General features: G+C 43.6%; 2 protein-coding genes across 2 annotated transcripts; both read left to right on the top strand.

Moving 5' to 3' along the window:
- Positions 1 to 63,195: 63,195 nt before the first annotated feature.
- GUCY2F (guanylate cyclase 2F, retinal) lies at positions 63,196 to 100,727 on the top strand (the record flags this gene model as incomplete). Its single annotated transcript, XM_084224729.1, has 18 exons — positions 63,196 to 63,934; positions 64,845 to 65,146; positions 66,618 to 66,972; positions 69,710 to 69,794; positions 73,788 to 73,884; positions 74,377 to 74,511; positions 75,772 to 75,852; positions 76,842 to 77,018; positions 77,894 to 78,050; positions 79,407 to 79,556; positions 81,394 to 81,542; positions 82,935 to 83,098; positions 83,396 to 83,588; positions 83,671 to 83,845; positions 88,954 to 89,052; positions 90,349 to 90,443; positions 91,454 to 91,539; positions 100,601 to 100,727. The coding sequence occupies 18 exons, from the start codon at positions 63,196 to 63,198 to the stop codon at positions 100,725 to 100,727; spliced, it is 3,366 nt and encodes a 1,121-aa protein (XP_084080855.1).
- Positions 100,728 to 120,125: 19,398 nt separating this feature from the next.
- Positions 120,126 to 126,827, top strand: LOC311166236 (transforming growth factor beta activator LRRC32-like; the record flags this gene model as incomplete). Its single annotated transcript, XM_084226102.1, has 2 exons — positions 120,126 to 120,212; positions 124,722 to 126,827. The coding sequence occupies 2 exons, from the start codon at positions 120,126 to 120,128 to the stop codon at positions 126,660 to 126,662; spliced, it is 2,028 nt and encodes a 675-aa protein (XP_084082228.1). The 3' UTR covers positions 126,663 to 126,827.
- Between the last annotated feature and the right edge of the window lie 17,352 nt (positions 126,828 to 144,179).

The following is a 144,179-nucleotide window of genomic DNA, read 5'->3' as shown; positions in this document are numbered from 1 at the left end:
CTCTGTCTGCAGGGAGAGGTCTCTGTTAGCCAAACGATCATTCTTGGAATAATAAAAACTTGCAGCTGGAACCAGGAGCCTGGCTGATGCAGACAATAAATCCAAGGAAGGCATACAGAAAGAAGGGATTGCTTTGTCTTGCCATGCTCAGAAATCTCCCTGGCTGTGCGGCTGTGTGCTTTCACCCCCGTGCAGATCAAACCCTTCAAAATTAACCCAGCTGCTGACATGGAACAAAGCAAGAGCCTATAGAAGGAAAGCTTTACCTGAAATAACAGTGGTGCCTTTAGCAAGAGAGGAAGGTAGGCAGCCTGCAGCTTGCAGCCCTGCGTAAGAACTTGTGTAAAGACTGAGGAATTGAAACAGAAACCAAAACAAAAATACCATCCTGTATACTCTGCAGATATGGGGATCTCCTAAGTTTTGGCCTGACTAAGGCAGAGAACAATATCCCAGCAGATGCTGTTATAGCAGAACAGCATAAAACCAGCAAGCTGGGATGCCTTCAGAATTAATTAAAGCCTAGAATTCCCTTAAATGTGGGCTTAAATCTGTTCCATGCTCAGCAAACTGTATATGCAATGTGTGTGATTGCCTGATCCCCAAATCCTTTTTATTCCCAAGGGTCTCCAGACCTTTGCAAGCATTAACGTGACAAAAGATGGCACATCAATACATATACAAAGTACAATACAACGTCTATCAGAATCTCTGTCAGATCCCTTCAGCTTTGGAGCACTAGGAAGTGGCCAGGATAGCCTGGCTGGGGTCTAGGAAATGATGGGTGAGCCTAAGAGAATAAGGTATCTGATGTGTTTGAGCTTAGGCTCTGACCTCTGTTAAGAGAGCAGAGAGAGAGTCTTCTCTTGAATTTAATAATGCCCAAAGTCACAATATGTGCTGGCTAAGATTTTGATCCAAGGGCGCTGTGAATCCTCATCATTAGAGGGTACAACTCACCAGGAAAATGCTTTTTTTTAATCCACTAGTCAATGTTTTCTAAACTGGCAGGGGAAAGCTGCCCCTTCCCTCTCCTTGCTCCCTTTGGAGCCAGATGCCCCTGGATGGTTAAACATTTTGAAGACCAGGGATGCTTGCTGCCGTGCTGTGTGTCTGAGGCAGCCAGTCTGCTTCAGGGCATGGCAGAGGAGCCAAATTCCTTGGCCTGGCCCTCAACCACAAGTTCATCTTCACATACCAGGAGTAGGAACACTGCTCCCAGCTTTTCACAGACCCAGAGCCGCTACTAGACACCAAATCAAGAATAAATACAAACAGTCACACATATTTTGTTTTCGAGGCCAATGTAAACAGATATTTTGCTTTTACAACCACAAAATTCTGCTGTTTGCAAAGAATTCCTTGCATCTCCTCCAACACTCACTCTTCTCTTCTCTTCTCTTCTCTTCTCTTCTCTTCTCTTCTCTTCTCTTCTCTTCTCTTCTCTTCTCTTCTCTTCTCTTCTCTTCTCTTCTCTTCTCTTCTCTTCTCTTCTCTTCTCTTCTCTTCTCTTCTCTTCTCTTCTCTTCTCTTCTCTTCTCTTCTCTTCTCTTCTCTTCTCTTCTCTTCTCTCCCCCCCTCCTGTGCCTCATGACCTTCCCTCATCCCATCCCAGAGAGAAAAGCAGGAACAAAGCATATCCATACCAAATCCCTGGTGCGCTGGAGGCAAGTCAGATGTGTTTATTGGTATTTTGGGACATGCATGAAGAACAGCCCAGATGGACAGGGGTTATATCTGATTCAATTTGGACACTCCTGTCAAGTCCAGAACTAGAAGGGAAAAAGTTCTTCCTTCCCTACTGCATCCCAATACTGACACCATTGCCACAATTGTTCTTCCCTGCCTTCTCCCCCCTTTGCTCATATTTAGTAAGGTCTGAAATGTGAAGAGCTGCAGTGCCAAAAGGATGGCAACAGAGGAGAGATTAGCAGGAATAGGAGGGCAGCTGTTAGAAGGTCTCTTTGTTGGTTCCCATCCCTTCTTGCAGTCCTAAGGGAGAACTGGATCCCACTCTACAACAAACTCCAGAGCCAAGCACTGGTTACCATCAGGGACCAGCCAGAGCCCATCTCCACCAGACTTGGGCATCTCAGAGCCTCCTCAGCTCTATTTCCAAGTTTGGTGCAACTCTCTGCACACACATTTTAGGTCACATCACCTCTCACTGATTCCTTCAAGTGCTATTTCTCAGTGAGAGAAAGAAAAACAAACCAGTGTTCATCTTTCCTTACTAGACCCTGCCCTAACACCTCTTATACACCAGCCCTTGTTGTTTCCAATACTCAGACATTGTGTGTTTTTTACCCCAGCACCTCTGTGTAAACTGATACCAATCCCAGCAAGCTCTTTCTCTTGTTAAGGGGTTTAGTTTGTAAAACTGAAATTTGAGAAATTCAGACCAGAAGGAAATAGGAAGAGCAGTGGAAATTCCCCAGGGAATAGGATCAAAGAGAGAAGTGGGAGGTCCTCAAACACAAGAGTGGGGGGGGATTTCCCACCAGACACAGTTTCATCTGACCAGCAGCAAGGAGTTTGCTTTAGGGTCTTAGATGAAATCCTCCTGAAATCTGTACGAATACTCTGTAGGCTGATTTTAGGAAAAAAACTATCAAGAAATGAACGCAATTAATGAACAAGCTCTGAACATAACCACAGGAGGTATTTTAATCCTATCAATCCTTCCAATAACTCCAGGAATGGAAACCTCTCCATTGCCACTGAATTTATAGGAAAGGATTCAGTTACTGCCAGAACAGCACAAGTGATAGGTAGATACAGAGGTAGATGGATGAAGGCAGGGAGGGAGGAAAAGAGTGAGAGCACAAGCAGTTGTGATTTTATTACTTCTGACTGCATCCCCCAGACTCTGAGTAAAACAAGATCAAACCCTTCACTAATCTGTACAGCTCCACATGTGTAGAAGTGTTAAGACAGACACTGGAAAATTCTTACACCAGGGTCTTGCTTTTCTTTATTGAAAATATTTGCAAATCTTAGGTTCATAAATCTGAGAAGAGCCATGGCTGGTGCCTTCCATTCCAAAAAAAAGCTGCCTTTTTTAGGGGGTGAAACAGACTCAAGAACCCAAGCTGAAAACATACACCACAAAATGCTACTGCAGGTGTAGAGTTCCCAGCCCATAGTGTCTGTCTGAAATAAGGAGATAAATAGGTTAAATATGCCTCTTTGGTAAAATATTGCAAAGAAAGTATAGAGTTCTCACTTGTTTCCTGTATTTTGTTTGCTTTTTACTTTTCACTGTCAAGCAATGAAATCATAGAGTTTTAAATATTTGGTGAAACAAGGAGGGGCATCAATAAAACTTCCATGCTGGACTTAAAGAGGGCAGACTTTGGGCTGTTCAAGAGACTTATTTGGAGAATACTTTGGGAAGCAGCCCTTAAAAACAAAGCAGTCCAGGAAGGATGGGTGTACTTAAAAACAGAAATCTTGAAGGCACAGGAATAGACTATCCCTGTGTGCTGAAAGACAAGCTGTTGAGGAAAACCACTGGCCTGGATGGGCAAGAAGCTTTTGAAGGAACTAAGGATAAAAAAGAGGATGTATCACCTTTGGAAAGAGGGTAAAAAAAATAGATAGGAAAAAAATTAGGCAAAAGCCCAGTTAGAACTCAATCTGACCACTTCTGTAAGGACAATAAAAATATTTTTATAGATACATTAATGGCAAAAGGAAGGGCAAGGAAAGGAAAACCTCCGCTGTCTATTAGATGCAGAAGGGAATTTAGTGACTGAAGATGAGGAAAAGGCAGAGGTACTTAACACCTTCTTTGCATCAAGTTTCAACAGAAAAACAGGTTGTCCTCAGGACAACTGTTCTCCTGGGTTGGTAGATGGTGTCAGAGAGCAGAATGGTCCCCCTGTTATCCAGGAGGAGGCAGTTAAAGAACTGCTGAGCAGCTTGGATGTTCATAATCTATGGGAGGCGATGGGATCCACTCCAGGGTGATGAGGGAGCTGGCAGATGACCCTGCAAAGCCACTCTCCATAACTTGCCAACAGTCCTGGCTCACTGGTGAGGTTCCAGATGCCTGGAAGCTGGCCAGTGGGACACTCATTCACAAAAAGGATGGGAAGGAGGATCCTGGTAACTATAGACCAGTTAGCCTGACTTCAGTACCCAGTAAGGTGATGGAACAGTTTATATTGAGTGTCATCACACAGCACTTACAGGATGGCCAGGGTATCAGACCCAGCCAGCAGGGGTTTAGGAGGGGCAGCCCGTGTTTGACCAACCAGGTGTCCTTTTATGACCAGCTGACGTGCCTGGTGGATGCAGGAAAGGCTGTGACTGTGTCTACTTGGACTTCACCGAGGCTTTTGACACTGTCTCCCACAGCACACTCCTGGAAAAGCTGGCAGCCCATGGCTTGGCCAGGAGCACTCTGTGCTGGGTTAGGAACTGGCTGGATGGCCATCCCAGAGGGCAGTGGTGAACGGTGCTGCATCCAGCTGGGGCCAGTCAGCAGTGGTGTCCTCAGGGCTCTGTGCTGGGGCCTGCTCTGTTCAATGCTTTTATTGATGACATGGATGAGGGGATGGAGTGCACTATCAGGAAACTTGCAGATGGCATCAAGTCAAAGCCTGCCTGTTCTCAGGCCCTGGGATACAGGTTGAAGCTAAAGATGGGAAACATGCTCACCTGTGGATGGTTTGGGTGACAGTAGGTCAATGTGTGAGCTCTTGTGTCATAAAACCATATAATCATATAACTATAGAACTATAGAATCATAGATTGCCTGAGTCAGAAGGGACCTTCAAGGTCATTTAGCTCTGAAACCCCTGCCATTGCCAGAGACACATTCCAATAGATCAGATTGCTCAAAGTCTTGTCCATCTGAGCACTATTTAGAGTCAAACTGCTCTGCTGGGTGGGTAGGTCCCTCTTCAGCTACAGCAGTCTCCTGTCATAAACACCTGTGGAAGTTTTGGGGCTCTCCAGACATAGCAAGCACCTCACCAGGCTGTTCTGAATAGGTAAATAGACACCTCTCCTGCTGCTGGGGAGACAACCACGGCTCTGAGTTCATTGAGCAAAGACACAATGCACAGATTAGGAAAATACTCAGCTTGCTGGTTTTGGCTCAAGCAGAGAGCATTTTTCTTATGCCAGTAGCCTTTCAGAGCTGACTTCAGCAGGTACCTCCCGGCTGTACCTTAACAGGAACTTCAGCTCAGGGAAAAAGCTCTCTAGAGTAATGAAGAAGGCATTCATCCACACCAGCAGCTGGTAAATGTGAACTTGGGTGTCTAATTCAGTTTTGAGAATCTTTACATCTCCTTTTTGTGCTTCTTTGAACAGGGGAAACCTGGCTATATGCTGGATGTACTGCAAAGCTCTTATCAAAAAAACACCCTTTCTGTCTTTCCTCACATTATATCCTTGCAGGAGAGCTTTTACTTGGATCAGAGAAGAGCAGAACAAGTTCAGTCCAGGCTTAGAGTGAAGGTCAGAAAAAATGCTGCTTTTTCACAAGACTGACATTCCCCCATTATTCTCCCTGCCCCTTCCCACCTTTCATAGGACAGTTCAATATCACAGCTTCCTGTTAATTATTCATCCCAGCCTGTGTTTGCTTAGGTAAAGTTCACATCATGAATTGCCTGAACCTGTCTGATCTGGTCTCCCTGGGTTGTAAATTGGCAGGGGCTGAGGCAGTGGTGACGAAGGATGACCACAGTGAACAGGCAGTTCTTACTCTCTTATGTAAGCAGTTTCAGGACGTTTGGCAATGCTCTCAAGCGCGCATGAACTTTGCTTCCCATTTTGGCCTTCACTGCGCCTGGCCGTGGCATCACCGTGTTCCAGAGGAGTTTATTAGGTCTAGACTTAAATTATGGGTGTCGTATGAGTGAAATAAAACACAAGTTCGTGAGGTAATGATTAAAGAACAATCTCAGGTCCTGAAGGTTCATTTTTTTCCTTGTAGGATGATGAGTTGTGTGGTGAGATGGGACATGGGAGAAATGAAGGATGCATGGAAAGGGGGTGACTGGGGAGGTCCCTTGGACCTTTCACCTTTCATGCAGCCCCTCTCCTGGGTACCCCAGACTGGGAATGGCAGTCACAGGAAGGAGGTACCAGGGCATGGAAATGAGGTCCAGCGTGGGTTGTGAGGTCCAGTTATCCTGGTACTTTACACTGGTCTGTTCAACCTGATTTAACTTCATAGGAGTCACATAAACCTTACTTGTTTGAACCCTTTAAAAAGGAGTAGCATCACTGGTTTCAAGAGATGCACATCAACAGAAAGCCAGCACAGACAAAATCCAGCCCCTGAAGCATCTGGGACTAATGCACTGGGGTGGGAAACATCTGCTTTATGTGAAGAAGGTCAAAAGGGGCTACTAGCCAGGAAAGGAATTTGTGATCACAGTAAAAATATCCCTGAAATGTCTGAACAGGCCTTAGTTAGGAGCAGAAGAGACAGCAGAGATGAAGCTGGATTGCATTCTGAGGGCAACAGGGCACATTAGATGCTTGGTGCTAACTGCTCTAAATAGTGCTCTATCCTGCTTGGAGGAGCAATTTGACATCCCAGGCACTTTGGTGTGATTGCACCACAGGCAATGACAGAAGTTCTTCATCATTCTCTGAGCTTGAAGGTAGAAGGTAATGGAGTGTCAGGACTGTGGGAAAGAGCATCCTCTGGAATTAGACATGATCAACATGGTGTTGCTGCAGTAACCAGCCCTGCTGGGGGGAAGGGAGATTGGATTTCCATAAGCTTCACCTCCCTGAAGGAAGGTTGTGGCCAGGTAGGGGTTGGTGTCTTCTCCCAAGAAACAAGTGACAGGACCAAGAAGTGGCTTCAAGTTGTACTGGGGCAGTTTGCATTGGATATTAGGAAAAATGTCGTCAGGCATTGGAGCAGGTTACCCAGAGAAGTGGGGGAGTCACCGTCCCTGAGAGTGTTCAAATGCATGTAGATGTGGTAGTTGGGGACAGGGTTCAGTGGTGGGTTTGGCAGTGCTGGTTAATGGTTGAACTTGATTGTCTTGGAGGTCTTTTCCTTCCTAAATGATTCTAAGATTCTAACCTGGAGGTTGCCCAGTTGCAGCTCCAGACTACAGGTTGAATAATACCCATGTGCAGATCTTGGGATGGTACTGTACAGGAGATGCAGGGTTCCCTGACACCTGGCCACTCAGCATCCTTTATCCTGTTTGCTCAGCTCTGGCTTTTTCCACTCAGGAGGAATTTTCCTAAACAGAAAAGTGACAGTGGTGATTGGTGGTGGTGGGCAATAGTTGCCTCTCTCCCCTCCCTAAAAGGGGTCACATCTATTTAATGAGGCAGGTAAATAAATCAAGGGGTTTATTACCAATATAGTGGGTAAATATGCTGTTATTAAGCATCTCTGGACAATACAGAATTTTGATTGTGGCCTAATTTCCAGGGTGAAATACCTGACAACTTACTGTATTAAGTAAAGAGCTGGCAGATAAAACTCAGGTCTGACACTGAGCATTGCTCTGCTTCCATCTTTGGGGGTGTATGTGTGGGTGTCCTGTACATTCATGCTCTCCTCTGTCTTACAGAGCCAGTTTTTGAGCTGGGATAATCTCTAACTGGATTATATCAGGGTATGATCCAGGAATGCTCCCGTAAGAGAGTAGCTGTTGAAGGGGAGGAGTGCTAGTTTCCCTGCTGGGACTTCTCAGGGACATGTGAGAATGAGCTTAGCCCCAGGGTTAGACTACCCTGGTATGGTATCCAGATGGATTCCATGGGTACCCCAAGAGCACCACTCTGTGCTTCTACTTTCAGCCCAAAATGACTTGCTTGCTCCTTTCCTCACATTGCCTTTTGCTTCCAGACTTCAGCCATGGTACAGGGCCACGTGTGGGGTACCATCTTCTCCTGAGATGAAGCCTTGTCTGTCAGTGGGACAGGGTCTTCCTCCCCTCTCCTCACCCTAATTACAGGGGAAGGAGTTACCCTTATATTGTCATAGCTGAGGAAAATATATTTTGGAAAGGACTCAGCTGCTTCTTCCTTCTGGGAGATACTAAAGGAGTCCAGAATTTAAGTGTTCTGCTCTCAGCCCTGTGACTATTCCAAAAATCTGCCTCCTTTCTCTGGAAGCTGTCCCAGCTCTAGACTCAGCAAACACTCAACATGTGTCAGTGAAAAGAGAAAAAAACCAACATGAACCAACAAGTGCAGAAACATCCAAGCCCCATATGAAACAAAAGGGGGCTTTATAAAGCTTAACAAAGGCTCATGCTCGCTTACAAAAGTTACTACTTAGATAATTTTTTGCTTCAACTTTCATTTCTTAACTTCCTCAGGCATTCTGTGGGCTTTGATGGCAGGTGGTGTTGATGCATTGCTCTCTGTTGCTCTCTGCCCTGACAAGAGAGCCAGCTCTGGTCCAACAGTCCCTGTCCCAGTAAAGCCCCTGTTGTCTCAAGAACTCTTCAGGGAAAGTTTGCTGCAACTGCTTGGCCGGGCACAGGGCCAGCACAGCCAGCCCCTCTGGGCTCATCAGGAGAGACCTTGTACTACATTTTCCACTATACTTATCTAATCTTGGCTTGAGTCCATCTAGTGTTTGTGCAGTAATTACCTCACCAGGCAAAACAGTTCCACTGCCTAATTGTCTTCACTCTCAGGAAATTGTTCCTAATAGCCAGCTAAATTTAATCTCCCCTTCCTTGCTCGATCCGCCGCGGCTAAACCGGCACAGCCCTTCTCCCTCTGCTCACAGTCCCATACATGAAGTGATTGTATGGTGTTATCTGCTCTTATTTCTCCAGGCTAAACAAGCAAAATCATTTTCTAGCATTCATGTGAGTCACAACCATTGTTCTTAACTCATTTTCCTCAGCTGGTTCGAATTTCTTTCTGCAATCTTGCAGACCACATCCAAAACTGAAGTGCGTTCAGCTCCCAAGTGTATTGAGCTCATGAATCAGGTTACCACAAAAAAGCTTTTCCTTACAAAAACAGGAATGTGAAAAAAAAATATACTATTTTTTTAAGCTTCACCAAGATCTTGAACCCTAGAATCATGTCATTGACCAGGTTGGAATAGCCCTCTAAGGTCATTGAGTTCAACTACTAACCCAGCACTGCCTAGCCCACCACTAAACCGTGTCCCCAAGTGCCACACCTACAGCTCCAGACATGGTGATTCCATCAACACCTCTGGGGCTTGGCAACCCTTCTGGGGAAGAATTTTTTCCTAGTTACTAATCTAAACCTCCCCTGGTACAACTTAAGGCCTTTTCCTCTTAATCTATCACTTGTAACTTGGAAAAAAAGACTGACCCCACCTGGCTATGCCCTCCTTTCAGGCAGTTGTAGAGAGCAGTAAGGTTCCCCTGAGCCTCCTTTTCTCCAGGCTAAACAGTCCAAACTTCCTCAGCTTCTCCTCATCAGACTTGTGCTCCCGACCTTTCCTCAGCTTTGTTGTCCTTCTCTGGACACACGTCAACACCTCAATGTCTTTCTTGTCATAAGGGGCCTCAAGAGTTTTCTTTAAATTGTTTTTCAGTGGTTTCAATGGTTGACATACCCTTCATTTTCCTACTATAGGGTAAAGGTTTGCAGATGATCAAGAAAATGGATCTTTAAACAAAATGTCATGTAGTTTACTGAATGAGTTGGCACTTCAGGTTCCCACCAGCTTGAATTTACAAGTATTTTTGGTGAGGTAGTACGTGTCAGGGGCGCTTTTATGTAGCTTCTTAACTTGAAGACTTTCCCAAGAGCCTTGAAAACAGCAGCAGAGAAAATCCTAAATCACTAAGTCCTTATTTTGGGCTGAAGAAGTTAATGATATTTTAGGTCTGTGTGCTGGAGGTCAGTGTTAGAGAGGAGCAAAGCTGGGGGCCAGGTGAAGCAAGGACCGGATGGGGTTCTCCTGTGGTGTGTGCTGTGTAGGGATTCCAAAGGTGTGCATTGAGGGAAGTTATCTGGGACATCAGGGAGGTTCATATTTGACAGCTGTCAAATGAGGAGAGAAGGGTGCATGGACCTTGCTGGAGAAGTGCCACACAAGAAAGGACAGAACCTCTTTTCCCAGACCCTGTCCTCTGAGAGAGAAATTGGCCTTTTCTTTCAGCCCTTTGCCAGTACAGAGGACTAAGGAGCCCCATCTTGGATTGCACCCTCTTCTACTCAACAGAGCAACAGCAGAGTCAGTGTCAGGGTCAGCCAAGTATCTCAGTAGGACTGCTTGGGAGGCAAGTTTCTGTTCCCTGTTCATCCTGTCTGCTCTGGTGTGACCTCCCAAAGGTGTCCTTTGCCACAGCTCCGTGATGTAGAATCCACACACCCACCCATACACAGGGAGCCTGCTGCATAGAAGCTCTATGTACCTGCATTGATTTCTCCACCAGCTCTTTTTCAAGAAGTTTCTAATTGCTATTTTCCAGTTCACAGACAGATGCAACTGGCCCAGTGGAGCCTCATGGTGGGAGCAGGTGGGAGGAAAAAGGGTTGAGTGTGAACTAAGGGGATTGCACCGCCCTGGTAGAACCAGTTTCCCCAAAGAGCCGCATCCCGCCGGGCTGTTAACACCTCTGTGCTGGCACCTTCCCACGTCTCTCCCACCCCTATTGGAAAGGGGTTTTTTCTTCTCCCTGGGAGAGCTGGTAGCTGATGGGGAAGCTGGGATCTCCCCATGCACCTTCTCCTGCTTGAGGCCTCAGAAGTGGCAAGTCTGCTTTAGCAATGCGCAGGCTTCCGTGGAGAACTTAACCCTGACCCTTATTGCCAAGGACTGCTTGGAGTGCAGGCACGGCTGGCAGGAGCTGACAGCTAAGCCACGAGCTAAGGAGTGTGTGCCCCCACTCTGCCTTTAGGTCTCCAAGTATTTGGCTTAGGGATTTCACCCCCTGTTTCTGCAGGACGCAGTGCAACAGCTTCAGTTGGTGCTGGGAACTCATGCATTTCCTCATTAAAGGTACTCCATAGCAGTAAAGAAGGGGATCAAGGCCATGAAGGGGGTGTTACCACCAACCTACAATGCTGAAGTGTTTTTAGAGATGATTGTAGATGAAAGGGGAAAGTGCCTCTGTTAACTCCTCCAACTCACAATGAATCTTTGGTCTCAACAGCTGATGGAAAGACCATTCACCCTGGTGAGAGCAAACAATGTGTATGTCATATTGAAACCAGGGGAGGCAGGAAGCACAGAGCCCCATGGTGCTGTTGTTGAATAAAGCCATTTTTCAGAGGCAGGACTGGGCTTTAAAACAGAGCTCTGGCTTGTGAAAAAAAAAAACTGACTCAGTGTGTGTTGATATCTGTAGGGTCCCAGGGAGGACGCCAGCTCTGGGGGGATTTTTTGTTATGGTAGGAACCTCTAGTTAGTTTTCTGCAGCAAAACCGTTCACAATGACGGACACGCACAGACACACACAGGCACATACTCACAAACACAAATCCTCATGACTTTTCCCTTATGGGAAGAAATTTAGTGATCAACATTTTGGCTCTTTTAAAACCCCTTTGAAGTCAGAAGCTGAGGTTTGGTAGTTGTTTTTTCTAGAGCTCTCTGTAACTGTTGACATATGCTGCACATATGGTTTTAATGTGATTAGACTTCCGATCCAGGTTATTTTTCCTTTCAGACTTGACAAAGTACCTACTTACCAGACACATATCCACGAGGAAGGGACTTTTAATAAGTTTCCCACAAAGAAATGTACTTCTGCAGATTCATTAAGCAAATATTAATCTCTTCTTTTGATTTCTTTTTCCTCCCTTTGAAATATGTGGGAATTTGCCGAAAGCAGGGAAACTTTAGGTGGGACCATGCTTTCCTTCCCTGAATGCCCTCAAGAAAAATTACTCAGGGGTGATTACACATCTTTGCAGGTGCACTGGGAATTTGCACACCACTTGGTCTAGTAAGACAGCCTGCATCTGCAAGCATGGAGCAAAGTTATTTTTTGTAGCATGGAAAATGTCTGGAGGCCTTGGTGGCAAATGAGATGCCCATGATGAGACTTGTGGCAGGTCTGGGAATTCAGCCCCATCTTCCAAAGAAGATGTGTGGTCCGCTGCAGTCATGGAGATCAATGCAGATAGTACAGATCCTCTCTGGAGTTTCCTCTTAAATTCCATTGTTGGGGTTAGGGGGATGCTTGAACACCTTCCAGGTAACAATGACGGGTCAGGACCTCCACATCTTGGAGATTCCTGGAATCTGCATGAATTAATAGCCACAGGTAAAGATCCTCCTCACCCTTTTGGCTATTCTGAAGTTCTAACACTCAGTTGGAGTGTATTGCCAGAACAGTCTACCCAGAGAACAGATCCTGCAGCACAGAGGCTGCCACTGGTGCACAAAGTGTATCAACAGCTATGGTGCTTATGAAATTTTGGCCATCTAATTTTTTTCTGCACACCTCTGATCTCACACTTTCCTACAGTCATAGAATGGTTTGGTGCCTCACCACCCTTATAGTAAAGAATTAGTTCCTAATATATAATCTAAATCTCTCATCTTTCACTTTGAAACCATTCCAGTATAATTTAATTTTGCCCTATTAAAATCTTGTAGTTCTGTAATTTCTCATTCCCCTTAAAATGCCTAATCCTACATTGAACTCTGTCTCACCCATGTAGTAGTTATCCTTGAGTGATTCCTGTGGCCATGAATCCTACAGGCTATGAGTCCTACCCTGTGTCACTAAACACAGGGTAAAATCAGAAGAGCTGGTGTGAAAATGCTTCCTACCCTTTCCATCCCCCTCTGTAGCCAAGCAGTCCTGAAGGAACCTGTTTCAGGGCCCTTGTTTTATTGTGTATGCTCTAGCTCAGTGCTGGTTGGCTTTTTTTTTTTTTTTCCAGTAGTGAACTTTGCATTTACCCACACTGATAAAAATGGTTGTGAACTTTCCTGACCCGTGGCTTGTAGATTATGAAGTTCATGAGATACACGATTAACTCCGGGCCGCGAAGTTTCTAGACTGAAGTCAGCTGATAAAAGCAGAATGTGAAATCACTGCTGTGCTCACCCTGCCAAGATAAAACTTTACTATCAGTGAGTTTGTAAATGCTTGCAAAGTACTTACGTAAGAGAAGAATAAAGGTCAGGCAAATACCTGGGTAGTCATGAGGGAAGGGGAAAAAAACACATAGGTGCAGAGATGTACAGAATATTTTGACTAGTTAATAAAACTCTTTGATAAGAAAGTGCTGGTGTCACACCCTCGGCTCTCTGGCGAAAAAGAAGTTTTTCCTGACAGAAATAAAGTAATGAGTAAGCAAGATTTACTCTTGAGATTTCCACTGAAAATGTCTCTTGTACAATCATGCTACTTTATGCAACACCAGCTACCCTACCCTACCAGTCCAACAGGCATTTTTAAATGGGCTTGCCAGCACAATCTCAGCTTTCCTCTCCATGTACCCTTTCTATCTCTTGGAAATAAGCACCTTTTCTCCTTCATTAATTTCACCTCTACAATCTGATTGAATGTAAAACACTTTTCCTCAAAGTTTGCTGCTCTCACTTTAGCCTTAAAGAAGGTGGTGCACCCAATATCTGGCAGTGTCAGCCGTATCAGCTGAGTAATAAAGCAATGCTCAGGTTGCAAACCCCTTCCAACTCAGCTGATTTGGTGTTTCATGTCGTGTGCGTGCCTCGAACTCTGTTAGGACAACCCAGGTTAACCTCTGTCAATCTTCAGCCCTTGCCTTTGTGACCTCAATTGTCAAGATGCCAAGTGGGATTTAGATGACCAAGTCACCAAAGTGTCCTACTCTGCATGAAAGGAGCAAAGAGATGGGCTTTAAAACATGAACTGTGGCACACTGGGGCTTGATGGGATGTGGGAGTCATGTCCCGGCTGAGGGGGTTGGGGTTATTTAGCCTGGAGAAGAGAAAGCTCAAGGGACACATTCTAGAACCTTCCAGTACCTAACGGGGGCATGTATAAAAGATGGAGGGTGACTTCTATATGTCCAGAAAGTGATTGGAGAAGGGGGAATAGTTTTAAAATGAAAGAGGGGAGATTTGGATGAGAGGTTTAGAGGAAATTCTTCAGTGTGAGGGTGGTGAGGCACTGGCACAGATTGCCCAGCAAGTTTGTGGCTGCCCCAAGGGTTCAAGGTCAGGTTGGAGGGGTCCTGGTAAACCTGATCTAGTGGGTGGCAACCCTGCCCATGGCAGGGCTATTAGAACTAGATGGTGCCTTCCAACCCAAACCATTCTACCATTCTGTGACTCTATGATTTCCAAGTATTCCCTTCCAGTTCCAGGTTGGGTGGCCTGGCTTGGGGCACACATGCTCTCACTGACATTCCTGTTCATTTTTCATGGCTCTTGGTGGCATCTAGGCACATTTGGCCTTGGTGAGATCTGAGCAGATTAAAGGTTAATTCGTGATAGTCTCACTGAGAACAGCCTGTTCCTGAGAAAAGGTCAAGAAACAGAGGTTTTTGGGTAATCAAAGGAGTTATCTCTGAACTAATAGCAAAATTCAGTTTTATCAGCTGCCTGTCACATACAGCAGCCAGTTCCCTTTGCTGAGAACCACCCATTACTTTCTACTGACTACAAAGTAATAAATGCCAGGTCAATGACATGTCTGAGCATCAAACAATTGTATTGCAGAGATTCAGATGACAATAAAGTGGTTGTAAATATAGCATTTTGCTCAAGGCCGCAAAGCTCCAAGTGGTCTGAGAACGCTGGGCTTTTTCTGCTAGGCAGCTCTGCTGATAAAGCAGTGGGACAAGGACTTTTTCCTCTGCAAAGGTCATTCTGGGAAGTCCTTTTTGTTTAACCATCAGTTTCCCTGTCAGGACAGTTCACCAAAAGTGTATCACCAGTGTTCTGCTGCTTTGGAAAGCCAAGGGGAAATTCAGACAAAACTTCAATTTAAAAATTATTAGCACATTTTAGATTCTTGATGACAACATAGAGAGCTCTTGAACCACCAGGAATGAACTTGTGGACCTACAGAGTAACTTTAGCTGTAAAACGCTTGTGTTTTTTGTAGGAAAATGAGACATATCAGAAGGAACATTTTACAAAATCACCGCATCCTGTTTTGAAAATATTTAAACCAAGACTTATCAAAAAGGTAACCTAAATGAAACATCAGGCGATGTCCCCACATGTTCTGATGCTTCAGGAGCCCACATCTGTGGACTCAGCAGCCTGAGGAGCACAGAAGGGATTTGCCATCATGTCTGTACAATGCTGATGTACAGTACAGGACCCAAACTCCCTTGGGGGCCATGAAGAGCTGTCTCATGCCTTTCTGTGGCCACCAGCAGCAATAAGCTCTGGTGCAGGTTTGCTGCCTCACTGTAAAAGGCTGATACTGGATGACACCCTTTCTGGTGTCTTCAGGACATGCCTAAATCCAGCTGTGGGAAGGGGAGAAATTCAGCTTGAGGGTCTCACCTTTCTCAGTATTATAGGAGAATTTGGGCTGTAAGGAACCTCAGGAGGTGCCAGTCCAACCTGATGCTCCAAGTAGAGGTGGATACAAGCCTGTGGAAATACACTATGAATGCCTTTCCAGGTGTTTGTAGTAGGTATTAGCTTCACCCCAGCTGGCAGACAGAGATAGTCTGCTCTGAATCATCCCTGGCTGTCAAGAATATTCAGTTTCCAAAATGTGTGCCCTGAATATGGCCCCAATGCATTCACGCCCTCAGGTCTTAAATCTCCTCAGCTTCCAGTTAGGAGTCAGTGGGAATGTACCCACAGGCATCTTTCCCTTTTCTTAAGCATCAGTCATACAGCAGACAGGCTGCCCATGGCACTGTGAAATGTGGAGATCCCAACCTGATTTATTACCAGGGATCTGCTCATTAAAGATGCATACTTTCCAGAAGTCCTCATGCAAACAAAGAACAGCTTCCACAGGCTCTTAGAGGAAAAATCATAATTTCCACAGTCCATGCAGTATTTCTCTGACAATATGCTCACAGTGTCTTTCAGCCCAGCAGCCAAGGTTACAGCAAATACCTTATTTCAGCCCTGCAAACTAACACCCCTGGTTTAACACTGCTTTAATGAAATCCCAGTGAGGACTCAGAGGGCAAAAAAAATAAATGAAAAGGGACAAATATACATTATCTGTCTGACGAAGCTGTTAATTTTACACTGACGACAGCAAAGCCCTGAGGTGTCAGAGTGCTCTTTGCTGAATGGTTGACAGAGACTTTATTCACAGCATTAAAATTGTGGCCCTCTTGTAGCATTCAAGGTCCCTTGGTCTTCCTATGTAGAAATGCCCTTGATGGCAGCATTTGCTTTCCCATGCATTTGGCAGGTCAGGGACTGAGGCATCAAAAATTCTTGGGACACACGTCATCAAGCCCAGTGAGGTCAAAGGATTCATTGTGTGTGAGAGCTTGGTTAGAGAAGGATTTGCAAAATCAAACCCTGACTGACTGTGAATTGTGCTGGCTCAGAGCAGCCACATCCCTGGGATATGAGAGAGTTGCTTGTTGCAAGTACAGTGGGAAGCACTTGGAGGTATATTAGGTTTTAACCCTGATGGCTGCTTGGCATGGTCAGATGAAATTTCTGTTAAAGGATTGACAACTTAACTGCCTTTTTTTCTAAAACAAAACAAAACAAAAACCACAAACAAACAAACAAACACAAACCCCAAACCCACCAACATAGCTCCTGTATTATCTGCAAGGAAGAACTGACTGCGGTGCTCCTTTTATCCTCATGATCACCTTCACTCATGATCATCTAGATCCATTCCCATCCTCTGGCAGTTCCCATTCTTTGGGTGAGTGAGATCGGGCATTTTCCTAGTTCTTTGTTGTGAAACAAAGGAAAGGAGAAAAGGAAAAAGAAAAGCAAAAAAGAAAAAAGAAAGAAAAACCCTGGTTTCCTACCTGTTCATGGAAACACAGAACCATTAATGTTGGAAAATACTTCTAAGAACATGGAGTCCAACCATTAACTGAGCACTGAAACGCCCACAACTAAACCATCCCCAAGTGTCACATCTTTATGTCTTTTAAATACTTTTTGAGGAATAGTGACTCCATCACTGTCCTGGGCTGCCTGTTCCAGGGCTGTTCATTTCAGAGGAACCCCTTAGGCAAAAGTATATCCTGCCTTACTTATGAACTGAGCCCAGGAAATTGTAGTTGGCCTAAGCAGATTTTCAGAGAAAATACCAGCTTTAAATTTCCAAGAAAAAATTCATGTTAACCAGTTCTTTGTGATTTCTGTCTCTACCTTCAGGTTAGTGCATCCATTCCTATTAGCTCAGCAGACCTCACTTGTGCACTCATATGTCTTTCTCAAATACAACTTCCAAGGATACGTCCTTAAGGAAAAGCAGTAGCCAAGTGCATCTGGAGATGCTGGATGGGCAGCATTACGCCTTTGCCTCCCTTGCTTCACAGCTAAGTGCCTGCTCGCTGGGGTTCACTAGACAGCATTTCAACTGAGTCTCACACCTTTGATTTCCCGGCAAAATGCTGCTGTTGTTCCAGCACCACGCCCCGAGGGACCTTTCCTGACTGCTCTGCCTCTGTTCAAGTCGTTAGCTGGAGACTTGGACTCAAGCCTATACACGTGTGACCCTCCCTGCCATTGACTGCTACCCTCCAAGTGAGAGGTTCAGGAATACGACAAGGAGAACGTGACTGTGAGAACATTTTGGGAATGGTGGGAGTTCAGGAAGTGCTATATTCCTGTAAAGAAAAGCCCGCACTCATGGGGAAAACTGGGCACAACAAAGCATGGCCCAGTTTCAGGAAGGTCTTGAAAAAATATCAGAAAACCTTCTTTTTCATGCTAAACCCTTCTTTGTTGGTTTTAACCAACACTGATAAAAAATATAAAACAAAACAAATTCTCTTCTTTAGTAATAGGGGTCTTATCCTCTTCATGCCTTTAAACAAAGAGCTCCTTTGACATATATCCTGCTGGCAGTGAGCACTTTGCTTCCATGTGAATGGCTCTTATTTCCCTTCCTTTTCCTCAGCCTCACTTGTACCATCACTTCATGCACAATATTTAACCCAGCCAACCTCCTTTTGTTACATCTATTTCCCATTTTCAGAAAATTTCCTATTCTTTCTGAGGGCCCAGAGTTCTTTGAGTTGTGTTGCTTTAGAACCAGTCTGTGGAATGGCACGGGGGGATGAAGGGAAGAGTTCCTCCAAACCAGCAATGCTGGCACAACTGTCTCTGCACAGCATCTGATAAAAATACTATGGACAGGGAAATAGGCTGATTCAGCCTGAATGATGGGGATGGGAAAAGTTCCAATTTGCTTGGCTCAGCACAATAATTTGGGTCAGTGCCCTGGATGATTATTACTGCAATATCCTTCCAGATCAAGCCAAGATATCAACAGGAGCCCATCTTCCTGTTTACTGTGCAGCTGAACAAGGCATGGAAACAATATGCAAGTATCTAAGGCATTTCAAAGCATTTAAGGAATTTCATGAATGCCAGCTACACTGGCAAAAGGCTTCCTCTTCTGTGATACAGCGTAGTTGCCCATGGATACTGCTGTAGGACATATATCCTCTAAGGAGTCAGGGCTGACTGAATCAGGTTGTTGTGTCCTAATCTCCCGGAGGTCCACAGAGTAGCTTCCCTCCTGCAGAGGGAAGTGGTGAAATCAAATCCCTGGAAGGGCCCAAAAATTATGGTAGATGTACTTGGGGACATGGCTTAGTGGTGACATTGGTGGTCTTAGGTTAATAGCTGGAGTCAGTGATCTTCGAGGTCTTTTCCAGCCTAAGTGAATCTATGACCCTTGGCATTCTCTCAGTAGGTAAGGCTGTTGAGAAGGTTGTTGGTGATAAAGGAAATGCTTGGCTAGAAGTGACATGTCTGGCTTTCCAGGATCCTGCCAGACATACTGGAAACAGAACCAAAGAGTTCTGGGTGCACTGGGCACATTGCTGCCCAAGGAGCAGCACCAACCACCGAACACCAAAGGCACTGAGAGCTCTAGAGCATCATGTCCTGCATCCAGCCTGGATACCATCAGGTAGCTTGAGGGACATCACAGCTGTCTGGGGTGGAACCAGCCACGTGGAGGTGTGTCCTTATTCTTTTGGGCTTTGACATCAATGTCTGAAAGCCCCACTGGGTGGCTGGAAGGGCTGATCTGATCATGTCCCTTTCACCTTAAGCACCATGGCCTAACTCCTACCAGCAACTCATGCAGTCCTTCCTGCCAAACATTTATTTTGCACACACAGATCAATCAACATGAAGGGAGTTCATGGCTTGTCCTGAATCCCACCCATAACACTTAGCAGCAACTGTTGGTTTTCACAGGTATTGACTGCTCCAAATCCCCAAATTCCATAGTTTTGTCTTGAAAACTATACTGCACTGGAACCCAGACCTGCACTCTGGAATTCATTTCAGAACTTAGAGAACATGAAAATGTGGATGCAAATATAAGTGACCTCCCAGGGCTTTCAGGATGAGTCCCTCCTAGAGTGCCTTTCAGGATTTGTGCCTCTCAAAGGAGAGGGAAAATCAGGTGTTGTGGTTTCCTCCTGTTCCTAATACCCTACACTTCAAGCATGCTACAGTTGGCTGCGCTGTCCCTGGAAGTGTTCAAGGTTGGATGGGGCTTTCAGCAGTCTGGTCTGGTGGAAGGTGTCCCAGATGTATCAAATCACTCTGATGATCACTTTGGTGCTCCTGCTTCTGTGGTTTCTGGGCTTCACAGTAGGGCTGAACTGGTTTCCAAGTGAAAAAATCGACATATTGCACTTGCTTGTTTCCATGAACTTCCCATGTTCTGGGAAAGACATCAGGTTGTCCTAACAGTGGAAATATTCCTTTGCAAAAAGGCTCTCAGAGAAAGTGGAGCATTTAAGGAGCTCTTTCTTGTTTTTCCTCTCTCTTTTTAAGTTAAGTTTGTGAACTGACACTCAGCTCCCTCTGTGAAGAAATAATATACAAAGAAGAAGTACCAGGATTTGGCTGAGAGCTGCTGCCACTGCTTGTGACCACAGGATGGAATATGTACATCAGTCAACTAAATAAAACCTAGAGACCAAACCCCCAAAAAGTTAAAAATGCTGTAATATTCTTGGAAAGTGTCATATTTGCATGGTCAGGGTCCAATGAAGAGAGGAGAAGGAAAGGTAACATGAATTAATAAGGGGCAAAAGGCTGAGTACTGGGACAGAAACAGATACCACGAGCTTCTGTCCAAGAAGGAAGCAAGTGCTCCCATCAAGTCACCTATTTTTGTGCTGCTTTTTCTCCCCAAGAAGGGCTTCCTGGTGTGATGTCTTCTTGTGAAGATGTTCTTCTCACAGCTAAGAGGTTTTGGCTTTGCTCTCTGTTTTGTTGTGCCTTCCCAAGAGATCCTGCAGAGGTGGGACGTGGGTGTACAGAGGGCATGGGAAGCCCCTACTCCACATGTAACCCCTCGCTCTCATGAACTTGGCTGAACTTCCAAGATTCAAAGGCACTTACTGTGGAGCCAAACCTGGCTTCAACAGCTGTCACCCTTCCCTGGATTTCACTCCCTTCCATGGGCTGCCTCTCACCCTCCTAAAGTGCTTTTCTTTTTTCTTCTTTTTTTTTTTTTTTGGCAAGATTATTTTTAACTTGTATCAATTCACAGCTTTAACATACAACCCCCAAAATGGGAATGACTCAAAGTAGTACCACGTAGCCAGCTGGGGAAAGTCCATTTGGATGGGGAAGAGGCGGAGAGAGAGGAGTTATGTCTGCTTCACCAACGAAAACAAAGCTGAGGGAATGCATTGGCTGTTGAGAGAAGTCCTTCTCCCCTCTGGGTGAGGAGCAAGGGAGATGAGGAAAAGGGGATGATGAAGGGCAGAAACCCCTTTTCAACAGGAATAAATTGCAGTCTTGGCTTACTGAAGGAGGTCAACCACAGCCCAGTGGTATTTGAGAGGCTGGCTTTGGGAAGAGATGAAGTCCTGATTAGTCATGGCCAGTGGCAACGCCCACAAGCTCTTTGCATCCTGTCCTGAAAATGGCTTTATCCACTTTGTATTCCCTCCACACCACCAGGCTGCAGACCAAGGGAAGCTGCAAGAGCCTGCACTGGGAAATTCCCTTAATTTGGGTAGGAATCCATCATTTATCTCTTTCACCTTTTTAATTTTATACCTCTCTTGCTGGTAGTGAGAGCAACCCAGAATGAAGGTGTCTTTGACGTTTTGCATATGTTTACTTAAATTCAGCGTTCCTGCTTCTTTTTGATTAATTCTGTTTGTGTTTGCTTTATTTGGTTGGTGATGGAGTGTAGGATCATGCATGTCTGAAAGACTCTGTAATTGCATTGCCTGTCTTCTGATAGTGCAATTAATCAGGCATATTAATCATCTCTGCTACCCAATTATTGCCTCCCATGTAGATATATAGGCCTGAAAATTCAAGCCTATATCTAGATCTTTACAGACTTATTCCTATTAATAACAGTTACAGATGTGGTGACTTCCTCCGTAGCCTCTGGCCAAGGAGTGGCCTTTTGTAATGATTTATTTATGCTGGCCTCATTTGATTTTAAGAATTTGGTCATTTACATGGTTTAATTGATTGAATTTCTTCCCCTGATGCTTGGAGTCTTCTATTTGATTTACTTCCTGAGAATAACAATCTTTTTGTAGGTGTTCTGGATGGACAGTGATTTGTGCCATTTCTGTTACTGCTCTATTTCCTGATAGTCTACGAAAAGGCTGTTAAAAGTACCTAAGTTGCATATTAAGAGAAGTTTTGAGTAAAAAATGGCCAGATTAATGTATGACCTACATGGATGGCAATACATGAGTGGATTATAAACCTGTCAAAAAGCACTTTGCCTTTTAATTATGTTCTTTGGCAGGAAATTAATGCCATTCCTCTATGAGCTCTGTTCTCTTAAACATACCCATTTGTTGTCCAGCATTCGGCCACAAGGAGCCAAACTGAAGGAGTCTCCCATGGCTGTGGTTCTGTTAGGTGGGAGAAGAGCTCCTGATGTGAGCAATGTGTATGGAGTGAGGAGTAACTGGCAATTCAGCACAGCAAAGGTGAAAATTTCTCAGATATTATGTGAGACTTCTTTGTGACTTTGACTCCTCAAATTTCTCCACAGTGTTGTCCTAACACATGAGGACTGCTGCAACACACAGGGAATCCATTCTTGGTGTGGCACATGGCCTTTTACAGTTCTGAAATGCATGGCTGGGGATCACCAGCATGAACCCTTGTGTGAAGGTAGTTTTTTTTGTCTCTGGCTTAGGAATTGCAAGGTGAGGATTTGACTTACTGGATGTTGGACTTGACTGCAGAAGGACCATAGAGTGTTTTCATGAGCAGGTGGTTTGGAACAGCAGAGTTTTCAACCCTGGGAATTTCCAAACCACTGAGGAACTGAGTCCTCAGTTTTATGGTAGATAAAAGCGAAAATTACTGTAAATAGCTCACTGCACTTATTATGCAAATGCTTGTATTTACTCTGATAAACTCAAGGAGACCACTCAGCTTAGTCTGGGTGCACCAGGTGTAATTACAAAGTGAAGCACAGTGAATCATCTCTCTTGGCTCAGGACCTTTACAGACCTCCAATGAACCCTGTCTGGCCACACATAACATAGTAAAAGGCTCAGCCCTCAAGGGCAGAAACTTGGTTTGAATCTTTTACAGAGGGGCTTGGCCATGGAAAGACCTATATTGCAGCTGTCACTGGGCTACAGAAGCTTTTTCACTCCTTGCTATCCATTTTATTGCCAGCAGTTCTCATTTCCCTAATTTAATTAGCTAACGAAAGACCATTTACATTCATTAAATAAATCAGCATTCTGCTTCATTGTGAAGCTAATGATCCAGTCTCTAATTCACACAATTACAAGGAACTTGATAAACAAAAGTAGCTGCTGCTAGCAAGTGTCTGCCCTGGTGAAATCCAGCTTTGCCAGCTCCATCCATTCAGCTCCGGCCACATAGAGAGTCCAGTGCCCCCTGCTCTGTCCCTTTCATACCTGGATGCTCTAGAGCTCAATGGAAAATGCGTGTGGTCCTTGTTTTTTCTTCTTTCAAAGGCCAAGGAGTCCTGGCTCTGTGTGGTATGCCTGTGTATCCACAGAGGGTAGGTGTTGTAAGGAGGGCTGCCTGGAAAAACTTACTATTTAGCTAAAAATAAAGTATTGGGGTAGTTTTGCAGCTTTGTAGGCAGTTGGTTTAGTCCTGGGTACCGTGAAGGTGGGAGGTCTCAGACAGTTTCCAGGAACAGAGAAATATCCAGTTCAGAATCATGGAATAGATAGTTTGGCTTCAAAGGGACCTTTAGAGGGTATTCTAGTCCAACACCTCTAGAATGAGCAGAGGCATCTTTAACTGGACTGAGTTGCCATGCAATCTGGCCTGTAACATTTTCAGGGATAGGGCATCCACAACTTTACTGGGCAACCTGTGGTGGGCTTTGGCTCTCCATGAAGAGGAGGGTGAAGGGACTGTGGAGCTTGCACTGAACATGGTGTTGAACTTAGGGGGGTCACATGGATGGGGAATCTCTTAAGGAGTTGGGTCTCATTTCCTCACCACTTTGGTAAAGAAAATTATTCCTCCTGGGAAATGATGAGAATCTGACCAGAGTCTCATGTCTTTTACAGCAGTAATGTTGGAGTCACTCCAAGTTCCCAGAATAGTCCAAACTAATGGAGAATTCTGCTTCCATCCCCTTGAGGCTTGGGGTCCAAAGATAGATCACCCTATATGAATCAATTCCTCCCACAATTTCTTCAGACACATGACAGTTGTGCTTTGAAGCCTGAAATCCCAGCTTCATCCATCTGAGATGAACTCCATGTGGAAGTGCCAAGATGTCAGAATGGAATTTGGCTTTCCAGTCACTGCTGGGAGGTTCTACTGACAGTTCTGTAGACCTTGACTCCTCTGCCCGCCTGACACCCCTGTTCACTTTGCAGATTTGTCCAGGGCATTCAAACTCCCATTCTTAGGAACTTCTTCAGAAAAGCTTGCTTTCGAGATAGTTTAGTCATGGATCTCTAAAGGAGGTGTCTGAGCCAGGACATTTTCCTGACTGACATAAACTCCTTCAGCCTCCATAGTTAATAGAATTAAAATTAATTAGAGAATTGAACTATAATCCTGTGATTTTACTGTAGCCTGGTCTCCCTCTCTCTAAAGGCAGATAATTTCCAAATTATGAACTACATAACTGAAAGGTGACGATAATGTAAGCTTAGCTGCAGCATTGTTCTAAACCATAAGAATCTATATTTTTTTTCATATTTCTAAGCCAAAAGTTCTGCTGTTACCTGGAAGTGTTTCCTTTTTTTTCCCCCTCACCATTAAAAATAAAGCCTGTCTATCTACATTAGTACACAGAATAATTGTAAAGGAAAATTAGACAGAAAGGTAGTGCAATAGCTTTCTAGATATCTGTGGAAATGTACAATACCAGAATAGAAAATACCTTTGTCTTTAGAAGCTGCTAGTCAAAGTGTCCAAGGCTACTTTTCTAGTGTATGGAAAGGCAGTGGTGCAGCTTGACTCTAATTACCCTGGTGTATGTGTTCCAAGTGGATTAGGTGCATAAACCTCTGGGCATCTTTTTCCCTTACTTATAGAGAGAATATGTAGACTAAGTGCTGATCTTTTGGTAAATGTGTAGATTTAAGGGACATGAATCATAGCCTGACATCTATTCAAAGGACTGACAGAGATTGCAGAAAACAAGGAGAAATCTCCAGGTGCATTAACCAAGCAAATGCCTCCAGACCTGCAGGCAGAGGCACAAAACCTTTTCCAGGAGCCTTTCTCCTGTCAGGTCTACCACTTCTGTTTGTGTACTTAGGTAACAAGGATGGCAAGTGGAGAGAAAGAGACCCCTTCAGAGGGCAATCCATGCAGGAACATGAGCTGGCTTGACAATAGATGTACTGCCTAGGGCTGTCAGGGTAGGCAGTAATCACAGCTTGTTGTGATGGGAATAGCATCTTCCTTATGTCCACCCACTCCCACGAATGTCAGGGCTGCCACCAAAGCCAGCCAAAGTAGGAATCTCACTCAGGAAACGGCACCTGCCGAGCAAAGATGCAATCGCCTTTCAGAAACAAAGCCCTGTACTACTTTGTCGTTCTGGCTTCAAAATCTACTTGGGTTGAAAACAGAAGGCAAAGGAAAACTCTGCTTCCAAAACACACTAAAAACAATGAAGGTATTTTTGATTTACAAGATGTTAAAATGTGAATCCCGAAGTGAAATACAGAATGGTTTTGCCCAATATGTCTTTGTTTTCTCTATCCCCATGATATTGCATGACAGCAAAGCACACTCCTTGAAGTTTAATGGGAGCAAAGTTCCTTTTTTCTGAGGTGGTAGGGCAAGATATTAGCTTATTCTTACTTGGTTGAATGCTTGTTTTTTGTGAAGGACCTCCCAGCAAGTGTGTGGATTCTGCTGTTGCTTAGTTTAACAAATTGGACTTGGAAGCAAAATTATTTGGGTTTGAAATAAGGGTGGTGCTGCAGCTGAAGTCATCTCAAAACCAACTTGCAGCTGTTGATAAGGTGTGGTAAAGGTGAAGGAGTTTTCTGTCCTCCAAACACAGGCACAAACTCTGTGCTGGCACTTCTAGCTATGACTAAATATACAAGAAAGCTTGGGGTACCTGCTAGACAAGCAGCTTGTCTGGGTGGCAAAGTGGGAAGGCATAATGTATTTTCCTTCTCTCTGTATTTGTGTGTTTTAATGAGGCAGGGGTTAACTGTAAAACACATGCTCAAGGAGGCCCAGACACAGTTCCTCTAGGAGATGCAGAGCAGTTTTTCCCTTGTCATGCTAAGCCTCCCTTCCCTTTGAGTTGTTTGCAGCTTTAGGGCTTGAACTTGAAGCTAAGGACTAAGACCCCTGACCATACACATTCAATACTGGGGTCAGAAATGGGACTTCATGAATTTCCGAAGATGTGACTGTAAACTCTGCATTGCATGGCAGGCTTTGGGACAGGGAGACATAACCATGAGTGCTGCACAGCCATCTCACCCATCTCCTTTTGAATCCAGCCCTATACACAACATTCCCTTGCACATTCAGACCCAATCCTTGTCTCCAAAGTTAATTACCATTCCTCCCTTAAAGGGAATTCCTTCACTGTTGACATATATCCATGTGTCAATCTCCCTGCATGAAGACATATTGTGCTCCGTGCAGAAGTGTCTCAGTGGTGTTTTATGAAAATAATTTTGGGTAATCATCCCTGGAGGGTCCCTTAAGCACATTCAACTCTATATAAAGCAGTATCACCTCTGCCTATCACCTCTGCCTCATTAGCATTTTGCAGAGCTGTGCTCCCTCCCCCCTCCATACTTTTCCCTCTCTCCACTAATAGAGAAGGAGTCCTTCCTCTCCTCAGATAGCTCCAGCACTGCCTCATTCATTGTGGGGCCTAAGTCAGAACTGCCCATGTGCTCATGTGCTGGGTGCTGCTGTTTTTCATCCTGTTCCATACCATTCTCCTTCGGTGCCCTTCACCGCACTCAATACCAGCCTGAGACCCTTCTCCCCTGCAGTTCCTACCATCCATTTATCTCCACATTACCAAATGTTTTAAATGGTCAAGACAATTTCCACACTGATTTTAGGAGCTTTGAAAAATTTCCAGAGGCTCGTAGTGCTCACCCTATTTCCCTGTCCATATGCGTTGTTGCAAAATCTTCCTTAAAGCTGCAGCTTGGAAGTGCCCAGGCGTGGCTTAAAAGTGCACAGGTCTCAAGCTGAGTCTTTCCAAAGTTTCTTCTTGTGTAGAACTCAAGGCATGCTGGTTCTCCCTCCTCTTCTGCTGGGTCCCTAAGGTAGGGAAGGGCTCTGCATCGGCACTGGGAACACTCCAGGCATTGCTGGGTGATGGGGAGGATGCAGGACATGTGATTTACCATTTTTTTCCTCATGGAACATCTGCATAAAAAGCCACTAATCGAGTCTTTAGCTTCAAGGTATGTTGTCTTTGATAGCTTTTCTGCTCTCCCATCCTCCATCTGCTGCCTCTCAATCCTGTAGTCAGGCTTCTGCATGCCATCCCTTCTTCCCTGCCAGCACAGCTGCTCTGCTCAGCACTGGTTTGGGGAACGGATCTAACAAAACAACTGAGCCAGGCCAGATTTATTTGGGATAATAATTTTCTTCCCTAATTCTTTGTATCTTACCCTACTTAGCCATAGCTTTGTGGCATTACACCACGATATTGTAGGAACAAACACTTGGGAAAGGGTAAGGGACAAGGACTGTGAGGCAATTGAAGTTGCCACAAAAGAAAATGTATCAAGAAAACACAGCATGAAATGTAAGGGCTCTAAGTGAGAAAAACAGGGATAGTATCATGTTCCTTTAAATCCCTCAAGGAATTTGACTCACTGGACAGAGATCCTTTCTGCAAGTAAAAAAAAAGCACAAACAAACAGCCCTTTATAAATTAGGAAATGCTTATTATCTCTGTCACCCTCTGTTTGTTTCTGTGCCTCGTCCTCTTAAAATTGGAGTCATGGGGACATACAGAGATGTAGACTATTGCAATAAATAAACAAGTGCCCTGGAGCTCAATTTTGATTACAGATATTTTAGATCTGCATGGATTGAAAGCTTGGCAGCATGCGTCGCTCCTGCTGAGAGCTGTTCAAATATATCTTTAAAGAAAAAGCAAATCATGGCAAAAGCTGAAGCCAGGCTTTTTTCTGCTTTTGCTTCTGGTTTCTCAGTTGAGCACATCCCAGTGACATTTCCTCAGGTGCTAGGATTGGTGCTTTGAAAACCTGCCAGGACTACATTTTGTTCCTGGCGTTAGAAGCACCAACTCCACCACCTGAAAGGAGCTCTTATCACCTAAGAAAATGGGTCTTGCACTCCAGGGCTTTTGGGGAGGAACGTGGAGGTTTTTTTGTAAGTGGGAATCTGCTGTTCACATTAGTCTGTGAGGCAGCTGAAATATTGAGCAGTGAGACTTTCTGGAAAACACCTTCACTTCTCCTTCCCTGGCATGGTCCTCCTTGGGCTATTTATTCTGCAACCAAAAGCAGCTCAAATTCCTGAGGCGTGTGGGTTGGGATCTCAGAGGTGCTTGACTCTTTCTGGAAGTATTTAAAAGTTGTGTAGATGTGGTGCTTAGGGACATGGTTTAGAGGTGGGCTTGGCAGTGTAGGTTAATGGTTACGCTTGATGATCTTTGAGGTCTTTTCCAAGGTAAATTTTTCTGATTCTATAATTTTGTGGTTAATGGAGTGCAATTGGAGCCTCCAGAAACTGATTTGACATTGCTAAGATCAAAATCACCTTTCAAGAGGGTCCCTGAGATGACCCAGGCTGTAACATGACCTTGAGCTATTCAATTCCCCATGTCTGAGGCCCTTAGGTCCGGTATCAAATGTTGGGATACGCCCTCCATACCCAGTAGTGCTGCTCTTTTGAAAGCCAGGGCAGAGAAATCACAGGGATTTCAGGTAACAACAATCAGCTCACTGGGGACTGACTGTGTCTGTCACTTCTCTTCCACCTATTTTCTTCACCTCTTTCATCTGATTTCCCTCTGGTCCTTTGGAGTCTCCCTGATCTCCAATTCCTTACACATCCTGCACCAGCTCCTGTGCCAGAATGGTCTGGACCTTCGACCATCCAGTGCATGTAGCTACAGTGTCTGAGCCAGGAAGCCTCATGCTAGTTCTGAAAACAATTATAGCTGCACTTTCAGACTACAGCACAAACTGCTTGCCCTCAGGCAGGAGCTGGGATTTAAAAAGCTTGAAGCGAACAGAAACCAAAGAATATGAATATTAGGCAGTGCAAGATCTGGGAAAATCTGTCCATGTGTAGAACAAAGAAAGTAGCCAAGAGTCAATAATGCATCCTTCCTGAACGTAAAGAAGAACCAAAGTGATGGGGATATGTCCAGGCAGCAAGCAAGGAGGCAAGGCTCCTGTTGCCTGAAAACTGGGAACTGGGTTGTGACTGTGAGCCTGGTGCTCACACTGGAATTACTAAAAGGCCAAACTCTTTTCTGTTCCTGCTCACTAATATGAGGCTGCAAAAATGGAAATGTGGCAAACAAACATCTCCAGTTTCTTCTTCTCTTTTCAGGCCTGGCTTAATCCAGCATCAGCCTGATTGTGTTGCTCTGTGGTTTACTGTACTAGTCTGATCCTGTTCCCTGTGGTTCATACCAACTGCTAGAGACTTTTTGCATTTAATTCTTCTTTTGATATCTCTTTATGTCCTAACTTAGGCTGAAGGGCTTAGATTCTGCAACAAGCTATGTGGGCATCTCTAAAACAACTTAGGACCTGAAAGAGCAAATTTTTTAATACACTTGTTTTAATGCTTCTCCTTAATTACAGGGTATAAGCAGACTTTCTATTCTGTATTAATGCTGTATCTTACCCACAGAGGTCTTTGTTCATGGCTGGAATTTCCGTGTCTTGCTAAAGAAATGTGCAACTTGACAGTCCAGTCTCTTCTAAATCTGTCTTTAACCAGCAGAGTTCAGCTGCAGACTCTTCACAGAGTGGTTGGGAGCTCACTCACTCTCACTTACTTGAGTGTAGGGGACCCTAAATCAAGGCATCTCTCTGTAAGCAAGGGCAAATGTGTGCCACTGCTCTCCTGGGAGACCTGGAAAATTCTTTACCTCTAATTTTCCCAACCACAGCTTTCAGGGGAATGGCTCCAGAGAGGTTCTGGTGCAACAGAGCATCCCTGGGACTGGCCCACGCTGCCAGTGTGGAATCAAAGCCTCTACCAGCGGCACCTTCTGAGCATCTGCTGAATTCAGCACAAAACCCTTGCTGTAGTACAGACTGTGGGGGCTGGGAGCTTCCTTCCCCCTCTTCTCCAAGCCCTTCCACTTAATTTGTGTCATTTTGTTCAGATGCAGCTGGAAAGAATTAAAATGTCAGCCAGGCACAATTGCTTCCATTGAGATGAAAAGCTGCTGGAAGAAACAATGCTAACAAGCATGGCAAAGAGAAAAAGGGAAAGCCTAGTGCTGTTTAGCTGGTAATAATTAGCCCCACAAATGGGAAGAGGCAAGATCCAGTGCGGCTCCCGTTCAGTTTAGGGGAGGTCCAGTTAGGACTAGGTCAATGAGCACTGCTTAATTGCTGCTAATCCACTACTGGGTGGAGTCTGGTGTCCAAGATGTGCCCATCATGCATAAGCATGCAGCAAAACAGCTGCAGAGAGCAAGAGCAGGCAGAGATGCTCCCAAGACTTGGCTGTTGTGGGAGGTCACCTGCTCAGATAGGGTTACCTGGGGACCAGGGGTTGTGGGGGTGCCAGGTTTAGGAGCTAGCTTGGATATTCATATGTTATCCAAAATCAGAGTGATAGAAGGAGAAGTTTTCAGCTGTCTAAGCTACGTGACTGTGTGAAGTCAGGACTTGTCCCGCTGCAGCCCAAGACATTGCAGGTAAAGAATAAGAGAGCCAAGGAAATCACTGAAGCTCCACAAGTCTCTACTAGGAGAACAGATCAGATGTGTCATTTCTGGATCAGGAACATGCAACAGCCTTGCCTCAAAGACTCAGTATTTTAGCCTATTACTTAGTTTAGGATAAACATAAAATACGGGCCCATAAAAGTACTTTAGGTCATAATTCTTCCCATTCTTGTGTTCTCATAGAGACCTCCTTGTCAGTTTCTGCTCATCAAGGTGTATGGAGGATGCCCTAAGTCCACCAGCCCCTCTTCCTTCTCTTTCCACACGTTCCTTCTTTTTCTGGACAATGTGAAAACAATCCAGACATTCTTGTGCACATTGAGCATACAGTCTCAGTTTGTACCAGGAGCTGAAGACAATTCCACTCTTCCTTCTCTTTCTTCTATATTCCCAGTGTAGTTTCAGCATAGCACACACTTTATAAACCACCTTCCTAGATGAGAGACTGGGGTCAGGGCTTCTTCCATGCTGTGTGACTGGCTCATTTATACCAGGATGGTGCTGGGAAATAAGGGAATAGAGAGTACTGGGGAGGCAGTGACATCCAAATCACACTGAAAGGACTTGGGAACTCTGGCCTACCTGGCTCTTTAAAATCCTTCACAGTTTCATGTGTTGTTTCAGAACTTTCTTCTTTGCCTGACCTGGAGTAGGTCAGTGTTTGTCACTGCAGTGTGGTGCTGGTGGCTGGGTTTGCATCCACCATCAGGTCAAATATTTGATGTGCCTGGGCATTCCTCTGTTTTATTCAAGCTAAAGCAGTTGGCTTTATAAAAGTTTGGTTCCCTCCCTACAGGTTTTGCTTAAGCTCAGCCTTGAAATCTTGCAAGCAATATTTATCCCATACCAGTGCTGCATACACAGATTATTGCTTCTAGAGGGAGCAAGATGGGAACTGGACAAGGCATCCTAAACAACAGAAAATGGGGGTGGGCAGAACACCTTGAAAATTGTTTTTAAGGTTGAATTTATGGCAGAGAAAGAAACACAGCTTAAAGGAAAATGCAAACTTGCTGTACATTATTGAAATCAAAGGATACAAGGAATAGATTTAAATTTTCCTGGGAAAAATTTAGCGTTTGCTCTGCAGCAAAAGGCAAAGCAGAGGAATGAAAGAGCATTGCTGACCAAGGGAATATGACCAAACCAGAAGCACTGTGAAATCTGTTTGTAGGGTTTTTTATTAATAAAAAGCCCATCATGGCAGGGTGAGTTCATCCTGCAATACTAACATAGCCTTTCCTTGCTTTTAGACATAGGGATCAGCCCTGCCCATGACATGACAGTGGGGCTGGAACTAGATGATCTCTAAGGTCCCTTCCAACCCAAACCATTCAATGACTCTGTCCTTATCCAGCTCAGCAGCTGTGCTAAGTGTCACGACTTTTCACAGCAGTGCAAACACCCGCCTGAAGCAGTGTCCATCACTTTTGACATCTGCTTGTGTGTGCCCTGTCTTTTAGGGCAAGCAGCAGCACACTTCTCCGTTTGCTGGGACAGAGAGCTGTGTTCTGTCTTGATGTATGTTTTCAAGGGGAAGGCAAAGGAAGAGAATGGGTGCTCGGACAAAGCCAATTCTTACAGTCCAGTGGTCCAGCCAGACCATTGTTCCAGTTAATCCTGTCTTCTCAGATAGCAACTGCTCGCTGGGAAGATGAGACTCTTCCCAGGATGCAGCCGGTGAGCTGTGCAGTATCCTCAGCCATGTGAAAAATGGCTTTGTCACCCTCCCATGTAAACTTCTCCTGCTCTCTGAAGCATAATGTTAGATTACCTGAATAATATTTTCTTCCGGCTTCTTTTGGCTAAGCCCTTTCTTTGAGCTCAGATTTCTACAGTGAGGCATTGAAGTGGAAATCATTCCTTACTGGACACTGCTTTATGGACTTTCACAACCAATATTCTCCCCCTTTCCCCTGTTTTATCTCTTCCCTTAGGGCCAAGAGGAAAACAAGCTAGCACATGGTTTGCAAGTGTGAGACATGGTTGCAAAGGGAACATTTCTCCTGTGCCCAACAGCATGATCCCTTGCCCAGATTTAGGGAGGGTTTGAAATAGGAAACAGGCATGGAAAAGATCTCATACATAAGAAATCAAGGTGGATGCCACCTGCCACTCTGTCCCGGTTTGAAATGCATTGCAGTTTGCACAAACTCAGGAATACTTTACTATGGATACAGGCAGTGCATCTGCACAGCAGCATAGAGCTCCCCTGGGCTCCCTAGCATTCCAGGATGGGGTTGGAGCCATCAGCAAACTGCAGGATGCTGCAGCTTCAGAACCTGAGGTCTTACAGACAGCAGTAGCTTCCTGACCCTGTTAGGAATTTGGTATGGGTTGCTGCAGTGACACCACTTTTACTGGTGAAACATCTGGAGAACCTCTGCATCAGTCCTGGCACCCTAGCCAAAGAAGTCACGTTTGACAACTGCTAAGCCACCATCTGAGCTTGAATAACAACCTCTGAGGTTCAGTGATGCCAATGCAATAGTCCTGATGAAAAGAAATTTTTTATACCAGCTGCGATAAACTGTTGCTGGAGAAATTTGAACTTCAAATAGGATTTAGGTTCCTGATTTCCAGCTTGGTTCTCTTTTGTATCTTAATAAAAAATGGCCCCTCAGTTCTCTCTCTGTGGCTAGATGTCCTGCCCCTGGAGGTGGTGTGTCCCCATGAGGCTTTGTCTCCCTAGAGCCCACTCCAAGTTAGCTGTGTCCCGCCAGCCTTACAGGAGACAGTCTGCTAAGGGTGCTGACACTTCTTAATGCAGGTTTTGTCCTGGTTTCTGCTAAGGGTACTGACACTTCTTAATGCAGGTTTTGTCCTGGTTTCTGACACTTTTTAAGCAGAATTTGTGGCTCTATCCAGGGGTTTGCCCCAGGGCTGTTGCCACCTCCAGATACCTCCAGAGAAAGGCCAACAAATGCAGTTGATGCTACCCAAGCCTGGGGCAAGGGACAGGAACAACACCTGTGCATGACTTTGCCATGGCCATGGAATCTCATCCTCCTGCAGCTCACAGCCCTGGCATGCCAGGAGGAGGCTGCTCCTCCAAGACGGTGCCCTGTCTCTGCAGCTGCGCTCCTTCAGAGCACATCTTCCCCTCTTTTTTGGCGTTGCCTCCTGGTCCCAGCCTTTGTGAATCCCTGCAGGGGCCTCGGGAAGAGGAATCAGCTCCACTCTGTAACTCAGGCTCCCATCAGGAGGCCCTGCGAGGAGGGCTTTGCCATCAAGGCAGTCAGTCCCTTCTCCAGCTCTGCCAAATTTCCCCAGGGTGCCTCATTAAGCCCCCTGCTCCCTGAGCCCCATGGAGCTCATTTCTTTTTTAATGCACAGCCTGGAAACAGCAAACTCAGCAGCTTCATGTCCTGCTCAGATCTGAGGCGCTGTGCTTTGCAGCTAATTAGCTGGATTTCAAATCAGAAGGGCGACTGACTGCTGTCTCTGACAACCCTGTTTCATCAGGACCTCCCAGGAAGATTGTTTTAAAGTTTTTTCTCTCCCCAGGCATGAAATGAAGTCGCAGAAAATATCTCTCTTTTTTCCTTGTTTGGGTGGGTTTTTTTGGTTGTACTTTCTTTCGTTGTTTTTGGTTAGTTTTTGTTTTGCTTGTTTGTTTGCTTTAGTTTTTTGTTTTGTTTTTGTTTGGTTTTTTGGTGAAGGGAAGGGAAACAGGCATTAAATAATTGTATTTTCCTTTGCCTCATCCAAGGCATTTAACATGTGCTTTTAGGCAGGCAAATATAATTTCACAGCTATCAACCACCTCTGTTTCAAGAATCACTGTGGAGAGACAAGCTTGTTTTCCTGGAAATGTCCATACACTGCCACTTTCTATCCCTTGAATATCTTCAGTGCAAGCGCTGCCTTGAAACAAAGCTGTTTTTTGCATGCTATGAGGTAATTCTCCTCTGCCTGCTGCTCTGCCTCTGGGAGGACACCGTGGTGCTCAGTGACCTGCAGGACCACAGGTCTTAGGGCTGGAAGAGAAGATTCTGAGCATCAAAAGTGATTTTCCAAATGATATACCACCTTCTCCATCCTGAGCCTTAAACGTTCTCTACAGCCAGGGCACAGCTGAAATCAAGAGCTGAATTCACAGCCTTTGGCTCCTTGTATGTTGCCAAAATAAAATCAGTGGTGGTTTTGTGCTGCCCAGCTTTTTACAGTTAGAACAGACCTGTGTTTTAAAGGCCATTGCTTTACACTTTTGCAGACCAGGCATTCACTGAGGGAGCATGGAAATCTCTTCCCCTCCATAACCTGCCCTGATTTCCTACAGAATTCCCCTAAAAGCTGCTTGTGTGGATTTGAGCCCACCTGGAGTTGTTGTTCCCTCTCTAACTCATTCAACCACTCTTTTACCTCCATCTCTGGACCCTTAATCACCTCTGTGGTGGAGGCTGTGTTCCTACACAATACATTGCTACAGGCAATTGGCAATCTTCGGAGCTGCTACAATAAATTCCCACCTGAGCCCTCTGGCACCAATTCAGCCAGGCACTTTCTTCTTTATTTCCCTTCTCCACACCCCCAGTTAAATGTAATAGGTCATTAAATTGTCTTTATATTTGTGTTGGTGGGCCCATGAAATGCTTTCTCAATAGCAGCTCTTACAGAGCCTGGGACAAAGAGTGCCACACCAACTGGCTGCCCTCTGTCACTTCACTGCAAGGTCCCGCCTTGTAGGTGAGACCCTAACAAAGGAAACCTAATGAAACACTGGAGGGGCCCCCAGAAACTCGGGGGCTGAGGTGGGGGAAGTCTGGTGGAGGAGGCTTTCAAACCTCTGAAGCATAAAGTAGCAGGAGTTGTTTAGCTGAGTGGAGCTGGTATTCTCCTCCAGGAAAAGCTGGCTGAGCTAGCTCTGGACAAGGATTTCCAACACCATCACATGCTGGGGGCCTGATGTCTCCACTTCTGCAGAGTAAAGCAGCTCCCCATCATGTGTCTGCAGAACAGGAGTGCAGATCTATGGGATCTGTGGGGGAAGATTTCCTGCTGAAAGCCTTGACATGTCCTACACATGCTGCCTTATGAATCCCTTGCAGTCCTCCAATGGAAGATGGAAGGATGATTTACTCCCCATTTGACTGAAAAGAAATCAGAGAATGAAGAGATTAAAGAATACCAGAAAGAAGACTTTTACCCTCCTCTCCTGATTTAGACCTTAATTAGTGTCTCTGGGTGTATCTCTGTGGTGTCTGGAAACAGGGATGAAGTCACTGCCCACGCAGAGTACTCTGGGCACAAGAAGGACCGGACCAGAGCAGGACTTGGGCTCTACAGCTGGACCATGTCCCTGGTATTTTTCTCTCATGCTATGGCACAGCACTGTACTGTGTGGGTTTTGGGTCAGGGCTGCCCAGAAGCTGGTGGATCAGAATGACAGTATCATCAAGGTTGGAAAAGACATAGAAGGACATGGAGTCTGACCACTAATCAGACACTGCCAGGTCCACCACTGTCCTGTGTCCCTGAGCACCACATCTGCATGCTCCCTGAGGCACTGATAATCTGGTGATGAGGAGGGGGCATCTGTGGGGGCTTCAGAGCTGCAATCTGTGTGGACAAGATGGTGTGATGGGAATGCACAGAGATACATGGGCAGAGCAGGGTCAGCTGGTCACCTTTATGTGTTTAGGGCGTGCAGCCCTACTCCTGAGCTGCAAACCCCTTCAGCCTCATGGGCCAGACCTCACTCCACTGTTGAAAAGTGTTGTAGCTGGAAGCAAATATCTGGCTGGAAAGGTCTCACAAGCACTGGGCCTGTTCCTGAGCAAATGAGCTCTGAGGAGCTATGAAGTTCTCCTGAGATCATCAGATAGTGGTTCACATCTCATCTCTGGATTTGCACTAAGGTCTGTCTCTGTGAAGCACTTGGGTGCTGTGAAAAAATTGAGGTGATCATTGAAAAGTGCTGAAAGTGAATCGTGTTAATTTTCAGGGAGCAGTGATTAAACCCAAGATATTCCTTCGCCAGAAGTGAAGGAAACTTCTACCCCTTTTAGGTGGTGGTTGTGTGAGGAAGAGGGGGGACTGACAGGACTTGCCTTCACCTGCTTTCCATTGCTTTTCATAGCAGGAATGAGCTGATCATAGCCTCAGGCACATATCACCCTTGTGTACTGGAGAATCAGGCCTTTGCCTGTGGAGGGGAAGCAAATGCACAGCTGGACAGGTACATGTCTGCTGTCATGGACTTCTTGCTGGAAAGAGGCTGAATCCCAGAGCCCTTCCCTGGCTGCTAACCATCCCTAAAAACTCTCCCCACAGGGAAGCTGGGCCAAGGCGTGGTTTGCTGTATGAAGTTACACAGCATGATGCCATCCAGTATCTCTGCCAGAAGCTAAGAATTTCATGACTTCTTGGATTATCCCTGTTTTATGAATTACCAGAGTGCTGTGTTTGTGTAGCTGTCATGTAAAGAATATGTGCCTGCCCCACCCTAGCAAGGAGATTTGCCTCATGGTGAGCTCCCAGCCCTGAACCAAGTCTGCTGAATCAGCCCTGCAGGGACACAGCCAAACCAAGCCAAGCAGCTGACTCCTGCACAGTTTATGGATATTGTTCTAGTCCAAATCCTACTTCTAGAAATTGTCAGGACTGGTTGTACTGGAGGGTGATGCATCTGCCAATGCACAGTGCACTTTGTGCACGGGGAGCTGAGCACATCATCACGTTGGACAGCATTTCATGTAATAACATTCGCAATGAGACCAGTCCGCATCATGCTCTGGCCAGGAAAACTGGATCCTCCTCCTTCTGGCATGCAGATGTTTTTTACAGCTGCAGCATTCTGCAGCCTTTAAAGCCTGCAACCATATTTTAGTTCAGCTTCTGTATCACTCAGTGACCAGGTTTGCAAAGCTTAAAGAAAGGATGAGCTGGCTTTTTGCTTCAAAATGTATTTTCAGTGGCTGACCAAAATGTTGGAAGATGGTCACAGGGGGAAGGACAGGTCCTGTGACCCACAGATCAAGTCTGGCAGAAAACTAGTTTTGCTTACAAGGAGCTGATGGTCTTTGTTCTCTCTCCTCCCTGTTTTATAGTTGCAGAAACTGACTGAAAACAGACTCAGATCTGGTCTGTTTAACAAGCCCAGTTTAAATTCAAGTGTACAAATGTGATCAGATCTCTTATAAACAGATTGGTTTTCGCTGGCAAAGGTTTCCAGAGGAACTTTTGGTTCCTGGTATCTGGCAGTTAAAACCAGGTGAAGGCTGCTGGGGGACTGGACATTCCTCATCCAAACTGTAAAACACACCAAGCACTATAATCCATCACATGTGTTTGAAGCCAGTAGGCAAATTCTGCCCTGCTTTATATCCTGTTCCTTGCCCATTGCCTCCAGGCAGTCACTGTGCTGTCCAGAACTTTGTATCTGGTTTGAACTTTGTTTTGTAGCTACGAACTTTGTTTGCTCTGGTGCCCTGAGGAGCAGGGCTGTGCTTTACCCAGGTGATGCGCTGTCTGCCTGGGCAGAGATTTGGCAGAACTTTGTCACCAGCCACTCAATGCAGAACAAAGCCCAGCACCAAACATTTCAGGGGCTGTATCCTGAGGGTCTTGGTTTTGATTCAGCTGGATCCTGGGACCAAGGCAAGAGTGAGAACCCCCCTCCAGACCTTGCCCCAGAGCACTCAGTTGGACAACAGTCCATCACAAGAATTTATTTGAAAATTACCAACTGCAGTCATGACTATTTAAAGACTGTATCTATTAAAAACACACACACAGACACACATGAAAGGGAGCTAGAAATAGCAGGGGCTGTGAGGAATGGAGGCTGAGCTTGAATTCTTCCCTGTCTGAACACATGGCAGCTTGGATGCTTTCCATGGATGGTCCACAGCCACTGTTCCTGGACTGCCAGTAGCAGGGAAAGCAACATCTCCCACACATGGTGACAGCCCCTCTGCCATTACACTTTGGCCCTTTGCTTTATTTGCAGGTTGTTATCACACTATTTATAGCTGGCTCCTATTTCTAACCCCACAGACTCATTGGCTGCTTCCAGAGTCCCTAAAAAGCCAGATATGTTTGAAGTGTGACATCTGTGAGGAAAATGAAGAGAAAGTCTGATACAAAAGAGAGATGCAGAGGGCAGACAGGGCACAAGGTATCTTGGGACCATCACCGAACTGATACTGAGGGAGTATCTCCCTCTATAGGAAGCTGTCTGTCAATCCTGCCACATGGAGTTCACAGTCTGACCATGGTGCCAGAAGAAGAACTACCCTGGGATAAACCCCAGGGTCTTTTCTTTTTGCTATATTCTTTTCTGTCTCCTGGCTTGTCTCTTCAAGCTCAATTTCTTCTCTCAACATTTCTGCCGCTTCTGGAGACAGTGACTGTTGTGGCCCAGTAGGATGAGCCTCCATTGGGAATGAGGACCACCTTCTCATTCCAGGTACAGCTGGTCTTTCTACTGGCACCAGCCTCCCCGGTGGGATGTGCTTCCCCAGGAGCTGCCTGACTCCCAGCCTGAGCAGCTGCAGCCCACAGGCTCTGCACCAAGCAGAGACCCGGCACTCCGTGAAAATGCTGGCGGCTGCCTGAGCTTCCCCCTGCCCATTATAGCACAACAGCTGTGAAAGGCATTGCTCACAGATGTCTATAATTAGGGTCTGCCACTGCCTTCCAATGGCATCTGAACCAAAAGGGCCAGTGAAAACTGAACAGGCTCTCCTGAGCCACCAGATGAACCAGTCATGCTCCATAGACCCCAGTCATTCGGTTTTACTGATTCAGCTCCATCCTAATCATGGCAACCAATGCGAGGAATCCTGAATCCAGAGACCATAGCTGAGCTGTTGTTGGCAGCAAGGCATTCCCATAAGTTCGGGAGGCTTTATGTCCTGGAGCTGTATGGAATCCTAAATGACAGAAGTAGGTCTTTATTGCTGAGTTTTGGGATGATTATTTGTGCCTTCCTTCCTGACATGGAAAACTAATTTGCATCTTGACTAACACCAGCTGTTTGCTACTGTTGATGAGCTTCAGTCATCTGTAAGTTTTGTGAACAACATCCCATTTTATACATAGGGCATTTTCCAACATGAGCACCAAGAGCCTCTTCAGCCACCACAGTATCAGAAAATCTATAGAAACAGAGAACACAATTTTAAAAATTCACAGTTATTCTAAATAAAACCTACTTAATATTGTGTATTTAGGGAGCTCTGCATGCTTTTTGAGAAAGCAGGCAGAGCCTGTTGAAAACATTGTGTGTCCTTACTGTTGGGGTGTCTCCCTTGCATCTCCTGATGGCCACAGCCCCCAGTTTTGCAAAAACATTTGTGTGTGATTTAAGAATACAAGCAGCCCCAACAGAGGGTCTTTGTTGGGCTAAGATAACAGACAACTGATGGAGAAAGGCAGTAGTGCAAAATATGATATTTCAAGGTTGGTGGTCTTTTGTGATGACAATTCATACATTTTTGGGAGGAGCAGGAGAAGGTCAGCATGAATTCAGAATGAGTGATGAGGATGAAGAGGCACGAAAATGCCAGCGCAGAAGAGAGATGGTTAAAATGAACTCTCACCAAGATCACAGAGCAAGAAACAGTAGGAGCCAAACCAGAGATTTTCTTCTTCATGTTCCCTGCACGCCTCATCTATGCACTATTATCTCCATCTTTGCTGCCATTTTCAATTTATTGCTGCAGTTTTACAGAAGCAAAGAATAAAGCCGTTTTGTGCTTTGGGAATTTTATTTTATTTTATTTTATTTTATTTTATTTTATTTTATTTTATTTTATTTTATTTTATTTTATTTCTATTCCACTTTGCAAATAGACTATGGTTACTTCACAGCTGGGGATAATTCCCATTTGTGGCTCTGCTATTTCCAGAGATAGGATATCCATCATTCTTGGAAGTATATGCAAGCTGACATTTTCTGTTAGACCAAAATATAATTAGATTTGCACATATCAGGCACAAGTTTATCCACCATGAAAACAAAAAGACATCACAGGAACAGGGAAGAACATCTGGGAGAGACACCAATCCATCTAGGGACCAACAGAAACAAAACCTGAATAATAGATGGGCTAACACAACACTACCAATGTCCTGTCTGATTAAATCTACTTAATCAAACATCACCAAGGACAAAAATGTCCCCTTTGCCCATAGCTGGATTCATGATGAGTAAGAAAAAAACCAAAATATGTCTTCTTACATATTGCTGAGTTGCTTTAAGTCCTCTGCATTTTGGAGTAAGTGCTCACAAGGTAACCCTGTACCCTGGCCATCAAACTGGTTTGCAAGTACCCCAGTTTTAGGGATGTTAATTTGTTAGATACTGCATCAAACTGGGAAATTTGCAGGCAAACTCTACTTTCCAGTCCCCCACACTGCCTGCCCGTGGACTCAGGGGATGCTGAATCCTGGGAAAACTTCAGATCTTCTGCTCATGCCTATCCTGGAAGCCATGTATTCATGTTTGTCTTGATGTCTCCATGCTTAATGTTTGGGCAGGCACTAAATTTGGTCTCCAAAAGTGTCAGGCTGCCTCTGATAAAACAGCATGAATTCACCCATGGGTCTGTGGCCATTGATATTGTACCCACTGTGTGGTCGCTGCCTGGGGTAGGGGTGGGCTGGGTTTGGGGGAGACACACTTGCTTTCAGTGCAGATCACCAGGGGGAAAATCAACCTCAAACTAGGTGAGAGTAAAAGGACAGAAAGTGAGTTATAAAAGTCAGCCAGCAATTGATCAAGGACTTTGCTGGCCCACTTTTACTTTCCTGGGGAGCCAAGGAGGGATCTCTCTCTCTGCCTGCAGCTTGGTGACTGACAGGGACTATGCTCATGTTCAGCACATCTTGGACAAGATGAACTGGCAGGTAAATTGGAAGTATTGGGTGAGACAATAATTCAATTTCTCTCATCAGTTCAGTTAATGGCTTTCATTTAGAGGGTTCATGGAAGATCATTACTCTCCATTATTCTCTGCCGCAGATAGACACAGACAGATGGCAAACCAGTTTCCTCAAAGCACTCCACTAAAACTGTCTACCTGGGGACAAATCCCTAAACCTGGCTGTCAAAAGAACCTGTCAGGCACATGGATGAGAGTCTGGGAAAACCCCAGGAGCTGGTTCCAATGAGCTTGGATCCTAGTGGGCCTGCAGGAGGTCTGCAGCATAGAAAGGCTGAAGATGACTGCTTAGGACCAGATGTGCTGCTAGGTAAGGGTGGACAGAAACTGAGCCCAGAAGCTCTGATATTCCACTGCAGAGACCTGTGAGCCTGAAAATCCTTTGATGCTGAGTGTGTGAGCCTGCAGGGATCTGGAGAGCCCCCGTGTGGGTCCATGTGTGCCATGCCTTCTGTATCCCAGGAGATGGTCAAGAGCCCTTAAATCCAAGATGTTCTTCTGATCTGTGATTTAGGTGTTTAAACAACCTCAGAAAATTAGAAGCTCTGCTGATCAGAGTCTCTGGAGCCTCTTAAAACTGTCTAAGTGGAGTGGACAAAAAAATTGTGCTCAAAAGACCCGTAGTGGACTTCCTTTCTACTACGAGGTGAGTTTGAAAAAAGCACATTTGCTTTGCATGAAGGATGGACAAAGAAGTACAGTGCCCTCTGCTCCTCTGCTTTGACATGTGAGAGATGGCCTGGGGCTAGTTACACTATGAGCATAGTGTAACTAGCTATAGAAAAAGAATCATAGCTTCATCTTTTGTGCCTGGTCCCTTGGCTTCCCTCCTGCAGCTCCCTCATCATAGCCTAGGGCTAGTACAGGCTATGTGGCAGAGGACAGAGGCACCACACATTTTCCTCAAAGGATCTTTTAGGAGACTGCCTGGGAGATAAGTTTTAGCCAAGCTTTTCCAAGCTCTCAGAAAAGGAAATTTTAAAAAGCTGGTGTTGTATTTTCACCATCGCATTGAACACGGTTTTTTGGGTGGAAAATATTTTCTTTGAGTTGTTTTGCCCTGTGCTACTCAGTAAAATTGCATCAAGCGCTTTTGAACAGCTTCACCTTTTCCAACATGGTGTCATATTTCATGGATGAGACTTGTCATTGATGAATTATCCTGGAGGAGAGAAGTTTGGAAGGCCTCCAGAAGACCTTGTGAGGGTCTTTTGGGGAGGGCTGTATCAACACACTAAATAATGGATGTCTTGTGTGGACATGCAAATCCAAGACCAGAGCTATGCCAGACTTAATGACAGAAGATTCAGGCTGGGGTTTCAGATGCAAGTGATACAACAGCCCAGTCCAGACGTCTCACAGCTCTTTGTGACCTCACAGCTTCTTGGATGGATTGGACAAGAATCTCTTGGACATTCCTAAAAAATGAGAGATGCTGTGGACACAAATAAAGGGCTATCTGAGCAGCTGAACTGGGCTGTGGGGTCACAGAGCAACAGAAGCCATGACAAGGGGGTGATCTGTGCAGGGTGGATGCTCAAAGATTGCTGTTAGAAAGCATTCTCCGTATGGACACCCATCTGCCATTTCTTCTATCCATGACCTGATGCATGGAGTCAGGAGAGCAGCAGAGAGAGAGACAGATGCAATAGGAATATCCACCTTTAGAGTTTCACATGCACCCTGCAAATGCCTTTTTACAAGTAAAACTCACCACAGCCCCTGGAGGCTGGAGTTAGTCTCTGTGTCATGTACTGGGACTGGCAGACACGAAATTACTTCTGCCTTGGAAGTAGATATCAACTAGTTCTACAAAAGTCAAACCAAATTCTCAAAGTGTGCCACTTCACAGGAGCAATAACCTATGCACTTACTGCTGGCCAGGGCAGCTGCAGGGTAAGCAGAGAAGGGCACAGTGGGTTGGGCTGCAAGGGACCTTAAAGATCACTTTGTCCCAAACCCTCTGCCATGGGCAGGGACATCTTCCTCTACACCAGGTCACTCCAAACCCCACCCAGCCTGACCTTGAACACTTCCAGGGATGGGACTGGGCAACCTGTGCCAGTGCCTCACTACTCTTATCATAAGAATTTCTTGCTAATATCTGATTTAAACCTGCACTCTGTCAGTTTGCAGCCATTCCCACTTGTCCTGTCATTCTATGCCCTTGTCCAAAGTCCTTATCTGTCTCTCTTGTATCCCCCTTCAGGTATCAGAAGGCCACAATAAGGTATCCCTGGAGTCTTCCCTTCTGCAGGCTGCACTTCTCTCAGCCTGTCTCCATAGCATAGGTGCTCCAGCCCCCTGATCATCTTCATGGCCTCCTCTGGACTCATTCCATCACGTCCACAACCTTCTTATGTTGGGGGTCCCAGAGCTGTACTGCAGGTGGGCTTTCACCAGAGCAGACAGGGAGAATCCTCTCCTTGGACCTGCTATGGCTGTGCTGCTCCTGATGCAGCCCGGGATACAGTTGGTTTTCTGGGCTGGGAGCACACATTACTGCTTATATCCTCCTTCCACGTGTTATTTTTCAGTTGCTTTTTGCCCAAAGGTTACTTCATCAGCTCTCTGTTCATACACATTTCTTTTAGGATTGCAGGGGTTTGTTACAGCTACCACAATGCTAATAAATAAACCACTGAGTTAAAGGTCCTCCAGATCCACTCTAATGACTTACACACATGAGAAAAAAACCCAAAACAAAATAGGGAATTATCTCTGCAAACTGCTAATATTGCCTGAGGTGAGTTGATTTCGACATACCATTTTCCTAATGGAGACAAGAGCTTGTAGTGTTTCTGTGCTTCTTTCTTTCAGCCATATTCAATACAGTGATGGCTCACTGCAATATGTGGTGTTCCCAATACCTGCCTTCCTATGGATCTGTGTCTTGTGGTTGATCCTTTAACACCTTGTAAGGGTTCAGGCTTTTCTACAGAATTTCCCTCTGGACAACCAGTAAAGGTTTTCTCCATTGACTATGAGCAGAAAATCTTCAGCTCTAGAGTGCCTCTGAGGTATCCAACTTTCTGCCAAAAGTGATTGAAATTTTGAAGCTTGTTCAAAGATACTTGGGGAAAAAAGAAGAGGACTGCAAGGTTAAGCAGGCAAAGACGCTTCCAGGGAGGCAGTAGCAAAGGTGGGATGATTGCACAGTGCTCCTTTCCCTATGAAACTAGGGCAAACAACATTTCCATTGCTTTTTATTATGTCCTGCTGTGCACTGCCATCTTCCATCTGCAAACATCAAAGAGCCACTGCTGTAGTAACCACACATGACATCTGATGCTGAACAGGAGGAGATGAAATTCTCAGCAACAGGGGACCTATTTCTATCTAAGCTTCCCAGGCAATAACACTGGAAAAGTGTTTTATAAAATGTGTAACATAACGAGAAGCTGAGAAAATATTTTCCAAAAATTTGTTTCCATTCTGCTCTAATTGCCATCAAATCCTGAAATTTTATTCTCATTTCAGCACAGAACAAATTAAGTTTTAAATAAGGCCTGTATTATGGCCTGAATGAATAGGACAATGTTTGCACTGAGACCTCTACCTTCACAGGGTAGGAGAAACAGGCTCGTGGCCAAAAAACCAGGACTGGGCAGATGGTGATGTTTCGTTGTGCTGTCCCTGGACAGCCCCACATCAGTTCCAGGAATCACTGTGCCACTTGCCAGATCACAAGCTGCTGAGCATCACTGTAGAGGGAAACTGCTACAGGGATGTGAAGGTAGCACAACTGATGTGATACACAGTCCTTCCTTGGAAAGAAGCTATGTTACACAGGGATGGATTTTGGTCTTGTTGCAGACGAGTGTGTCACCATCACTTCTGCTACAAACTATCTAATGCCCCAGGTAATTCTACATCTTTCTTAGCCAAAACCAGGAAATAAGTGTCTCCTTTACTACTGAACTGCAGGAACATTTCATTTAAGTGCCACATTAAGTGGAAGCACCAGCAGTGAGCCCTTAAAAAGCGCAACTGATAAATCTGCTTCTTCATCTCAGATCTTGCCTCTAACAGTGGTGAAAGGATGGATTTCGTACCCTTTATGATGCCATGGTGTGCTGAAATGGGAAAATTTGATCACATATTTCTGTGTATTAGCAGCCTTCTTGAGAAAGTTAAGTCCATCTCTCCTGAGAGCAAGTTCTTTCCCCTTGCACTTATTATTGCAGCTGGACTCACCATTTCTGTCCTGACTCAGACCTCCCCTTAGCTCAGGAGATGCTCAATGAAATGTCAAAAAGGCAGTCCTGTGGCTGGATGAAAGACACTGCACCTGGGCACAAGATTTCCATTGTGTACCTTGGAAGAGGTGGTTGTGCAGCTGCAAACACGTCTGTAAAAGCCCTCAAGCTGGTATAGGAACAAACATTGAAGCAGCAGCTTCATTCTGCGGCAGAGAATGTAATTTGTTTCCTGATGGAAACATATGCCATCATTAATAACAATCATTGATGATGCCAGTTTATAATTGGGCACAAGACACCTCGGTGTGCAAAATTGGATAAAATTACGTTGGCAGATGATCTAAGGAGACAAAAAGGAGAATTGTCTGGGTTTATTTGGGGATGTGAGAGTCTAGAAGAGTGAACCAGAGCCTAGCTTGACTAGTCATCTGCCAATCACACCAAGATGTCATTTTTTATTGCAGCTGAAGAAAGGCTTGCTCACTATTTCTTTCCTACATTTGAACAATACTCTTTTCAAAAGTATGAGCTACATTGTGGAGTGAGACTCATAAAGGAAGCCAATAATTAACAAAATTATTGCTACATCTATTAACCACGGAGTCATCCTCCCAGGTTTTGGCAGTTGCCCATCGGGGTCATAACTTCCCAGGCTGTTTCATTTTGGCAGAGTTTTCAGACATTCACTGCTGGGGCACAGAATGACACATATTGTCTGGAACGACAACTCTAAGGACAGTGCATTCATCACTTGTAAGTTTTTATCACAGCTAAACACTCTTAACTTCTTCATATTATAGTAGTGATTTGGATGACGATTTCTGGGAATGAGAGAAATTTGGAAACCTGGAACAAAATGCAAGAAAGTTTTTTCTGGGTCAAATCATCCTTTCTCTGACATGTCAAGAACCTGTAGGATAAGGTGTAATGGATAAAGAAAAAACTGAACCTTTCCTACCAGACCTTCTCAGCTTTTAGTAGTGGTTGAAAGACCTCCTGAGCTGGAGTTTAAATATGGGCTACACTTTGTGTGCAGCTGCCACAGACACACGGGGTTTTTTATGCCATCTAGAAGCAGATTCCTGTGAACCAAGTGAAAAAGAAACATGCAGTTCCTGCTTCTTTTAAACCTGGCACCAGGAGCTTTGTCAGAAGTCCATTCATCACCAGTCAATAATCTCCCCTTTCTCTGCAGCACTTGTGGTGGTACAGATGATGATCCTAAGAGCAGCCCAGGTAAATAAATTCCTCTGCAGGTTACCTAACTGGGATTTTGATAACCTTCTACCCTTCCAGATGATAATTGTTATTTATATTTGGATTTTGCTTTCAAACCAGCTTCATCTGACTTGGCAAAATCTGCTACTGTGCTTTGTTTCCAAGGAAATATTTGGATCAAACATAGCAACCAGAAGCTGCTGTTATTATTATTTAGCAAATAGCTCAGACTTTTGTTTTCTATCCAAGCATCCCTCAGACTTTGAAGAGTTTGGAAATCTAATCCCACACTGAATCTTTGCAAACAATGCCTCTCTTTAAAATGGCCAAGCCGCAAAGCCAAATCCAATCCTGCCGAACCTTCGCGTTGCTCAATATTGACGTGAGCTCCAATCGCTGCCATCTGTTTCCAGCTCTGTTATCCATTACTGCTGTTATGCTGTGCCTCCTGCCCCCTGTATCCATAGGAAAATGCATCAGACCAAAACTGATGAGGCTTTCTAATACTGCCAATGGTGTTATTGCAGAACTGTATTCATTATGTACCTTGAGGCTTATTAGAAGCATCTGGAAAGTTGTGCTTCAAGGGTGTCAACAAAGGCTTCTGGGATTTCACCTTCTTCCTCTTACACAAGCCTGTTTTAAATTTCTTTTGGGCAAACAGCTCCAAAGCACCTCTGTTTCATCTCTAGTAAAAATATCACACTGAGTAAACATACCCCATTTATATTCAAAATTTTGCTTGCTGGCTTGGTTTTTTTTGTTTTCCATTTGGTTTTTTCCCCCTCTAGAATTGCACAATAAAAATTTAATGATCCTCTGCATATATTACAGACTTATACGGATATCTATGCTGCTTAAAAGTTAAGCATAAGTGTTCGCTTCATAACAAATTGCTGCAGAGGTTTAGAAAGTCTGCAAAACAACTCACAGCATGGGGCAATGATAGCCAGGAATAGGCATTTATCCTTTGCTCTTTAGAGATATAACCCATTTTAACCAATGTTAAATGGAAATCCATCCTCTCACCCAGGAAAAAGTGTAAATTGAAAGCCATAATCAGGGCCTGGTTCCTACATACGTGCATGTCATTGTTTCTTTCTGCCTTCTTGCTTTAGGAGATTCCAGTTCATGTGGGATTGGGGCTTTTCTGTTGAATTTTAATTTTGAATTTTCTCTAATCTTCCGGGAAGATGTGCCATCTCCTTGCTGGTTTCCCATCAATCTCTTTGGACTACGCTATTTCATCTGTTCTACTAAGGAATATTCTTCACCTCTGAGGCCCAATAGTACTGCTCAGACTGTGTCCAAGACTGCAATGCCAGCACAGTTATCTCTCCTCTTCCAGCTCTGTTCCTTCCTTCTTCCCTTATTTCCCACATCCAGAGTGTGCCCTGCTCAAGCTCCCAAGGAAACCTCAATGTGGGCAGTAAGCCTGAACCATGATCTTTGCCTCCAAAAAGACCCAAAAACCTCAGCCTGATGTGTCTGCCCCCATGCATCACATTGCTATAGCATGGAAGTCTAAGCTACCACTGTTGAGATCTAGGCTGCTGCTGCTTAGTTTCCTTTATCATTATAAACTTATATGGAATCAGTTCTCTGTCCTCATTTCCCCCTGAATTAAACTAAGTGATAATTGAATATAAATACACAGGTTTTGACACTGTGACCATGCAAGCTGAAATCTGGTTAGCAATAAACTTCATCCTCCTTCATTACTGCACCTCATCTTTGCTTAGTCACTGCTTGGTGTCAAGGGTTTGTTTCCCTGGAACAATGTGTCTTCTTCCCTGGAAAAAGGCTTCCTTGTGATGAAATGGATGCTGTAAATAAAGATGTCCACCCAGCTGGAGGGTTCAGCTCCAGGGGTGAGGGTTGGAAAAGTTTTGTGCAAAACAGATCCTTTAACACCATCCTTTCCCCCACTGCAAAAGTTAGCTCGCAGCAGAGCACAATCCTTTCTGTGTTCCTTGCTGGGAGCTCCTTCAGGATCAGCACAGATGTCCACTCAGGGGAATTAGTTGCCTTTGTTCTGTTTATCTGTTTTTCTGCCAGACAATGAAATAGCAGGGGTTAGCACTAAACAAACCATGGGGGAGAGGTGTATATTTTACAAGACCTCAGGAAGATGGAATGTTGATATAGATACATAAAAGCCATGTGGGAGACCATGCCCTCTGGCCAGGGAGTGGAGACAACCCTTTGTGTTCTGTTCCTGGAATAGCACAGAACGGGAACACCAGTGGGAAAGGACCTGTATAAACAGTGAGCTGGAGACACAAATGCATTTCCATGATAATTTTGACTTGACTACATGCACCCATAATTCAATGGCTTCTGTTGCCATAGCAATAGAGTGTCTCATCATTTTCATGTTTTTTATTTCTCAACAACCATGGGAGTTGAGGAGGTATTGTACGTGCTACAGACAAGGCTAGAGGTGTTTTAATCCCCCTCTTTTATCCCAGTTGAAGGGGTGCATTCATTTCCATACCTTGGGTCATGGCAGGGAAGGAGCCAGACACCAGTACCCCATCCCAGTGTCTCCCTGCTCAGGAGGGGGGAATTGCAGGTGGAAGGTTCTTTATGAGTTAAAGGAAGTCTAAGCAGAGTTCTGAGAGACAGAAAATCTTGGCTAGAGGAAGTTTGAACTTTTCTGGAAGACTTCAAAGTTGGATGCTGACCCAAAGCAATCCCTCCTACACCCCTGACTGCTCGTATACAGCAGTGCCCACATGCCTGTGTATGCTTGGACCTGGATCCACCATCTCAAGGAGATTAACTTGCAGTAACATCCCTCCATTAGCTCCATCCACTCGAGGGAGACAGTGTGTGGTAGGGTTTCCTTTAAAACCCCTCTTTACGGGCAGCTAAGCTGTGTCAGACCCTCACAATGGGGCAGTATCCAAACGCCAATTACCATGCACATACTGGGCTCTCAGCTTTGAGAGGACAAGTTAAAGCACTGTATGAGCAAGAAATTAGAAAATTAGAGTAATTAGAGTAAAATAGAGTGTTGAACCCTATGCCACCTAAAACTCAGCAATTAGCATTTCCACCCTTTTGTTTCCAACAGTAGTTTCAGTAAAATCTGAAGATGATCCTTCTGAAACACAGACAGGGTGCTTGCAGCTGTAATTTTCAGAAGAAATCTCTTCTTTATACCCCTGCTTCTATGAATTTAGTGTTTATCTTGGTGTATGAGCATTGTAGCTGGTTGCTCTCCCTGGCACGACAGCAGGCTGAGCGTCCCAATGCACAGGGACCCAGGGGCTTTGCCATGTCCCATCTGCTCACTTCCACAGCTGAGCTATCCCTCTCTGGTTTTCCCATTTGAGGCTGTGCTTTGCAGAATCACAGAATGTTTTGGGTTGGAAGAGACCAAAAAGACAGTTTAGTTCAAACTCCTCTGCCCAAGAGCAACAACACCTTCCACTAAACCAGGCTGCTCAGACTCCCACCCAGCTTGGCCTTGAGCACTTCCAGGGATGGGGCACCTGCAGCTCCTCAGGGCATGGTGCTGATGCTAGCTGTGAGTGACCACTGGCTTTTTTAGGTGTCAATGGCAGGCCAGGTGGGACACCTTGGGGAGGTCAGAAGGCGTTAGGGAACAAGAGAGGCCTGATTTGTGAGACCACTCATGTGGGACAGAAGATAGTCTAGGGCTGTGAAGGCCCAGCAGAGCTTCTAAGTCCTGCCTAAAGCTTGTCTGACAAGGAGGACATCATGTATGTCAGTCACTATGCACCTGGGAGTGCAGCTGAATGGGGCTACTCAGCTTCTCCAATGTTTTAGCAGGAGCTAAGCTGCTTTCCTGCTCCCTGATGGCTCCAAAACCACTCACTTTCATTGGAGCTCAGTTACCCTGGGGACATGGAAACACACCCTGGCATCAGCCTGGAGGGTTCAAATCCCATCGGTGACACTGCGGGGGACACATCTGCCAACAGGCACAGCTGGGAGGGAATTTCTTACAGCTAAAGGGCTCTGCTGGGAGGAAACTTCAATGAATGTTGAGAAAGGAGGGACAAGCTCAATGTCCAAGGCAATTTTGGAGGACCTGGCTTCTGAACCAATGGCCACTGGTGTTTATCCAAAGAGATGAAGCCCAGGCCAGCCCCAGGACCCACAGTAGGGTGCTGGGCACCTCATCTTCCCCAGTTTTATAGCAGGGGCTTGCCTGGCCATCCACACTGTCCTGGCTGCACTGCTCTGAAGAAGACAGACCTTCTTGCCCTTTCCCAGTGCAGCAGGATCACGGATCAGCCACAGGCTCCACTGCTGTCTGACACAGAGCCGTGTGCGAGAGACACAGGAGACCAGGCAGACTAAGCCATCCTCCCCCCAGCCATCACTCCAGTCATGGCTGAGGGCATTCCCATTCCCTGGAGGAATGAGCGAGGTGTTCTCCAGGCATCATTCTTCATGAAGTGTTTTCATGGCATTCCTTTGCAGCTGCAGGGTGCGGTCCTGGGGGGCTGCAGCCCCGACTTGCTGGTTAGCCCAGGACTGCTGCGCACGCAGCTCGATGAGACCCAGCCTCATCTGAGCAGGGAAAAACCCTCAGAATAACATAAAATCGGGGGGGGTTGTAAGCTTGGCATTTAGGGAGTCATAGGAATTGTTTGTCATAACTCAGATGTTCACCAAGAGGGAAACTTAATTAAAATGAGTGCTGAGAGAGGCTTGACACTTTTCTCTCCGGAGCAGCTCATTGCTTAATTGGAGAAACAAACTGTGTTCAGCGACTTAGTGGAACAACCGAGGCTTTTTTGGACATTAATATGAGAAGGAAGGATGAGGACAGTGAAATATATTTTACCAGCACCGATTTCAGCTTGGCCTAAGGATCAGAATCCTGCTAGTGATGGTTTATTCTGGATGATGAACTAGCAAATCACACTTACACATGGAAAAATGTGTGACTGGGATAACAGAAATCCCCTCGTCATGCTGTCTTGTTTTTCTTGCAAGTGGTTGTACCCTGCACAAATCTCTTTCCTGGGAAAAAAATCCCTCTCTGACACACCCGATGATGATGCATCGTGTCTGATTCCCAGGGAGCTGCTTTTGGTGGTATTTGAGCATGAGCAGGGGATTAGAGGGGAGCCCAGGGATCAAACTACCCCAGCTGAATTGCTTTCCAGTCTAACCAGTTGGGAAATGTGCAGTCTACCAGCGAAGGAGCGCTCTCTTGTGGGCTATGCAGAGTGTCAGTAGAGTCTGTGTCAGCTATGTTGGCTCAGAGGTGATTAATAAAGAAAATAAAGGCTGGGGAAGAAAGGCATGACATAAACCGGCACAGCAGCTAAGTGCAACCAGATGTCAGGTTGTTTTGATCTGCTCCTTGCAAAACCAAGGAAGAAGGAGCACAAATATACCCCTCTCAAAGTCAGAGCCACTTTGGGCACCCCCTGTGCTGCTTGAGGCCAATTGAGATGAAAGGTAAGGTCTAACATGTCGCATACCCTGGCTGGGGGCTGTGAATTGCAAAGGCACGTAGGACAGCTGGCCACAAGGCACAGGCACACTGTGTTTGCTCTAACTTCCCCTGTGCTGGGGCTTTGGCAAAGCAGCCAGCAGCTGAGGATGGCAGCTGGACCAGGCAATTAAAGGTGAATATTCTTCTGCCTACAGTCATGAGAATGTGATGAACAAACGGAAGAAGAAACATAGATGATGAATGAGAAGAAGAGCCTGTTAATTGATAGAAGATTTGTTCAAGGCTGACAGCCATACTTGTCTTTGCTGGGTGGGTGAAATAATTTGCCTCTGAACTTAGAAAAAGCTTATGACAAAGCACAATAGCTTGAAACAAGTTGTTTCACCTCCTGGAGTACCCTCCACCTCTTAGGACCTGCCTAGGTGTATTGAGAAGAACTCAGTTCACACTGTACCCACATAATCATCTCTGCTGTATCTCATGGCCCAGGAGTGTTTAGAAACTAGAATAGAATCACGGAATTCTTAAGCTTAGAAAAGTCCTCAAAGAGCATCACATCAAGTCCAACCATTAACCTGGCTCTGCCAAGCACACCATGTACCCAAGTGCCACAACTACATGCATTTGAACACCTCCAGGGATCCGACCCCACCAGTTCTCTGGGCAGCCTGTTCAAGTACTTGACAACTCTTCCAGGGAAGAAATTTTTCCTACTATCCAATCTAAACCTTCCCTGGCACAAATTGAGGCCATTTCCTCTTGTCCTGTAGCTTGTTGCTTGGGAAATAGCCACCAGAAAACCCCAGGGAGACAACTAAAGCCTTTCCCAGCCCAGATCCAATACATGGAGCTGAGCTAATGTGCAAAATGCTGATTCTTACAGTCAAGCGTATCCTTACACACTTCACTGTAGTATGCTTACATGCTTTACTGTATTGACATTCCTCCTGGAATTCCAGGAGAATTTCTCCTTGGCCTTTCCACTCAGAGGATGATGCTCAGAGGTTGGGATAGGACCAGAACCAGAGTTGGATACTGCTGTAGATGAACATCTTCACTCCTCACCAGCTGAAAGCTGATGGAATATTTACATCGATATTTACATTATATATTACATAGATACCATATATATCACACAGATGGAATACTGCTGGCATATTTACACTCCTGCTCAACACCCCTCCTCCCAGTCAACCAGATAGGAAATCATTTGGCAGATCCTTATCTAAACAAGTCTAGTGCTCAGGAAAAGTGGCATAAATTTACTCGAGATGGGGTAAAACACGGCTTGCACATACACCCACGGTCTTAGGGAAGAAGCAGAAGTGACAGCTCTTTGCTGCACCTGCTGCATTATGCATTTGGTATTTCAGTCACTCAGGGTGCTGTTGATCCAGGTGCAGGCCTGGTCATGTTTTGTGCCCTTTAAAACACAGGAAAAGGTAACCCTGGTTCCAGTGCCTTGTTGTACAAGACCACGCGGTCAGCTTTAGAGACAGCTGCAGAAGGCAAAGGGATAGATGAAAGCAGGCAAGGACTGTGTCCCTGTTTCACAGTGTGATGCTGGCAGTGCTAGTGGGAAAAGACAAGCTGTCCTCCCCAGTGCCTTCCTCCTGCTAAATCCGTCTGAGAAGGAGGCAGTCCTAGAAACTGGGGAGGTGGTTTATCACCAGACTGCTCTGTTTTGCCCACCTTTGAGCTCTGCAAGCCTCACAAAAACACTCTGATGGGGTTTGAAAGGACGAATGAGAACTGCCCTGGCAAGGGTTGGAGTCTGGGCTCAGATGCTAGTGGAAACTTTTGATCTGTAATGGGAAGAAAAGGCCAATGAAGCTGGAACCATGAAAAGTTGGCAGCAGTCTATGAGTGCCATGGACAGTTTAGGACAGGGCTTTTCTGACCCTTCTCTGACAAATCTCCCTGCAGTTCTCTCTACAAATACCTGCAGGTGTTTGTGCTACTGGATCTGCCCATGGCAAGACCAGTGGTTCCTAGGGCAGCAGTTTTGCTGCTTTCCCAGACCTGGATGCTGCCCTTTTTCTCCTGTGGCTCTGAGCATTCAAGATTTCCATTCTGGCTTGCAGAATGACTGCCTGTGCCTCGTGCCTGCTCCTCATCCACAGCAGTGCTGGAGGTATCAGAGCAACACACCGTCAGCCTGAGAGGCTTATCATTATCAGCTTAGGAGATGTAGGTCATCGGGGAATTTTAACCAGCAGAGACACTTTCACATCCAAAGAGTCATAGATATTATCAATTCCCTTAAATGGGCACCAGAAGAGATGAGCTGCAGCTCTTGAGACCCTTCCTTTCTTCATCGTGTCTGAAATAAATTGTTCTATGAAATGCAGTGATGCCGTGCTGATCCCCAACTGTTAATGCCCTGGTTTTCAGCCACAGATGTGCTTAGAAAGTCAAATTTCTCTGAAGGCTTTTCTTTTCCATGAGGAATATGCTGTTTATTTCTCTCACTTCTCTGGAAAGCACCCTTCATGATGGCCACCTGGAAAAGCTGTACCAGGACACAGCAGGCTGCTGGTATTCAAAAATGCCTGTCTGTCTTCTGGGTCAGCTCTTATTTCCACCAACAGTTTTGATCTCTTTTCCTCTCCTTCTCTCCGAGGGCATTCCTCACTTGCCCTGCTGTAGCATTCCATGCTGTGCAGCAGCAGCTAATGGGGACTTAGTGAGGTGTTACCCTGGATGTGAGTGTTTCAGATGTAGGGATTAGTACCTGGGGGCTTGTTTGGGACTCCTGCAGACAGCAGGTTTGAAACATGGCAAGGTTTATCCTTTGTCTTGCTTCTGTCAACATCCTCATTAAATTACAATTGCATTTAAAAAAAATCACACTGCTGGCATGAAGGAACGTGTGAACAATTGGTGGTTATATTTTTTTTCTCCCTTCTGTAGTTAGTTGAATTGCAGGTATTGCTCTTTGGGTGGCAGTTAGGACTGATTACTTCTATAATCCCAGAAGGCAAAGAAAAAGTGAACCTGGGATGTGTTTTGTTCTGTTATCTCTGCTCTTGCTGAAGAGCTAAAGCATGTGTTTAACAGATGTGTTACTCTAGGTGGGTTAACTGAGTTTGAGCAGCGCTACGAAATAACCATCTGCAGCCATCCATGTGGTTCCAATGTCCCCTGGGAAGAGTCATGTTGCCTTCATAAATGACAATTAACAGGCACTAAAAAGTAGGTGCACTCTGAATCCAGGTCCATTGACCCTCATTAAGCTTTGTCCAGGCTCTGGACATAATGAAAATATTTCCTTTAGGGAGGGAGGGTTGTCAGAAAGGCTTTAAATACATTAATAAGTTTTTTAAAATGCCAGTAATCCTTCAGATTAGCTTTTCTGTCAGTCTGAAACAAGGCCAGGTAAATTCCAGCAAACTGAGCGGGCACTGGTCCAACCCTGTGGATACAGATGGGATTAGTGGGAAGGCTGGGGCAGAGCATAGACTTTTAATGGGAGAGAGCTTTGGAGGGAATCAATTGAACCAGGATGCAGAAAGATGGTGACTCTCCTGCCACAGTGCAATGCAAAGCTGTTGTCAGACACTGCAAGAGCAGCCCAGAGGATATATATATACATATACATGTATATACACACAAATAAGAAGGATGTAGATGGATTGGAGAGAGTCCAGAGGAAGCCATGAAGGTGCTCAGAGGGCTGGAGTCCCTCTGCTGGTGAGACAGGCTGATAGAACTCGAGTTTTTCAACCTGGAGAAGGGATGGCTTTGGGGATCCCTTAGAGCTCCTTCCAGTACATAAGGGGGCTACAAGAGAGCTGGAGAGGGACATCTGACAAGGACATGGAGAGACAGGACAAGAGGGAATGGCTTCAAACTGATGGAGGGCAGTGTGAGATTAGATGTTGGTAAGAGAGTTTTCCCTTGTGAGGGTGGTGAGGAACTGGCAGGGGATGCACAGAGAAGCTGTGAAAGTGTTCAAGGCCAGGTTGGATGGGGCTTTGAGCAACCTGATCTAGTTGAAGGTGTCTCTGTCCATGGCAGGGGAGTTGGAACTAGGTGGTCTTGAGGGTCCCTTCCAACTCAAACTATGCTGTAATTCTATGACTCTATTAACTGAATATCTATCTATCTATCTATCTATCTATCTATCTATCTATCTATCTACACATAGCTGAAGCAGAAGAGATGAAGGCATCGTGTTGCTGGAGGCTGCTACCTGCTGAGACTTTCCATCTACCCAGGGAAGTTCATACCTAGTTCATGCTCAATGCTAATTAATCAGTTAATTCATAGACTTATGGATTTTCTGTACTCCTAATTATCTCTAGACATCTGGGTATTGTGATACAGAGAACAAATTTTCTGATAGGCAAGATGAGAGCTGGAGGAAGGTATAATACCAATCCTGGGTGGCCTGTGCCATGGTTCTGTATCCAAGTTAAAATCTATCCAGCAGGCATTTGAAAGCTCAGATATTTAGATAAGATTGTAAATCTGGCTATTTTCTTCAAGCTGCCAAAGATGCCAGAGGCTGGGAAAGACCTATTGGGATAGAAGATGTTCTGGTGTAATTTCCTCCATGGGGTTTGTAAAGCCCTTGTGCAAAGAAAATGCAACTCACTGTCATTTCCTGGCTTTATTTTAGGGATAAATGCCAGTTATCTGATCTGTCAGGATCTGATGAATGCTCCAGTGAGATTATGTGGTTATGGAAAAGTTTGCAACACAGCATAGGCTAAGACATCATGCAAAACGTCAGTAATCCATGAGTCCATTGACGCATTTGGAAGTCTTGTTATCATTCACTGTGTGCAGGCTTGGCCAGATTCCATCATTCTTTGTCTGCCAGAAGATTTATGGTGATTCTTTATTTGTTTTGTTTTGTTTTGTTTTGTTTTGTTTTGTTTTGTTGTTTTGTTTTGTTTTGTTTTGTTTTGTTTTGCTTTGGATTTTTTTTTTTTTTTTTTTTTTTTTTGCCACACTTCATTGAAGCCATTTACTTTTTAAATATCCAAGGAATGACAAGCTTCCTGAACTCCACAGGTGCTGTGTGGGTTTGCTGTTCCCCTGAGGTTTTCTGTTGAGGCCACCAATGGAATTGCAGTTGTCACTGAGTGTGCTGATTTTGGCTGGGGTGGAGTTAACTTTCTTCCCAGCAGTTGTTATGGAGCTGTGTTTTGGATTTGTGCTGAACACAGAGTCGATAATATGGAGATGTTTTTGTTACTGCTGAGCAGGGCTTGCACAGTGTCAAGGCATTTTCTGCTTTTCACACTGCCATGCTTGTGGGGAAGCTGGGGGTGCCTGGGAGGAGACACAGGCTGCACAGGTGACCCCAGCTGACCAAAGGGGTACTCAAGACAGTGTGACTTCATGCTCAGTGTATAAAGAGGGGGAAGAAGGAGGAAGGAAAGGACATTTGGAGTGAGGTTTGCCCAAGTCACCATTATCTGTGATGGGGCCCTGCTCTCCTGGAGATGGCTGCCCATGGGAAGATATCTCCTTCAGAAGATGGCTTTAACTTTCTCATTGACAGTCTTGCCTGGCCAAGCCTCATGTAAAAAAAAAAAAAATTATGAGCGGTAGCCACTTCTCAGGTTGAATCATACTCTAAAAGGTTTGGAAATGTCCCCTGGAAGAGAGTGAATTTGAAGGCTGTCAAATTCAACACTCAGGTTTTGATGCCTAAATAAATACATGTACAAATATCTCATCCAGTGTTATGAGACTATTTCCTGCCAGTTCTAATATTGACTACCTAAACCTGCAACATCATATATTCCACTAATGCCAGTGCCAGAGACATCTGATTTCACAGGCTACAAAATCTGTTTCCAAGAAAATCAAAGAAATCTAGCCTTTTTTGGAAAGTGGACTCACTTGAACTTGACTCTGCAGGGATGACCTGTTGGTGTTGTGATGCAAACCAGATAATCTGGAGAAAAAGGGCTTCCAAATGCTTGACTGCATCTTGCAACCAGGATAATATGCCACAGCAGTGTCACCCTGGGTTTTTGAGATTTCTAGAAAAGCCTTCTGATATTGACATTCTTGTAAAGAACTTTCCCACACACTTTCCTGTAAACAACTCATAATTTACATTCTTGTGAAAAACGGACACTGTTGACGGACTGTTGGTTAAGCCAGTGTCTGTGGAGAGGTGGCACTGTCATCCTCCAATCCACTGTTACCTTTGTAAAACTATAAATTATGGAGTCAGAGAATAAACGCCCTCTTTTCCTTCTCACCTGGAGAACGGTGCGTGTGTGCGTTCTTTCGTGTCCTACAGCGACACAGCAGGACAATCCTTTCCAAAAATTCCAGTCCCATCAAAACCATGGGATATCAGATACTTCCTGTGCTGCAGAGCCAAGAAAGTGAGCTCAGGTTGGGTTGACATCATACAAACCCAATGTCATGGAAAGGACAAAGTGGAGAGGAACTTCTAAAGAATGAAAAGATGAAAGTTTACTAATGCCAGACCATGAGGCTGGACTGAAAATAAATCTTGTCAGTCAGACTTGATGTACCTTTGTGGTTAAGTCACAATTCTGGCATGTAAGGTCAAATGGTGATGCTGTCTTCCTGAGTACCTGCAAACTGCCATCCTACTGAAAGGTGATACTGAAGAGAAAATAAGTGTTACATAGTCAATGTGCCTGCATCACAGAAAAAAAATTAATTGCTCTTTTCACATAAAATAGTAGATGAGGACTCTCCTTTGTTAGTGTTTTCTAGTGGAGCCTCTGGGATATGATTTTTTTTTCCCCCAGTGCTGTTCAATAACTGTAACATATTACTTGGAAGAGAGAGAAAAACCATCATTCATATAACTTGCAAATTAGTCTGGATCTCTGATTAAATGGAAATATTTGAAAAGCATCTACTAAACCAGATGGGTTTGTAAACATCTGGGAAGAAAAATTTATTCCACACTTCTAAGGCAGATGTTTGCACTAAGGAGAGCAGAAAAGGGCTTAGAAACAGTGGTTCTACAACTGTGCTCATGCAAACTATAGAATTAAAGTGGAGAAAAATCAAATAGGTGATAAAGGATGCTAAGACTCCTATTTTCAGCACTAAGGAGTGAGGCTTACTAATTGATACTGTTTTTAATTTAGCCAAAAGAAAGAAAATTAAAAATGAATGTCAAAAGAGCATTGCAAGGATCGAATCCTGAAAGTATGCTCTATGGCAAGAGTCTTAATGAGCTGTTTATTTATTTTGCCCAGAGAATGACTGGGATGTGAGCTAATTATGGTGTGCAAATGTCTACAGGGAGGTGATATTTATTGTGCTTCCTGTTTTGTTTTTTTTTTTCCTCAGGCAAAGGCAGAGTGAGAGCCAGTTGCAGGAAGCTGAAGTCAGACACCCTAGATGTTAAGTGGGTATTTTTAATGTTGATGGTAATTAGCTCTTGGAATAGTGGATGTAGGAACCCAGTAGATCCTCCAAGGCTGTACTTTTTAATTAGGGCTCAGAGGACGTGAAGAAAGCCTGATGTGAGTGTTGCTGTACTGCTCTCCCTGAAATTTCTCTATAATCAGTTGAGATATGAGACTTTTCTTCAGAGAGAGCAGAACATGAATCAAACCTTTTCCCTGTCTGTCTCTCCTGACAGCAGAGATTTTCCAGAGAAATCAGCTTTATTCAGTGGCACCCTCTGGTATAATTCATTTCAAAACACATTTTGTATCCAGGGTGCTGGAAGAGCTCAGAGCAGCAGCAGCTCCTGGGAGGCTGCTTGGCCAGGCTGATGAGGGAGGTCAGACTGAGAGATTAGAGCACCCTCTCCTGCTCTAAAAATTAAAAGCAAAGTGATGCAGCTGTGGCTTAACTGTCCCATAGGAAATGTTGTGTCACTTACACACTTCAGTGAGCACTGAAGAGTGTTGGGAACTAATCTGATGGTATGCAAATAACACAGCATTGCAAAGAAATCTTTGCTTTCTAGTGTGGTTGTGGAAGTAATGATAAGCTGTAGATGTGAGGGGAAAAAAAAGCAAGGTTTGGAGATATAGGCAGGGTTTTAAACTTCAATGTTTATTTCAGCCAGATGGGTTACACAAATAGTTGGGGTTTTTTGCCTCAGCTGCTTGATTTACCTTGTTTGTTTATTAGTGAAACCAATCAGGCAGTGCCAGGACCTGAGCTTGTTTTGCAGGAGTGTTATCCCTCGTCTTGGATACCCTGAGCATGGGAGAGATGTGCTGGAACCATTTGGGATAACCAGCTTTTCCTGGGGAGGATGGATTACTGCCACAGTTATTACCTAATGGAAGGAGGGCTGTTACATCAGCAAAAAAAAGGAGAAATAAATGGAGACAGTGATTAAGTTCTCAACCCCCTTTGCTATGGAAAAGTATGAAGCGTTAAGGGCAGAGTAATTATGCTAATGAATTGACTGCCAAGATTATTTTTTAATCTTTCATTGCTGACATTTGAATGCTATAAACAAACATCCTCTAGAAGTGAGTCACTGGAGTTTTGCAGCTTCTCCTGGAGACTTTGAGTCTGCTGACCTGAAGTGGAATTAAACTGTGCAGCCCCATTGCTGATACAGAAAGATAGCACTGAGCATATGACATATGGATAGAGATATAGGTATATCTGTATGGGGATAAATCAAACTTATAAGTTCAAATTTTTACAAAGAAATAAGAATCCCAACTGGAAAAACTTTATTTAATGTTATTTTTTGAGTAAAACCTGGTGTCAAAACCTGATGCACTGGTAGCATACAAAGCAGTGTTCTGAGTTCAGGCTTGAGTGTGTCTTAGGCGCTTTCCAAAAATGAAGCTATTTTATAATCCCTGATAACTATCTTGAGCTGTAACAGCCTTCAATGGAGCACATGCCCAGGAACTTCCCTGGATCTGGACTGTGCAAGGAAATTAATGAATGGGAGCACATGAACAAAATTAACAGAGAGCGCTGCTCTCCCCACTGCATCTAAAAGACTCTGTGGCTTCCCTCAATCATCAGTCATGAGGAACTGTCCTGAACTCACGCCAGTGAGATGTGTATAATTTGTATGATGTACTTGAATTACAAATTATTCCCTCTAGACCACAAATGCTGGGCCTCTGACCGCAGCTAAATTATTGCAAGGGGCTTCCTAGCTAGGAAGACATTTGAGGCTTCTCCAGGATGATAATTGTATTGCCAGGTCCAGGGGGAAGGTGCTTGGGAATGGCTTATTGGAGGGCTCAGCTCTAGGGAGGGATATACAGGACCCAGAGAAATAACCAAGAATCATTAAATAATGGAATAGTTTGTATTGGAAGAAACCTTTCAAGGTCATCTAGTCCAGCCCTCAAGAAGACTTTGATGCAAGTGTAAAAGTTCTGTGTATGTCATAATGGGAACAAAAAAAGCCCCAAACAACAATAGGGAAAAGGGGAACATGGAAAATCAGCAAAATGGTGAAGCCAAAGCTCAAATATTCTGCAAACCTAAATAGCTCAAGAAGAGGAGCCATCTCTGCTGTGGTGCAGAGAGATTTAAAGAGCTGTTCTGCAGGGGCCGGTCCCAGAAGCTAAATCCCACTAATCCAAGGGCAGAGCTTTAAGATGCCATCCCTACAGCTTCTGGGTTAGACTGGAATAAAATCTGTGCTCAGACAGTTCAGTGTGAGGCAGACTTGGACCTCAGCAAGACCCTCAAGGAACTAAGGGCTTGGGAGGTTATAGCCCAAGCTGTGAAACCCTCAGGAGAGGAATGGACCTCACCAAAAGGGACACAGGAAGCTTTTGACAAGGCACAGAGGATCCCAGAGCGCCCACCCAGCTGGAATGGCCTGTGCACACAACAATTTGAAGGAGGTGAGCACCAGAGCAGGGGAAGCTGACCGTGCATTGCCTATCCTCATGGTGGTACCCACATCCAAGGACAGCCACTGACTCTGGAGAAAGGCTGCTCTGCTGTGGGGGGCTCCTTCTGGAGGTCTCCCTCCCTCAGGCAGAGGAGCTGCGGGTGCATTTGCAGCACAAGCTGCACTGCGGTGCTCCGTGCTGCGTGTCCCGGAGCATCCAGGATAAAAATACTTTTCCGGGAATGAACAGGTAAGCCAGAATAAGGGGCCTGCTATCTTTAGAGCACAAACTTGCTGGGATCAGCAAAGTTTTCTAAGCCATGGGGTGACACTGCAGATGGAGGAGAGCCTGGTGTGGCTTTGGTATTTCTGTGCTTGGCTGTGAAGGGGGAGATTGTTATTCAAAAAAAACCCAAACAACCCTATAGCTCCTGGTATTTAACCAAGAATATTTGAAGCATACTTACCTACACAAAGGTTTTGACCTGACAGTTATTTAGCAGTTCTTTATCTAAATTCAAATCATAATCCTCCTTTCCCCTCATTTTCTGCTTATCTGTTTATCCACCTTTCAATTTGCCAGATTTAAGAGACTCTGAAGTGTCCTTGAAAAATTTTTCCAGAAAGTTTTTAAATTGTATGCACACACATACACATCCCTAAGTATATCAATATGTGTGTCTATATATATGTGTGTGTGAGGTTTTGTCTTTGTATGGGCTCTGATTCATATTCACAACCCACTGAGGATTTTTGAGGGAAGTTGATGGCCCAGCTGACTTCACCTTCTAATTTTCTTATATGGGTGTTTGTCTGTGTGACTTTGGAACTGTCTTTCCTAGGAGCCAGAAGCACAGTGTACCCATAGGTTGTACTTAGTGCTGCAAACAAAGCAGACTCATTCCTCACTGCCTGGTTTCAGAGTATATTGCAAAGCATATTAAAATGTATATGTAAGTGTGCATTATAGCACATCTGACACTGGCTGGACACTTTTCTGCGTGGTGAGGTGCAAGTCCACATGTCTGTGTGTGGGTTTGGCTCCCCAAAGACCTGTGCCTTGAGAGCTGTTGTGAAGCTTGGGCTGACTCAGCTGTACCTACATGCCCGGAGCAAATACGTGTGGTGAAAGGCAAACGTAATCTGCTTTCCTTGCAGCATCTGGTAACGCTCTGCCTGGCTTCCTGAAGAACTTGGTGCGGATCTACCCACCTGTGAAACAATGTCATTTCTCCTGTGGGGTCCTCACAGCTCCTCCTGGCTGCTCTCGAGGCACATCAGAGTGCATCACTTCAACACTGGAAATTTGTTCAAGACATTTTTCCAGGATCTCTGGTGGCTGCTCTTTGGAATAATCCTACTTTGTTCCCCAGCACGTTGCTCTGTCTTTAAAATTGGGCTGCTTGGACCCTGGAACTGTGATCCCTTCTTTTCCAAAGCCTTCCCTCATGTGGCTGCCAGGTTAGCTGTGGGACGAATAAGCAGAGACCCTTCACTAGATCTTGGCCACCGGCTGGATTATGTGATCCTGCAAGAAGAATGTGACGCACCAAGAGCTCTGGTTAGATTTGTTGACTTTGGAAAGCTTTCCTCAGCTTTTATAGGCCCTCTAAACCCTGGCTTCTGTGAGGTGGCTGCACATTTAGGGAAAAACTGGAATAAAGCTATCTTCTCATGGATGTGCAACAATTGTAGGCTGGATTCCACCATCCACCATAATGCATTTGCAAGAACTCTGCCCTCTCCAACCCAAATTTTGCTTACAATAATGAAATATTTTAGGTGGGCTCATGTTGGCATCATTGCATCCAATGATGATATTTGGATGTACACAGCCAAGGAGGCAGCAACTGCACTCAGGAACCACGGGCTACCTGTAGGCATTGTTACATCTGTGCAGAAGGGAGAAAAAGGCATTGAAAACACCTGGAACAAGATTAAAGAAGTTGATAACATTAAAAGTAAGTGCTTTGAGTCTCATTCCTTTTTTAAATTTTTTTTTTTCCCCAGGGTAGGACTGCATTCTTACCCTATGGATACTTTAGAGAATGAAAACTTAAAGTTATTTAAGTCAAGCAGAATTTTATCTCTGATCCTAAAGCAGACAAAGCTTCACATAAAAGAATGCTGGGCATTTTATATGTGATGAATATAGACCAAAATCATCTACTACGACTCGAAAGATTTGGTCCAGCTTGTCTGAAAAAAAAATATTTCATAGATGGTTTTCTGTGCTTGGCTTGTGTAAAGAGGAGTTTATAGGAAGGTTTTATATTAAAGGTGATTTGTATTGTGGAATACCAAAAATCAATATCAACATCAAAAATCCTGCTTTGATGCTGTGTCCTGTATTTCAGATCTCCCCGCCAGGCCCCATGATATTTTGCAAGAAAAGGCACAGACTTTGGGACAGTCATGCATGGACCAGATGTTTAAACACAACCCAGTTGTGTCAACCTAAAATCTGTACATTTGGTGGCAGGGTGAGCATTTGGAGGCTGGGCACTGCTTACAGCTGTGTTGTGTCTGTCAGCTCAGCACACACAGAGGGAAAGCCCAGGTTTTGGTCAATGACAGCAATGACCACAACAGTCCATCATCTTCACCTGGGCCTCACTTCTGTCAAAACTTCTCTCCATTCCTTCTTTACAGCTCCAGAAATGGTTAACACCCACAATCTCCTTTATTAGGTGTTACAGACCTCCAGAGGTTGAACAAAACAGGCGTGACTCTCAGCTTCCTCAGCATGTAACATCAGGATCTGACCTGATAGAGTAGTTCAGGCAGCTCTTTTACTGGGGGGTGAAGAGCTATTTCATGTTGAAAACCTCAGGCAGATTACTAACACTCTCCACTGTCCTTGTGTTCCAGTTCTACTCCTGTGCATGCATTCTGTTCTCATCGGAGGGCAGGAACAGGCTGCCTTACTCACAAAAGCTCTGGAAATGGGACTAGCAGATGGAAGATACATCTTTGTTCCCTATGACACTTTGCTGTACAGTCTCCCTTACCAAAACCACTCATTCAGTGTCTTTGATAATGACAGCAAGCTCCGGGAGGCCTATGATGCTGTGCTGACCATCACGCTGGAGTCTGGAGAAAGGACTTTCTATGATGCATTCAGGGCAGCTAAAGAAAGTGGTGAAATAATCAGGGATTTGGATGCCACACAGGTAAATATTCTTTCTCTTGGGCTTTTCTGGGACCTGTAAATAGGAAGCATAGCAATAGTTACAGAAAAAGTACAGGGAAGAGTCAATCCAGCCGGCACGCTCTCATTTTGAGAAAAATACAGAGAAATTTGAATGTGTTCTGCACTCATCTGGAAACGTCACTTTTCCCAGATATCTGGCAATATAACTCACTTGGTTAAACTGTAGGACCATGATGGGCATTCAAGAGAAGGGGGCTGTGCCTGAGGCTCTCAGATTTGGTTTGCTATGTGCTAGCTGCAATGGACTTCAATTAAAAAGGTATCTCTTGAGGTGGATGGAGTCCATGGGGTTTGTAGGGAATCAAAATAAGATGTCCATATGACTGAGAATTTGAGGGGATGAGACAGACTAGAGAAATACTGGATACTTCTAGAGGGAAATATTTAAGACCAATGCTGTTGCATTCTTCTTAGCACTATAGTCAAAGTTACTCTTTGTCAGCATGATTATCTAAAAGTCCCTGGTAGCCTATTAAAAACCAAATCAGTTTTTACCTTGAGAGCATTTACAAGAATTAGAGAATCTTATACTGGTGAAGAGATACAGGAGTCAGCTGAGCCATTCTTCAAATCTCCCTATGACATTTCAAAAAAATTACAAGTACTTTTAAGGCATAATTTATCAGATCTACACAGATCTACTTTAGAAGGAGATGAATCATGTCTTGAAAGCATTAATTTCTTTCCCTTCACTTAAATGAGGTTAACTGTATTGAGTGTCAGGTTCTTTATTTCAGATATCTACATCTGATCAATTAATCCCACAAATGTCAGATTCTGTAGCTCCCAAGAGCACTCCTCATTTTTCTCACAGGTGTATGGCTATAGTCTCTTCACCTACCAGCTGTGAATGACCATGTGATTGCAAAAGCCACCATTTGTGTTAAAGCTTCCTAAATCAAGTCTGGCACAGGAGGGAGCAATGCAAACAGAAAAGGCTCTGTAACCCCACAGAACAGGGTTTGCTGTGGCTCTGCTGCAGGATTTTTGCATCTTTGGGATAAATAATATTCTGACAGAGAAGACCAATTCTTTAGGAATGACACTTTTCCTGTCTTGGTGTGGAGCCTCTGACTTTGATCTTCTATTTGTAGAAGATATTTCAGCGAAATGTTTTGAGGCAGGATAAATTTGTGATACATTTCAACTGATCAGGCTCAGAATCTTGGCTTTTCCCATCATAATGCAATTTTGTTGGGTTTTAAAAATGTTTTCAAGTTGCATTTTGCGAATCCACCATAAGAAAAGACACATTCTAAGTCGTGCATATATTGGGTCTAAGATTCTTCAAACCCTTTTCTCTGTGAGCCTTAATGTTCTGGTGTCTCAACATTTAAATTCATGGCTTAGACAGGGGGAAAATATTTTTGCCACCAATCCCGAACTGAAGGTTGGGAGCAGTTTATTCTCAATTTGTCCTGCATTTTTAGGTTTCTCCACTCTTTGGAACAATCTATGATGCCATTTACTTCATGGCAATGGCTATGGACAGTGCACGGAGGAAAGGAGTCAGAGCCTCAGGAGCCAGCATAGCTGAGCACACAAAAAACTTCAGCTTCCCTGGATTTAGTCACCGGGTGGAGACAGACAGCTGTGGGAAGGGGCTGGACAACTATGTGATACTGGACACAGATGGTCTTGGGAACCAGCTTTTCCCAACACACCTGCTGGACATGTCTTCAGGTTCTGTGCTTCCCCTAGGCCAGGCCATCCACTTTCCCAATGGAGTTCCACCCAAACCAGACCCCAGCTGTTGGTTTGATCCAGATGTTCTCTGCACTGAAGGTAAGAAAGAAAAAAAGAACCCAAAATTGGGTGAAATGGCATTGAGTTCATGCTTCTCATTTCTTTCATCTTCTCTCTCACTCCAAGTGGTTACCCCTTTAAATTAGAACTCCCCAACCAGAAAACTCTAAATTCAAGGATCTAATATAAAAATGCCCAGTCATCACGCTGTTTGTAATGGGAATCCTGTGCAGAGGAAACACCATCAATCCACAATATTCTCTTATTGCTTGTTAGAATAATAGAATCACTATGGTTGGAAAAAACCTTTAGGATCTTTGAATCCTTAACCCACCACTGCCAAGCCCACCCCTAAATATCACTTCTACACAATCTCTTCCACAATTCCAGAGCCATTAATCCCACTACTCTCTGGGCTAATAAGGTTGTTACCACTGTTTATGTGTTGAAAGTGTTTTCTGGGTCTAACACTCAACACCTGCCAGTAACCATTATATAACAGAGGCTGCACCCAGCACTGTGTCCCTGTCCTTCTGAGGGACAGGAGACTAAGAGGATTTGCCTTGAAGACAGCCTAAGAGAGCTGCACAAGAGCAGATGCTCTCAGCATCCTGCCTGTTAACCCCTGCTTCTTTTTTTCTGGTAGCAATGAGGAGTGAAGGAGCATCAGAGCTCATCTCATTGAGAAACAATGATAATCATTACTCAAAATAATTTGAGTTATTTTAGGTAACAGAGGTAATAATCAAAGACCTGGGTGCAGAGATATCTGTGCTCCTTCCTAGGTTTGCCAGACTGGGCACTGGGTTTACCTATTGTTTTTAAATTGAGGCAACTATGGTGAAGTTTTAAAGTTCATAGGGAAGCCAAAATCTCAGGGTAGGGTACCCAACCTCCTCTTGACATATTTACTTGAAATACTAAGCATTTACACCTATTGCTCCAGGATATGTCTTAAACAGATGAAATCAACTACATCTATGGAATATTTCATTCAGTAGCTAAGAAAACCATTCTCCTTGGTTTAGCCATAACTGAGCTGACACATAAATCAGTGTCACTCTGTGAAAACTGGAGATGTACTGATCTTGTAGCAACTGGCAAGCAAAGAAGAGATAAGTATAATACTATCATATATCTAATTTTACACTGCCCCTAGGAACAATGCAGCAATTTAACATCTCATTGCAGTCTATGGAAAAATCCCACTGATTTTTAGAGAGCTCAGATTTTATGTTCATACCTTTACAAAGGCATAAAGCCCTAGGCATCTGTCAATTAAACAGTAATTTATTATGATTGCTAGAATTTCAGAGAATGAACTTTATGGCTGGAATTAAATACAAAGCTCATTCTAGCTTTTGTATGAAGTTAGGCTGGGAGGGGTGTTGGATGTGGAGTTGTCAGGCTGCTGTGCTTCCTAACTCCAGGTTCACCAGGAGCAGGGCTGAGCTGGTGTTCCCAGGACATGGACACAAACACACACACACACACAGGGCAGACACAGCCAGTCACTGCCAGAGTAACACATACAGGAGAACTATGTTTACCCTTTCCCCTGAAGATCCTGTGAGAAGTTTCATGTACTCCCGCAGTGCCCTTAAAGCATTCCCTAATGACTTTAACTCAATCCCATAGGTTCCCTCGAGCATGCTGTAAGTTTGCTCTTTCCCATAAGCTCATAATTAGCTTACTTTCACTTCTGGTTAGTTATGAAGTATGGTATGGCTTGGGAGGGACCTTCCATGTATTCCAATCCCACACTAGATCACGTGGCTTGAAATCCCATGGAGCCTGATTTTGAACACTGCCAGGGATGGGGCAACCACAACTTTCATGGGCAGCCTCTTCCTGTGTTTGTGAGAGAGCAGTCAGGGCCTGGGGCCCTGCACTGAAGCAGTGAAATTTCAGCTAAAATGCTCTGACTTTTCCTGAAACAAATACCAATTTTCAAAAATGCCTTCAGCTTTCACTGGAATGCTCTAGGTCTCAGTGCTTGCAGATAGGTGCCAGGGTAACACAGAGTTGTGAACCTTTTGTCAACCTAAATTTCTCCATGTTTGCATTTATAATCTATGGATGTAAGCAGAATAAATAGAAAAAATGAGAAAACAGAAGAGACAGACACAGCAGACAGTTCCCACTGGAATTTAGCTCATGCAGTCATGTCAGCTTCCCTTAGCTCTCTAGTAAACACACTCATCACCAAAGTATCTGGCTCCAGTACTTTCTGCTGATGGATGTGTTGAGGAGAACATCAACCTTCTGCTGCTCCTCCTCTTCTTCTCTTTTCAGCATTAGAAATCTGCAGCAGAAAATGAAAAAGCCCAGATGGGCCAGTGACTCACCCTGGCCCTTGGTTTGGTACCACAAAATAAAGATTTTTTTCAGCATTTCAATTCCTCAAGAGAAAAGGGCCAAATGTTTAAAAGTTATGAACTTTTCAGAAGCTTCCTCTAAAACGTAACACTTCCCTGTGAGTCTATTTATTCACTTAAAAAAAACCTATTTTCCCACTGGTCCACTGCTCTAAGCCTGGTTTAGAGAAAACAAGTGCATGGAAATAAACAATTAGCATAGCTGAAGTCTTATGTATGCCAAGTTAGTAAGAATTTGTGTATTCATAAACAAACATTGCATTAAAATTGTCTTCCAGCATTCTTTTGGCTGAATATTTGACTTTTTAGTCCAATGGCCTGATATTGATGTTTTTAATATTATTGCCTAAATCAAAATGATTTTCTAATTCACTGATTCTTTTCCCATTTTTGCACAGGGATTGAGCCTGCTGTCATTTTCTTGGGAGTAATGCTGTTATTTGTCCTGGTGTTGTGTGCTGTGGGCCTGGCTTCTCTCATCAGGTGAGAATTGCAACATGTATTTGAGTTAGTGCCACTTTTAACTTCTCTGTTAGGCTTGTGCTTTAGCCAGCAGTTTAGATTATGAAGGTCTGATTTTGCTCTTGGCTCTCCAGCCACATATCTCTTCACATTTTTGGTGTGTTGGCCCTGGCAGCATGCCAGGCATCCACCAAATGCATTCCATCTCTCCCTTCCTCAGCTGGACAGGGGAGAGAAAATACAACAAAAGGCTCATGGGTCAAGATGGGGTCAGGAGGGGATCATTCACCAATTACCACAACAGCCAAAATGGACTTGATGTGGGGAAATTAAATTTATTACAAATCAAATCAGAGTAAGATAATGAGAAATAAAATAAAATCTTAAAACCACCTTCTTGCCATCTCCCTCTTCTTCCCAGGCTTAACTTACTCCCAAATTCTCTACTTTCTCCCCACCAGTGGCACAGGGGCCAGGGAATGGGGACTGCAGTCAGTTCATCCCACATTGCCTCTTCTGCTCCTTCCTCCTGATGGGAAGGGCTCCTCACACCCTTGCCCTGCTCCAGCAGTCTGTTTCTGGATGTTTCTGAAGCATTAGGAAGGTGGTCATCACTTTGGAAGTGCAAAGGATGACATATAAACCAAAGACAAGAATCTGTTATGAGAACATGAGGGTTGAAACCAACTATTTTTCTTACTCCCGATCATTCTTGCCTGAATTTCTGTCTTTAATCTAATCATGTTTCCTATTAAACATGTGAGGCTGACCCTCTGTATTTTCTCCATGCACTAAAAAGAAAGAAAATACCACTGAAGAGAATTTGAAGCCATTATTTAGGACACATCTTTATTATCAAGTTGATTCACTCCCTGTTTTGACCTGGGGTTCAGCTCCCTGGTCATTCCCATCATATATGTATTGGTCTGGGCATGAGATCTTTGGAGTAAAGGCAGTACTGTCCTGGGGAAGGAATAATTTCCCATAATTTCATGTCACATCTGTGTCCCAAGTCTACACCCAAGGTAGAAATGTGCCAGAATGGATTGGTTGGTCCAGGAGCTATGGATTGCTCTTGGCAAGGTCACTACAGCCTCTGGAGTAGTTTGTCTCTAATTATTGATGTCCACATGACCAAACTTAGAGTGAAAATAAACTGAAATTAGAAGGCATATATTCTGAGCAGCAATGACTTCAGCAGAGCAGAGTTCCTAGATTGTTCCCTCCAGATTTGCCCTTCAACCCCAAGACACCTTTGGTCTCCACTCCTGAATCATCCCTCCAAACCCAGAAATAAGGGCCACCCAGCAAGGAACACCCCAAACAGCTCCCCCACCGTCACAGCTGCTTCTGGTAGAGCTGCAGATGCTGATGAGGTTGCCTCCACCCACCCACCCACTCTTTGAAACCCTGCTCTGTTTGCTGGCCACCAGCCTCTACAATTAAGTAAATAAATGACAATCTTTCTGCCTACTCTATTTGTAAGCTCTTCCACAAGCACCAGGCTGTGCTTGGGAAGGCTTGGTCATGAGAAAATATGTATGGCCATCTGCAAGGGAAGAAAAAGTCCAGCATGACTCAGACAATGATTTATATTAGGAAGGGGCATGTCTGGAACTAAATTTAAACCACAGCATGGTCTGAGTTGAAACGTGGAAGCTCTGGTCTAAGGTCTGTCAGGGATCTGGTGCACGACCTTAAATGAGTCACTCCACTCTCTCTGCTTAGCTTTTGGCAGAGGGATGCTTTCCTCCCTGCTTAGGGAGAGGATGTGATTTAACAAGCAAGGTTTTTCAGACGGACTTGTGAAAGGTGCATAAGTGATGATTTTTTTCATGAAGATGAGTTGGGTGGCTTGGGACAGTGTGTTTAGAGAAATGTCATCCCAAGTAAAGCCTGTGGTAATGTGGCCAGGGCTTCCTCTCAGCTTTGAAAAGCTGCCTGTGCTCTTCTAAAATGTCCAGAATGATACATTGAGAGGAAAAGTGAATTGTGGTGATTTGGGGTTATTTTATGTGGTGGTGTCCTTCTACAGTAACATCAGCAAAAGTAATCCCTATTGTCCACCTCATCAGGGAAAGGGGAGAGTGCAGATCAGTCATCTGCTGCAGTGTTAACAAAATTCCTTAAGTAAAGGAAGTGCCACTGAGGGCAATAGGGGAACTTTCCCTTCCCTTTTCTGCTCCTGGTTGAGGCGTTTTTGACTGTCTAATAGATACTGCTGCTTTGTGCTCAGTGTTAGACCCTGATGTCCATTGAAGCAATGGGATCAAAATGATGAGGTGTGATGTCATGTGTGCCATACTGCTCATCCCTTGCAGCTTTTCCCTCTGGATAAACCTGTGACCATTACCAGGGCACATCTTGCTCTGTGCTTCAAAATGCACCATGCTACAATATAGACATTCAGACAGCATATTTAGACAGTAACTTGTGTCCAGGCAGCTCTTATAAATTAACTACACTTCAGCTTCAGTCCCTAAGAAAGGCTGGTTTGCTCAGGACCAGACCAGCCTAAATGTGGTTTGCTCATGACCAGACCAGCCTAAATGTGGTTTGCTCATGACCAGACCAGCTGGATTAATAAACTTGTTTTTGTCTTCTAATGGAGAATGATTTGGGATATGACAAATAAATGCGAGCAAAACAAAATATGGCTTACATACACATCCAATTAATATTTGTAAGCAGATTAAATGCAGTTGTCTATTTGTGATGAGACCCTTTGATACGATAGCTTTTGTTGCTATCCACGTTGAAATGGGTAATTAATGACTTGGGATTTAAGTCCAAGCCAAGGCATGGTGGTTTGTCCACTTCTTTCACCAGCGTCCATCCCCACTCCCACACCATTTTAGACCTTAAAGATCATGTAGTTCCAACCATTCTGCCATGGGCAAGGACACCTTCAACTACACCAGGCTGCTCAGAGCCCCATTCCACCTGGCTCCAAACACTTCCATGGGTGGGGCTGGCACAGCTTCCCTGGCTAACCTCTGCCACTCCCTGCACACCTTCACAGAAAATAATTGCTTCCTAATATCTAATCTAAACCTGCGCTCTTGCAGCTGGAAACCATTCCCCCTTGTCCTGTCATTCCATGTCCCTGTCAAAAGTCCCTCCCCAGCTCTCTTGTAGCCCCTCTCTTTAGGCACTGGAAGGTGCTCTAAGGAATCCCCAAAGCCTTCTCTTCTGCAGGCTGAACAGTCCCACTGTCTCAGCTGCCTCCACAACAGAGGTGCTCCAGTCCCCTGATCATCTTCATGGCCTTCTGTGGACCTGCTCCAACAGATCCATGACCTTTGTAAGTCAGGGGCCGCAGAGCTGGATGCAGCACTGCAGGCAGGATCCAATGGTGCAGGGAAGCCAGGTGTGGGGAATTCAGAGGAGGTGTAAACTGACTACCTACCTGTAGCAGGTTGACTCTGGCTGAGTGCCAGGTGCCCACTCCCTTTCTCTATTACTCCCTTTCCCACTGGGACAGGGGAGAGAATAAGATGTAGAATGACCAGCAGCAGGGTGAGATAAGGCAGTTTTATTACAGCAAAAAGAAAGAAACAAGCGGAGATCTGTGCACTCAAGAGCTGAAGAGGAAACAGATCAGTCTCTCCTTCCCAAGCAGCAATGTTTGGACACTTCCTGGGAAGCAGGGCTGCAGCACATGTAATGGTTCCTCCAGAAGGCAAACATTGAAAACTCACGAATGCCCCCCTTCCTCTTTTCTCCCTTAGCTTATATATCTAAGCTATTCATGTGGCATGGAATATCCCTTTGGCTAGTTTGGGTCAGCTGCCCTGGCTGTGTCCCCTCCCAGGACCTTGCTGACTCCCATTCCCTTTGCTGAGGAGAAAGAATGTCAGAGGGCAGCTTGGCAGTAGCCAAAACACTGGTCTGCTGTCAACACCCATTCAGCCCCCAGTGCAAAGCACAGCGCTGTGAGGGCTGTGAATGTTGCCGTGGTCAGACCCAATGCACTGCCTAAAATTGATAACTGTGACTCTCCAACTATTGCAGGCAGAGTATCTTGAACAACCAGCTTTTCAGGGGTCCGAACAAGATCATACTGACCTTGGATGACCTTGTCTTCATCAACCCAGAGATACATAGAAAGGTTAGTATTTCTACTCACGAAAGGAATCTGGTGGAACACTCTAGAACAGATTTGCTGTGTGGTATTTTCATACTCAAGAAGCTCTGGAAGCGTCATTTCACTTCTTCATGTACTTTTCGCCTGCAAATTAGAAAATTTCTCACATACTGAGTGCTTTTGAGTTTCAGATAAAATGTCAGAGCTTTTATGATGACGTAAAATCATAACCTTGATTGTGTTTCTTCTAACTGCCATGGCTTATTCCTTGTTCTTGGGGTTAGATGGTATGCCACAAGGCATGCCCAAAAAGATAAACCATCTTACCTTCTAAAGTAAAGTGTCTGCATTCAAATATACTGGGAACCGTTCCTGGTCATACCCAGAGAGGGTGATCTGCTGGGGGACACTCCCATGATTTCCCTACCCAGAAATCCATGCTGCAAGGCAGAGCTGGAATGGAGCTTTACACCCAGAGATGGTAGCTGCCTAGCACCTGCTTTCCTTGCCTTCCAGAGGCTGACCTTGGACAGTCTGACCGATGCAAACAGCATAGCAGTCAAGAACAGAAGCCTGATATCCGTAACCCGCTCTGCTTCCTTGAAAAGCACAGTGGCCACCCATGAAACCTCCAATGTGGCTTTGTATGAGGTAGGTAGGGACCTCAAGCAGCCTTCTCCCACTGCTTCTGTTCACTGGACTGCTCCAGGGGGAAAAGAGTTTGGCTGCAGTACTGTAGGTCCCAGGATGAAGGTAGTTTGAGCAAACCCTAAGTATTAAAATAAGTTACTCCCAAGTATGGACTTGGCAGTGTTTAAGGCAACTCTGTCCCAACCCTCACCCTGACACCTGGAGTGGAATGGGAATATTCAACATACACATGTAACGTTGCAGTCTGGTCCTGTTAGAGAAGTCAGCACCTAAGGTGGTGGCCCCATGAAGAACCTTTCTTACAAGACAGCCTTTATTTGGCGACATCTCTAATAAGGAACTTTATTACAAGAAAGGATCCAAATTCACAAAGGGACGCTCAATTCCCCTTTGTGGCAATAGGACTGTATGGAGCTTAAGCAGAGGCAATGGCCAAGAAAGCTCACCCCATCCATCAGGTTTTTCCTGAAAATGCAGCTTTTTAAAAAATTGGCAGGGTAACTTTTCCTGAAGAGGAGCAAAATTAATTTGATCGATCATTAATTCCAGAGAAAAGCTCTGCTCCAAGTTATTTTCCTTTAAAATCAATTTATTGCTGTTTATCAGATACTAAGAAACCTTCCAGGCATGAAGTTGTGATCCAGGTGAAGGTCCTGCCTCACCCCTTTTTTAAGGGTTTGCTGTGGATATTCTTATTTGGGTTCAGTATGTAAAAAATCTGTTGCCAGAAACATTAAAAATCCCCAGCCACTTTCAAAGTCAAGGACCTGAGATTCAGACCTGGACCACAATGTTATCTGTTTCTCAGAGATTTGCTCTGTCAGTCACCCACCTGTATTGGGATTAGGGGACTGGAGCCCTCTTAAGAGGAAAGGTTGAGGGAGTTGAGCCTGTTCAGCCTCAAGAAGAGACTACTGAGAGAGCACCTCCCTGATGTCTATAAACATCTGAAGGGAGGGCATCAGGAGGACAGAGCCAGGTTCTTCTCAGCGGACAAGAGGCAAAAGGCAGAAACTGGTGCACAGGAAGTGCCACCTGAACATGAAGAAGAACCTAGCTGTAGAGGTGACCAAGCACTGAAACAGATTGTCCAGGGAGGAAGTGGAGTCTCCCTCAGTGGAGATATTCAGGAACTGCCTGGACACAATCCTGTGCCATGTGCTCTAGGATAACCTTTCTTAAGCAGGGAGGTTGGACTAGATGGTCCATCACTGGTTTCTTCCAGCCTTAACCATTTTCTGATTCTGTGATTGTGGACAGGGAGACCAAGTGTGGCTGAAAAAATTTGAGACAGGAGCAGTTCACAATCTGAGGCAAAGCTCCACCAGCATCTTAAGGAAGGTAGGAATATGGCATGGTGACATGTGGAGGGAAGGTTTCTCAGGGGGTGGTTTTGTCTTCAGGGTGTGTTTGTTGCCCTTGTCTCATGTCTGTCCATTAAATCATGCATTGTGGTTGTCAGTGAGTCTTGTCTGGTGAAATGTGGTAGAGTGGACCATGCACAACTGCATCTGACAAATTTACCAAGATTCACATGTCAGTCAGCAGCTTGTAAAACCCCACCACAGAGCTGCTACTTCCAAACTGGTGCAATGTTAAATGTACAACGAATCCTTCAAGTGACCTTGCCTGCAGAGGCAGAGTGGTTTGGGAAACTCATCCCTCCACAGTGCGAGGCACTGGTAGATATTTTCATGTATTATGTTGACAGTGTGACACAGACACCGTTGTGCATTTCTCTGGAGTTTGCTTTGTGTCTCCACCTAAGATGCCTCTCAGATGCCTAATTTTGGTCTTTAATTTTATTGTTACAAATGACAAGAAAGTGTACTTGTTTTCCACATTCAAGGGCATTAGTTGTTGACAGCTATCACTGACATAGCAGTGGCATTTTTATTCATGTAAAAGCAATAAATTTACCAGGGCATGTCTCCAAATGGAAGACACCACTGATGGATGACTTTGGACTCTGTAGGTATGGTATTGTTTCCAGTTCAGAGGAAGATCCACATGCTGAACTTAATCTACCCCAGCAAAGCCATTCTGGCCTAGTGAAAGATTTAATACAGTTTGTTGGAACAAAACTCAAACGTCTGTTTAGTTTGCTTTTGCTGTCTTGCTTTCTTTGTATAATGGATAGACTAAGGAAAACAAAACTTGAAAAGAGTGTTGAGTAGCCAAAAATAAGCACCAGAGAGGTTGTTTGTGTCCCCATCTTTCTGTGGAAGGCTGTTTGGGAGTGCAGGTGTGAAAAGGGTGATACCAAGGAGCTACCAAGCAGATGTTGTCTGGCTGACCTGGTCTCACTGTGATTCGCTGTCTTGTTTCAGATGAAAGATCTGCGTCATGAAAATGTGAATCTGTTCCTGGGCTTTTTCTCGGACTGTGGCATCTTTGCCATAGTGACAGAGTACTGCTCACGAGGCAGCCTGGAGGACTTGCTGAGAAACGAGGATATGAAACTGGACTGGATGTTCAAGTCCTCTCTTGTGATGGATCTAATTAAAGTAAACCCATTGCTCCTGCTGAGGCATGATCTGAAGGGGACTTTTATGATGACTAAGCTATTTCAGTCAGAATGTTGTTTTTTTAGTAATAACACAGGGAAAACCAATCTGAATATAATCGTATCAGTCCTTAAATGAGACTTCTTATCCTTATTTTGTTTCCATCTGAGAGAAGCACCATTTGGGGCAATAGAACTACAACCACACAGCAGGACAAGAGGCTAAAACTATGTATCAGGCTGCAACTGATCACCTACAACAACAGAATTTTGTGACAAATTTATTCTTTGCAAAGGCCCTTTCTTGTCGTAAATCAGAAATGCATCCACCACAGAACCAAACAGTATCCATCCCCTGCACATATGGTCCCTTTAGCAGCATTCACACTTCCAATCAGGTCCCATGTTTTCATGCCTTAATGGTGAACTACTAATCTGGGACAGGTGGATTCCAGAGTAGACCACCAGAACCATTCTTGTAGTCTGTGATCTGCCTTCTGAACCTCCTTGGCAGAGATGGGTAGGGGCACCCAGCTCTTCATGACTTCCTTTGACCTAACTGTTTGGTAACACTTGTGTCCACTTCCTTATCCTTGCCCAAAAGCAGAACAACTGGGTGCAGTGAGACATAGGGCTACAGAGGGAGGCATCTGGCTCTTCCTGAAGTTGTCAGACCTTTACTGCTTTAGGCTCCAGACAAACCTATTTCATGTGCCTAATCCATTTCTAAACTTCTCTCATAGTTTGTTGTTTCGATCATTACTGCATTTGACATAGAGTCAATGCTACATTTGATGCCATCTGAGGTGACAAAGTGGCTTGGTGTCTCTGAGTGGTCTCTAAGGACCAACCTGGATTTTCTTCTGTGTTTCACAGGGAATCAGATATTTGCATCACCGAGATTTTGCCCATGGACGTCTCAAGTCCCGTAACTGTGTTGTGGATGGCCGGTTTGTCCTGAAGATCACTGACTATGGTTACAATGAGATCTTAGAGGCACAGAAATGCCCCTATGTTCAGCCATCCCCAGAAGGTAGGTGTGATGAGGAAATTTTTTTTTGGAAATATTTATCAATTGATTTAAGAGATGTTTGTCCTAATACAATTTCAGGCCAGTGGCCACACAAGGATTTTCATGCTCAATCTCACTACATCTAGTTTCCTCCATACCATGCATTGTTATAAGAAAGGGTAAGCAAAGGTTTTTTCAGACCGCCTGAAAGTGAAGCAAATAGCAGAGAGATGTGGTAAAGAAAATATATTTTACTGTAAGCAGTGACAGAACTTCAGCTGGTTGCAGTTGGAGAAGGACTGAATTGTCCCTGAAATCTTATCAGTACTGTAGCCAGTAGAATGGCTTCACATCCTTAGACCCAATCCTATATTTAGAGTTTTATGTTATCCCAAATGAAAAGACATTTTTTCTTGTTAAAATAAGTAATCTAAACCACAAAATGATGTAGGTCTCTTTGAAATAGGTCCTCTACATGCCAGTCACCAAAGGCTGCCACATGAGATTCCCACCACTTGAGAACAACCCTTATGGGACCAGGTTTGGAGACTTGGACAGGATTTCTTTCATGTGGCCATTGCTTTGGGGTTCCTCTGGTATCCCAATTTATTCTTGAAACCTGTTTTTCAATAGCATTTCATGGTTTGATCCCTCTGTCATGGGATTTGATGCATACACTTTTTCAGTGTCTCAGATAGGGCAGTTAGATAGAAGATTTTCTTCTCCTCTCTTACAGAAGATAAACACATTTGCAGTGGCAGAAATTTTCCATATCCCAGAATGCACAGTTACCAGGGTAACAAAATCTCAGTTTGAAGATTCATTTCTTCATGAAGGTGGATATATTTTACAACTGTGTCTTTTGTCACTTGAACTATTGGGTTATAAAGACTGTGCATCAGATTGTCACAAACTGCTTTAACAGAAACTATTTTAATCTAAAAAGAACTACAGAAAATATGTTGTTAATTGTTGCTTTGTAAAAGAGCAACAACTGTGACAAGAAATTTAATATTTGATGCCAATATTTTGTCTCAGGAACATTTTCAATCAAAAAAATGGCGTTAAAGCTTCTGGCAGTGGTGAGATGACTTCTTTTGTTGAAGTTCATGGCTGGTGTTATATGATACAAATTGTTGGTGTGGCAGTTTTAAAAAAAAACCCATAGAGTAAAACTGAAAATTTGGGGTTTTTTTTGGTCAGCGCAGAAGTTTAGTATTTCTAACATACCACTGGAAGTAAAAGATTTGATTAAGTAAATAATGTAATATTTTCCAACCTTCCACTAAATGACTGAAATAGGTATTCATTTAAGCACTTACTTTGCAATAGTCTGAGTTAAAGTGTCAGAAATGCGATGCTCTGAAATCTTTTTAGAATTGCTCTGGACAGCTCCTGAGTTACTGCGGGACCCAGACATGTGCAGAAAAGGCACAGTCAAAGGGGACATTTACAGCTTTGCAATCATCCTGCAAGAAGTGGTTGCTCGGGGTCCACCTTACTGCACATCAGAACTCTCAGCTGAAGGTAGGCAACTGCTACAGTATATTTTTAAGGCTTTATGCAGAGCACTTTATGAAAGGCCTGGCCAAGCCCCCGTACTAATAAGGCAATAATGTATTAGTCTCATGACCTTCTTCAGTGGCAGGTGTATGTTTTCAACACAACATTCATAATAAATATCAAAATGTGTAGTTCTCATCACAGCCTTGGTACATGCCTCATCACTGCTTTCACTGGGATCGGGGTTCTGGGTGCTCCCCACGATGCTTCAGGCCAGTTCCCTGTGCAAACTTGGACTTTTCATCATAGTATTGGGTGAAATCTGATGGCAGAATTTCCCATAGCTTAGAAACTCCTTTGCTTTCCACTCACTGGCCCTTTTTTGTGCATCATGGAGGCAGAAGATTTTTGAGCTGGACCCCTTGCCAACATCCTATTTTGTCCATCTATTTGTCCTTAATCCTTTTCTTTTTAAAGAGACTCTCTCTTCAACAGAGGTTGAAGTGATGTATCATTTTGCTTATGTGTGTCAGAAACAGCGAACAGGTGAAGTCTTCAGGAGCTGCTCATGGTGCAACCATGTTGTGCATCCATGGGAAGAACAAACACACTGCAGTGTCAGGTCACAAGCAATTGAACAGGGAGGGAGTGACAACAATCTAAAATTAGCTGATTTCAGTGACAGCCCATTCTCAACACATTTAAAGCTGGACAACCATCAAGTGGGGTGTGACAATTCAGTGTGTGCCAGTTCAGCTGGAAAAATGGGGCCCTGACTTTTCTATGCCTGAAGCTGCTGTCACAATGCAATGACAATGATCTTAATGATGTATCCCACTCTGTAAATCAGAGCTGGACCTGTGTGATGTAGCCTATGATGCAATTAGCAGGTTTCTCCCACCTCGTCCCTTCTGCAGAACCTCCAGCAAATGTTGAACACAGTTCAGTCCTGTTTCCTAACCTGATAAAATGATGAATTTCTACTCATTGTGTCTCAGTCCTAGGGAGCTTTCACTTGTAAACATTAAAACAATCTGGGGAAGGCATTTCCTCTCAGCTGCCCCTGGAAATATTGGGGCCAGATGTTTTGATTAGTTCATTTGGCCTAGTCTGGGGGGATGAGCCAAAGATCTTTAAAGTAGGCTGTAAATGCTGAAAAGCTTTGAGTACTCACAGCAACAGCAGGACTTCTGCCAGAGAAGGAGGCTTTCACTCTGTTTGCCTGCTCTGCACTGAGCAAAATAAGATTTCAAATACCATAACTCTGGTGGGTGTTAAAAGACTGACTTCTCAGGGTTTGAAAACCTAAGCCCAGTTCCTTACAAGCCTCATTTCTAGGAAGGGAGATCTAGACAGGGAGTAATTTCCCAGACACTGTTGTGAACTCAACCTCTCCCCTTAACATACTTTCCACTGTCGCCACTCCCAGCAACCTCCCACGTCCTGGTTCCCAATTAATGATGAAGCATCAGAGGCTGGTATCCTTCCTGTCTGGGCTCAGCCATAAACTTCTGCTGTCTTAGAAGACTGCAGGTCCTAGTGGAGAGAGTCAGAGGCAATTTCATTAAATACAAGCCTGCAGGCTCACACATCCATCTGTCACACATCCTTCCCCCATCCAGCCATTTTATTACTCATAACCTGGTTCTTCAGGGACATGAATCTTCTTTAAATCCTTCAAGAGACTCCTGACAGAGAAAAGCAGAAACTTCCAGCTTCATTTGGCACAGACACTGGATGATGAGGACTAAGAGTGACAGCTGAAGAAGCAAGCCAGGGACACAAGGAAAGGTCCATGTCCTTTGCCCCTATCAGGGTCCTCCATCTTATAATGCTCTTTCCATTCTTCTCTTTTCCACAGAAATCATAAAGAAAGTGAAGAAGCCCCCTCCCCTGTGTCGCCCAAACATAGCTCCCGAGGTAGCCCCCCTGGCATGCATCCAGGTAATGAAGCAATGCTGGGCTGAAGCCCCTGAACGACGTCCAACCTTTGAGGAGGTGTTTCATAAGGTCAGTAAATAAAGAAGCTGGTGTAATTCTGTTGTTTGTTCTTGGCAGGGAAGTGTTTTATTGTTCAGGGTTTTTTTTACTTTAACTCAGTTATTAAAGAATGAAGGAGTTGCAAAGCCCTAGACTTGTCCTGACTTAGAGGTGATGAAGCAGCCTGGACATGGATTTGATGTCTTCACATTTGCAGTGTACCTGCACAGATGGTCTCATGAAGAAGAAAGATTTGTAAATTGTTCACCTTCAGACCAATTTTTCTTTTAATCTTCTAAAGTGTTCAAATGGTAACGATAAGAAAAAGTCACCAAAGACTGTTAAGGACAAAGATAAAACATTTGGCATAGGAGGTCTCTCAGTTCCAGACTGGTGGAAGCTTGGAGAATATCCCAGGGAAATATGACTGTACCTGAGGCCTGTTTAAACAGCTTTCCCAGATATCTGTTACTGGCTGGTCTCATGGACAGGTACTGGCAAATTACCCCCTTTCTGATCAAGCAATGGAGTTCCTGTGTTCTTATAAGGTCATAGAATCACAGGTCATATGAGATCATAATCACTCATTAAGGTTGGAAAAGACTTTTAAGATCATCAATCATCAACCTCGTACCACCACCATGTGTGCTGTTAAACCATGTCCTCAAGTGCCATATCCACATGTTTCATGAACACTTCCAGGGATGGTGACTCCACTGAGCACTCTGTTCCAAACAGGCTTTACAAACCCTTTCTGTAGAAGAAAAAAAATCTCAATATCCAATATAAACCTTACCTGACTTTATGGCATTTTCTCAAACCTGGTAAACAAATATCCATAACTTTTACCTTTTGGTTCTATGAAGCTGAGAATAATTTTGAACCTGCTGACTCTGCTGTTGAGTCTAAGGTAGCCTCTAAAGTCACAAATTATCCAGAAGTTCCAGGAGCTCAACTTCAGGTCAGGAGGAGAAAGCACAACTCGGTGAAGAACTGGGAATGGAGGTGGCAGTACACGTGCATGTCAGTGGGCAAAGATGGATTTAAGTGCAATAACATGTGAAAAGGTTGCAAGTGATGCTGACACCCTGAACTTTGTGCCTCTGAATGCAAAGTTTTGCAAGTTACCCTAAAGATTGTTCATGGGATGAATGGGGTTGCAAACCAGCAGCCTGACCAGTCTCTGTAACAATGTTCATGTTGACAACTACTGTAAGGTTGTGTTTCATCTAACTCTCACTGATTGTTGCAAATTCACCTTCTAATTCACCTTTTCCTTTATCTTTGAACTCTTGCCATTGAAAAATCCAGTCATTAGCATGACACCTCCAAAGAAATGTTTGCTTTTTGTTCCTTTCCAAACTCAGTGTGCTACAGTGGTGTGAAGAGACAAACAAATAACTCTCCAGTTTGATTTTCCAGTTCAAAACCATCAACAAAGGGAAAAAGACCAATATCATTGACTCAATGCTCAGGATGCTTGAGCAGTACTCAAGCAACCTGGAAGATTTAATCAGCGAGCGGACTGAAGAGCTAGAGGCTGAAAAACAGAAGACGGAAAAACTGCTGTCACAAATGCTCCCACCGTAAGTACTGGTACCATCCATAAGTGGTAAAAAAATCCCCAGGAAACCAAACCAAAACCACCCCAAAACAAGCCTATATCTAGTCTGGATGACACCCTTCCCCAGAAATGAGCAACATTGTAGACTTGACCATCAATTTTGACAAGCACCTTCAAATCAAACTGAGGAACTCTAATCAATGCTGGTTACAGCCATATAGTGGAAGAACTGAAAACAGAAAACCAAGAGTCTGAGCTCTTGAGCATGCACTAGAAAAGGGTTTGTTCCCTGCCATCTTTTTTTGTGTTTCTGTTTCAGTTCTGTGGCAGAAGCCCTCAAGACTGGTGGCACTGTGGAACCGGAGTATTTTGACCAGGTGACCATCTACTTCAATGACATTGTGGGTTTCACATCCATTTCAGCCCTCAGTGAACCCATTGAAGTGGTTGACCTTCTGAATGACCTTTACTCTCTGTTCGATGCTGTTCTAGGAAACCATGATGTTTACAAGGTGAGAAGTAATTTTATTCTGTGTTTCTTTTCCATCTTTTTCAATTTCTATATTTGTTTCTTAATGTGATGGTATTTGCTAGGTGGAGACAATTGGTGATGCCTACATGGTTGCCTCAGGGCTCCCAAAACGGAATGGAAACAAGCACGCAGCTGAAATAGCCAACATGTCCTTGGACATCCTCAGCTCTGTGGGAACATTCAAAATGAGGCACATGCCAGACATTCCCCTCAGGATACGAATTGGGCTGCACACAGGTAGGCAACTGAACATAGAGAACTCCTTCTCAACTGCATTTCCAACTCGGAATGTTTTCTTCATGTCTGCCCTCCAAAAAACACCCTTACAAGACACTTTAAAATCTTCCACGTCAACAAGGCAGTTAAAATGGAAAAACAAAACCCAGAGAGGGTTTGTGGAAGAAAGTGGCTTAGTATCATTTTAAGGGGAGATTTTGTATTCTGTCTCAGCCAGGAACTACATCTGGCGTGTTAGTCACAAGGGTTTCATCGTATGTATAGCTCTTTAACGTGCCATAGGACCTTCAGAGGTGGGATGTCTTCAGAGGTGGGACATCAGTGATGTCTTTGTCTGTTCTGAAATAAAAAAGCACAGAAGCCATGGGGTAGAAAGTGAAAGCATAAAAAGATTGGAGATATTTATTAAAGGTTGGATATACTGGAAGGAAAATGTGATACAGCTCTTAAGAAAAAGTTATATTATAAAGAAAACATTATCTCTGATATAGAAGTCATAATGTATTCAACCAATAGAAAGGTTACTTGTTTAAAATGAAAGGAGGAAGTTCCTTTGATATATATATCTCAATATACATAATGCACCTTTGATATATACATATCAATACTATCATATATATATATATATATATATATATATATATATATATATATACACATACAAAATGTAATTAAACTCCAAAGTAAAACAAAAAATTCCAAAACAGTAGAACTACAGTTATATAGGCGAAAGTATTTTAAATGTAGGAAAATATATCTGCTGTTATCATGAATCAGTATTTGAATAATATATATGAACCTTCATAATTTTATACTTTTTTTTAGACAACCATTAATGGATTTTTTCCCAGCTGTTTGTCACCAGATTTCCTGCCTCTTCCTCTAAAGTACCGGGTGTTGCCCACTGTGGGAAGCCAAACAATGATTAAGAACGCCCAGGAGTTTGACCCAATAATATATGGGGTTTTATCCTTCTGCTTATCTGATAATATCCATGCTTTTGGAGCTTTAGCATGCAAGCATTTTGCAGATGTCAATATCCCAGTCCCTGATGTACATGTTGGGAAACAAAAGCAGAGTAAAGGAAGTATCTCAGTCAGAATATCCCAAGAACTGAGCTATGACTTTAGCTGAGTTAAAATCAATATTATGAATCCTAGACCTTATAAGATCCTCTTTTGGAGTTATCTCTAAAACACATCTCCCTACTGTTTTCTTTGAAGCTTGTGATTCTTAGTTGACCCTTCACAGAAGTGTAAAGCATTAAGGAATGATTGCAGGAGCACTGTGTGTTTTATGCCCTGTCAGAAATTAGAGGAGACTGTGGCTGCAGATTGTCTTGCCCAGAACGGGAGTCTCTGGAGCACCAGCAGCATATTTTCAACATGGAAAGAGAGGAATTTGCTGTGCAACATCTGCTGCTGCCTGTTGACAGCAGTTCTGCAATGTATCTCCCATGCAGTTGGCCAAAATTCATCCCTAGGTGATATCTACAGGGGGTAGTAACTTTTTTTTGTTTTTATGAACTCTGGATATCTGGAAAGCAGAATTGCTCTGAGCTGTTGTATTGGGTGTGAGGGGAAGAGGGTGGAGGACTCTGCAGATCTTGTTTTGCATAGATCTGGCAGCATCATACTGTCATGGGAGCAGCCGCAAACACATGTTCCAGAGCAAACGCGCTTTCTGAGCCACGGAGCTGACGGCTGAGTTTGGTTAACCCTAGACCCCGTTTCTCCTGAGAAAAGATGCATGAAGAGGGAATGATCAGCATCATGAAAGCCTCTGGGAAGCTCCTGGGGGAGAGGAGAACTTGGCTGACACTTTCACTGTACTGGAAAGGATGGAGAAAGGGTGTGACCCCCAGTCACGTACTTCAGCTGCTCTCTGGAAACTGTTGCCAAGAAGAGCTCAGGATGCCCTCTCAGAAAAAGCAGTAAATGCATTTTGGGCATAGGCATTTTGCCCATGCCTATTCAACCCTGAGGGAAAGCTGCAGTCTGGGAACTTCTGATGGCCCATGCCCATGATCCACTTGTGGCAATGCATAGGTAAGGCAAAGAGGACAAGACGACCAGCGCTTGGTCTGCATTTTCTCCCCTGCTTTAAACACATCCTGGAATCTTGGCTGTCCTCTCTTTCTTGAGTTCACTGCAGGTCCAGGATAACTCGGCTGACTCAGCTCTTTCCTCATTATCCATGCCTGGGCTGGAGCAGGACAATCAGCCCAAGCAGTGGAGGGAAGATAAGCTCTTCCACAGAGGCTGAGGATGATTTGTGTATCAGTCAGGCTCTCTGGCAGTCAGCCCTGCACTTTGATCTTGACTCTTAAACTCTGCAGCACTGCTGATGGTCTTTGCAGAGTCTTAGCCAGAGCCTCTCATTAACTGACCCTTGCAAGCCCTGGCAAAGATACACATCAAAACAAACATATAAACCTGTGGAATTATACAACTAGGCCATAATGTCCTCATCACAGGGTGTCTGGTTTTCTCTGAAACTTGTAACTGTAGAAGATTTACCATTGGAAGTTTTTCTTAGCCTTCTGCTGACGCTGTTTGGAAAAGGGGGAACACACACAGGAGGTGAAGGCAGTGAGCAAATGAAGTCTGAGATGCTTTCAACACAGGGAATGTGTAATTTTGGGAATGCTTATATGGTAGGGTTGGTTTTGAGCTGAGAACCTTCTGCAATGGGACAGGCTTAAAAGCAGTATTCTAGAAAGATAACACCTTGCTCTAAAAATCTTGCCTCTCTGATGTTGTGAGGTTTGTGCAGAAGTGGCTGGGTGATTGCACAACAGAGTAGGAAACCTGTATTCAGGCACCCACACGGAGGTGTTTCCAGGACTTTCAGGGAGTCTGCACTCACTTTGAGGACATGTAAATGAACCCTGTAAAGCTGTTCCTGTGCAGGAGTGGAAAAGCTCTTGTGGCTCAGTTGACCACATTGACTTGGTCTCCACCAACTACAGTAGAAGGTCATCTGCCTTTTTTTGTGCTTCTGAAATGGAATCACAGAATCATAGCATACTCTGAGTTGCAAGGGACCCACAAGGATCATGGAGTCCAACTCTCAAGTGGATGGCCCATGCAGGGATCAAGCCCATGGCCCTGGCGTTCTTAGCACCATGCTCTAATCAATGGAGCGCAAATCCTCCTCAGTGAGGGCTGTTTTTGCAACAGGAACCACCTTTTTGTGTCCTTGCATCGCCTGTTACAGAAGGAGCTTTGGTCCTTAGTGAGGCTTGGGACTGCTGCTGTCACGTTATCACCACAAAAAGAAAAGAGGCAGTGTTTTGTGAGATAGTGTTTTCTCAGGGTGGCCTCTTACAGAAGCATTAATAAGAAGTCTTCAACAAGACCATTTTTTGTGTATATGTCAACATTAACATGCACACAATAAAAACCAGTATGGGAATCATAAGGTCCTTGGCTGAGACTATCAACAGCGCCTTTACAGTTGTGTACAGATGTGCCTAGTGATGAAAATCTGAATTAAACTTCCTCTAGTGAGGAAATTTAGTAGTTCCTCTCCTGAAAACCTTGAAACAAATTAGAGAGTAGTGATAAGGATGGGAATTAACTTGTAGGAGATTCTGAGGAACAGTGTTTTTTCTGAGGTACGCTACCAGTCAAAAAGTAACCCCCCGTAAATCAGGTTTTCATGATATCCAGCAGTCTCTGCCTGCTGTGTTTTATCCAGTTTGATCCATGCTGCTCAAGTCCTTGTATTATTTTTTGTATGAACCATTCTTCCTCTGTCTTTTTTAAAAATCTTCTATCAAGCAGTGATTCATGAGGCAGTTTGTATCCTCATGAAGTATTTTAAAATCCAGCAACTTTGGGCAGCAACAACTTTTCAGAGGTCACAGCAAGAGGGGTTTTTGTGAAGTTCCCCATAGCTTTCAGCAATGGAGTTTTATTATCCTTAAGATTGATCTGAAAACCATATAAAGGATCAATTTTTTAAATAATGCTAAAATCGGCATAAAATTGCACTGTACAAAACTAAGTATGTGATCACTTCTAAATTAGGCCATGATTGCTACTATTTATATTATTACTGTTTTAAACCCAACATTTTAACCTATAACCTCTTTATATTATGAAAACCCTAATCTGTAGCATAATTTCAGGTACTGTTGATGACGTACAATGTTCACATCTCTTGTAATCTTGCACGGGAAAAGATTTCCTAGATATCAGTTGTACTAAATCTTAGCTCAGAAGGATCATGACATTGAAAAGGTTGGCAAAGCCTGAAAAGGCATATCTCATAAATGCCTCTGATGGAAAATACAGAGAGTCCTGCCTTTTGTCTGCAGGAAGCCCCACACAATATCACATTGCTTTCTATTTTTATTTTTGCACTTATTTTGCAGGCCCGATATTTTCTATTGTAGGCAATGAAATTTAGCATCTCCTCTTTCAGAAAGCAGTCTAAACATTTAACTAAGCCAAATGCCCCAGATGAAAATTGTCTGTGCTGTTTGGCTTCCACACATTTTATCTCCCCGTCTGTGCATGAACATGCAGGTCCTGCACACATACCTCTCCCTGACAACTTGGCAGTGTTTCTTTGGAAGCTACTTAGGAAGTGAATAGATCTTGTATAAAGAATGAGAAAGAGGGAAAAAAGTGGTCTTGGCTAGACAGGCCAGCTAACAGTGTCTTCTTTTCCAAGGAGGGGACGCAGGGTGGTCCAGAGTGCTGCCAGCACCTCTCGACTCCCGAGGCTGATTTTTAATCCTGTTTCAGCAGCTTGCAGCACATGTCATAGGATCTGAACTTTAGTTTTCTCACACAGAAAAATACCTTTTTAAAATGAGATTATGATTGTCCTTCAGTTTCCATGAACTCTGAACAAATTCCTCCCAGATGCTGGTGAACTGAGGGCCTACCACACAGGACCTTTCTCAGACATGAAACACCAGCCTGAAATCCAGAGCAATGCTTAACTCTTGACTGATTTTAGCAAGCGCCAAGGACAATGAGATCTTTATAAAACCCTCTCCGGTATTCCCAATAGGTTTTTTTGAGATGTGTTTGTCAGTGAACCCCTGGGTGTATGCAGGACCATGCAGGTAACACAGCTGGCTTGTCTTTCAGGGCCGTGTGTGGCGGGCGTGGTGGGGCTGACCATGCCGCGGTACTGCCTCTTCGGGGACACGGTGAACACGGCCTCAAGGATGGAGTCCACGGGCCTGCGTGAGTATTTGGGACAGTGGAAGAAAGGGGGAAGTCAAATGGCACAATTCAAAGCAGCCTGAAGGAGAGGGGAGCAGTTCTGCCATTGTAAGTTGGCCTTTAGGACCCTGCCTTCCAGCTGCATTTCTCTGACTCGAATCCCGTCAGCCAAAATCAACGTGAATCTTGCCCTGCTTTCCTCCAACATGGTTTGGATCTTGCTTTCAGTCAGTGCTAAGGACCCTTAATTCAGAGCTGTTCTTGCACAGTAAAATAATTCACTTAGCTTTCATGACCAGCACAAAGCAGGGGTTGAAGCACAGGTGGGCACTGCTTCCATCATTCCCGTGGTCATGGAAAGTCCCACTGAGACTGGAGAGAGCAGGAGCACTGCAGGTACAAGAACATTGTTACAGATTAATAGAAATGCATGTAGATAAATAGGCAAATTGTAGGTTAGTCTCTCAGGAAATGTGGCTCATAGCTGTGTGATCTTCCTCTACATATTCAAACTGATGTTTTTCTTTCTTATTATTATGGAAAAAGAAATTAATCAGCTCATACCCCATCCTTCAAAGGGGAAGGCAATGTGATTGACAAAATTGTCATAAAAGCTCAACCCAAAAAAAACTACTTTGGAGGAAATGTTTTAGAACTATTTCCTGTCTTGTTCACACAATCACAAAAATAAAAAATTTCAGTGAGTTCCAGCAGTGGCTGTAAAACAATCTGGGGAAGATGGGAGTTCAATAACGTTCTCCACCTTTGCCCTTTTTGTTCATAGACTAAATGGCAGCTCTGGGTGGAATAAATTACTAAAAATGCAGACATAGCTACATGCATAGCCACATTTTTCTTTGTGTTCACTTGCAAACTTCATCTCTCTCCTCTTCATCCCAGCTTTCAAATTATGTTGGGTGTCTGGAGCAGGACAGTTGACTGTTTTTCATTCCTTTCTCATTCCCTAGTTATACTGTGGCAATAGATGGAACAGAAATCTAGCTGAAATGTTACTGGAAAACCACTTACCATCTTTATGAAGAGATGGACTTCTACACTGAGTGTGTTTGGTATCCTTCTCCAGGAAGCCCCCAGTGTAGATCTCCTCTCCCCCTGTGCTCTTTACAGCCCTGCCTGGAAGAATCCATCAGTCAGCATTAAACTCTCCATAGAGGAGCACCACACAGCTACACCAGCCACACACCTGAACTGGAGCACTCCTGCTTTGGAGCCCTCTTCCTTGTCAGGACGGAGCAGTGGGGAATTCACAGTATGTGTGCAGTACAATGATCCAGCTGCTTTGCTTTCTGTTCCCAGCTTACAGAATTCATGTCAGCCAAAGTACAGTGGATATACTTCGGAATCTGAATGAAGGCTATGAAATCATACCCAGGGGGAAAACAGAACTGAGGGTAAGAAGGCCAGGGCTGTGTGAAGCACTTCACAGGGGAGTCATCTTGCTTGAGAAATTCTCATATTATTATAATTTTTGGCCTTCATACACCAATCTTCAGCTGAATCCTTCCAAAATGGTCCCTTTCATTTGTTTCAATACATTAGGTAGTCATTGAAGGACTGTGGGATCAAGTATTTATACAGTAGACTATGTAGTCCACCCTTGACAGGAGCTGCTACTTTTCATTGTCCATACAAGGCAGTACTAAATATTTCAAACATGATTTCTACCCTTACGTAGTCAATAGGCAGAAGTAGGAGCTTTGCTTGCTTTAAATACCTAGAATAAAATGTCTGAATATGGCCTCAGGTCCCCCAACAATCTTGCATGACAGGTGGAATCATTCAAGTTCATATGCCTGCAAGTGGAGATCTGGGGTAAATAGCCTAGGTTTAGTCAATGGAAAGAAACCTTTACATAGTTAGTAGGGATAAATTGGCCTTTCAGGAAATTATAAGCCTGAAGTACTTTCTGGGTCTAATTTACATGAAGATGATGGTTGGTTTTCCTCCCCTTCTTCAGTCAAAGGTGATTGACTCTCAAATAGGTTCATCAGATGCATCAGACCTTACAAGCTAAACATCCATGGTGGGAGAGGGAGTTATTATTCTGATACTCTGTTCAGAATGAGTGGTAAAATCTCTTAATTAATAATGCTAGTGCTGCCAAATAAGATGATTAGTGATCCTGTAGTTTCCAATTGCTGTTCAGCTGTGTAGTTTCAATGACCCAGATCAATGAGGGTAATTTGTAAATGACAGTTGGAACAAGGATAATGAATATCCTCTTTCAGGAAAGTGAAACTCAAATAATCTCTGAGCTATCCTGAAGGACAGCCCAAGATTTCCAGGCATGGTCTGTCTCTGGATATGTATGAAGCCAGAGAAACCTAGAGAGAAAAATTACATATCAAACAGAGGGCAGTCAGGAAGCTGCTTTTTAATTTGATTTTTGGTTTTATTTTAGGGTAAAGGAGTTGAAGAAACATATTGGCTGGTTGGGAAAAAAGGCTTCCAGAAGCCCTTACCTAAACCTCCTGAAATAAAGCCAGGGTAAGTGTGACTCTGTCACTGTCCAAGACATTCATTAAAACATCTCTTTTAGAGTTCACAGGCTGAATATCTGTCCAAGTTATCTGTTTGCAACATCTATATCCTGTTCCTTTGGTGACTTACATGTTCAGGCGTAGTACTGGGACTCAGAAGGGATGCGATTCCTTCAGCACCCCTCCTTATTCACAGTTCCCAAATGACATGGAAACTTCCTGCTTTTCCCCTATAATCACTTGGAGACTGAACACTAAGGAGTTCCTCCTTGAATCTCCTTCCTGTTCTGGGTGCTTATAGGAGACACACAGGTAGGGACACTTTCAGGTCTCTGGTGTCATCAGTGTATGGGAGACACTCAAGATTTTTCTCCCCTTCCATCAAATTCCTGCTGAAAACATCAGCCTCATTCAGCATATAAACACATTTCTTCCCTTTCATTCTAACAGAACAATAAGAAAGCTTTGTGTTACAAATTTATGGCTCTGTTATGTAATTGAAGATTTAATGATGCTGCCTTCATTAAGTCATTTTCTAGCTGTGCAATGCCTGGCTTCACAGAGTACTCCCTGTTCAGCTGTCACCTTCTGTATGCCTGGAAAGGATGTTGTGGTCAGGACATAAAAACCAGGAGTCAGATTGGTTTGACAAGAACAGCATGGTCACCCACATTAAAAGCAGTCAGCCTTGACTCCCTTTATAGACAATAAAGAGAAATACTTGCTAAGGGTCTGATTCAACTGGCCCTTGCAAGATGCCTGGTTTGTTGAGGTCCAAAAGTCAGATCTTCAGAGATCGGTGTCTGACAGCAAACAAGGTCTGTTTAATGTAGCTCTGACTTCTCCTTATCAATATTGTTCTACACATGGCCCCATTCCCTCTTAGTAAATAAAAAGATTTCCCCATTTCCCCACATGCTCAGGATCAGAGGATCCTGTGCATCCATGTGTAATCTCTGAAGGGTCCATCCTTAACACTGCAGAGACAGAGGTGATCTACTCTTGTCCCAAGGCCCAAATATTCCTCCTTCTTTTGCAGTATCTCCATCCCCACAGGTCACACAGCAGCTGAGTGGTTTTGACAGTAATCAGAGAAAAAAAGTAAAGTTACACAAAACCATATTGGTCCTAGTGAGGGGGCAAAATGAAACTTATGCCCCATGGGCCAAATGTCAAGTTACAGAAAGAAGTAGCTGGATGTTGAAGCAGAGCAAATATTTGGAGAACTAACTCAAGCACAGGCTGTGCTTTTACCAGACAGGTATCAGACATTGTGTCCTGCTTTCCAACCTTATCTTGATGATTCATGCTTTGGCACAAAATCAAGAGGCTGGAAGTTGTTTCTCTCTTTCTGGCCAATATGGTGGTTTCAAGTCACTGTCTCCTATAATTCCATAGGGATTATTGTAGCCTTACTCGTAGGCTTTTCAGCTGAAGAAGGAAATAAACTCCTCTTCTACTTATTTTTTTCACTCTGTCCTGAGGCAACTTATCCTCTCTTGGGTATTTCCTTACCATGAGGTCTATGAGCACTTGTTTTCATCTCTTGCTTTGTATTGTGACCTGGGTAGCCTAAATATCTACAGCTGGGCAGCTGTGGTGGCCAGACTGAGAGGTGTTTCCTTCTAAGTGGAGGTTAGTACATCATGCTTGGTCTTATGTCCATGCTATGGAATTGCAAACCTGCGGCCATGGATTTAAGGGTCAGATCCTATGGATGGAAGTTTTTGAAGTTCGTATTCAAAGGATAATTCCTTCTTTCTTGGTCTGGTCAAATCTGTTTTACCTGGTTTTCATGGGAATTTTGGGTTAACCTTGCATGACCTAGAAGAGGGCAGGACAGTTCTATAGCCTCTCTAGACCTTCCCTTGCTTCAAGGCAGATTTCTACACGCACACTTGGTACTGCCACGGGAAATAATGGCAGACTGGACATAGAGGACGTGTTACAAAATTAAGAGACATCAAAACCAAGCATGCCAAGCAGTCAAGCAGCAGAATATCTGTAGGATAGACATTCTTTTGAGATTTCAGTCAGATAGGTTTAAAGGAAGGCTGTGAAATTTTTTTGAGGGTACACTAGGTGGCTCTCTGGGGGGCTGAATTATCAGACAAGGAGAAAGCACAAAGTTGCGAGTATATAAACATGGGGTATTTGAAGTTGGCATCCTGTGATGATTTGGGACAGGCAGCATCTTTTCAACTCCAGTGGAGTACTCATCATGTCCAAAAAAGCAGAAAGGATAAGAGGTTATACAAAACTACTAGACACAAGCCTGACGTGGACTAAATCTCAGATGCATCTTGCAGAGCACTGTAAGAATATCTAAGACTAGGAAAAATTCAATGGCTAATGAAATTCAGAAAGGAAAAAAACCCAACCAACCAACCAACCAACCAACCAATCAAACCAAACCAAACCAACCAAACAAAAAAACCCAAACGTAATCCAGAACAAAACCTAGAGCCAGACTGATTTTCATTTGCTATTCCAAGAAGATGAGTGACATTCTTGGTCTACTGAATTTCCTACTTTTACCATCCTGGTTCAGAAATTCTTTTCTCTGGTATTGAATACAGTATTTGAAAGCATCAGATCAGAAGTCCTTTATCCCAGCAGGTAGTTTTATTCAGAAACTTTCCCTTTAAATTATTTATGGAAAGTTAACTGGAGGGAAAAAATGAATACAATTCAGCAAAGATACATATTGTCAATTCTCTCGAAGGCTTTTAACCATTAACCCAGTGCCTAGGTAAAGAGCATATGAGAGGTTTTGATTTTTGGCACCAACCCAAATCCCTTACCTAGTATGAATCCATTAAGTCTTAATCCAGAAGGGTTGATAGGTATTCTAGCCCACTACCACTCACAGTGATAAGTGCAACCCAGTGTGTGACATCACTGAACACTGAAGGTGCAGTCAGGAATAGGTGAGAGTGTTGGGGCCCTCTCATCCTCACATGCATGAGGATCAGCCCTGGAGGAAGCACTGAGATCCTTGTTTCAAGATAAATGGGTGAGAAGCAGCGAAGGATGCTCAAAGAATCCATGTCCCAACCCCAAGTGAGAAACACCACTTTATGAGCTAGGAAAAAGACACTCATTAGGGCAAAAGGGTTTTTTCTTCTACCCAGTACAAGGTTGTCATTGCTTTGTCTGTGTTGGAGCACCCTGGCAGGATGGAACTGTAGAGAGTCTCCCATGTTGGTGTTGGTGTTGCTGCTGATGTGTTTTTCTGAGGAGCAAACTGAAAGCATTTTCCCTTGGGCTTCTATCTGAAATCTGTCAAATGCACTTTTAAATCAAAACTAAAAGAGCTTTTGGACCAAACAGCAGTGAAAAACTCTTGTTGTCCTCCCATAGCTGAAATTATACAACAGCATAAAAATATTTCCTAAATAAATTTTATATAACATTTAACAAGAGCTATTCAAGGAGATCATCCTCTGTCTTGTGGGCCTGATCATGCAATGTCAGGGCAGATGTGTTTTGCTTCACACTCAATCCATTCTTTTCAGACTATTTCTGACCACCTAACACAACAGCAAAATGAAGACAAAGAAGTATTCTGATCATGGCTGTGGCATAATGACAATGAGAAAGAAGACTTTTTCTCTGATATCTGATGGAAGATGAGAAAGAGAATGAAAGTTGGTGACTCATTTCCCTTTCAACAAGACTGTTTGACTTGTGATGTGATTGCACTAGCTTTTATATTTAAACAAGCTCTTCCTGAGCATGCTGAAGTTTCTGGGAGAATTGACTGGAATATTACAGAGTTTGTGCTAAAGCAACCCTAAATGCAGTGTTCAGAAAGGAAGGGAAGTCAAAATCCCAAAGATTTTCTCCTCCTGGTTTTGCAAACAAGGTGATGGGAAGAGAGGGCCTTGGAAAAGTAACAGCTGTCTCCAAAAAGAGGGTTTTTGCCTGAGGCTGGGATGGATAATGCAGAACCAGACCTCTCCAGTTGCTCAGACATTTGTCTGTTCAGATGTGCAGGTTCTGTTTCCACTGGATCTTTCTTTTTGCTGTTGCGCAGTGGTTGGGAGTCAAGTCACTGCCAAACAGTTATTTGATACTTGTGTGAGCAGTGTCTGGAGGTGGACCTCAGGCAGACTAATACCATGCTTGATCACCAAATACCCTGGCCAGGCCTCCACCTTCTGTGGGTCACAAGCTGCTGCATGCTGTGCAGACACAGGCAGCAATGTCCTCCACCCCCCATGGGTGAAATCCTGCTGGGTGGACTCAAAAACCAAAGCCCTGATGCCCACCCATGTGTGGCTGAATTTTGTTACCTCTTCCATAAAGGATCTGAACACAAAGATTTCTTTTCTCCCTACAACAGGCAGGATTTAATCTTATTAAAAGTTATTTACCTCTATCTGATCTGGTCACCTTGCATGTCTTTTAAGAGTGCAGAGAAACAGACATTTCTTGGTGTTGATCTTCTTCTGCTTTGGGATAAACTCCTGCTGTGGTCCAGCAGCACCAGCTTCCCTCCACTGGCTCAGAATAGAACTGAAGATATTTGGCTTAGATGGAGACATCTCTATTACAGATAAAAAAATACCAGGGAGCTAAATCTCACCTGAGTTGTAGATTCCCAGAAGAAGTTACTCCTCATTGACCCCATCAGGATTATAGCCTCCTGGTTTCCCCGTCCTTGGGACCCAGCCCCAAAAGCACCATCACTCTTGAGGAAGTTTATAAACAGGGGTCAATGTTTCTAAAAAGAAGAAACATGTTCCCAGAGATAAGAATTTAGATAAGACATGGGAGGAAAACTTGTCTAGGCATTTCCATTTGTAGAGCAGGACTGGCCAAAGACCTGAAACTTCACTCTAATCTCCCTCAGGAAAGGCTGTTAAAATTGTGTTCAGCATTCAGAGACAACTGGCTTTCTCTAGGGACTGTTAAATAGGATTTCCACCAGGAAATGTGCTCACAGCTTAGTGAGCTGAGAGCTTCTGAAAGAAACATCCCTGGAAGACCAAAAGGCACTGAAGCAGGAACTAAACTAACAAAATGCAAGGTCTTCACTGCTGTTTTGTTCTGTTCTTCCCTTTAATGAATGTGGGCAAGGATCAGTGGAATAATGGAATCATTCTCCCAGGATTCATCTTATTAAATTGATTCTGGAAACAGCCTTGATAAAGATGTAGTTCGTACTCTTCAATCAACAAAGTCATTCATCTTGTCCTGGCAGAAGTGTCTAAGAGTGCCAAGAGACCTCTGGACACTTAAAATTTAATTAGCTGACCTCATCCTTTGCAGTAAGTTGAGTGGTACAAGAGAAGAATTAATAAGGCCAGAACCAGGACCCATATTTGTTTTCCTTTCTCTCACCAGAAGACACTTACCTTTCCTTTAGTCTCCATTACAGTCTGTTCTTTATTTCAGATGAAACTGAACTGGTTCTTTCTCTAATGGCCTACCTGTTCACTGCAGGTATAGAGCTCATGGGTTACTCCCAGAAGAAATTGCAGAGTTCAAAAGGAGGAAAACTGAAAAACTCCTTGGCAAAAGAGCCTAGATCTGAGGTAGTAGCTGTAGGACAAGTCCCCATGTAGCTCTGCTGTTTAGTGTCTGCTTGTGTGTTGTCTGCATTTTACTGTTTTTAGTGTCCTTTCTTCCCCCTTTCCTTCTATTTTTCTCCTTTTTAATTTTTTAAAATATGTGTTATTATTCTAACATATCTCATTCAAGAGGTGCTTGGGACAGCAGCAGAGCTGTAGCCTTGTTGGGTGATTTCCTAGTGAATTTATAACCTAGTATCCTATTAACTCCTGAATGGCATAGAGCATTACTAGGTTTATCTGCAGTGTATTATCAATTCTATGTTGATATTCATGGTGCCAGGAAGAGCCCAGTACATGATAAACACAGACATAAAACTGGAGTTCTAGCCTGGAAAAATCCACATTGCCTACTATTGCTTTTGTAGTGTATATCTCCTGCCTACTGTAATTCCATACCTCATGACAGTAACAGGATGCAGCTTTGATATTCATCATTATGATACTGATGGGTGGGTACAAGAGATAATGGATTTATGGTTTGGATGGAATTTGGAAGTCACATGGGATATGACAGCCTGACCTGATCAAGTGGGTGTTATCAGAGCAAGGCTGGCATAGAAGCATGCACAGCCACATTTGCACAAGTGTGATGTTCCCTGAAAATGATATATGAGCTGGGATTTTTGATAATATCTCTTAAAACAGCAGTAATGCTTCTGCTTAACTCCTCTGGATAAGTGTACATTTTGTGTCCACTCCCCTAACAAAGGAGGGGTGGATGAAAGCTCAGAGTACCTAGATATAGGCAAGTTACAAACCCCTAAGACACACCATATCAGGCTGATAGATTGCTATGAAGACTAAAATTCCATCCAGTTTTCTCACAAGGATAAAACCCAGCAGATAACTGTTGGCTGTGTTCCCTTTTCCCAAACACATCTTTTAAAGATTCAGGGTGTTACCGGGCTGCTTTATCTCTCTTAACCGATATTTAAATTTTTGTCTGAAGTTCTCCCTAGCAAGGACTTAAGGGCAGAAAATCCTCATAAAAAAATAAACAAAATTATTTGAATATGGGACACAATCTGAAGAGACCTGCATAAGCACTACCACATATGAACACCCACTGCTAAATAGAGGTTCTGAGGCACAGAAGACCACCCTGCTGATTTACACCTAAGAGTACCATCTAATACTCCAAGGCAAGGAACAAAGAGGATCTCATACTTGGGTTAGCCCTGCTTGACAAAACCTGCACATATACTGGTATATAAGTATTTAGTACATCTGTAACCCATGGACACAGACTTCCACACTGAAGCAGGCTGATCAGCAATATATATTATGGAGAACATTAGGCAATTTGGCTTGATCCATTGGAAATAGCAGAAAAATCAATAAGACATTCATACCTGGATCTTTTCAATGGCCCTAGTTCAATCCTTCTTGTGTGCAGAAAGCTTTCAATGGAGGCAAATCAAGTCCTCAACAGCCACTTATTCCCACATGCCTGCTTGGTGGTGTAGTGATGTTTCCAGATAATCTATCTTAGAGGCTTCTGATGAAAGGGACTATGCTGCTAATAACCTTGTTTTTCCTTGATGGAAATAAAGGAACATTCTACAAGGATCTGAGATGTAGTGATCTATGGTCCATTCAACCAATTTATGTTCCTTAAAGTCTGGGACCCCAAAATGCTAAGAGTCCCACAGGGCTCTTGCTGCAGTACAATAGGGATTCTCATCTTGGAGTAATTATGTATTTTGGAGTATTCATCTGGCCTGGAGTCTAGAGGAAGGTCAAGACTCTGCTTCTCCTGCTCAGGAGTCAATCCTTTAACCTTGAAAGGCTGTGGACTCTGCTGTCCTTGATGTATTCTTGATTTCAAAGAGAAGTGATGGTTCTGGCTGGATCTTGATAAAAACACTCAGCAAAACATGAGTAACACTGGAGTGCACCTCCAGCTACCTGAAGATAAACTTCTGGGCTATAGCATTAGTGACCCTAATCTTTTGTCCTGTGGTAGGGTCTTGTGACCCTAACATGGTCCTTCTAACCCACTCCTGCAAGTGGGATTCAGCCCAGAGCACCATGGCTGGCCCAGACACTTGTGGAAGGCTGGTAGATTAAAGAACAGCTGAAGACAATGTAGGATAAACCATGGCATCAAGTGCTGCTGGACAATATCCTCAGGCAGATGAATCCCATCCACAGCATCTTACAATACTTCTGAAAAGGAGAAAGGGATTTCTCTCTTTACCTTCAAAACACAACAGAGAACTGTGCCACAGAGAGGTCAGTGACTCCTTAGGATCCAGGGATAGGTCTCAGTGTGTAGGTGAGACCTAGACACCATGCAAGTCAGTCAGAATTCATTGTGGAGTTCTCAGGGGCGAGATTTCAGATTTCACCTGTGTGATTGGTAAGGGCTGTATTTGTGGAGGGACCCACTGTATGTGAATCTTAGTACAATCTGTACCGCTCTCTGCTGACTTCTGGATGTGTAAGCACACAGGTAGTGTATCCTGCACAGACCAAAGCACCAGCCTGGGATTACCCAAAAGTACTGAGGTCAATTTATTTTCTCTCTCTTTTTTTTTTTTTTTTGTTTTGTTGTTATTTGTTTGTTTTGTTTTGTTTTTTGTTCCTCAAGGATTTGACTTTCCTAGCATTCTTACCCCTCATCCTATGAACTCTGCTTAGTGACAGGAGATCCCTTGACATTCTTTCTTGTTCAGGAAATACCTGAGTAATTGCAGCTTGCTGGCCAAACCATTGGCTAGCAGGGTGAAGCTGACCAGCAGATAAGATCATATAACAATAAGATAGCTTGGTTGGAAGGGACCTTTCAAGGTCATCTAGTCCAATACCCCTTGCAATGAGCATCCTCATAATAAAAAAAATTTCTTCCTTTTATGTAGTCTAAATTTATCCTGTTTTAGTTTAAAAACATTACCCTTTGTATTATTTCTACAGGATACCTGCTTCATGTACTTGGTTTTTAACATATATTTCTATTCTAAAGTAATTGCATGTTCATTGCACACAATGATGCTGTGTACAGTTTAAACCATACATTTATGTACATATATAACTATTACCTATTTCTAATCTCTATATAATAGCAATGGTGTTATCAGTAGGGATTAGCATTTAGCTCTTTTTGGTTTAAAGCAATTGGAATTATATTTTCTTCTATTGCATACAGTAAATCTTATTCTATATTATTCTTTATCCATGACAGGGTAGTTCAAGATTTGAAACCTTCCTAAAGCCCTGCCATTTGCTGAGCTTCTGGCCTCTTACAAGTCCTTGATGTTTATTTTATCTCTGAGAACTCCATTATGTTATAATGAATTTGCAACCCACCAACAGATGGTGGCCCAGAAGCTGGGCTTGATGAACTCTTCAAGTATTGCAGCAAAAGATCCACTTCAACCCCACCATTTAACATTTCTGCTTTGGCTGACACAAAATGATGCTAAATGAAAAGTCATGCCTTGGTGAGCAGGGTTGCTAACTCCTCTTTTCTTTTCTGTTTCACAGCCCCAACTGGCCAGATGTACTGACCAGGAAATTGAAATCTGTCCTGAGGGACACAAAGAGGACACTAAGAAAGCAAAGAGCTGGGAAGCATGAAGGAGAAATAAGTTTTGGAGAGGATGAAATCTGAGAAGAACACGACAAAGTACTAGTAAGATCAGGAGGGACACCTTGAAGCCAGTCCAACAGAGCTCACACTCTCCGTTTAGTTCCGAGCCAGCCCAAAGCAGTATAATTAATGAAGCTCTTAGATCTTGCAGAGGGTGAACCTGAGCAGGCAGATGAATCCTGACCATCATCTCTTGTGAAACTGGGCACCACCTCAGAGCTCTATGTGTGTGTTTTTGGGAGGGGTGCACTGGGGAGGAAAGCGAGGGTGATAATGATGGTAGCTCCCACTCTTCATGAGCAACTGTCACAAGGGTGAACTCAAAGAATATTTTAGCTAGGTCTACATGGCAGCACTAACAAGTCCAGCTGCCCTTGGGCCTGGATTCAAACAATAATGCCAAGTGCTAAAATGGTTCAACTGTTTTACGTTAAGTAGTTGTTTTCTTGTTGTTATTGTGGGAAGGTCTGGTTTCGTGAAAATGAGTGCAATTGAGAAAAAAATGTTTTGTACAACAACAAAGGATATTTTTACTCCCCCACAGAAATTTTGAATCAAAATGTTCTGTTCCTGTATGTCAACTTAAGCTGAAATATTTTCTTTCAAATTGACATTTCAGCTGCAAATGCTAATTTAATGCTATTTTCAAAATGAAATAACAGTTTTGAATTGAAACAGTTTGGTATGAATCAATATTTGTTTCAAGTGCCAAAATGAGATTCTGCTCAAAATGTCAAAATATGTCATATTCGCAAATCCCAATCTAAATTTCAAGAACTCTTTTTTTTTTTTTTTTGCTTTATACACACATATATACAGGATATCTAAAGCATGTTATGCTTTTCATCCCAAAGCTGGATAAAAATGGGATGCCAAGATATTGCAAAACTGAGATGCAGTTCCATTAGCTAAGTAGTACTAATAAAATATGAACATTTTTCCTGCAGAAGTGGGGCTGAGGGAATGAAGAAAACATCATTAAAGCAGTGCAAAGCCTAAAACCCATCACTCTTTTCCCTTCCAATCTCCAAGTGGCCTCTAAGGCACTTGTCTAAAAAGTAAACTTCCCTGTGGGCAAAAGGTTTTCTGTAAAGAGTCAGCATTTGGCCTGTAGGCACTTCCACCAGAGCACACTTCCTCAAAGTCAAATAACTTCTTCTTCCAAGTTTTTTACTGCTGTTCAACATCTGGCTCCTAACAACCTTCTGGGAATTGTTCTCTCTTCTGCAAGGCTGAAGAGAGGAGCGGGTATGGTAATGTAATCAATATTGCCACCAGAATGTGTTAACTGAGAACACTGAGACCTTTCTCAAGCTCAATTTGAGCTCTTCTCATCAGACCAATCAAAACAGATTTTTACCATTCAGATAATAAATAAGAATCAACAAGCACTTGGCAAACTTTCATTAGATATTGAAAATATCATTATGAAACAAAGGGAGTCTGACTTCACAGAGTTAATGAACAGAGTATTTTCACAGCTAATTCACTGTATCAAGTATAAAACACGCACTGTCAAAGTAAGATCTGTTTGAAGTATAAACATCTAAAAGCAAAACCAGAAGGGAAATTCATTAATGCTCTTTAATAATGAGCTTTTACTCTGTGGCACCTGTTTTTGTAAAAGCAGCTTTTGCTTTTTTAGTGGTGAGTTAATGTTCCATGTGGGAGAAGTTGGCCCTTGAGGGCCATCTGTCAAAAGGCTCATACAACACTCAAGCTGTCAAACAGGGATTAGGAAAGCCTTCACTTTCTGCCCTGTGCTCACCTTCTGTTTGAAAATTCCTTCAGAAAAACGTCCTATGGAAGAGACATGGGGCAGGTAACTCTGGCACAATACACCTCAAAGTACATTTCCGGAGAAGAATGTTAGCTGGATTGGTTGGTGCAAACATGGGTTTAAAATCAAACGACTTCTGCATAATTCATGTCTCTTCCATTATTTTCCCATATAAAAACCCCATCTATCACTGCTATCCTGTTACATAGCAGAGTGGGGTTACATCAACCTGAATTTTCCATTAAAATGATTGAAACAAAATTTCAACCCACACTTCTGCACACAGTTTTGAATTCTTTCTTCATCCTGTAGTTTTCTAAAATAAACAACATTCTTTGAATTCCTTTTAAAATAAGATAGCAAATCTGTGGGAAAGGGTAGCAGAGAAGCAAAGTTCTAGTAACTGACAACTTTAGTAATCCCAGGATAATTCATTATTCTCTTTGAAGTCAGTGGTAATTTCTCTTAATTTCAACAGGAAGAGGCCAAGGACTCATCCCTGGGTGTAATTACCTCTGCTGTTAGAAATATAAACCCCATATTTCTATTTTCCTGGTGTTGTTCTGTTTAGACAAATTTATGAGATTTCTTCCCATACTGTATTTTTTTTCTTTTTTTTTTTATTAGTTTGCTCCCAAAACTTGTGTTAGAGTGTTGTAATGAGGAAGATGTGGGCTGGAAGCAGCAAATGGAAATTTTTGTTACTCCACATCAGACTTCTCATGTGATTGTGGACAAAGCACTTGGTGGATTTTTGGATAGGGAAGCACACATTTTAGTAACCATTATCAACGGGAACTTACTATATGATTGCTAGAAGTTTTACCACTAATGTTATAGAGTGAATTTTAATGTAATCATGCAAACCCACTGAGAGCTGTAGATGTATTTGCATACAACAAACAGTATCTGAATATACTTTGTATTTCATACAATATTTTTAGCAGTCAATTTATAGCATATGACAATAAAGCTCCTTGAAGACCTATCCCTCCACCTGAAAATCTCATCCTAGTTTGCATATTTACCTTCAGCTGACTTAGGTTGCTTTTCATCTCCCTGTGAAGAGAAGGCACCTATGGAGACCCCTTTTCACATATTCACTGGTTTGTACAGTAACTAAAATCAGGCCTCAAGATACACCAGCCAGTGGCAGGACAGTCAGGCAGAGAAGGTGTGAGATGCACAAAATCCAAGGAAGACATGGAGCAGCCACAGCATGGATGAGTGCCCAAACAGCTACAACAGCCCAAGCCTGGGAAAATTTCCCATGACAGGGCATGTTAATGTGAAGAGGGGTCAATACCACTCCCCACAGCATATTTCTCATTAAAAAATGTGAAGATGCTCCTCTGGGGTTTGGAAATACAGCCATGTGAATGCAGGAGTAGAGCTGAGGGTAAGTAATCTTGGGGGAATTCTATGATTCTATCCTCACACCAGCACTGAATCTGTCAAACAGATGCATGAGAGCCATCACATCAGCTGGCTCCTTTAAATCCATGCAATGGACAGGGTCTGGCAAGGTCCTGTGCACAGGCAAACTCTTACCCACCTTCACCTACCCACTCACACACAGTGGTCATCCATCAGAGGGATGCATCACTGGTGAAGGTGGGCTAAGGGTTCCTGCTGCTCAAACCACACATCCTTTTGTTCCCCTTCAGCCATGCCCGAAAGGCCCGGTGTGGCACTCATCACCAGCCTCATCTGTGTTGAAAATAATGGCTTGAGCCACATCATGGAATTATATCACAGAATCATTTAGGCTGGAAAAGACCTCTCAGGTCATCAAATCCACCCATTAACCCAACACTGCCAAGTCCACCATTGAACCACGTCCCCAAGAGCCACATCTACATGTCTTTTAAACACCTGCAGGGATGGGCACTCCACCACTTCCCCGTTCCAATGCTTCACAATCCTTTCAATGAAGCAATTATTTCCTAATACCCTATCTGAACCTCTCCTAGTGCAACTTGAGGCCATTTCCTCTTGTCCTATTCCTTTTTATCTGGGAGGAAAGGCTGACCCCCAGCCAGATACAGCCTCCTTTGAAGCAGTTGTAGAGAGTGATCAGAATAAAAGAATACATGGGAGACAGCAGAGAAACCACAGCTCATCGTTCACAAACTGAAGCTGTGTGAAATGGTGGTGCTGGAGAAAGCACTTAGGGGTAAAACCCAGCCTGATGAAGAGCTATAGGATTGCTAGGTCAGCTGTAGGATACAGAGTTTTATGTACAGGGAGGTTGGGTTAGCACATGGAATTGAAACAGACCTCCCAAAATGAAGAGAGATGTTGCACTAAGGATTATTTCCAGACCCAGGGTGATTGCAATCCTCTTCTCCAGCCTCCTGCAGCTGCAGGGTGAGCAGCAACACAAAGTGCTCCTAGGCCAGCAACTACTGAGACAGGTAAGCGAAGGGAGCTTTTCTGTGTTTATCCCACACCAGGGTACTCCTCCAGCCTTTCTAAAATGACTGAAAGAGAGAGTTCTCTGAAGCAATTGAAACAGAATCCATGTTTTGCGCAGTGCAAGAAGCACATAATGCTTTTCCTTTGATGCTCATTACTTTACAGCTGTGGTATTAAATTTCATTCACCAACTTTTTCCTCATTTACTAGAATTTCTCACAATCCTTCCAAAGCCTGACTTCACAATATTTGCAGATGTCAGCATCCCGTGGTTCTCCTTTCTTCCCTGAGCATCCCTAAATTCTACTGAACAGCACAGGACCCAGTGGAGGGGCTACACCCACAAAAGCTGTCACATGATGCATCCCGAGAATGCAATCCTCTGCTTTGGTTCTTGACTCCACACCTGCCCTGACCCATGACATCTCCCCTTCACTTTGTCCTTACCTGGTGCAAAGTGTCATCCTTCCCTGCACAGGACCTGTTTAGTCAAGAAAATTTTGTGGGATTCTCTTTTATTGGCTGCTTTCACTGACACATTACAATTCCTTTATTCAGAGGAATTAACCCTCCTTTTGCCCTTTTCTGTTCTCAGCTTGGGCTGTCCGGAAGCCAGACTTGATAGCACAAACTTCAGACGCACTTAAAAAAGCAACAGATGATGAAAGTAAATACACTCATTTTCACAAATCAAGGTGTCTGAAACATGTTCATTAACATATACAGAGAAGTTCAGGAAAAACTGATCCAGAGCCAAGGACCAATGGTGGAATATGTTATATCCACATCGGCCCAATGCCCAGATGAAAACTGCAAAACCTTGCATGTAATCCCAGCTAGTCGTAGTTGGTCTTGAACAGAAGGCATTTCTTAAGTGCTGCAGCCTTTTTATTTTCTATTGTTGTCTAAATTTGTCAAATTGGAAACATTCTACAGTTTTCAAGTGGAAAATGGCCTGGTTTTCAGAGTTCATTTGCCAGACACCTCAGCTGCCCATCTGCTGGGCTATTGCAGTCGCTGATTCCAAAGGAACCCTGGAGGCAGATGTCTCAGCTCCAATCTCTACATACAATTTCCTCCTTCATTTTCTTCTTTTCATTCAAAAGCTGGAACTAAAATAGCATTTCAAAATATTGAAATCCTGCAGGAAACCATCTGACCTTTCTAGCCAGAAACATGGGGGCAGGAAGAGTAGGCAGCAAAAAGACTCTGCAAGGCTAAATGTCTGGCCTCGAGGTCTTTTCTCACCAGAAGAAATGAACTGTCCAAACACCACACCATAATATCTGATGGCAGATGTGCTGCAATTAACTTCATGCTTTAATGCATTTTGTGACTCAGGGCTGTTTGCAATAAAAAAGCATGACAGGAGCATAGCATTCCTTTCCACTCCTTGTTTTGAGCCGTCTGTGATATCTTGGCACTGTGTCCTGAGAACAGTGTGTGGAAATAAAGCTTTTGTTTAACCCACTTGTGTGGGCTCCCTGAGGAGGTGACTGCCTGCCCAGCCAAATCTGTAACTCTCAGCTCCCCAGACACCATCAGCAAATAGAAAGCACTGGAGGGAAGAACTGCAGGTTGTTATCTAAATAAGGTGCCAAAGTTTATTCATGGATTCAAAGTTTATTCAAAGTTTATTCATTTATTCATGTCATCAAGGTTTCTCTGCCTGACTGCACCTGTCAGGACTGCAACACAGTCAGAACAAAAGGCAAATATAACCTGATACTCATGATGGGTCCAAGAATTTGGTCCAATCTGCAGGGTGACCCAGGGAGCTCCATTTCTCAAGCTATGGAGAAATCAGCCTGAAAACCTTCTCCTCTCTATCCCTGTACTTTTGTCCTTGTGTTTCATACTGGGATGGGTACAGACTGTCCAACACTGGTACGTGGACTGGAGAGGAACCAGCCAGCAGAAGGTGGGCAGGTGGAAAGGCAGGTGGAGTGAAAAATCTCCCCAGACAGGGAGTCCTCCAACTCTGGTGGGACAATAGTTTTCATATCCTACAGGATCTCCACCAAATCATTCCCCATATCTGGGATAATGGGAGGCCTAAGCATTGAGAAGAACCAGCTTTGCGTTGTCCATCTAGATTTCAGTTAAGTGTTTGGCACTGTTCCCCAGAGCATTCCCCTGGAGACACTCTGCTCGTGGCTTGGACAGGTACACCCTTCTCTGTGTGGAAAGCTGGCTGGGTGGCTGAGCCCAGAGTGTGGTGGTGACTGGAGTTAAATCCAGTTGGTCACAGGTGGTGTTTCCCAAGGCTCGGTATTGCAGCCAGTCCTGCTTAATCTCTGTATCAATGTTCAGGACAAGGGGATGGAGGGCACACCCTCAGTAAATTCACAGATGACACCGAGTTGGGTGGCAGTATGGATCTGCTGGAGGGCAGGAGGGATCTGGACAGGCTGGATCAAGGAGCTGAGGCCAATTGTTTGAGGTTCAACTAGGCCAAGTGCCAGGTCCTGAATTTTCATTGTAGCAACCCCAGGCAGTGCTAAAGGATGGGGGAAGAGTGGCTGGAAAACTGCCCTGCAGAAGGGGATCTGGAGGGGCTGTGGCCACATCCCTGGGGAGCCTGTGACCATGGACCTCATACCCATGTTGCCTATTGCTACAGGGACCCAGAAACACAGTGTGCCCATCCCTGCACATGGCTTCAAAGCTAATTCCATGCCACGTGTGTAATCAGGATAATAATCTGTAGAAGGGCTTGCAGATCTCAATGGCTCCAAGGACTGCAGGCTGTTCTCCCTTCCCGTGAGGGGAAATCCATGGTTTCATTTGCAAGCACTGAGTGCTGAATTAAGGCGTTGATGGGAAGTTCTTCTGTTTCACTTCCCTCTGGACATAGACAAAGCCCATCAATATGAACACCACCTTTGCTGCCCTTGCCACTGCAGTTGGCCATCCAAAGAGACAGTGCTGGAACACTGTGTTCAGCCTGACTGAACACAGTGTGAGTCCTGAGAGCTGTAGTGCTGAATGCATTTATCCTCACGATCTTGTGCCCAGGTGTTAGAGTTTTCCAGGAGTTGTGAAGGGCTGCATGGCAAATCCTTCTGCTCTTTGCAGCTAAAAGGGAAAATTAGTGGAAATATGATGCTGAATTCTTGCTAAACCCCCCAAAAATTTCACCAAGGGTGAAGGAGTACTGAGATTAGCTCAGCTGTTTAGTGCATGGTGCTAAAAGCACCAAGGCTGTGGATTTAATCCCTGAGTCATACTCAAGGACTTTGTGGATCCTTTCCAACTCCGAATATTTCGTGATTCTGTGAGTATATGTCTTCCAAGTTTTCACCAGTCTCTCTGTGGCCTCCTGCTATGCCAGATTGTCATTGTGTAGGGAAAGGAACATCCATGCTGCAGCAGTTATCTTTTTTGCTGTCCCTTATTTGCTATAAGTGGTCCTGGAAAAACGTTTTGCTCTTGATTTTTGTATGGCTCACCCAGTTTCTGTGGAGTTTATTTATAGAGAGGGAAAGACCTCGCTGGTATCTCAAGCTGGAGCAAATATTTCACTTTAACTCCTATTCTTGTCATTCTGAAATATTTTAACTAAACTAAACCTTAACATAATCACAAGAAAATCTTCAGCATTAAAAGGACCAACCACAGCCAATGAGTACAGTTAAATACTGTTCACATCTGTAACATTCAAATTCAAGGCTCAATTCAGATGTAAGCATTTTATGCTGTGTATGTCAATGCATTTGTGCCTACATGTATACATACATATACATATGTGTACTTATAAATGTATTTGTATGCTTTCAACTAAGCAGCATCCATTCACCACCAGAGGGCAGGCACAGAATATGAAAATTAATTGTCCTGCGCTTCCCTGCACATGCCAATGAACAAATTGCTCAGTGGGCAGAAGGATATCACCAACGTTTTCTTTTACCATCTCCAGTGACTTTCTTATCATGGAATCACAGAATCATGGAATGGTTTGGGCTGAAAGGAACTGTTCAAGCTCATCCAGTCCACTCGTCCTGCAATGAGTGGGGACACATTCAGCTGCATCTGGTGGCTCAGAGCCCTGGCCAGCCTGGCCTTGAATGTTTCCAGGGGTGGGGCATCCACCGCCTCTCTGGGCAGTGACGGTGTGACGGTGTGACGGTGCTTCACCACCCTCACTGTAAAAAGCCTCTTCCTACTATCTAAACCAACCACTTTTAGTTTTAGTTTAAAACCATTACCCCTTGTTCCACCACAACAGGCCCTGGTAAATTTTTTTGTCCTGAATCTCAACCCTTTCAACTACCTCATATTTCACAGTGTGATGGGTAGTTTTTGTTTTCTCTGTTTGCCTGAGATCTAAATCTAGCATTGTTGATATGAACCAGTGTGTCCACTCTCACAGTCCTGAGTCCTAGGAGCTTTTGGAAAGGTGCAATGAGCAAAGAAGAGTTTCTCTCTTCACTCGTGCTATGGAGAGGGTAAAAATACATAAGTCTTGATGCTAGAAAGCTTAGCCTTCAAAGCATGTACCTTAACCAAGAAATGCTTATGATATTGCACAGGCAGATCTTCGATATTATGGGTCATGAGATTCATAAGGATCATTGTCTAAGACCCAGTGCCTTCGACCTGAGGAGGAAAAGGGATGGACAATCTTATCCAGAAGCATCATCTCCATTTCATAACAAAGATCTTTACAATTGTGTACAAGCAGATGAAAATTTCTGGTGGTACAGAGGCCCCTCAGAGCAGGAATCTTGCCCAGGGCTTTGCTCAATGGGATGGTGGATGTCAGACCCTCAAAACAGCAACAGAATGGCAGAATCACTTATAATGTTTGTAGCACATCCTATAATACCATCGCCAAGCGGCTTCACTAGAGGAAACCTGGAAAGTATTTTAAGGGATTGCTATGTCCAGCCTGGGCTGGGAAGTTGTGACTTACACCAGCAGGATGCATACTCACAACCATCAGAATAAACCAATTTTCTGTTTCCTGATGACAAGAGGGATTCATTTCCCTTAATTCTGAATCTATGTCTGCAGTAGTCACGCACCAGTCCCTTCACTTCATCTTCACAAGAGAAAGTCAGAGCTTGTGGAGGTGACTCATCTGCTGGACAATTAGATGAATCATGAGCAAAACAGGCTTTAATTTCCCTCCCTGATCTGTGGAGGATATCAAGATCAGTGGCTCATTTGATAGGTCCCAGCCTTGCAGCTGTCTATGTTTGACTGAATATAGCTCATCTTTTTCACCTGTGACATTATTCTGGAGTTACAAATTTTTATGAGAAGAAGGAGACCAGGAGTTTGATTGGCTCTTCAATCACTGCTTCTACCTGGGCTTGGCAGGGGGCAGGTGATACCTGTTTGAGCATAATTGTGCTTCTGTGTTGACCATATTTCACCATTCAATGCACTAAACTTTCTGGAAATGTAGCCTGTGCACTGGATCAAAAGTTTTATCTGAGGTGCACCCCTGTTCTGAAATCTGGAAGGAGATGCTGAGAAACAAATTATGCTAACAGTGTTTTGAAAGATCAAACAATTAGATGAGCAGGATTTTTTTCCTTCAGATTGTTGCCTTATGTTGGCTTTCTGCCTCCATTGAAATGACTTCAATATACCCCCTGCATCTCCTTGCTTCATCATTTGGTTCCAAGGGGTTGTTAAATGGACCAGGAACCTTTCTCCTCCAGCAGTAGGTTCCACCTAAAACACTTCACACAGGAACTCTCATGATGTATGGCTGTAGCCTAGCAAGAACCCTGAAGGAATTAAGCAAGGGTTTAAATATTTTTTCTTCCTTAAAAAAAAAAAAAGAAAATAAAAGAAAGTCCAAAATACGTGATTGGGAGTGGGAGATAGATTATTCAAGAAAAGCCAACACACTGAGCAATAAGCAAAGACATTTTGGAAATAACCCAGAATCCCACTGTGGGCTATTAAAAAACCCCATGATTTCAGTAAGTGATGACGTAGTGATGGATCAGAGGGCTGTGGGAAGGATCAAAGGGTGTAAGGAACATGACAAAAATAGAGCATTTCTTACTCATTTCTTCTCTCTCTACGATTCCAACCTTCTTTTTTTCTGGCATTTGCCTAAAAAAACAGTCTAGATGGGGCAAAGCACAGTGTAGATCATACTCTCCACGAACTGTTGTGAAATACTTCTCTGCAAGAGCTGAAAATTACCTGTATCATGATCAGCTCCAAGGCTTTATAGCTATAATGCCAGTAGTCCATTCACTATAGCTTCATTGCAGTAAAACACCACCTATCCAAAGAAAACACGGTAAAGAGGTGGAAAGAAGGGACAACAAAAAGGGAAAACTCATTATTTAAGTAGTGGTTGATAAATGAGAGTAATTTTTGTAAGGTCTAATTCAATAGTAGAGAGTGAAAATGCTCGGGAGAGAGACCAACTTTCTTCATTCCACCAACCAAAAGAAAACAGGAGGAAGGAGGAAGAATGGATGCTATTACACACTTTAAATTAAGCAGGAGAGTTAGAGAGAAACATGATCTTTAGCCCCATTAGCGCAGAAGACAGAGCAAACTGTTCTTCAGCTTGTTCCACACCACTTGATTCATTGATCCTTCTGCTGTTGCAGTGGTAGAGCTGAGATGTAGGAAATATTTGCAAGACAAACCACATCAATCTCCTTTGGTTTGTATTTGTCACATGCAACACAGTCTCCTGAACCTGTTGATAAAGCTTTGGGATGGGATGTTTTAAGCACAGGCCAGAAGATGTGTAGAAATTAGCAGAGGGCAGGAAACAACCAGGGACACTTCAAAAATCATGGAGCAGGGCAGGTGCAAGGCAGAAAGTCTCTACCAATATTTCTGTCTTCTTGAGATGTTCGCCTATTGACTTTTCTTGCAAGCCATAGCTCAAAGTCTCACTGAAGGATGGTGCATGTCTGAAGACTACAGGGTTTGGAAAATAAAGCCAGAGTAGCCTGGAGATTTTTTTGGCCCCCCTTAATACAAACAAAAATTCCATTTGCACCATTTCAAACCACCTCCCCACCCCCCCACCCCCACCCCCTCCCCAATTTTGACACTCTCTGCAGCTCCTGTCATATCAGTTTACTTGTCTGGGAGTTTTCCCCTCGAGGTTTCCCTCTCTTTTTTCTCTTACTGCCATGAGCCCCAGCAGCCCCCCTCATCAGACATTGTTTTCTCCCAAGTTATTTGTGCTGTCTTCTCTCAGAAGTCTCTGCAGTCCCATCTATATAGTCCCATCTATGTCCTGTGGTGATACCTGCTTATGCGGGGAGTCTCCACCATATGTGCCACTCCAAGTGATGCACAACATCTCCCAAGGGTTCCCTGAATGTCTTTCTGCACCATTACGTGTGTTTTGCTTTCTTGTCAGTTTTCTGGCATTGTCTGTCTAGGCTTCAAGCAGTGTTTGAGGGCCCTGGCACCCAAGAGGAATCCCATGAACCAGGACTTTTTCCATCCTTCAAATCACTGCATCACAACATGGTTGCAGCTAACTCCTTCACAGCTGGCCACATCTGGTTTGGTAAGTGGGGAGCATCCCATGGGAAGTGGACATCCATTTTTACCCTGCCATCTGGACCTGAGGAAGGTTAGGGTTGGTAGCAAAGGGGACTGACACAAATCTAGTCTGGGAAAAAAACAAAAGCAACATCTTCTTTGAGTTCAGCTAAAATCTCAGCTCCTGAGATCTGCAGGCACCATCTGATGAGGGCTGAGATGGGACAGGGATCACAGCTGACCTGGAAACCAGGACAACTTCACTGTTTGGCTCACCACCTGTATTGGCACTAGTGTGTGAAGCATCATCCCAGCCACAAACTTCCCTCAACAACAGCAGCAGAAACAGAAAGAGTGGTTAGAGCAAAGCTCTTGGAACCCTTGTTCCTCGTGTATTTTTTTAAAAAGAAGAGGCCATAATCAGGCCCAGAGGAAATGGACCATAAATATCAAACTTTGTTCAGGCTGGGAAAATAGAATTTGTAATTAAAGATGGGCATCTTGTTGACAAGATATGGTTTATTTTAACTGTGAGGTGAGCACATGGTCAACTTCTAATCTTTTGCAAGTTATTAAAAGCAGCCAGTTCTCTTCCTGGTTTTATTTAGTGTAATTTCTAAAAAAGCAACTGGGTTAACGTCAGCTCAAGATAAAGATGCTTATACTGGCAGAGATGTCTTGGAGGATCTCAGTAGCTGGGAATTTTTCTTTCTGTTCATACACTCCTGCTTGTCTCCATGGCAGCCCCACCAACCCAGCCTGTTACCCTCTCCCATGGAAGAGTGGGAATTCTGTGACAGTTAGAAAGGAAGGAGAGGGCCCAGGGTTGACTTTGGGTGACCAGAACTGACCTGTGGCTTTTTTTTCCCAAGTGGGATTTGCTGGTTGCCACATCCTGCTGCCTCAGTATGGAGGCGTGTAGGATTTGTGCATGGGAGGTACCAGCAGGCATTCTCGTAGGACTGGTGCTTGTAAGCAGTTTTTGTGGCAAGATCCTACAAGTTTGGAGGGTGTGGTGTCCCTCCTCATATCTTCAGGTTTTTTGATGGGCTGTGCTTGGGTGCATGGATGCTGTCAGATAAGCCGGTTTCCCTGTGACAATGTCACTGATGGTTAGCTCGCCCAAGGGCACCCTTTCCCACAAAACCAGCTTGTTCCCTCCAGTCTGGGTGTAGTTCTGTGGTTTCCTTCAGGGCCTGCATCAGGTTTGGTTGCTTCTGCTCCACACAGTCCTCCCACACTATTCCACAGCAGATTTGGATGCTGTGCCCACAATATTCAAGGTATTCTCCAAGAAAGATAGCAGTGAAACAAATTCAGGGCTGTAGGAGAACCATCCAGAGCCAGATATCTGAGTGCTGCACACTGGGAAATAGTCAACTTGCTCTAGAGAAGGGACAGGTCTCTATGGATCCAGCCAGGGATCACTCTCTGGGAGAGATACCTTTACTGGGAGAGATAAAACTGGAGAAGCATCAGCACTCAGGTGTCACTGGGTATCAACCATAGGTTGACCCAAGTTTCTGCAGCCCATGTGCCAGAGATAGAAATCTAGCAACAGCAGCATCTGTGTAAATAATTTCTTCTGCTTCCATGTAAGTCTGAAATTCATCATCAAGAGGCTTCCTATCCTTTCTGTGACAGGCCATTTTCCTTCAGCTAGACATGCACCACCTGGATAATGCAACTGGCCCCACATCTCTGAGCAGCAGAAATGCAGCCATTCCCCAGGCTTGGCTGCTGTGACATCGAGTTGGTCATCAGGCTGCCTGGCACGATTACAGGAGGGGTGACAATATCTCCTGGGTGACATCTCTCTGTCAGTCCCAGCAAAATAAGACAGCATGAGGGTATGTGCAACTTGGGTGAGAGACGAACACCAACAGATAAGTGTCGAGCTGAGGCCAAACCAAACCAAACAGCACCTCCATAGTCATGAGGCACGGTGCCACAAGATACAGCTATAGTGGACTCCTACTTGAGGCCCAGCACAAGGTCACTGGGGCTTTCAAACCACATGCTCACTCATTGATACTGTGCTTTGTATTTTTTGGACCACCTATGTTCCATATAAGTGCTGTTCTGAAGTCCTCAATGAGGTTTTGGATCTGCTGTGCACAAGCAAACTCCTGCAGATCTGCTTCTGTTGCCAAGACAAGTCAATGAGAAATAGTTCTCCTACTAATTGTTAAACCATTTGGCCATTAAAAATTATGGAAAATAAAGAGAAGCACAGAGGACATACACATTTTAAAACAATTACAGAGGTATGCATCCACACGCTTGTGGGAGCCTGGGAATACATAAGACTGCAAAGGAATGAATTCACGGACTGGTCTATGGGGAGTATTTTTTTTCCCTGTGACTTCAAACTTCTCTCGGAGCTCACAGAGTTTTAGTCAGCTGGCATGCAAGAGAGGTACGACTTCCCTGAGTAAACTCTTCCTCGACTTGCCCTGGAAAAGCTGCTGGGAGACAGAAGGCTGCAGGCAGAGGTGAATCCTGCTCCTCCTCCTCCTCCTCCTCCAGCCAGAGAGCAGGTATGTGGAGATGCATGCAAACCTGGGAGCATGCTGGAAAGTTGAGCTTTTGACTGCAGGAGAGATGGGGGCTCTGGCAATTTAGAGCTGCAGCCTTTTGAAAGTAACACGGACGAGGAAGGTACTGTATAAATAAAAATATACATATACAGCTGTGCATGTTCATTATCATACATGATATAATTAAGAACATGTGTCACTATTGTTCACTTATTTCCCATAATAGACACGTTACTTTTAAATTGATTATCTTTGTTACATTCTTATTGCAGTAACATGTGCAAAACGTACTCATTGCAACATTTAACAAACCACATCTTTCACATCCCTAGACGTTTTCATCTTGAATCTCGCAGTATGGCGCAGGTCTGAAGTGACCTTGTCAGGAGCTGGTGTGCTAAAAAGAATGAACACTAACCTGTGGCTGAGGAGCCAGATATGTTTAGCAGAATCCACAAAGCTGTTTGGCACGTGATGTTAAAGAACATGGGTTTTATCTGATTTTAATAAACAGATCCAGGAAAGTTGGACAGAATTGATGCTGTCCAGTAGAAGGGAGTCAGAACCCCACCTTTTTCCTTGGTTCACCCAAATTCCATGTCCATAACGGCAGTGGAAAGAGGGGAAAGCACACAACGCTGAAGGCAAAACTCTCCTCCAGGCAGGAAGTGACTCAGTTCGGATATTCTCCATGCATCCAGGGAAGAAGATTTGCAGTGATCCCTGAGAGGCTTGCTTTGGTCACTGGTGCTTGTGGAGCTCTCTGCCAGGGTGACCCAGGCAGGGCTGTGCCTTGGCTGGTGAGCCCAACCCTCAGTTTGGTCCTGAGACACCCACTGTGGAGCTGGCCAAACTCTCTCAGAGGTTTGCACTGCTGTAAACTGTCCTGCAGAGGCCAATGCACCCCTGCCCTGGTATCAGGGCACATCTAAACAGAAAGAGACAACACAGGCAATCTGCAGGTACCCCACTGGTTTGCACAAGTGCATTGCTTCTGAAATAAAAGAGAGCTTCACATCCAAGGAAAAGAAAGAAAAATCCATCCCGCTGCCCTTTCTGGAAGGCATTTACATTATTTCCCATTCAAGCATTAAATTGAATTTATCCTTTCCCCCAAGGGTGCGTTTGGTCATCCCACTGCTGTGCCACAGAGACACAACTAAGCTGTTGGGAAACCAAATGTATGTGTTGTCCCTACTGTGAAACTTCCCTCCCATATACCCTTTTCCTGTGCATCCCATTCTGCATGGATGTGGAGTTTTGGGTTTGCGTCTAGCTCAGTGCCCCTGATTCACTCCATCCCCTGGGAATCTGCAAGCTGACAGCTGTGGGACAGGCACGGATGACTTCAGAGACAAGCACGTGTCTGCAAAGCCTGCAGAGGGGATCTTTTTTGTGGAATTTACTGAGTGTTTCATGTGTCAATACGAGAGGAGCGTAATTACCAGCTGAGAAACTGCAGGAAATAAGCCAAGACTGAATGGACGAAATGGAAAATAAAGAGAAGCGCAGAGGACACACACATTTTAAAACAATTACAGAGGTATGTATTCACACGCTTGTGGGAGCCTGGGAATACATAAGGGATCGTGACTGCAAAGGAATGAATTCACGGACTGGTCTATGGGGAGTATTTTTTTTCCCTGTGACTTCAAACTTCTCTTGGAGCTCACAGAGTTTTAGTCAGCTGGCATGCAAGAGAGGTACGACTTCCCTGAGTAAACTCTTCCTCGACTTGCCCTGGAAAAGCTGCTGGGAGAGTCTGTGAGACAGAAGGCTGCAAGCAGAGGTGAATCCTGCTCCTCCTCCTCCTCCTCCTCCTCCAGCCAGAGAGCAGGTATGTGGAGATGCATGCAAACCTGGGAGCATGCTGGAAAGTTGAGCTTTTGACTGCAGGAGAGATGGGGGCTCTGGCAACTTAGAGCTGCAGCCTTTTGAAAGTAACACGGACGAGGAAGGTACTGTATAAATAAAATATACTGTGTTTATGGATAGGCTGAGGAACTGGCTGAACACACTGTGTAGATGGCTCTATCCACACAGCTGTATATTTAACCCATCAGGGACTTGCACTGCAGAGAGTCAGATCCCTTACGTTAAGGAGGCGCCGATTAGTTTACAACAATGCAGCTGTCATGTGCCAGGTTTTTGTTATTATTCTCTGTGCTTGGAGTAGTGAAAGATGGGGACATGTCTGGGTATTTTTTCTTTCTTTACAGGACTTTAGTCTGTTTGTGGAATTGCTGCATTACAGTGCTCTGAACCAGGAGTGCTGCAGAGATCAGCCTTGTACACCGATTAAATGCCACTCGCCCAGCTCCCTGACACGGAGCCTTAGCATAGCCTTGGGCAAATCTCACAGCCCCGGGGAAAATGGGCAAAAGGCTGCTCGGCTCCTCTGCTCTCCTCACTGTCAGCACTGTCATTGAGCTCTCCCTCTTGGAGCACGAGGTGTGAGATGGCAGCGTTACTGTGCTACTCTTAAGATCCTGACAGCTTGAATGTCACCTTGGGTGAACAATGACTCACTGAGAGGGTTTTGCTGCACCTGGATTGTTACCACAGGAATTAACACTTGGACAGTATTTGGGACTGATAAAGTTTTAGAAAATCCTTATTTATATACAAGTCACAGATACATTTATAAAGCCAAACCCTGGTGCATTTTGATAAAAGTATTTTTGATGAAAGTGCAAGTATGTTTCCTTAAATAGAATCAAAAGTTAGGTTTTCCACAACAGAAGAAATTTGTTTGTGGGGTTTTTTTTACTAAGATGCAATCATTTCAACTTTAAAATCAATTTATTACTCTAAAATGCTGAAATCCTTTAATTTTCAGTAAAAGAAATTCAAAACAAGTAAACTCTTTTTAAAGCAGATATTTCTATTTCCGTGATTGTATCAATACTTTACCCTTTACTAACATAATGATGGATGGATTCAAGGGGTGGTGTCGGTATCATGCAATCAGATCTATCAGAAGTAACTACGCTCACCTCATTTTTCTTCCTGTTGGATCACATAAATTGAATAGACCTTTTCCCAGATACTGATTCCACTGTCAATGAAAACAAATTGCTGAATTAAAACATTTTTTCTCTCTTTTTGCTGCACTAAAATAACATGGGAAATCACTGTGTTTTAGTTAATAAACTTGAGTTTTCCTGGGAACTGTGTTTCCAGGGAGATTGTTTTCATGGTCAGATAGTTTAATCTGTAAATCACTTTCTGCTGATAAAAGTGTTTTCATTTTCCCATCTCCTACTGTCCCTTCACCCAGCCCCTCACTCAGCAAGTCTCCAGCCTGGTGAATTTCATGCAATTATCTCTTTATTTCTTTTTCTTTCTGTAGAGAGGAATAGGGGGAAAAAAGGTGAATAAAATAGGAGATCTGGCTAAACCCCATGTATCCAATAAATTGAAAACGTTAATTTCTGGTCGGGAAGTTCCATTGGCTAAACAGCTGATACAGGTTCAAGTAGAGAGAGGACAGAGTGAGAAACAAGGAAGGCAACAGTTTCAAAAGACAGGAGAAAAGCCATGCTGGGGTTAGAGGAGATGTAGGAGTCCTTATTTCGGCATGCAGACTTGACTTGGCTGTGATTTTAATGAAGCAAAGTCCTGAGCAGCAGAATCAGTGCATGCCCTTCCCTCCTGGTTTGTCATTTGTTTCTGCCCAGGCTCTTCTTCACAGTTCACCTGGCACAGCTCTTTGGTCACTTGGTAAAACAGCTTGAGGAACTGAGCTGGGTTTTTAAAAAGCTCAACCACCAAAATCTCTGCTATTTTTATCCCTGCAAATCCAAACTTCCCAAAGTGCTCTGAACATCCGTTGTAGAAGATGCAAAGCTGCAGTCATCCTGGTCACTTGTTGCTCTTCATTACAGGCATGATATTAGTAGTCCATCTCTAAATTAAATAAATATCTCCTATTTTTAAAATATATCTTTTTTCTCATGGAGGCCTCAAACGTTTGAGGTTTGCCTTGCAAAAGTGTCTGTGCATTGCAAGTGCTATTGCACACTGCTGACAGGGCAAACTCTAAACACAGAGCATCTGAAAAGAATTTAAACCTCTGGACACAACAGAAGTCCCCAGCTTCAGCATAAGTTCCCTGCTCACCCCAAGGAGGGTCCAGACAGAGAGCCTGAGTCCAGGAAGAATGCCAAAATCAGCACTGCAGCCAGCTCTGGACAAGGGAGGCTCAAGACACGACTTGAGGGAAGGGGGTCAAAACGAGTCTGACGCTAGCCCAGTCAAGGGGAACCTGTCTGGGGTTGTGATAATCTCACTGATGGACTTTCTCTTAACATGGAGCTTAACATGGATTTTTCTGCCCATTGCACCTAATCATGCCCTCCCCTGTTGTCTTTGCATGGCATTTTCATGGCTGGACCAGCAACCTGGTCTGCAGGAAGGTGTCCCTAACATGGCAGAGGAGTTGGAGCCAGAGGATCTTTAAGGGCCCTTCCAACCCAAAGCATTCTGTGATTCTGTGATTTTGCCTCTCATTTCAGAGTGCATTGCAAAGCAAATGAGATGCTAAGAGCCCAGATCTTTGGCATATTGTTTCAACCCCAGGAAAATTGCATTGCAACAGTTCAGGCTTGTGGCTCTGGGAGAAGGCAATGGGGAAAACCTGTGTAAAGGTGGGTTTTCCAGCAGCAGTACTTAGCAGAAGGAAGGGAGGAAACTAGCAATTAGGCAGGTGCTTCAGCCCTAGAGGGCAGCACAAAGTAATAAATACAAACCTGAACTCACAAACCATCTGAAATTATCTTCTGCATGACAGAAGAATGTCTGTCAGGGTGGTGTCCTGCTGTGGCTAATATCCCCAGCTTCATTTGTTGGATCTAAACAGAAACCATTTCCATTTGAGAGCTCTTTCTACGTGATGCCAGACACACTGCCCAGCCTGAGCATCTGGACTTCACTGGGTGGCCTGGGTATCATCTAGGCAGCGTCTGGAACCACACAAACCCATTAAGTGCCTTGCATCTTCCTTTTGCCACCAGGCTCCAAGGAATGCAGAGTTACACAGGTAGGTCACAAGTGCAGTAGGTTCAGAGAGGGTTAATTTATTGCACTGCTTGTGTCCATCTCCATATTAGATGACGATCTGGTGCCAGCTTTCACACGTGTTCACCTCTGTGTTCTGTTTGAAATCTAACCATAATTGCTTTTGCCTTCAGAACCATGAAACTGAGCATCATCTTCTTGCTGGCAGTGGTGAACACAGGAACCTTTAACTATCATCCCACAGAGGGGACACCCTGTGAAACGGTAAGGAGGGATTCCTCCTCATGCCCTTTGGGATCTGCAGCGAGGCTGGGACACCCCCATTGCAGGCACTGTGCAAACAGGCATAGTCTCTGAAAAGGGAAATCCCCCAGGACCAGACTTTCTGTGCTGGCAGAGGTGGGATTTCCAGGGGAAGGGGATGGGGAGCAGGCACTTCTCAGGCTCTGTCCTTTTTGTAGTGACAGCACACACGAGGGGTGGAGGAAGGGTGAGGTGGGAAGAAGGGTCATTATGTTTGGGTTTTTTCTAAAGGGGAGCTGGTTAAAAGAAATTTGACCTGATTTCCCTAAGACCATAGAGTGGTTCTGGGACTGAGACAGAGAAAAGACTTAGACCTAAAATCAACTCCTTTCTATCAGGCCTAACTTCTTTGTGCTCTAAATAAAGAATCTTCTGTGAAACATCTCTATAGCAGCCCTTTTGTAACAGCAGAGAGACTGACCTCCTCTGCCCTGACACAGCATTGCTGCCAGGGAAGTTGCACCTGACTTCTGCTGGAGGAAAAAGAAGTGACAAAGCCTCTTGCTCCAGTACAAAATTTTCTCCTTGGATTTTTGCAAGCACCTGGTATAATATTATGAACGGTTTTCAGACCTGAACTTTCTCCTTCTCTGTCAAAGTATTTCTGACTGTAACAGGCTTTTTAAAATACCCTTTTTCCCCTGAATATTGAAGCTGCTTAGCACAAATCTTCAAGAATTTCCAAAATAGGAAAAAAACCCCTATTTACTAGCTGTACACAACTCCCTTATGGGACTCAATGCATTCCTACCCACCTGCTGTGTTGCTGCACTTCCTGAATTCCAAAGAAATTAAAACCTAGTTTATATAGGGCAATCTTGGGAATCTACTTGACTGAGTAGCTCAGTCCATTGGCTGGAGAGGGAAGTCTGATGAAGCTTGGGTCCCATGCATCACAGTAAAGTGAAGGCTGGGCAAGACACACAATAACCCAAGCACATTTCTCCCATTCCAGTTTTTGGAAGGGTCACAGACCCGGCTGGCTGCTGTGAAGTAAACATGTGCTTGTTTCCAGCACTCCACCATAAACTGGTTCCATCAAGCCAGCGACCCAAGGCTCTAAGCAGTTAACTTAGATAAATTTAGCTCTGACAGAAAGCTGCAGTCAAAGGCTGGGATGCTCATCTCGAATAAATGAACAGCTCAGCATTGCAGATGTCAATGCTGATCATCTTCCTTCGCTGGATGTTTGCTCCAACAAAGGGTGCATGGAAATCCAAACACCATTTAAAGAAAGAAGGAGCTACTGGATTAACTGCTGGATTCATTGAAGTCCTGAATTACTATTTTTCATCACAGCCTCACTGTTTCACAAGGCACTTTCCCTGTGGCGACACCTTCAGAACAGCAAGGGCTCAGAATTTAATACTTTCATCCCAAGTCTCCTGGAAAAGGCATGAGTCAGAAACTTGTGCCTGTCTCTGACTCACCACTCGTACTCCTGTCATTGAACAAGAACCCTAAAGGAGGTTTTAGGAAGTCAGCAACCCCCATCAGACCCTTGACACAGGGGTGAGCTGCGCTGATTACACAAGTTATGGCATATCTACTTGTTTGCAAAACGAGGCACAGCTTAAGTGTCAGGAGGTTCTTCCTAACTCATGATGCCTTCCAAGGTCAGGCAAGGCTTCAGTTAGATCATGTTCTACCTCCCAAAGTAAGATGTTTCTGCTAATTCAGGTTTAGCTTTGAAATGATTTCCATAAGGGAAGGGATTTTAGGATTGAGGTGGTGCAAGAACACGTGCATGAGCAGATATCACAGGTCAGCTGATGTGGGGTACCTGTGCAAACTGCGGGGGTTTGATCTGAGACTCCAGCTGGGCAGCTCTTCTGGGAATGGCCATGGACACCACACAAGTGCAGGTCAGTGCCAAGTGCCTGCAGCCCAAATTCTTTGGTTCCAGTGTTCAGGAACAGACAAAGGAGAACACGAGTGGAGGCTTGGATCCAGCTGCTTCTTTTGTAGGGCCCTTACAAACGTGGATGACGGCTTCTTCCCAGTGCTGAGCAGTGAAGAACTGAAACAAGAATCCAAATTATGCTTTTGAGCTGTTGGATCATTTTTTTGCCAGCACAGAAGTGGGACCAGATACTGAAGGGACCAAATGCTCCTCGCCCTGCAGTACTTCTTGACAGTGGACTTGAAATAAAGTGATGGCAACACTGGCAAAAAAGATGAAGTCAGAGCCCATTGGGCTAAGAGGTGGGAGGAGGGGAGATACACCAAAGAGATGCTCCATCCCACTGAGATGTGCTTTGTCTTTTCTTCCTATTCCTGATGAGGATGTAATTCATGCAGTTTGAGCCTCAGCAGGGTAAAGAAGGTGCAGAAGATAAGAAATATGATGAGGATCAAAATAGTGAAAAGAATGATAGTTTTAAAAGAAATATGAGAGGGGAACGATTATAGGAGCAAAAGGCAGGCAGTGGGAAGTATAGATTTTATCTGTCCCTTTTACCCCTGGGACACTTCCATGGATGCAGATTAAAGGCCGAATCCTGCAAGAGGCGTGGTGATCTGGGACTGACCTCTCAGGCATTGACTTCAGTGAAAACCAGCTGGCTGGCATTGACAGGAGCTGGATCAGAACTTTGCTAAGATACTTTCTCCCAGAAGGAGGGAAGGGGGCTCTACACTTGTTGAGATTTGGCTCAGAGAAACCTGGCATCTGCCTTAGGCTGCAAAGTACCTGCTGCTTTTTCAGTCTGGAATTTTTTATCCTTCTGGCTTCTGCCTCTTCCACAAACCAAATAAAAAAAAGCTTCGTTCTCATGCCTTGGAGCTAAGCCCAAATCTGGGCATATTTTAGCTCAAAATGAGCAATTCTACAATGGCTTTGCAGGAAAGAAATAATGTCAGGCAAAGGCCAGAAAATTTCCTTTTTTCTCCCCAATATTTTTAGCTGGAGGAGATTTAAGTGAATTGGAGGGGGGTAAAAAAGGTTTCAGGTTTTTGTAGTCAATTTACTTGGGATCTTTGGGAAAGATGTACTATAGGAAGGATTGTGGAGCAGTCTGACTATATCTAGAGTTCAGAAGAGCACTGGTACTTCTCTGACACATTTTCGTGTCGTCTTCAAAATTTAGATTATGCAAAAGAGATTCACAAAAGGCTGATTAGTGCCACACTTCTCCAAAAGCAGACGTGCCACTTCATTCACCTCAAAGTTCACATGAAACAGATAGGTTTTATTGTTTTTCCTTTTAATCTTTAATATCTGAAAAGCTTCATGTCATGTAATCTGGATCCTGCTTCTCCACAAAAATTAAGATTCAATATTTTTTTTTAAATTTCTTTCCTTTCTGATCTTTCTACAAATACTATATGGCCCAGACATCCAAACACATTCATGACAAGAGTTTTCCTCCAGTAAATTAAATGCCACCTAAGCCTTTCACTGTCCACTTCCCCACACTGCTCTATGTTCTCATTATTAACAAAATATAGCTTGATATTTATGCAAGGATGCTCATGTTCATGTTCCCAATCTTCCTTATGAACACACACTCCAAATTCGGCCTGGACACAAACTCAATCCTAGCTGCTATTAAACAGACTTGCTTCTGGAAGATGGATTTGATTTTGACATTTGTTTTTTTTCCTCTATCCGCTGCTGAGAATTGGCCTGCAAAAGTATGACCCTCACTGCACCTCACAGCTTTTTTCTCTCTCAAGTGCTGGCTTTACAGGATTTGCCTTTTCCATGTTGTGTCATGTGAGTGTTGTCAGAGCGCTTTCACAAGGCGCTCTCCCCGTGCAAGAAGAAGGGAACTGTTACCTTAGCAAAAGGATAAACATGGATAGTAAAAGCAGGAGGAGTTTGGAAACTTGCATCAGAAATATTTCAGTCACTGAATGACCCATTTTGGATAAAGGTGCAGTACTAAACTAAGCCCTGGCTAAAGGAAAACATGGTTGAATATCTGAGGGTGCGACTATGAAGGAGAGACAAGTTTTGTGATGTGGGATCCTTATATGTTTTTCCACCTCCTTGCTTTGGGATCCACCATCTCAACAGCATGAAGCTTTTTCAAGTACAGCTTACACTTGCAAGGTGAGTTCAAAAAATCTAACACAGGGATGAAAGTGAGAAAATTAAACATCAGAAGATAAATGAAGAAATGCTGCCTGATTGCAATGGAAAAGGGGCAAAACTCCTTCACTTGGGACTATTAAAAAGCATCCAGGAGAAAGGTACAAAAAGGAGAGTATTGAGTAGGAATCAAACACAGCTAAAACTCGACTGTTGTAAGTCAGTGATGCCTTTAAAATGAAAAGAGTGTTGTTAGCTGCAGAGAGGTGTTAGGATTGTTGCTCTTGCTGTCTGACTGCTCAGATAAAGTGGTGGGATCGGTGTTTCAGGAGGAGGTTCTGCCTAGATCTTGAATGTTATTTTCCTTATATATATCATGCAAAAATATTTTTAATTTGCCACATGACAACTTCTTTTCTCTCCTCTTCTGGCAGGCAAATTCACAGGCATTTTGCCACAACAAAGACCTCCACCAAATCCCTCATGAGCTCCATCTGAATGTAAACAAAATAGATCTCTCTGGAAACCTGATTCAAAGCATCCCTGAAATACCATTATCATTCTACACTTCCCTCCAGTATCTGGATTTAAGCTTCAACCAGATAAGTTTCATCACGTCTGGAGTGTTTGCACACATGACGAGATTGCTGGAAATAAATTTAGCCAATAATCATTTACATGAGCTTGCTCAGAATGGGACAGAGGGGATTGGACTTTTGCCCAAGGTGGAAATAATGGACTTGTCCCACAACAATCTCTACAGTGGGATGGCCGAATATTTCATTAATCAAGCTCCAACACTGCAGTATCTTTCCTTGGCAGACAACAGTATTGTAATGATATCACACAAGATGTTTCAGGGATCCCCCAGTCTTGTGGAGATAGATCTTCAGAGAAATATCATCATGGAAATAGAAGAAGGTGCTTTCGAGACTCTAGCAAACCTTTCCAAACTCAATCTCTCCACAAATTCAATTACTTGCATCTCTGATTTCAACCTCAGGCAGTTGGAGGTACTTGACCTTAGCAGGAATAGCATTGAGACCTTCAGCATCACAAAGTCAAATGATGAATATAGTTTAAGATGTCTGGATCTTAGTGAAAACAAATTGCTTCACTTCCCAGTCTTCCCTCAGGTAAATAAACTGGTAACTCTGAATTTATCAAACAATTTAATCCAGCTCACTGCTGAATCCCCTTATAATAAAATGAACTACATGGATAATGAATGGCTAGATGCTTCTTTTCATCTTATTGATCAGAAGCGAAGTAAAAATACAAGTTCTCTTTATTTATCCCAGCTTGTATATTTAGACTTAAGTTATAATAAAATCAAATCCATTCCAGATGGGTTCTTTGAGTCAATGTTGTCCCTTCACACCCTTAATCTCAGCAGAAACTGTCTTCAGGCATTTACAGTAAGTTATGAGAGTGCATTGGTCTCCCTAACTGTCCTTGACTTGAGCTACAATGCTTTGCAGAACCTTCTCCTCGATGCTGGTGCTTTGCCAAATTTGAGGGAGTTTCATGTTCAAAACAACAACCTTCAGACCCTGCAGTTCGACATCTTTTCCAGTCTTCCTAGCCTTAGACTTCTTAACCTGCAGAGCAATAACATCAGCCTTTGCCACGTGTACTCGGGATTAGCTAAGCAAAGATTTGCTGGAGAGGACAGTGGTTGTGTGTCCTTTGTCAACTCCCCTGCCCTCCAGTACTTGTACCTAGCTGACAACATGCTGAGCATCCTACCAGCACGCACCTTCCACAAGACTCCACTGCTTGTTTTGGATCTCTCCATGAACCCTGGACTGAAAATAGAACTTAAAGCACTAGCAGGACTGGAAAAGTCTCTGGAATACTTGCATTTACATGGCAACAGTCTGATAGATTTAAATATTGACTTGCCTTGTTTTAGTCACCTTAAACATTTAAACCTCTCTGAAAATCAGCTGAACTGGCTGCCTAAGTGGAGTAGTGACACTCCACTGGAAGTTCTAGACCTACGGAACAATAGGTTCAGTACATTACAGGACAGCAATATTTTAGCATTAGAAAATTCACTTAAAAACTTGTATCTCTCTGGGAACCCACTCAGCTGCTGTGGAAACATCTGGCTTTCATCAATGATCCAGAACAAAAACGTCCAGATCCCCAACGTGGAGCACTTAACGTGCCAGTACATTCGGAGCTTCGGGTATTGGGAGGAAATGCACATTGGGGACATTAGACCAGAAGACTGTGAAAAAGAGGATCTGAAGAAAACCAACATCCTCATTATATTAACATCTGTACTAGTTTTATCTGTCATCATCATTGGTGTGGGTTCATTTTTTTGCTTCCGAAGGCAAAACTTTAGCCACCAGTTCAAGGCATAGGAACACAAAACACCCTGAAAACTGAAGAAATCAGGTGCTACCCTAACGCTATGTGGAAATTAAGGATAAAATTTTCATCTTTGAGTTTTAACTGTGGATTTTAAGATGGTTTTGAAGTGTCCCTGAACTGCGCCACTGTACTGGTCTGGGTTGCAGGAACCAGAAGGAGGATTTGCTCTGTTTTGCTCTTGCTTCATTCACATGCAGATCTACTTAGAAGATTACACAGTGTTAGAAGAGGCCACTGTAAAATTCTGCTGTTGTTTTGAGGGATGTGTGATTTAAACCGGCTCAAAAGAAAAAAGGCCTGTAAGGTCTTGGGACCTGAGACTTTTCGATAAGCTCAGATGATGCCATCAGCCAGTTAAGAAATCCCTTCTCAAAGTTATGTGCCTCCACAAGATGTTTCAGTTTGGTCTGAGCTTTGCTTTTACCTAGCTGGTTAGCTCCTAACTCTTCTTAATCTGAAATCATACAAAGATGTGCCAGAGTGGTTCAAAACACAATCTTCACTCAGTGAAGTTGGTTGCAAATTCCCCTCGAGTTCCAAAACAATGAGAATTTAGCTAAAAACAAACCCAAACGGAAATTAAAAGTAGCGTCCATTGTGCTCCTGCCTACCATTTAGACAATGGAAGCCAATGACCATGTGGTAGGAACCTCTTTGGATGTCTCATTTTTTGTGAGGATGTCGCTCCAGTTACTGGGGCAAGACGTGAGAGGTGGATGAGGTCAATTAGTTCTGGCACTTAGTACCCACGAGGGATGTAAAGAAATCTCAAGCATGAAGCAACTGCTGATATGTTACCCAGATCTGCTCAGAAGGCCACAGGTTCACAGTTTAACTAAAAGAGAAGAAATTTGTCTCTCATGTGCAATACACATTTAACTGGGTATAATGTGAAGAAATTAATCTCTGGAGTGAATACTTTGCAAAAGAAAAATCTTGGAGAATGAATTTCAACCAGCTAGAATTGGACTGAGATGCTTACATTTCTAAGGAAAACTGTGGGAAATTTACAGCCTACAGTTGCATTTCAATATGGGAGAATAATATATCTATTTTTAAAGGTCATGGAAGGTTAGACTGCAAAAACATACCATTGTCAAATGATACACAGGGAACCTAGTCCTGTGCCATTATTGAGATCAGATGTTCACTGTGTCACTCTAAAAAGATATTATAGTCTAGAGGGCGGGCTGTAAGAAAAGTTGTCTAGATCCTCATTCTGTGATGGGTTTAACATAGCTAACATGCTACGTTGCTAAAAGTCGACACAGACATGAATTTTGTTCCCTACCCCGACAGAAAATTCACCCTTTTGAAGTGAAGAAAAGCTCACCAACAGTGGGAGCTTCACCTGCTAATGGGGTACAGTGGCTTCAAAAGTAACTACAAAAGGTCTTCTGTTAATGCCATGAACTGTACATTAAGGCATATAACAGAAATGGTGGTCAAACCAAAACCTGTCCAGGTAAATAACTCAGAGTCAAATTGCTGCTTCATTTCTGTTTCTTCAAGCTAGTGAATATAAAAATTAACACACTACAAAAAGGTGTATCATTCTATTTTTAAAGCAGCTATGTAAGAAACTGGCTGGTGGATTTCACTGTGGAATTTTGTATAATAAAACCATATTTGAATTTTGTAAAAAGCAGAGGGTTGTGAATATATTAAATCACCAGTTTGAAATGCTCCACAGATGAAAAGAAAAGCCTTCCTATTTTTTGCTATGGTGTTCAGACTCCACCTTTGACCTTTACCTTCTGAAGAAGGGACAGCTGTTCCATATCTTAGAGGGCAGCCAATGGAGACTTCAGATCTGCTGAAGATGTAGGCAAAAATTCGGAATAGGTTTTTCAGAGAACCTGTGGATAATCCATCCTTGGAAGTGTCCAATGCCAGGCTGGATGGTGCTTTGATCAGCCTGGTCTAGTGGAAGGTGTCCCTGACCATGGCAATGTGGCTGAAACTAGATGGTCTTTCAAGTCCTTTCCAACCCAAACCATTCTGTGGTTCTGGGGTTCTGCAAATTTGCACAAACCCTCAGCAGTAACAGGGCCTGATCTAACATCTACAAAAGTCCATGCTTGAGCCCATCATTGGCTCAAGCCTTTATTCAAGTAGGGAAATAAAGTCGAGTCTATAGTCTCTAGTCTAGTAGATTGCACAAGCAGCAATCCCGGGAACTAGCTGGAAGGCCAATGTTGAAGTTGCTGTGCTTTTTCTCCTTTGGTGTGAAGGCAAGCTGAGCTGTGTGCCCAGACACTGTTTAATCTGCCACACACCAAGTTTATGGCTGTTGCGTCAAGCAGGACAATCTCCTTCTCAGAGCCAGTATTAACTAGACTAGTATGGCTGGAATTAAACTTGATGACAGAGTCAAACCCGATTAATTAATAGTTTTCACACTGCTTTTGTTCGGCTCTCCTGAAAGGAAGTGCTTGTTTTTATTAAACATCTGGGATTAATTAGACTTCCATTGACTTCCCCAGGAGCAAAAACAGTTTTCTCAAGACTAAGCCTCAGGAATAAAATGCAGCACGGCTTGTTTGGATTCTTCTGTTAGCAGTATAACCAACCAAGAAGTGACCTGACCCTGCTCCAGCCAATTCTATCATTCTGGATGGGGGGAGGAGCAAGAGGGGGAAAAAAAAACATGAATAAAATAGCAGAGGAAAAACAGGGAGAAATGTGAGCCCTGCATGATATTATGCATCAAAATAAGGGGTATGTAGCTGACAGTCCCAGCTCTTGCTTCTCCTGACTGTTACTGCGTCCAAATGCCAAATGATCCTGCATCAAATGTAGACATTATTCACACATTACACATCTTCCCACCTGTCAGCTCCATTTTCCACATAGGCTGGTGGTTTAATAAAGAAGAAAATTAACCTTGTCCCAGCTGACACCAGGACAGTAGGCATGATACAGGCTGTTTTGACTGGAATATTGCAAGCAAGAATTTACACCATCATTCACTGCTTTTTCATAAAGTCCTTGCAACAGACTTGAACCTGGTCTTGAACACTTACAGGAATAGGGCAACCTGTTCCAGCATTTCACCACCCTCAGAGTAAAGAATTTCCACATAACATCTAATCTAAACGTGCCTGGTATCAGGTAGATATAAGTACTAGAAACTAGAAAAACTAGAAACAGGCCTCAAATGCTCAGCAAGTCATGACTCATGTTAGCCATCCATGGAAAATAAGTGTCAGTTTCCAGAAGCATTGGCTTTTTTTCTCCAAAGTACCCTTTTCTACTTGCAAAGTAGTTTGTACCCTAAGAGAGTAGCAGGGCCTCTAGATACAGACTTCCCTGCAGGGACTCTTCTCGGCCCTAAACTAACCACAGTAGGTAAATATCTAACACAGTAAGTGCCTTCTAATATTTTGGGAGCCCAAAGCATTTGCTTTGCCATTCTATCTAATCCCCATGTCATTCAGTACCCTCCTACTTCTCTGGAGAGAAAAAAACTGACACAACAAACTTGGATCCCCTGCCTCTCCCTGAGAAAGAAAACCAGACAAGGTATCCTCTAGCCATATTATTTTCCATGAACAATTACCTATTCTGTTTGTGCACACATGTGCAAAGGCACAGACACACAAGGCTAGTTTAAGAAATAGATAATTTCAGGATTAGTTTTGCTTGACCTAAATTAGAACAGCCTGTGCTAAATGATCATCTGTAATAACAAACAGCCTGTGGTGCTGCTGCTTGTGGATTCCTATTTCATGCCTGTCCGTGAGAAACATTTTGATCAAGATTTTCAAAAGTGATCACTGATTCATTTCAGACGCCTAAATTTGCAGCCTGTGTCTTGCCAACCCTGAAACAAGTCACATTTTCCAGAAAACTGGGTCCGTTTTCTCTCAAAACCAAGGCTCTGTGGTATGTCTTATACAAGCCCCAGGAAAAAAAATGAGATTGTCCAGATGTAGGTGCATAGTTATTTCACTTAGAGCTTTCTAATGATAGTTTCTGCTCTGCCAGAGTTGTTTGGAGCACCTGAAGAGCTGAAAAACAGCAATGTCAATACCTCCTCTGTCTTGGAGTCTGCCTCAGAAGGACCATATTAACCCAAGTTAACTATGCCCCCACTCTCACTCCCATCCTCAGCTACTGTGGGTAAATTTGAGTGAAAAAAGGAAAAATAGGCATAAGAAAAGAACTAAAATTAAATGTAGTGTCTTCAGCTTCCTGCCAATTTTGCAGCTATGCAGCCAGAACAGATTTTGGTCCCATGGGTCCTGGATTGGTGAGGGTCCAAATAGATTTTTCCAAGAAAAAAGAGGAATGAGGAATGAGAGGAGTTTAGAGCCATTAAAATGCTCAGAGTGAGCGATGGAAAAAGAAGAAAACAAAGTGTTGGTGTAATTCCCTCTGAGAAGTGAAGAAATGAAAATGCTTTAGAGGAACAGGAGGTGGTAGGTACTTACCCACCTCTCCCCAAGAGTTTAGAGAAGATCAGTGAAGCTTCACCCAATCTCTTGTAGAGGAAAGGTGAGAAGAGCACCTAGGAGACAGATAATGGAACAGAAATGAAGGGTGGTAGAAGAAGTGTAAGGTGGAAGGAAAATGGATAGAGAACAGGGTTTTAGTACAATTCATGAAAAGGAATGGAGATGTGTAACAGGAAACTGAAGAGCATCAAATAGAGAGGGACGGGAAAAGCTTTGCAAAAAGGTGGTCAGAGATGAGCTGTGCAGAGCAGGATGAGACACAGGTACCTTGGCTGGACAACAAGTGTGTGAAGAATGAAAACAGAGGGGCACACCAGTTCATGTAGGGTGGAAACAGAAGTGTAAACCAATTAGGGAAATGGGATGAAACTGAAATGGAAGGAAAAAGAGACAGAAGACTTTCCTGAGGAGGGTCTGTCAGACTGTGCAACACTCTTTCACAAGGAAAGACATTTGGAGGCTGATGCAACATGATACTAATGAAAATTTTGGCAAAAATGAGGGAACAGTCTTGCAACACTGGGAGAGTCACTTTTCTCCCAAGCTATTGCTCGTGGCAGTTCTGCTGCATTGCAGAGCCAAGCCAGCCCCACAGATTTCCTCCTCCTGTCCATGGCTAACAGTCATAGCATCAAAGACACGTTTGGGACACTTTATTGCAGCCTTTCAGTACTTAAAAACATTTAAAAAAGAGAGCATCTTTTTAAATTGGCTTTTTAAACAGGACATGGAGGAATCATTTTAAACTAAAAGAAGGGAGATTTGGATTAGGCATGAGGAAGAAATTCTTTACAGTGAGGGGGTGTGAAGTACTGGCACAAGTTGCCAAGAAGCTGTAGATGCCCTATCCATGAAAGCCAGATTGGACAGGACTTTGAGCAATCTGATCCTAGTGGGTGGCATCCCTGCCTCTGTCAGGGGGATTGGAACTAGATGATCTTTAAAATCTACTCCAACCCAAAGCATCCTGTAACTCTATGATTTTCCAATTCATAAGCAGTATACTTCGTGAAGAAACATTCTGGGAAGTAACTACAGAGGAGATTCCTCTCTGCTGCTCCTAACTCTCCCAGAAAATGGAGGGGAAAAGGGAGACCAAGGTGCTGGAGACAAGACCAGAGAAGGAGAGGACTCCATTTTCAGGACGGAAGCCCAATAAAGAGAAGAAAGGCAGGAACAGACAACAGGGTAAGAGGTGTGGCATGAGGCAAGCAGAACAGGAGTAAGAAAAGCTTGGATTCCAGGATTTTGGAATAAAAATCACAGAATGGTTCAGGCTGAAAGCAACCTCTGCAGATCACCTTGTCCAAGACCCCTTCTAGAGCAGGTTCACCTAGAATATTTCCAGAGGAGACTGGATGGGCACTTACAAGGAAGACAGCATCATCTCCTCCCAGGAGGATTCAGTTGAGGACAAGATGCAACTGATGTGAGTTGCAACTGCAGAAGAGCCCATTAAATTAAACATGAGAAAAAAAATTCCTAATAATGAGAGAGGCTGAACTCTGGAAAATACTTGTTGGCCTTCAAAACTCCTCAGGGTAAAGCCCTGAACAACAAATTCTGACAGTGAAGTTGGCCCTGCTTTTATCAGGCAGCTGGTCTGGGTTTTCCAGAGGTTCCTTCCAATTTGAATTATTCTCCAAACCTTTGCAAACAGATATGGGTCATGCACTTAGATGAGGAACAGATAGCAGAGAAACTTAGGAGCAACAGAGCTGCAAGCAGTATTTGTTCCCTTCTGATGCAGTGAAAGGGATTTGACAGTAGAAGTGTTCAGAGAGATGGCAAAAGTGGTTGATGAAGTCACATGTGAGCAGAGCTGGTCAGATTATTGAAGCCTGAGTTCACATCATCTTTCTTTTTTTCTTCTTTTTTTTTTAATTTCATTTTTTTTTGTAGCTAAAAATTAAAATTAGTCTTTTCAAAATTTTCCATGAAAGTTCTGAAAAACGTGAGGTTGGGAAATGTGTCCCTTTTAAGGCCAGATCTTCATTTTGAATTCAGATATTCCTACTGCAACATGCACATTCTTATAGAATGAAATAATCATTGCAACATTGTTTGTTTTTACTATATTTGTTCAAGAGCAGATAAGGAAATGTTTCTATCAGCTAATTCTAAATAACATCCCTCCCCACTATCACTAAAACAAAATAAAGCAAAATAAAACAAAACAAAGAAAAAAAGAATATTAGGCTGTTGAAACTGCATACTTTTTTTCGTATTTTTACACTACAATTAGTGCTGAGACACAGGAAGAGCATAAAATTAAAAAATGGTAGTAAACATGAAATTTCAGAAGAAAGCTATCAGGTGAGATTTTAGTTTAAAAACGCTTTTTATGGTAAAACTTCCTTCCATCATGAGAACTTATACTATAATTTGTGCTTTTAATAATATTTACAAGTTTTTTGACTCCACTGCCTTTCACTTTAAAACGTTACAAAAAATTCTGGCAAGAGTAGTAGATGGAGGAATTTCAAACCTCCAGCTCCATTAATTGTTGTTTACTCTTGGAAAAAGCTCCTTGTAACAGACTTTAGCATATGTTTCTTGCCTTACAGATGTGATTCAAGCCCATATGTTTCCTCTAATCTGCCCCACAGACATCAAGCAAGTTATTGCATTTCTGAACTGGGCCAAACACTCCTTAATCAAGCTGTTTGGAGAGAATGATGCCCACTTAGGTGAGGTTCCAGGTGCTTTAATTGCCTCTCTAGATATTCCAAGTCCAAAGGATAAATCTTCATTGTCCTTCTACAGTTGCTGATTCTCCCACCTGGTGCCTAAAGTCTGCAGAGGACTATGTTTAATGTTGAAATTCCCTATGAATTTCATGGTCTGTTTATTGGCACATCCAGAAACGCCACAAAGAGCACTAAACCATTTATATCTGTGCGAGCCCCAACAGGGCTGTCATGTTGAGGATCCTTGCACCACATCTCCTAAGTGGGTAAATGTAGCCAAAGCCTCACTGCAGGAAAAATCTCTGTACAAAATGCAGCTGGAGATAGACCTGCCATAATAACTCCATGCCTAGATGACCAAACCAGTTCTCTTCTCTACCCTTCCCTATTTTCTATTTCCCACGTGGTGCCTTCCTTGGCAGTCCTTAGGAAATGCTATCTGGATCCTATCAATATATCCTCATTTTTGGCTCCATTTATAGAATGTTATGCCCCTTACAGGGCATTTAAATAACCTCTGGAGAGCTGACCACAACAAATTGGCCCCTGGGACTGCAGAAGCAGAGGGGAAGAGCCCGGACAAGGCTGTTGGGAAGTACCATCCTCCCATATTTCCTGATGTATTCCTCAAATCAATTTCCTTCCTGCAGGGAACACTGAGCCACGGCGTGCCATGGTCTACACAGTGCTCTGAACACAGGGCTGGATGAGAGAAGGGAAAGAAAAGTCACCACAACTTTCAGTCACTGTGTTTCGTGTGGAAGATCTATGGATGTGACCCACCAGTGGTCAGCTCTGTCTCCCTCTGTAGTCCAGATTTTGAGGCATTTACATCACTGAGGAAAGATAAAATGAAGGTGCCACCATGGAGTACGACCCCAGGGTATCTGAAAGGCAACGGAACATTAGCTTGTGCTTATCCAGTCGAGCTCTCTGTTGGATAAGTCAGAATTAGCTCAATTAACAGAGGCTCCAAGTGTTTTGCCTTAACTGGTTGATATGCCAAACCTGATCTCCAAAGTCTTATGTCAGCTTGCTCTTAAAAAGTAACCAAAACTAGAAATCAGGATAAACTTCAATCAAAGAAGATTTTGCATGCTCTCTGCCTGTGAACACTCAATGTCATGTTGTCCTCTTTGTTTATTTTTCCCGCCTCCTGCTTCCTTAGACTGCTCATAAGGAGGCTTTCCAGTAGATCCTACAAAAGTGCAATGACATCACATGTTTGTGCACACGAGAATGTGTCACTTCATTTGATTTGCATCATGAACTTCCAGCTACTTTTCAGTAGGCCTCTGGATTCACCCCCACAAAGCATTTTCAGATGTTTCCTAGAAGAGTACCCAAGTGATGCACATTTAAACAAGTCCCTAATTGCTGTCTGGAGCAATGCTTTCAGCATCTCATCGACCAAAGGTCTTTTTTCCTTACTGCTTCTTCTTCCACAACTTGCTTGTTGCAATTTTGGTCTTGTGCAAGAGTTGTTATGGGAATAAAGTCTTATCTCAAAGAAAGATCTTGCTTTGTTTGGATTAAATAAAATGAGCAATCCTCTTATCTCTCCTCTTCCAATAATAATAAAAAAGGTTTTCTTCAATTAATAAAGCCTAAAAGACATGCCTAGCACATGGTTAAATTTTCTATAGAAACATCCAAACCTCTCTTGCTTTTCCATTGCGCTATTTCAGACGTCCCACAAGTTAGAAATAAATCCACAATATGCTATCTGCATCGGGAAGTCATGAAAATTATTTTTCTGGTTAAACCAGCGCAGTTTTTGAGGATGTCTCAATTGTAAATGAATGAGGTCAAGTTACAATCTGTTCACCAGCCAAGACCTCACAGCTCTGTACACCTCTCCTTGCTTATAAAGCAGTTTAAAAAATTTTCATTTGTTTTACCTGACAAATGGGACAGGCAAAAACTATCTCCAGTATCATTAACATCCTGAGTAGGAATAATTTATCAGGACATAATTCTGTGGCAGCTGCTCCTATCTGCCTTGTGCTGTCTTGCTTTGCAGAGCTCTCAAGTTTGCCCCTCAAGAACCTCAGTCTCAAGATTAAGGTTACAAAACCTGGCAAAGTTTTCCAGCCAGACACTGTGAGAGAGTTCAGAGAGGATCTAGGAGCAACTGGGAAAGGTGTGAAAAACAGGACCTTTACTAAAAGGTTGTGAGAGCTGGTTCACAGAGGAAGGGAGAGAATTGAAGCTTATAAACAGAAAGGGAAAATCTGAATCAGAGGGAAAGTGGGAAGAAACGCACAGAAAATGAAAGTCAAATGCTGGGTGTATCTCTACAGCCTCACTGGGGGCACAGATGTAAATGTATCTTGGGATCCACCATGAACCTGAGGAATGCAGCAGAGTCTGCCTCCTCTAAGAGGCTTTTTGCATGGGGAAAGGAGTGGATGCTTTCCCATCAGTTTGGACTTAGAGATGTTGAAATGTGAATTATTCAAGGCTTCTAAGACAATTCTAATTATCTTGATGGCTTTCATACCAGCCTGAGTACCTAAATCCTTCTTGTTCCATGAATGAAAATTGTCCCAGAACCAACATATCCAGGTTCCTGACTGGGGGAAACCCTTTGGTAGGACAGCTTCAGTCACACCAGCGAAGGCACTGCTGCCAGTGGTGCTCACTTTTTGTTTTACCAACAGCATGTGTGGGACAGCTGATGACATCAGGTGATGCTCATCAGGTTCCATGTATCCACCAACTTTTTGAACTGTCCTCAGAGGACAACTGAGGTGAAAGCTGGTGACACCAAGGGGAAAACCTCATCAAAAGTGAGGTTTTGTACAAAATATTCATTATTTTAATGCATTTCTTGCTATTTCTTCCCCAGCTGTTCTGTATACTCTACCCTGAACACTGACTTCCTCTCCCTCTGTTCTTCACTGGACTTCTTCCATCTGTTCCAGACCATCTGTCTCAAACAGGACATAAACTCAACAAAATTTAAACCCGAGCTGAACTTTTGAACTGTATCATATTTGAGTGTACCGGAAATTAGGTCAGTGGAATTCATGCACCCATTTTTCATCAAGAAGTGAGGCCCCTCTTCCTTGTTTATTATTTCTAGAACATTTAAATTTCTAGAAATAATATTATTGACTAGAAACAAAACTACTCTAATTGGAACAGTCTTTTCAATGTGTCAAAATATTAGAGTACCAATCAAATCTGCGCTGTAAAGGGTGCAGGCAAACATGAATTGTGGGCTGGCACTGTGTCAAAAATGCAGCTGTTCTCAAAAACTTCTGACCAGGGGAAAATGGTTTCTAGTCTTGACTGTTCGTAGTGTAGGCATATGAACACCACCACAGTCCTATTCAAAAGGGAGAAGGTCAAATATTCACAGGAATTTTTTTCCTTTTTGTAATATGTTCTTCTGAACCTGTTGATTTCTGCAATGTAGGGGTTTGGATCACCAAGCCTAGCTGAAAGCATTTTTTCATCCATCATATCATAGAGTGTGTTTTTTGTAGCAAATGTAAAGGACTTCAAAGCAGCAATGACAACTTATAAACCTGTGAAGTTCCTTTTATGGAAGATTTTTCATCAGAACTTACATAAAATTCACTTATCAATCAGTGTGCTCTTTGAACCTAGGTAGAGAAAAAGGAACTTTTTTTTACGTGCTTCAAGTGAGGACCTGTCCATATTACCATCCCAGTGACTGCAGGAATCAGGACTGTCCTGTGTATCAAAACATGTTTGAAAAGCTTCCAGTCAAACACAACCAAAAATGGTTGGAGAGGAGCACGACTTGGTTCCTCTCACAGATGGAATGGGCCTGAATGAATGTTTCCAAGGACACAGAGAAACTGCACAAGGTCACTCCATTTGGAGCACCCATGTACAGCCCCATTTCCCTTTGGAGGGCTGGAGAAAGCTGTGGTACTTGCAGGATAGCAACGCTCCAGAGGAAACTATATTGGTGCCTGGGGATGAAGAAGCAAGCAAGGATGGAACTAGTTTTGCAGGCTAAGGACTGTGTTAGGTGCAGTCCTTTCCTTCCTACTGGGGAAGAATGACCCCCACCTCAACAGGATTTTGTTTTCTCTGCAATATTGTGGCAGAGCACAGAGATAGATGGGACAAGCTTAAGCAGTCCCTTGGCACAGACCACAGCCCTTTGCTCCCTGTGTACTGGAGAAGGAAGATAGGCTGGGAGGTGTGAAAAGGTGACATAGAGCAGCACAGAGGAGGGATTTTTTGGCTGATTCAGCAATGTAATTCGAGTAGAATCTTTAGCTGTCCCCCCCTGACTGGGATCATTGACAAGTAAGTAGTTCCCTGATTATCAGCTTAAGAAATGATAGTCAATTTAACAAGCCAAATATTACATTTTTCTCACAGTGGGAGGATTGTCCCTATTGGGGTGGCCTGGAAAATGCCCAAATGGGCATGAGAAATTGGCTGGAGTGCAGGCAAAGATCATGTAAAGTAGGAGACTCTCTTTTCCTGAGGTAGTTTTCAGTCTTCAGCCTCTCCTTGGAAAGTTCCAGGTAGTGCAGACTGGCATACATGTGGACATAGGGCACAGGACATTTTGTTTATTCTTTTTCCTGTGGTGACCATTTTTTTCTCTACCCGATTATTGGCAGTGGTTGCAAGGCAGAAGTGTCCTTCCCTCTGGCATCTCTTCCCTTCTCCTGTGCCCTCACTCCCCGTTCAGGTGGATCTCACTGCTGAGATAGAAGGATCTGTGTTCTCAATTTTTCCCATAAATTCTGGCTTGAATCACAGTTCACATGAATTTCATTGCTGGGAAGGCAGAGGTCCAGAGGAGAGCAAGTAGCTGTCATCACTAGATAACAGTAGAAATCAACAACTAATCAACATTTTTCATTTATTTGCAGTATTTAAATTAATTATCAGTGTCTGACTATCTCAGCCCCTTTTTTTTAAGGTTGCCCAAACCACCACACTCCTCTGGCACTATTGGGCTCTTGTAGAGTACTGAGCCTTGGAGGAGTTAATTGAGTGTAGCAGTGTAGGTGGAAACTAAAAGTAGAAGCTGTGAGTCACAGTCAATTTCTCATTTCCCTGTATTGTTTGTATTGCTTGTACTGTTTTCAGACCTTCAGTTTCTGAAAGCTGGCAGCTTTAGCAAAGGCTAGTAGAAATAAACAGCAATCTATAATTAACATCAGAGAAACAAATACCCTAAAGACTAACCAATACATATAGCTAGCAGTTACCTGACATCCTGAGTCAAACATTCTGCTTGTTGGAGAGGTTGTTTTTCATGAAAAGGTGAACTGATGGCATAACCAAAAAAGGGCTGTGTGGGGTTTTGGTTGGCAGAGGGTGGCAAGAGTCCAGCCAGGGCACCAATGCCAAGTCTGACAGGAAATTTGAGAACCCATTGAGGAAGTTAAGGGAGCACAAAGGGAACTCCAAATTCTAAGTGGACAATAGAACACTATTGATGCAGCAGTGAACTGTTGATGAACAGTGCTCATACACACACCGTACTTGCTTAAGATCTCTGAAGGCACTCATGTTGATAAGGCACACAAACACGTCGTAGAATGTTTTGGGCTGAAAGAGACCCTAAAGACAGCCTAGTTTCAACACCTTCCACTTGACCAGGTTGTTCAAAACCTCATCCAACCTGTCCTTACACATCTCCAGGAATGGACTAGACACAGCTTCTCTGGGCAACCTGTGCCAGTGCCTGACCACCTTCACAGGAAAGAATTTCTTCCTAATTTCGAATCTAAACCTTCCCTCTTTCAATATGAAGTCATTGCTCCTCATCCTGTCACTCCACACCTTTGTCTAAAGTCCCTCTCCAGCTCTCTTGCAGCCCCTTTAGGCACTGGAAGGAACTCTAAGGTCTCCCCAGAGCCTCCCCTCCTTGAGGCTGAAAAACTCCAGCTTTCTGAGCCTATCTTCCTAGAAGAGGTGCTCCACCCCTCTGAATATCTTCCTGTCCTCCTCTGGACTTGTTTCAGCCTGTCCACATCCTTGTGTTGGGAACCTCAGAGCTGCATGCAGCTCTCCAGGTGGGGTCTCACAAGGGCAGAGCAGAGGGGCAGAATCCCCTCCCTTGCCTTGCTGCCCACACTGCTTTGGATGCAGACCAGGATGTGCCTGGCTTTCTGGGCTGTGACTGCATATTGCTGGCTCATGGCATGCTTCTTGTTCATCTGTGCCACCAAATCCTTCTGCTCAGGGCTGCTCTCAATCCATTCTCCACCTAGCCTCTGTTTGTGCCATGGAATTGTCCCTGCCCGAGTCCAGGACCTTGCATTTGGACTTGCTGGACTTCACAAGGCTCACAAAAGTCCACCTTGTCAGCTTGACCAGGTCCCTTTGGATCACACCCCTTTCCTCCAGTGTGACATTGACAAGCTCTTCTGAGAATCAGGGGAAACAGATATTTTTAGCCCATTTCAGTTGAGATAGAAAATAACAGTTTCAAAAGACTTCAAAGGCTTTTCAGCCCAAACTCCAACTGTGGAGCGTAGTTTACAGTGGAACAACCATGGTTATTGCATAGGAGGTTTTTAACATAACCTCCTGTAGCATTGAATTGCATATGCTCTTTGTTAAGCATTTGCATGTGGGTAAAATATCAGTTTGTGAGAGGTTACCATGGAGATGGGGAGAAATAACAGCCTCAGTCCTACTGGCTTAACCCAATGTGCCAAAGTGATCCCAGAAGCCCTTATGTGGCTTCACATATGTGTCGTTCAGCAAAATTCCACTCGGCTGGGACAAGAGGAAGTAGAATGGAGCTTTGATCACACAGCTTGAGGACTTGAGAAGCCTCACTGCATAGATACATGGCTCTAACAACACTGAGGAGAGCTGATTTATTTTTTTCTAAAAGAACGCATCAGCTTGCCTTGAAATCATGGCTTCACCTGGGCTGTTATGTCCTGCCAAATTTCAGCATGAAAATCTGCATGAATAACCACAGGGAGCAAGCATGAAGCTACTGATATGACTGATGACTGATGGTGACTCTTGTGACAGTTTTCCAGATGCTACTGATGGAGGTGCTGCCAGGGAGCAGCCTGGCACAGGGGTCCAGATCTCGTGCCAAAGAAGGGCACAGGAGGGTGCCCACGGACACAGCATCTTGATGCCCAACTCTCATCTCCAAGCATGAATCCAGATTGCTGTGCACAGCAGGAGGAGAAGAAGGATGATCCTGAAGAAGAGCTCCCAGAAGGAGGTTTATGAAGGAAAAACAGGTTTCTTTGTTCCAAATAATATTTAAACCGTGGAGCTGAACTTGCATTCCAGAGTCACTCAACCCATGAACCTCTTAACCATGGTTAAATGATGGGGAAGAGATTGTGGTGGTGCCTGTGTCCTCCATTCAACCCAGCACAGTGAATGGCACAGAGCACTGAGGATACACCCAAAACTTTGGAATGGGGCATTTGAACCACTGTTCTTTATTCCAGGGATATCTCTTTTCCCCACGATTGGTATTGAGCTGCTCCTAATCTTCCATTTCATGAAGGGTACACAATCCTCTCCTTAGTTTCTGCTGATTTCTGATCTAAATAGATCAAACTGTAGAGTTCAACCCAACTGTTTTATTTGACCACCTCAACAGAAAATGACTTTAAAATTTCATTTCAAGTTGATATAACTTATCTGCAGAGTTTCTAGTTTGGTAATTGAACCAGCAGTATGTCAGATAGGATTAATCTTTATCGACCACCTCTCTACCAGCTCTATGCTAGACAGAAGTAGTCACCCTTTAGAGATGTCACTTATGTCTTTCATTTTCACGGGGAAAAAAGTCACTCAAAATTTATAGCAGAAAACAATTTTGCAGTCGTCCCAATGAGATACAAAGCAGATGCCTTTAAGCAACATAAGAAGAGCAGAGCTGACTGATGCCTCCATGGTGCAGACAGTTTTGATCCATATTTTAAAGACTGAATTGAGAGTTGATCTGTGCTTCCAAACTTGGTTTGTGCTTCTTTCATAAAGGAGATATCCAAAACATTGTATTTGGATTTGTTTTCTTGTAAACAATATAAACCCCATACTCATTGTTCCTTTTAAGCTCTTTTCTTTTCTTTTATTGTCTGTGCTTCGGAATGTTTGTTCTCAGTTTTGACTCCTAGCAAATATTTTCCTAAATCAATCCAGGTTTATTTCATTCTAGTTCTGGTATTCCAGTCTCAAGATGTGCCATTTTATACTTGAAGTATATATAATTTACTTGTGAAGCATTGCTTGAGATTTGAAGAAGACCTGAGATTTACCTAAGCTCAAGTACAACTGGTTGAGCACATGAAAAGCACCAAGAGTCCGTCTTAAAAAGATCCAGAATAAATCATTGCACCACTGCTATTGGAGAATGTGTTCAGTCTCAGCATTTCCAGAACGTGTAGACAGCATTCTGACACCAAGAGAGATTATAAACTTGTGTCTGGGCTTCAACAGAAAATGGGAAATTATCAGGAAACAGTTTTTGGGAAAATTAGTTTGGTTTTCAAAATACTTCCCATTACAACAATGTGCTGTACTGTGCTGGAAAAAACATCCAAAAGGAAAAAATCTTCACAGATCATTAATGAGTGTAAGAACAGCAAAAATAATGATGCACTGACTCTGGTAATTAGAAAAATCACCAAGCATAATAAAATGGACTATCATCAAAGGAATCTTATATTAGAAAAATATGCAGATTACAAAGGGAGACTGTTAATGATATACAGAAATTGCATAATAATGCAATGCTGAACAATCAGTCATCTGAAATCCTGTTTTAGACACATAAGCATTTCCCTTGTTTACACAATGGCTGCCCTTTTATTCCTTTCCACAATATTTACTTTCTTATGCACTTTGTATAGTTAGTCACATAACCAGAACTCAGAAGGGCCTTTCAAACACAGAATTCAGCTTACCCAAGTAGTCCCTCTAAGTGCCAATTAAAGCTGTGATATGACAGCAGCATTTACAATCCTGAGAGTCAAGATAATATCCTGGTGTACACTGCAAATGACAGAAAAACTCTTCCTCTTGCCATCAGAGTGGAGTGCTGAATTGTTAAGATGCACTTTATCCATCAGGCTCTGATGGAAAAATAATAACAGCAGGTGGGAGAGAAGACAGATGATCTTCTGGTCATTTAGCTCTTCCCATTTTCTCTCTACCTTGCAAGAATTTTTATGACACTTTTGAATCAAATTAGCCATTTAAGGAGATCTGATCTTAGCTGGTCACTGACAGGTATTTTTCCTTACATATAGATGATGTCTTCCACCTAAGCTACAATGGGCTCACATTGTTCATAAAACATGTTTTAAGTCTTTATTTTGGTAAAGGACACTTTATTTTTCCTTTTTTTTTAAACTTTTTTAAAATAAATGTTTTAACTAATTAAGTCTTTAATCAGATCACCTTCAGGGTCATCTTATGAAAACCTTTTTTCAGATATGGGCTCTGAGATCTGGCCAGATAATGGTCAGATTAATCCCATCTCACTCCATCATGCTTAAAGCTGGGCAGATAATTTGAAGTGTTGGTCTATAACCATAGAGAGACAGAGGTACCTGCAGTGGAGTTATATCACTAAGAAATGATTTTACCTGCTTTGGGGCAGAAAGGATGTTCTCCAGAGATTCTTTTCTGTCTCCATGGCCAATAGTAGAACAACTTAAAGCAGGTACATAACTTTTCAGAAGCTGAACTGAAGTGTCAGATACAAAGAATTATCAGTTACTGAGGGCTTAAGCCATCTGTGCATGTCTTTTCTACTGAAGTCAACACAGCACCTTTCATTGGTAATAAACTTTTCCAAAGGAAGGTCCAGGAGTGCCTGATTCACCCTAAGAGACTGAAGGGGAGCTCAGGTAACCTCTTCCAGACCTTCCCTGTCTGTATCTCTACAACATTGTATGGAATAAGGATCAATTACTGCCTCAGAGTCCTCTACAATCAGTCTCTAAAAGTGCCTCTTTCTCTGCAACAGCAAAAAAGTGAGCTCAGTGACAAACATCACCATCAAATACGTTTATATTTAATCTAGCAAATCCCACCATGACAGTTCAAATAGAAAGCACATCTTGTGCAATTTAGTCTCAAATATTTACAGTTTTGATCTTGCAGCTGGGTGTCTCCTACTTTCTAGCACAGGACAAAGATTTCCAAAGGCATTGCAATGCATACAATATTTATACAAAATAAAGGCTCTCTGATATCTGTTATTGAGTGATAATGTGAGAGGTTGAAGAGCAACCTCACAGTTTATATTTCAGTGCAATTTCGTGTTGTCTAGAGACCAGATGTTTAAGCAAGGAGATGATTAGCACTGAGTAGGTGGAAGGTTTGAGGACAGGATGATAATGTAGAACTGAAGATT

This window comes from Fringilla coelebs (genome assembly GCF_963513975.1).
Source record: "Fringilla coelebs genome assembly, chromosome: 2".
In the NCBI taxonomy this organism is placed as follows: domain Eukaryota; kingdom Metazoa; phylum Chordata; class Aves; order Passeriformes; family Fringillidae; genus Fringilla; species Fringilla coelebs.
The sequence above is the reverse complement of the archived record's forward strand: the minus strand, read 5'-3'. Positions and strand labels throughout refer to the sequence as shown.